Raw genomic sequence first — 119,002 nt, 5'->3', positions numbered from 1 at the left:
GGGTTCGGTGGTGGTCGTGGTGGGTTAGTGGATGGATTAAGGGTGTAGGGTGGGGTTACGGTGGTGGGGTGGGTTGGGGTGGGGTTACGGTGGTACGGTTCTGGTGGGTGGGGTGGTGAGCAGGGGTGTGGTGGGTGTTAAGGGTTAGGGGGTGGCGGTGGGGTGGGTTGGGGTGGTGAGCAGGGGTGTGGTGGGTGTTAAGGGTTAAGGGGTGGCGGTGGGTAGGTTGGGGTGGTGAGCAGGGGTATGGGCAGTGGTGGATCTGGGTGGGGTACGTAAGGGTTAAGGGTGGGCTGTTTTTTTTTTTTTTTTTTTTAACTTTTCCGACGGAAATTTTCGTCAGAAATCACTTCAATTCCGACGGAAAGTTCCGTTGGAAGAGGTATATTCCGACGGACTTTCGATTAAAGTCAAAAACAACGTCGACAGAAATAAATCCGTCGGAAATTGGTCTTCCAACGGAAATTCCGTCGGAATAGGTCGAATTTCCTACATAAGGTATTGCGACAGAACATTCCGACGGAATTCCATCGGAAGACCAATTTCCGACGGAATTCCAACTGTTTTCGACAGATTTTTTCCGGCGGAATCAAGCTGTTTTCTAGTAGTGTATAACCATGTTCGATTAATTTGGATGATATCTTGATTCCATGCTTTGCTAAAACTTGGGACAAGTTTTTTCAAGAGGGGGAGTATGATGTGATCCTAAGGCATCAATATTGTTATTTTAATTATTTTTATGTTATTTTTAATTTTATTATTAGGTGACCAAATTTATTAGGATATTTTTGTTAGTTTAATTCGATTAGTAGAAGATAAGCTTAACTTTAAAGATCATAGTTGCTAAATATTATCTTTACAAGTTAGGGTTAGTTTCCTAGTAAAATTAGAATTTGTTCTACACGATTTTTAGGCTAATTATTTAGCATATAAATACGTGAGGGTGTTTTATAAAAAGTATGATTGATTGATTTGAAATTTTATAAAGTTTTACGTAAGCTTGTGTTTGTGTATTCTTGGCCTAGTTTAGGTTTTAAGCTCATGTTGCTTAGTGTTTCTTGACCGAGACTCAAGATTCCAAACCTTTCAACTACGAGTGAAGGTTATATTCATTAAAATTCCATATCAAGGAGATCGCTCTTTTTACCTTACAAAACTATTTTTTTAAAAGAATATTCATATTAATAATGTAAACCAAACCTCATATACTATCTTTTGATTGCATAAGATAAAACATACATGGGATTTTAGAGTAATATTAAAAAATTTATATTACCTCTGTTTTACATTCTATGCAAAAATTGGATACTTTTTGTGAGACATAAACAATTGTTACACATAATATGAAATGGGGGTAGTAATATAAATGTGCGATTAAAAAATCTTTTAATTAAAATTAGAGGTTATCTTAAATATTTTATTTTTTGAAACTTATTTTTTAGTTAATCACAAAAATATCATTTATATACTTAGGCCCTGATCTTTTGAGCTTCTGGCAGGGCAAGGCAGGCAGAGTAGAGTAAGGCAGGGCAGATCAGAGCAGATTTCAGCATTATTATTATTATTATTATTATTATTATAATCTCAAAAACAAAAAGTCATACAACCTACAATAAATTAGTGGGAAGCTGAGATACAATCTGGGCTCTCACTCCTCTAGCTATAGAAAAGCCTACCCTAGTGAAAAATATTATTATTATTATCATTAATAATAATAATAATAATAATTTTTTTTCAATATTATTATTATTATCATTATTATTGTTAATAATAATTATTATATTATTATTATAATTATTCTTACTATTATTGTTATTATTATTATTATTTGATTTTTTCTTAGATTTTTTTTTACTCATTTTATAACATTAGAAAATGTGTTAAATGATATAAAATATTAATTATTATCATTACATATTAGTTATTATTATCAATTAATTTTATATTTTAATTATTATTATTATTATTTTAAAATATTAATTATTATTATTATTAGATATTAATTATTATTATCAATTAAATATTAATTATTATTATTAATTATTATTTTTAAGCAGGATAGAGCATAGCAGAGTAGATTTCAGCAGAGCAGCTCAAAAGAACAGGGCCTTAAAATGATACAGTATTTAGTTTTGGTATTATTAGGTGTTGTACTGTAGTAGTGTTGTACTGTAATATAGGACTAGTGGTACAGTGCAAAAGTACTCGAGGCAAGGGATCAAAGGATGGTTTACCTACTAATACTAGGTGGAGTTTTTGTAGTAATTAAGACTATCAAGAAAGAGATTACTACCTAACTTTAATTACCACATTCCTTGTTTAGGAATGAGTCGTGTAGAGCTATTTACAGGGCTTGTTTTTTTTACATGTTTGTGGCACATTTAGGGTTGATTTGAGGTTTTGTCGAGTTTAATAAGAGTTACGAGTATTTTTACAAGAAATTGGCCAAAAAGATAACGGTCGAACGAAGTTTTGAGATTTTCATAGGTTTATACTTCGATCACAGATATAATTCTTTAGTAAGGTAGTTAAGATTCACGTTTATAATCCAAGTTTGTCGACTCTCATAATTAATTGTTTTTTTTTGTGTGTTTAGAGAGCTACAAGGACGGATGATGACAGTTGATCCTAGAATCTCCTAAAAGCGGGAAAGAAGCTCTAACTACTTGAGCTATCCTTCACTCTCCTAATAATTAATTGGTTGTTGTCATTAATTTTAAGATAGAAAATGATTCATTAATTTTGTAACACGTAAATATAATAATGCATTTTAAAATCTGTATTATTAGAGACTTTGTACTCTGTATATATTAATTATTATTAATGTTAAGAGAAAAGAACAGAAAATGCAATTAATAATTCTAAAAATAAGATATTAATAATTTTAAGTAGGAAAACAAACGGAGAGCAATGTTGTGTTTAGATAAGGTACTCTTGGATCTATCATCATATATTCATATCATTCATATGCATTTCAGCCATAAATTATTATGTTAGGTGTAATTAAGCTCATTTGTTATTAGAGAGTGACAATTTTGAAGTGAGATGGGCGCATGGAATAACGGCATCATTTTATATTCAATTTAGTATTAATATCACTAACTAATTAATCATGTAATCATTTCAAGTCCTTGATTACCAGCGTATATTGTAGTCTCATCTTCTAATGTTCATCAACTACCATTATTCAAATCCTAGTAAATTGATAGACATTTCGTCTATGAATTAATATACTAGCTCGTTTTTCCTATAAAAAAAAAATAATAAAAAATTAAAAAAAGGGTATATTGATAGATTTTGAGGAATATATTAAATCACGAAGTATAGGTACGGTGGTAGTATCCCTTTGATTCAATCCAAGATATGGGCACACGTTAAAAAGTCCCTTGATAAATTTAACACTATTCAAATTTAGAAAATTTAATTACCAATAGTTTATACTCCATATAACTTACCTTTTGAAGCATTAGTAGTTCTTGCATGTGTGAGACAGTTTAACAAAATATTTTTGTTAAATTAGTCTGAACTTTTGAACATGTTTTACCTTGAACTTGGTTTTTTATTTTTGGATTATAAGAACTTTTGTTCATATTTTATTATGATAAAATTTAACACTAGTTACTTCTTACAAACCAACCAACATGTAAATGATCATGCCGTCTAAAATTACAAAACTTAACATATAACCACGAATTGTTCACAAACCAACATTAAGTTTGAAGTGTCATTCATTATCGGTGTAATTTATAAATAATTAGGAGATCGCAAATCAATCTAATTACTCAAGTCTTTTCTTGAAGGCGAAGTGTGTAGTACAAATTAGACTATGTAAAGGTTGTTCTAAAATCTACACTACCAAAACTATACATGTGATGTAATTGAGATTTCGGGTCACCCAGCCCGAGAAAAAGTTCTAAAATCTACACTTTCAACGCTATTCATGTGATGTCATTGAGAATTCGGGTCACCCGGCCCGAGAAAAAGTTGGTCTTCAACTCTCACATCTACACCAACAACAATTCACTTTACATGCTTACTTCCATCCCTATGTCTCTTTCTTCACAATGCAAACATAAATGTTGGTGTATGCTCCCCGTTGTTACTTCCCATAAGATTGTGTTTAACGTATTTATATGTCAAATTTTGTGCTTCTCATGGCCTATTGTCATTGTGATCAATACAAATCATTTTCTGAATTCATATTAATTTAATTTTTTTTATCAATATGTAATTTTATCAAGTATATACGAAGTATTTCTAATTTAATACCTAAAATTATACTTTCTCCGCTCTAGTAATATTGCAATTACTTTACTTTTGCACTATTCATCATACTTGTTTGACCACAAATTATGATTTATACGTAAACTAAATTATAGTCATGTGGGGGCTTGTATGATTTGTTTCGTAAAATACTTTCACAATATCAACTTTTTATGATTTTTATTATTATACAATTATAGATATTTAACATATAATATGTGTTTTGGGATGCGTAATTTCATCCTTATTGCAATATTTGTGTCACAGAGAAACTATTATATTATAAGGGCATGTAGCACGTCACACCTAGCTAGTATTCGTGTTGTGTCATAGCTAGCTAGACTTGGTCATTGGAGGAGTTAGGACTGCACTAACCGCGGCACTATTTTGGTTCTTGAAACCATCGACTTGACATGGCCGCCATTGTTATTCCTAGCTTTAATTAGTACTGTTTACTACGAGTATAATTCTCTTATATTGATTCATGTAAACAACAACAAATTAAAATAAAAGTCCCCTTGCCTTTTCCAATTTAAAAAAATAAAAAATTATATCGACTATATGATTAATACGTTCATAATAGCATCTTCCGTAGGTCATTATTTTAATAAATGGATTGATATATACTTCGTTTATTTTGTAGGTCATGCTAAAACTCTTAGAATACATCTCATTTAGTGACTACATGCCTACATGTACGTCGGAGTGTTAATAGAAAATATCATGATTTTGCTTTGACTAAACATTTTTTGATCAAAGAATACCAAATAAACCATTAAGTAATCAACTTATTAAGATACAGTCTCATTTGATCCAAAAGACATAAAATAGCTAAAGTACCTTTGTATTACTGTATTTATTAGAATAAGAAATACATTATTAAAAAAGCAAATAAAGTTGCAAAAGGCAAAGTAGATAAAAATACAAACAATTTTATCGGTATAAAAAAAACATATTCAAAGACGTATTTATCTTAAATAATTTTTTTTATAATATATCTAGGCTCTGTTTTTATATGATAAAAAAGGACAATATTACTATGTAGAAGAAATTCCTCATGAGATAGACAAATATTTACTCTTGCCTCTCCTCTTTTCTTCTCTCTTCCTCTCTTTTAGGATTTTTCTAAAATTTTGGCTGTTTAGGTTGAAAATAGTCTAATTTCCGAAGAAATTAGACTATTTTTGACCCTTTTCCCTAAATTTTCTTTAGTTTTGCAATTTAGATTTCAATAAATCTACACGAGTAGTGTAGATATTCGTCTGTCTCCCTATGGTGAAGTGTCTCCCTATGATGGAGTCGTTAGTTTTTGTTAGTTTAGTGTTTGTTTATGTTTAGGGTTTCTTTGTGTGTTAGGGTTTATAAAAAAGGTAATAATCTTTTACCCTATTGTCAGTTCGTTGGTAAAGATTTGTTCGGGATCGCAACGGTTGTCCCCAAGTTTTCAAATGTGTTCAAGCGAATAAGATGAAAGTTATCCTTACGGCTACAACAAATCGTTAGACCGTCTCTACCTCCGAAAAGGTTATATATTCCAGCGATGTGTGCGAGAGATGTATCATAGTGCAAGATCTTTTCAATGATCGTAGCTTGATGAAGGAAACCCTAATTTGATTCAATTTTATGTATTTGTTAATTTAAATTTCATTTGTAGATGCCGGATGACTTTTTATTAATGAATTGATTTGTTTCCAAAAAAAAAAAATCCTCATGAGATTATTTTTCTAAATATCTTGAAATAGTACTCCCTCCGTTTTTAAATACTTACTCCATTTAATATCTTAAAATAGTACTTCCTCCGTTTTTAAATACTTACTCCATTTCTCCATGCGCGGAGTTTTAGGAGAAATTGGAGAAAGTAATAAAATATGGAGGTAATGGGTGTAAAGGATAATAATGACTAAATCATCATTATCATTATTAATTACTGTTTATAGTTTATTGTGTAATCCTTTGATTTACTCATTTAGGTTGATTGTCAAAGATTTCCCTAATTATTGTCTAATGTACCTGAACATATACTCTAATATATCTAGTCATAGTATAATGTTTGCTTATGTATTATAAATGCTCTTGTATATTCTTCAATATAATTAAGCTTTTCAACATTCTCTTTCTTATAACTATATCAGCGTGGTAGGTGAAAGAATAAAAAATTATGAAAAACAAAAGTAGTTGAGATAATTGGCGGAGAGAGGATATAAAATATGATTTATGTTGGATCCACTAGTTGAGAGAAATGAATTAACTATTATAAAAGTTTTCCAATTAAAAAGTTGGAGCAAGTATTTAAAAATGATCGAAAATAAAAAGTAAATCAGGTATTTAAATCAGAGGAAGTATTTCTTATATCTTCCCCTTCAGTAAAAAGAACACACGCACATATATATCTTCCCCTGCATGAAAAAACATTTACATACAAAGTGGAGTAATTAAAGGTGCGAGGCGAAAGTGACCTACTTTCAAGCCATGCATATGCATGCATTTAAGCTAACTTTTTTTATTTTATTTTTTATTTTTTTAAGAACGCATTTAAGCTAACTTTTGATTAACCAATTATATTGATTTTCTATATAAGACAACACACCAAAAGGTGGTAAATACAAATATTTTCACCGTGAAAAAGATTTTGTTGGCTTATTCAAAGGGATATGTAAATTGACTGTCCACTCTTTTAACTAAAGTTTTTCACTAATAAGCATTAGTTATATATAAGTAGACAAACATCTTCCCTCAACAATCCAGTCAATTCAATATTGGTCAAAATTTCACTCTAAATAATGGCTATCCATATAATATAAACTCGATATAGGAATATGTACTTCTGGATTATATAACAAAAAATATAATACGAAGTATATATTGTGTGTATTTTTAATCTTAATAGAAAATCATAAAAGATAGGAGTATAGAAGTATACGAGATAAGTGTCAGTATATCTGATGCTGAATCACAATAATTGCGCATCTTTATATCTTTATTTATATTCCTGAGATATCCTCAAAATCTTCCACTTGAGACTTAAGAGTATCCTCAATATCAGACATCAATAAATCAATAATACATCATGCATCCCTAGATTTAATTTTTCAAAATCATAAATGTTAAATAAATACACTTTATTATAAAACTAACCTTATTGATTTACCCACTTGTTTCAAGTTATATGCAACAATTCGACTTTTGCACTATTTATATGTCCCATATTAATTACTCCATATATCTTTTTAGAAGTATTTAATTCATCTCAAATATTTCCAACATATCAATTTTGTGAGTTTTGTTGATAGATGGTCAAAGTTATTATTGATCAAAGTTATACACTAAAAATTATACACGTGAAAGCGAGTGATGATGGATAATTCAGGTGTTTAGAGCTTTGTTCCCTTTTGATTTTAAGAGATATTTAATCATTCGCCCTTATAGTTTCCTAAACATCCAAAAAATAATTGTACATGTGAATCAAACTATTATATTAAACCTGTTTAACCTGAAACAAGGATATTATGCTAATGTAGCAAATAGGGGAAAAGGTTAGGAGAATCAAATAAAGAGTGAGGAATATGTTATGTTCCATTGTTCCCATTAAATTTTGCTCCTTGTTTGTTTATATCTTTATGGCTTTCTATATAGTTTTCGGTGCTTTGATTAATTAATTAAAGGAAAAAGGTGTAACTTAGTTTTGTGTCATAGGAATGCGTATCTTTGCATACTTTGTGTCTGCCCAACCAATTAAAGAATATGGGGTGAAAAGCGGGGGACATTTGGCCCAAGTCTCGGTAAGTGACTCATCACTCGAGGTTGCATTTGCATAGCATAATTGTCATTAGAATCATTAGTCATCACTAGTCATTTAGTCAAGTAATAAGTAGGGGTGAGCATGGGACCGGTATCCATACCGTTAACACTATCGGTTTGGGTACCCGATAACCAATAACACTAAAAATGATATCCATTACCCGAATTAATAAGTTCGGGTATCCGAACTTCGGGTATCCGGATTTTTGGTTTGGTTATCGGGTACCCAATATGATATCCAATAAAAAAAATTTAGACTTTATAATATAGTTACTATGATATCATTCAACACTAATCAGCAATAATACCACATGATCATGACCAAATTACTAATAATTACTAATTATTTAAATTATGAAGTGATTACGAAGTAAAGTAAGAGTTTAGATTTTGGATAAATAGATTTAAGTAGGAAAAAAATAAGAAAAAATTGCTTATCGGAACGGATCGGGTAACCGTTAATTTTAAAATGATACCCGATAACCGTACCCGATAACAAATTATCGGATCGGGTACCCGAACCGTTATGGTTATCGAAACGGGTACCCTAATTTTCGGTTCGGTTACGGTTCGAATTTTTGGGTTTTCGGTTTTTCGGATAATTTTGCTCAACCCTAGTAATAAGGTGCCAATGCTTAATTATTCAAACCCCATAAGACCTACTAGAATTCGACTAATAAATTAAGCTATAATTGAATATTTGAATAACCTAGATTTAAAATAATCTGAACAAAGTTAAATCAATAAATATAATCTGGGACTTATATATAACGTACTTGTATTAATTTAAAATAAAACCTTTTTAATTGATCGGCTGATCTCAAATTCCTAATATGTGAAAGATCTATTTTCTCTTTTTTGAATACATTTATAACAAAAGAAGATGCTCATTAATTAATTCATTATTTTTAATTAAAATAATTATATCAACGAACTAATTAAGGAATGTTATCTTTTTAATTAGACAATTGGTATAACGACTCTTTCACATGTTAGGTGCATATATATTATATACAAGTATTTTTATTGGTGATATGTATTGTTAGAATAATGCTACTCCGTGTTACAATACTTCTTTGAATTTGTTCTTTAACACAAGTAATTGCAATTTATAAATTAAAGTTTTGCACTTGTCATCATCAATATCTTTAATTGATTCTATTACTGTATAATAAAAAATTATACAACTTTTATAGTTTGAGATATTAATTTAGATCAATTCAACAATATTCTACTTTCTACATGATAACATTCATTTTTACAATTTAGTAAAATGTGATTAGGTTTTTTTATTTTTTTTTATGCAAAGTAGAATGTGATTAGTTTAGTTAATGTAAAAGTGTAATATTTAAAGTATTAATTATTTGCGGAGCATTATCAAATTAGTATGATTGTCTGATTGATAAGGTATAAAAATACAATGATATTTAAATTGTATTAGTGTACTACTATTATACTAATAGAAACTCATGCAACATGTTGAGACTGACAACATTTTATTATATATATATAAAAAAAAGATTCTGGATTATAAAAAGAAGCAAGCACCAGTTTAAGTCCTCTATATATGTTTTAGTATATAACATTCGTGGTTAAAGAGACTAGCTTTTGGTAATGTTAACTGAATTATAAATGTTTATCAAAGTTTATGAATATTGTTCTTAAATAATTCATCAAGCACAAAGTTTAAGCGTATAATTAACATACATACCTAGATCAGAGAAGTCATTAACAACACAATTGTCCTTACACAGCTACATTTATAATATTAATCTCTACTTAACTATATTCTCCTTCATGTTATTATGCTGTCCACTTGTCCAGTGGTCAAGGCCAAGTTTTTGGGAAGCCCGTTTTCAGTTTTTACTAGCCTGCTGGTTTGCCATGAGTCTTTCTCGGCCCTATGATGTGAGAAAATTAAGGTCATGTTTTATTCACGTTATTTTTACTTATTTTAGAAAAAAAATAAACTCATATCTTAAGATATTTTGATAGGGGTTAATAAGCATTATTTTTTTTTTGAAGAAAAACGTCAGGGATCATATTAAAGTAAATTAAGATCCGCTAAAGTCAATAGGTTTGCGGAAACGGACCAAGACAAACAAATTCATCATAGTTTCTTGTATCCCACCTTGCCACAGTGGGCTACAGTATTCCCTGACCTTTTTACATGAGAAATAGAAAAACAATCAAAAGATAAAGAGAGGGCTAAATTATCATCAATAATCATATAGAATGGCGAGCATCCACTAGCTTTATGTTTTACTCTGGAGACCACCTTCAGGGCATCGCTCTCCACTTGTATTTTTGAGTATCCCATTCTTCTAGCATTATTATCTAAGTTTAATTTAAACCTTTAATGAGTTCTAGTAATCTTATGATTCAAATAACTATATAAATTCATAAAATTTAAGATAAATGAAAATTATTAGGTGAATAGAATGCATCTAAAATGGGTCCAACAAGTGAGAAAAAACAAAAAAAAAAAAAACATTTACCAAATAAAGAACATGAGGATTATGGCTCCTAAAGGAAAGGAAAGCTTTTTTACAAACCAAAACCAAGAGCTTTAAGAAGCGAAACAGAGAGCATAACTACAGAGTAATGGCTTTGTTACGTTCATCTTAGCTACACTTAATTTTTCTTAAAAAGTGTTCAAATAAGGGTTAATATCAATATGTATATAAGTTTTAAAAAAAGTTAAGTTCAAATAATTTGAGATAAGGATTAATAAAGACTTTTCAACTTTAATTTAACACTAACGTAAGTTTAGGTGAGACTAGATTAGAGCAAATAAGATCAGGTAAAAGTTCATATTAGTAAAAATAATCAAGTAAATATAAACCACCTTTTAAATTATTTATTTATTTATTTATGTATTTAAATAATCTAAACACAATAATTTTGAATACCAATGTAATAACACATACTTAAATGTAATGTGTATTTGGATGAAATACGAAGTATCTAAATTTGCCATAGGTTACAATTAAAATTGACTCGGCCTGGTATTTCTAGCTACAACTTCAATCTTAAAGTTGACAAAATCAAATTTTGTTCCTCGTTATCTAGTCTAGGTAGTAAAAAGACATTTCTTTACTTTTTTTCGTACCATAACATCTTTGAACGAAACCATATAAAATATGCTCGATTGAATACAACAAAAGATTGAAAACATTATTACCACACTATATAAGTCAATGAACTTGTTAAACACTCTTATATTGTACATTTGTACAACACACATTGAAATTTATTTCAAAATATTTACAAGCCAAATTTGACTATTCAGAATAATTAGATAGACCCAATAAATTTTGGACTAGTTTAAGCTTACCAACTTTTTTTGTAGTGTTTTGATTTAGACTTTTATTTGACTATGCACATGAAATAATACACTCCCTAAAATGCAAGTATGCAACTATGTAATAAAAGTCCAATTAATTCTAGATTGTTACATCAATGGATCAAATATTCGAATTTTGTTAAGCTGCTAAGGTCGGAGTAATTGATCATGCCTTTTACTCAGTATATAATACATTCGTTATGTATAAGATAATACAGCATATCTAATATCTTAAAATCTTCTAATGTTTACTTGGTCATAGTTTGGTTGGTGAATTATAAGTTCTTTATTATCATTATCATTGATTGATGATCATTAATTATATGTGGACTTGGCAAGAATATTCTATGATCTTCTCTCATCACGTAGTAGCACTCAATAATTTACATAACATTATTTTTATATATATTGAAGTAAGAGCTCTAATATAATCCATTAGGTCACACTTTTTATTTTATTCTTTATATTGGCTATTAGTCATAAATCAAATGTATGGAGTATATACTTTGCTATTCTATCCATAATTCCAAAAGAACTTCTTTTGTCTTTAAACAAAATTATAGGGTCTCTCTCACAAAAATAAGAAAATAATTAAAATAAAAGTTCTAGGGTGATAGCTGAAATTTAAGATCGAATTTCGTCATCTAGTCTATCATTGTATTTTTGTGGCTTAAAAAAAAAAACTTATTCCTTTCTCTTATAATAAGTGACATTTGATCCCAGGAACTATTGAAATTGGGAGGAAAACTCTAACCAGTTGAGCTATCCCTCACTCACAATAATTCATTTTGCTAACCTTTGATAAATATAAACAATAATTTTAATAACAATGTTAAATTTTTTTTATTTATTTATTTTTTTTTTTTTTTTTTTTTTTTTTTTTTGGACAAGGAGGTAAAATGTGGTTTAATAGACCGGTACCTCACACAATAATAAAGTTTTAAAGTATTAAGGAGTATGTCCTACATACCAAATGGAATCAGAATCACTCTTCAAAGCTGACTAATGTCATTATTAGGTGAAGATTCATAAAAATTATTGGATATTAAATATCCCCTTAAAATACTCATGATATTGTTGATGGCTGAGACTATTACTGTCAAAAACCGAACCGAACCGAACCGAACCGATTCAAACCGATCCGAATAAGAACCGAACCGATTAAAAACCGATTTTTTGAAATCGAAAACCGACCCAAACCGCATTTTAGTAAACCTAAAACCGAACCGATCCGAGTAACGTTAAACCGTTTAAGAACCGAACCTAATCTAAACCGAACTGAAAGGAAACCGAACTGAAAATGAATCGAACCATTTCTAAACCGAAACCGTTTGAACTAGCATAAAAACCGTTTACACCGAACCGTTAACAAACTGCAAACCGTTTGCACCAAATCGTTTATAAACCGAACTGCTTATAAACCGAACTGTTTATGAACCGAATCGCTTATAAATCGAACCGTTTACAAACCACTTACAACAACTCATCAAATCATGATTATGACACTATTAACTAAATGATCAAATAAGAAGCAGATAATAATCTGATAGTAAAACAATAATACATTAATGCACTAAAATTTTATAATCTACTTCGTAATAAACTAGTAAGATCACTATGGCTAAACTTGAAACATAACGTGATATGTATTTATAAAATTAAGAGAATTTGCATATAATATGATGCTTCAATATGAAGTGATGAAGTATCGGCTTGGTATAAAACTTGTTAACCAGCAAAAAGTTAGAAAGTAGTATAAAATTTCAAACCAAAAACTGTTTAATTGTCCGAATCCAAACGACTCGATAAAAAACCGATTTTTTGAAATAAAAAACAGACCCGAACCGTAATTTAGTAAACCTGAAATAAAACCGATCCAAATAATGTTAAATCGTAGAAGAACCGAACCTGTTAACGAACCGAACCAATTATTAACCGAACTAAAATAAAATTGAACCAAAAACGAACCGAACCGTTTCTAACCCGAAACTGTTTGAACCGGGATAAAAACCGTTTACACCGAATCGTTAACAAACTGCAACCCATCTGCAACGAACCGTTTACTACCCGGACCGTTTACAACCCGAACCGAATTTAAATCGGGATAAAAACCGTTTACACCGAACCATTATCAAACCGCAACCCGTCTGCACCGAATCGTTTACTACCCGGACTGTTTACAACTCGAACCGAATTTAAACCGTTCAAGAATAAAACGAAACCGAATCGAACCGATAATTATTTAAACCGAACTGAAACCGACCCGTAAGACATTTGAACCAATTTCAAACCGACCCGATTTCAAACCGAACCGAAACCTTTACGCCCATGGTTGTCGTAATAATGCTACTTGCTAATTTGCTAGCCAGGATTGAAATCAGCAAGTTAGTTGATGAAAATTGCCATAAAGAATCTACTTATAATTTTATATTTCATTTGCCCTTAAATAAAAAATAAAATTTATTGAATTGTATAAACTTTTACATTAATTCATTTTGTGGAAGTATGTGAAATATTGTTATATATATTCATCTTGATATATACTTTTAAATTAATTAAAGATTTAAATGGTACTATAAGAGTCATAACTTATTCTAACTATTGAATTTTACATTTCATAGTGTGAAATTCTACTTTATTATAGTAATTAAAAAATCAGAGAAAGTGTTTCACTAACTTAGTAAGTTAGTAGTAGTGTGTGAAATCATACATACTCATACCCCTTATTCTTTCTTTGGACGGCAATGTTAAAGGGTTTGGTTTAATGTCTTATCTTTGAACACTCTTTACATCAATTACATCCTAGAATCTTGAAAATTGAGGGAGAAAATAAAGGAATTTTTTTATTTTTTATTTTTTATTATTGAAAGTATGTAAGAGGGTATGGACTCATAATATGCTTGATTACAAAGTTACAACTCACAGGGTCTTACCATAAGAACTAGACGAGGTTAGTACACACAATTGCAAAAAAAAAAAAAAAAAAAAAAACAATGAAAAACAATATTATTTTTGTCACAATATCATTATGCTATTTCAAGAATTAAGTACTCCTTCCCTTTCATAATATAGTGCATACTTTATTTTTATGTTAAAACTTTAAATATTTAGTTTGACATATGCACGTATTAGTTTAATATCATGTTTCACCAAGAATTATTTGGTGTACAAAGAGCTTAGCTCCAAAGTCAGTAATGTGAACGAGATTTAATAGCAAAGTACGGAGTATGTATTAACACCCTCTAATAATTTATCAGCTGTATTCACCCCCTTTTTTTTTTTTTTTCCCACATCTTATTCCTAAAACAAAATTTTGTTTCACATAGATTTTCAAAACAAACAGGAGTACTGAGATCTAAAAGTGGAACACATTCTTCAATTAATTTTTTTCCCTTTATTTTGGGACACTTGAAATCATGACCTTTGTTCCAATTGGGCCATTAAAAGAGAAGTTCAAAGACTCCGGGGGCGGCCCATCCATTTTGGGCCATCAGAAGCAAAGTTCAAAGTCTATACCCAAATACCTAAAATCTAGGGGCATATTTATTTATTTATTTATTTTTGGTGCAAGAGAGGGGCAAGCCCCAAAACAAAACAAACACACTAAAACAAAAAACGAAAATAAAAAACAAAGCAAAAACAAAATAAAATAAAACTAAGGCAAACTAAATAGCCAGAACCATCCTCGCCTGCGTCACCCCACTTGAACTAGTCCTCCAATAAAACGGCAAGAAGATCTTTCGGGACCGCCTCAAAGAGAAATTTCTCATTCGAATTTACTCCATAATTAGCTAATCAATCCGCCGCTCAATTAGCTTCTCTATAACAGTGAGTGATGGAAACCACCCATTCCCTTTCCGAAACAAGAGCTTTATACCTACGAATGATGTGAATATAGGGAGAGTTGGTAGGAGTTTCCTCCACCAACACACGCATAACTACCTTGGAGTCCACAGAGAGTTGAACTCGTCTGTGCCCCCCATCCCACGCAACACACACGCCTTTCAACACAGCAGCTAGCTCCGCCCTGGTACAAGTTCAGCTCCCACAATTCAAAGCAAACACCTCATGAACTTCTCCTCTATGACCTCTCATAATTCCTCATGAACTATTACAAACTACGGATCAAGTTTGCTGAGCTATTCATTGGAGCTTTAATAGCTTCAATGTTACAAAGAATACAAAACCTTATAGAACTTAAACACTACTTTTTCACAGGAAAATGCCAACTTGAAAATCCAAATGATTGCCCTTGAACATGCTGCAGGAGATACCACATTTGACCTTTGTTGGCTATGTAACCCCCTTTTTGTTGAGATTAGGAATAGAACGGAAGAGCGGAATACACACGATTGTTGGTATGATGGCCTATGTTTCCTTGTTATGATGGCCAATTTTTTTTTAAAAAAAGTGCCATTTAAACGTGAAATTTTAACACTTGACTTTTACAAGATTTTTCGTTCAATGGATATCTTTGATCATTATTCATTATACTTTCAGCTTTATATAAGTAAATTTAAAAATTTTAAATTTTGAAAATGTATACTAAAGCAAATCTAACACAATCACACAATGTATTGCTATGGTTGTTTTATATCGTCCACATTTTTTTTGGGGGGGGGGGGGGGGGAGGTGTAGAGAGGGCAGCAAATGCAAGTGATATAGATGTTTTTTATTTTTATTTTTTATCACAGTCCTTTAATATCAATCCTAGAACTTTAATAAACTAATAAGTTAGTTAACATTCAAGTTGGCCACATACTAGTATAATGCATGAAAAATGAGTCAAACTTTTAAGGAGAAAGAAAACATATAATTCATTAATCATTATCATTACCATGATACAATTACATGATAGGACTCCATTTGGAAGGGTTGTTGTTCAAGTGAGCAGAGAGAGAAGGGTTGTTGTTCAAGTGAGCAGAGAGAGAGAGGAATACGTTAAATACACCTATACACCTAACTCTTGACGAACCTAAATACAAATTAGATTTTGTACAATTATAGTGCACTAATAATCTATGATATTATCCTTTCAACAAAGAAAAAAAAATGTACTCCCCAAGATGATTACTTTGCATAGTTTAATGTAATCGTCTTATTATTATGGCTTAGCTATTATAACAACTCTCATATTCATTTTAGTAATGACAATTTTTGGAGTCATCCACCCACCTCAATAATCACTCTCAACAAACCAATTTTTTATAATTCAGCTCAACTGTTTCACAATATATAATGATTTTTAATATGATGTATGAGTAACAGGTAACACTTAGATATCGCCCAAACCAACAAATAGTTACGAACAAGATTATTATGGAGTACATAATATTAATGAAGGTAGTTATCATGCTAGATGATACAACTTATTGAAAAAGCATACATCGTTGGAGTGTATTGGTTGATCAATCACAAATTTCTTTGTCACAAGTAAATATTAACTCCCCATCGATGACATTGTAATAGCAAATACATGTTCCGCAACAATACTTATAGTCCTCGCACATATAGCATGTTGTATCAGCGAGAGAATTGATGTTAATAATGTTTGAAAGGGGAAGAAGTTGGCGAGCAGACGCCGTGGTTTCAGGCGCAGTTAACAGCAGCAGAAAAGCAAGCATCAGAACAAAACCAACGCAACCATTCTCCTTCTTCATCTGATCTCTACTTCTTCACCGTTTTTGTGTCGAGTTGTGTCTTGTGTGATGGATTTGAGATACAAATGTCGTATATATAGCTGCAAATATGGTACATGTTAAATGGCCTCTTGGTGCATACCAAGGGGTACACCTTATTTTATAACAAAATCTATACTCATTAACTATGAAATTTATTACTACTTGATATATTTTTTCATTAGGCCGGCCGCCACTCGAATTCTTTGTATAGCCACCAATACTAAGCTGTATATGACAACAGGTCAATGCTGTACGGTCGGATTGTTACTTATCATATTTGTCCACGGGATAAATGGTTGTGGCTTATTATATTTGTCCACGGGATAGTTGTGGAGTAGACTTTTTTTAATGTCTGTATTCATTTAACAACAAATGTCTATTGATATTCTTCTCTTCCTATATCCTTCGTATGATCTTACTTTAATTTGTAGCCTCTTTGTAATTTCCTTAGTTATGTGGTAGTTTATAGTAGTTAATCACCTTGTTTATTCTGATTAACTTTATGTTGGATCTTGATCTTCCATGCTTTGATTACATATTACTTGGGGAGAATTTCAGAAACCCGTAAGCTAGCTCAACAACAATAACTAAATAAAACTCTTTTTTGGGTCTAAGTTTATGTGGTTCCAACCTCCCACCCTAATGTAAAGTGCATTTGTGTGAAAGTGGTGTGTAAGGAATGTATCGAAAAATATAATTGACCATTCTGATTACGTCGGAATTTCAATTTTAAGAAGTCAGTGATGTTTATCACGGCACACCAATTTTGATCAATTTCTCATATTTATTAAAAGTATTTTGTAGCTTTGTAAACACCCTATTTACAGAAACCCGACCTTTGGATGCTAAGTCTTGATCTCCTTGGCGCTCTCTAGGTTTTTTATTTTTTTATTTTTTATTATTTTTTTGTAAGGAATATATAAGTATACTGTATATAACAACATTAACACACATTATAATAAATCAAACATGGCTACTCGAGTTTGAGCAACACGCGACGAAAAAGAATTTGACAATATTTGACATCTCGTAGTTGTAACTAGGACAATACATTTATTACATTAGACAAATATCATACAAGAGTAGAACACTAGAACGTAACAAGGTTTGCCCCTCCACCCTCTTGAACCTTTTCTTTTTCTTCTTAAAAAAAAATTACAAAATTCATCCTCTACACATATAAAAAATATGTTGATGTGTAAGTTGATTAAATTAATTAACATAAATATAATCAAGCTAAGGTCAAGATTTGCAACACTAACCTCTAAGATTTATTTCAAGCTCCATAATTTATAAGGATTCAACGGAGTATAGACAGTACGTATAATTAATGACTAGGAGGGGAGGTAAAGGCGGTAGCTTAGAGTCGAGTATGCATTCCTCCGGAGACCAGTAAAGTTTCACCGGTGATGTAAGAGGCCTCGTTCGAAGCTAGAAAGGCGGTAGCATCAGCTATATCTTTTGTACTTCCAAACTTTTTAAGTAGAATCCCTTCCTCGAAAATTTGCCTCTACAACGTTACAAGAAAAAAATAAAAAAAAATTTGCTTTAAGCAACAACAAAAATGTATATGATAAAGTATATAAACCAATTTTGGGCTTCAATCATCAGTTTAAGTATTTTTGTATACTCGCTCTATCAGAATAAAAGCAAGCTGATTGCCTTGTAATACTTACAATTGAGTCGGACTTTGTGATAATTCCTGAGAAATGTGTAGGAATATAGCCAGGGGCAACACACGTTTACGCGAGTATTTGGTGCCATTACTGCGGCTAGTGCCTAGAAATAAACGTACATAAACACGTAGTACATGAGTGAAAGTGGTCGTAATGGAAATGAATTTAAATGTAATTTCGCAAAGAAAAATCGAGGTACTCTGTGACTATCTTTATAGAGCCCGGATGGATACATGCATGATCGAAACAATAATTACTCGTACCTTAGTAAGACCATGAAGGGCTGTCTTGGTGACTCCATACATAGTCATCAAAGGCATAGGCTGATACGCAGTAATTGAGGAGATAATATGATGGCTGACTCCTTTGTCAAATGGGGTGCAGCATCCTATGAAACAAATATAATTATCCATATTTTGCTTTCGCAAATGTAATTTACGTGTTACAACTTTAAATGTCACCATATAATGGATATATGAATAGTGCAAAAAATCAAAGTAAAAAGTTTTTTTTTGTGTAACATAGTGTTGTTTTATATTTGTAACAAAACTTACCTGGAGAAGAAGTATAGGAGCTTTCACATTAACCTCCCATAACTTGTCGAGGGCAGATTCTTGTGTGTTTAAGATCGTGTCCGGTGTTGGATTAACAGCTGCATTTGATACAATCACGTCTATCTTCCCAAATTTCTGCAAACCAATAACTGTCGACAATTCAGATTGTAATCAATAATCACACACTAATAATCCAAACTAATTAAGGTGTTGTGTTGTTTGCTAGAATATAATGTAGAATTGATATAATTCTAGCATAACACTCATCAAAACCTCTGATTAATTATTAGCAAAAATATAATTAATTAACCTGAATAGTAAGGTCTATCATATTTTTCCTCTGTTCTGCATTGGAGACGTGACAAACAACGCCTAAAACGTTAATTCCTTTGCTATATAGCATCTCTACTGCTTCATCCACGTTTTTCTGCAAGCATTTGAACAACATTAATCAAATACTAATCCTGTCAATAAAGATAGCACAAATTAATTGATAAGTCAATTGATCAAAGCCTTAATCCCATAAGTACGTGGGGTCGGCTACATAAACCAAAAGTGATTATTCCGTATAGTCATCCACAAAAATTTTCCTCCTTCCCTTACAATCAAATACAAACAAAAATTTTATGCAAGAACAACCAACCTATTTGCGAGAAGAGATGACAACAGAAGCTCCTTCCATCCCAAGGCGTTCAGCAATGCATAAGCCAATACCTTGAATTGATGCAGTGATTATAGCCACCTTACCGATGTATCTCTTTCCAATCTTTTCCATTTTTCCTTCAGTATAACTACCCATTTTGTTACCTTAATTAGCGAATATATATATAGAGGGAGTACGTACATTTTTGTTGGTTATTAATGCATGTTTGTATATTATGTGCTAAAGAGTTGCATTACAAAAAGATGTGTGCCTGAAATACAACATTAATTAGCACTCGCTACTCGCTAGCGTGTGGTATTAATGTGATAGTCAAATTGTGTATAATTTATCACACACTTCAGCTTATGAGATGAATACACTCGTATATAACATTACAATCTCTCTTATATGCCGTTATGTGAGATGCACGGACTAACATATATATATAAAGACAAGTTTATTTATGAAATAAAATAGCCTCATGATATGATCAAAGAGAACAATGGAATAGATGTTGGCTTACCTTAACTCAGTACCAAGATTCTACAATAGTGTGTATTTGATTTATTTTTCTTTTCTCTACCTTATTTCTCTCTTACTGAAATTATGTCAACTAATATTCTTAGTCTTTGCTTTTATACAAACACTAAAACTCTAAAAGTTTTACACTTTGTTTTGCTTTCCTCCTATTTCTATGAGCGCTCATTTTATATCTGCCTCACTTTTTTTTATTCTTTGTTTCTCTTCTTTTGTATTTTGACCCACCAATTTGTTATGATTTGATCCGCAACCAATATGTTCGTTATTTCTGTGGTCCAATACAAAGTAATTAAACATCACAAGTCAAATTTGATTTGAGAACTACTCGTAATTATTTTAGGAATTAATATTTGAGGGCGGTATAATTACACATACGGTTTAGGCATCCAGTTTGGTACACATACAATGTCAAGTTAGTTACAACTTGCGGGATTCAAATTTATGTGCACTTCACATTTTAATATATGGTCATGAAATTTTTAATGGTGATTTAATTTAGTGCAACATGAGTTTTATGAAGGTTTATTATGTGATTAACTAATCATTATTGGGGTTCTTCCTTACTTTGTTTTACTCCATTATGATTTGTTTTGGCTTTGATTTACCACGACATATACACATGATGCGACTCCATTTGATAGATTTGTCTTGCAAAAGCATAGCTGTTCGGACAGTCGAATTGGGTCCTGCAAGACTAACAAGGTTAACTGCCTCAGGGTTGTTTATGAGAAAGCCCCTTCAATAGTTAAGTCAGTAAATGATGTTGTTAGAGAGAAAATAGAGAGATAAAGAAAATTCATTACTTCAGAAGTGATGTGACAGGTTTGTAGTGACATCTATGTAGGCACCTGCGCTTATGGGTAGAGGTGTCTATTTGGGTGTCCGGATCGAGTTCGATAAGGTTGTGTCAGGTCATGTTAATTTTTAAAGTTGAATCATGCTAAATTATTGTATCAATGTGAGTCGAGATTTAAATCGAATATATTTTAGGTCGGTTTTGAATCGGGTCAGGTTGGGTGTGGTTTTGAGACCTCTACTTATAAGTCGTACGGATATAGGACTTTTGGATCCTAGTTGTCGTATTGACATCTATGTAGGCACTCTTCATGGAAGCTAAGTTGGGCTAACCAAGGGGGCTCAAATTATAATTATCAAACTATTTTCTATTATTTTATGCTAATCACCTTCATACAAATTTTATATGGAGTACTCGATTACATCTAGAGTTAGGTATACCTAATGGTGTTTTTTTTGCTCATTTATCCATTTTATACTTTATTTGGAGGAATTTCAAGCGAGCAAAAAAACACCAATAGTACACCTAGCTCTTGGTGTAGCCGTGTAGGAGAAGGCCGCTCTCACCCTAAGGAAGTAAGGAGCAAGTGCTAATTTAACGCAGAAAGATTGAGGCCGAAGAAACTTGGGTACAAAATAGATTTATGAATACAATGCACTATTCTGTGATAATATCCTTTCAACAACTTTTTATTTTTCTTTTTAAAAAAAGAAAAAGAAAATATATCTAGGATGAACTGAACAACCGCTTCTTGTCTGCTGTATCTGAATATTTTTGAACAGCCACTCTTGATTTACAGCCCTTGTTAAGATTGTTGGGGAACAAAGACGGCTTTCTCATAACATTTCTTGTATTCATTAACCATGCTCTTCCAGACCCTTTATTTAGGTGGCGGAATTCCTAACAGCAGCAGATGGGAGGGAATTTCTCTGGGGTTACTGTGAGCTCTGATCTCTCCTGGCCTCAATAACTATAAGACTATAAAAAATGCAAAATCATGAAATTACAATAAACATTGGGATTAATTAATCTTGTTTCAAATGCTGTGCAGACAAAAAGGCGAGGGCCTGCAAGTGTAATTAAAGGCGGGACGGAGTGCCTCCGGCAACCACCAATGTTTCTCCAGTGATATAAGAGGCATCATCAGAAGCAAGAAAGGCAGTTGCAGCTGCCATGTCCTCTGTGGTTCCAAGTCGATTAAGAAGTGCCTTCTCTTCAATAGCCTTCCTCTGACATTATAGTTTCCACAAAACATTAGTTACCATTTCAATGTTGTACATTATAAAGTTCTGGGGAAAGTGTTTGTTAGAATGACACTTACAATTGAATCATTGCTTGTGAGGAAATCAGCAAAGCGGGTAGGTACAAAACCAGGGGCAACACAGTTGACACGAGTTTTTGGGGCCATCTCAGCTGCCAATGCCTACTCAAGAACAGGGGAGTATGATACGAATCATTTACTTTGTATTGTGCGAAATTTCAAAAAGTTTACATACAGAATAAATGGCATCCACATTGTAAGACTTGATACTAGTACCTTTGTAAGTCCAAGAAGAGCTGTTTTTGTCACTGCGTACATAGCCATAGATGATGGAGGTTGATAAGCAGTAATTGATGAGATGAAAACCACTGAAGAGCCGTTGGTCAAATGGGGTGCAGCATCCTAAAAAGAAGACATAAAAGACTATGAAGGTTGGAATCAGTTGAAGCTCAGCAAATGTGGAGTAAAAACTCTGATCCAGGGGAGCAGAGAGAGGGGGGTGGGGAGACAAATCATTAGAAAACACAATTCAATAAAAATTAATTACTTGGCTCGTCAATTACTTTCCATTATCCATATGTTGAAAAATAGGTACGTGATGGAAGTCACACTTGTACACGTAAAATCAAACTGCAGAAAACTGAATAAGTGGCTACTCGTATGTTAGATGTTATCACGTAAATATGATACCAACATTCAAGAATCATTGGAATATGGTTATCCATAGGAAGCAACACTTGAAGAAAAGGCTGTTTGATCTTATAAAAAGGCACATCAGAAAGAGAATCTTAGTGAACAAATTCAAGAAACTCCTTCATTGGGAAGGCTTCTTTCCCACTTCTGCTCAACTTTTAATATTACCCATGCTTTCGACGCTTCCCATTGGCAAATTTTTGCTAGAGCAATCGACCTGTTTTGAAGGAGGGTAAAGAAATTGGGAAAATTTGTAGCACTAGATATTTTTGAAAAAGTGATGCAGAGAAAGGTTGACTTTCAAAATCACCCAAAAAAAGTTCCATTTCTCGTTCTTGAAAAAATCACCCCATTCCTGAAATAGGGTTTTTTTTTTTTTTTTTTTTTTTTTTTTTTTTTTTTTTTTTTTTTTTTTTAATTATGTCTCCCCCTTCCCCTGACCCCCCTGTTCTGCCTGCAGGTCTCCGTCTTTCTTCATCGTCTGGTAGCGCCGCCGTGTTCTCCTCCGCCCTTCAGTCGTTTAAGGAAGCCCTAACTCACTCGCCTTGGTCCTCAATCCCCCTGCTTACCTCCTTTACCTCTACTGCAGCTTCAGCCCCTCCAGATTCTTTCGACCCAACCCTTCATGCCTTCATTCCCCTTTGTGTGATTCGTGGAAAAATTCCATAATTGGTAAGGTTATCGGTAAATCTTTCTCTTTCCCTTTCCTAAAGCTCTTTAGCGAAAGTGTTGCCGCCATCGGGATCCTGGGAACTCTTTTCCCTGGGTAAAGGTTTCTTCCTTATCTGGTTTGCTAACCCAGAAGCCGTTCAATTAACTTTGAAAGAGTGCAACCAGAGGATCCGGGCAAAGATGCTAGCATGCTTATTGTCAAACAATGCGACCTTTTAGAGGGGATGCATAGTGTCGAGCTCAACCATGAACCAAGAGGAAGCAACAGGGCAGCAGATCTTTTGGCTAAGCACCGTAGAACGTATGCTAGCATTGATTGTAATCTAGTTATTTTGGAAAATTATCCTGACTTCTTAGCTACTGTAATTATGGAGGATAGACCTCCTTAACTGCTTTGTATTGTTGAACTCTATTTACTCTAATCTAATCTAATTCCCCGGCTTGCATCAAAAAAAAAAAAAAAAAGAAAAAAAGAAAAAGTGATGCAGAGAGCAAAGAATATGGCAGAAACTTAAGCCTCCTCAGAAGAGACAATATAGTCAGTTAGACCAAATTACGCATACTAGTAATACAATAGATAGTCCACCACATGCAGCACAAGCCTTGACATGTCAACAACTCATCCATTCTGAAATACTCTCTCCACAAAGTGCTACTTTAGGATGTCCCAAATAAGTTAAGTCACATTTGCTAGTACAGTATCGGATTTTCAATTAAACCCATGAGTATTAGGGAAAAATAGATATAACACAACTATATAAAGGGTGGATTTTTAATTTCATGTTATATCCTGAATTATGACTTGTGAGATGTTTTGATAACTTGAGAACTAAGAGGGAGCAATATACTACTCCAGCTTCTTACAGAAATTACCTTGAGAAGGAGTATAGAAGCTTTGACATTGATTTCCCATAACTTGTCTAGGACAGATTCTGGTACATCTAAAATCGGATCCACAGTAGGATTAGCTGCTGCATTAGATACAACCACATCAATTTTCCCGTATTTCTGCAAGCAAGAAAGGACTTTCTGTGAGCATACTAGGAAAAGCAGTTTACAGAAAGACAACAACAAATACTACTCCGTAGTATAGAATGCCATTAGAAAACTTTTTAAAATAAAGAAGGAAAGCTTTAGCATTTCAGAAAGTTGTGATGAAAAGTTTAAGTTATTCCTAGTAGATTTTGTTACAAGTGAGCAAGTCACTCCCGTAGTATAGAATGCCATTGAAAACTTTTTAAAATAATAAAGAAGGAAAGCTTTAACATTTCAGAAAGTTGTGATGAAAAGTTTAAGTTATTCCTAGTAGATATTCTTACAAGTGAGGAAGTCACTCCTTAAAAAGCTTATGCCTTTAGAGATTAGAGAACATGTAAATGATAAAAGAATAACATCAGGAGAAGTTCCCTAGTTCATTTTCAAGCTAAAATTCCGAGAATTTTACAATCGATTTATTTCAATTGCACGACATTATCTCACAGTCAGGGTTACATTTTGGGTACCAAAGACACATTCATCAATCTCGAGCAACATTTCAGGATCAAATAGGTACAGAGTAAAAATTAGAATTAGATGCACTATACCTAAATACTTAATAAAATATCAGCAAAACCCATCATAGTGCATAATCAACAACCATGATTCATTCTATAATTAGAAAAAAAATCATAAAATCAACGTAAACGTAGAAATCATCGAAAAAACAAAAACAAAAACAAAATCAAGGTGATAAAAAAGGCACCTTTATAGTTTCATCTATCAAATTCTTCCTTTGTTGAGCATTTGAGACATGGCATGCAACACCGAAAACATCAATCCCTTTACCCTTTAGCTTCTCAACTGCTTCATCCACATTTTTCTGCAACAACCCAAATAAAAAATAAAATAAAATGAACCCACTTTCAAGCTAAAAAATAATCAACCACAAAAAAAAGTCATCAAATTTGATCAAAGACAAATGTAATTAAGAAACAAATTTCACTATAAACCAATTTTGGAAGCTCAAATCAAAATCAAAATCAAATAAACCCATTTACAATTTCAAGCAAAAATAATCAAGAACTACAAAATTAGTTTAAATTCATCAAATTTAATATACCCTGATGAAATTCAAAGACAAAACTCCACAATAAAAAAAAAAAAAAAAAAAAAATTATCAAATTTTCAAACCCAAATCAAAAACCAAACAAACCCACTTTCAATTTCAAGCTAAAAAACCCAAGAACTACAGAAATTCGCATAAAATTCAGCAAAATTGATTAGACCCAGTTGAAATTATGAGACAAATTTCCACAAAATAAATCAAAATTTCAAACCCAAATCAAAATCAAACGATTCCGATTTCAATTCCAATTCGAATTTGGAAAGAGAAGAAGTGAATTGAATAACCTGTTTACGAGAAGAAATAACAACAGAAGCTCCTTCTAAACCAAGGCGTTCAGCGATGCTAAATCCAATTCCTTGAGTAGAAGCTGTAACAATGGCTACCTTTCCTGTGAATCTTTTCGCAAAAATCACCATTGTATTTTTTTATGTTTGGTGATCGATTAGAAATTGGGAGGTTTGATCTGTGAAATAAAAAGGGTTTTTCATTTTCTTCTATTATCGATTCGATCCCTACTCTATTTTGTGGTGGACCCCGTGGAGCCATCCCCTTTTAGGCTGTTAGTAGTTATTTTTGGTGATCACTTAACAATTCTTAGTTTCAATATGTGAATCTTAAGGAGGTTTTCTCTTCATTTTTCGTTTTCCCTTCAAATTCTTGTATGGATAATTTGATAAATCCCTATTCTTGTATGGATAACTTTGTATATTTTACACTATATACTGTAAGTAATTAACAAATTACACAAAATATAGAAACAATAAAGATTGGACTGAAACGCGCAAATTATTATAGGGACTAATATAAGTTTGGCAACCCTTGTTTTTCACATGATCAAACTATTGATGATAAATCATTCAACAATCAGATAGAAGACTATATTACTGATAAAAAAATAATCTCAAATACACTTAAACACACAACAATCTATATATATCTAGCTAAATATCACTCTGTTTCTGTAATACTTAAAGGTTCTATGACATCCACTGCATCAGCTTCATCTACACATTCTGCAAGAAATTGAACAACTGATTCCATTGTTGGCCTCTTATTCCTGTCATCTTCTACGCATAAAAGCCCTATCTCAATCATTTTAGCAGCTTGATTCTGGCTGAATTTCCCTTCCAATCTCGGATCCACAAACTCCGTCATCCACGAGTCGTCGTCCTCATCTCCGTCTTGCATCTTTCTCTTCATTGATCTCGCGAAAGTCTTTAGTTCCGGTGTCTCTTCATCATCACGATCATAGCCTGTCATCATACAGCTCGACATTCGATTACCTCGTACGAGCTCTAGGATCACCACTCCGTAGCTGTAAACATCGACTTTTGCTGTAAGAGGAAGGTTTGTTGTCCATTCAGGAGCCATATAACCTTTTGTGCCACGGATTTTGGACAATTCGGACAAACCATGACCACCGCGTTGACACAACTTTGCTTGGCCAAAATCCGAGATTTTAGGCTCAAACTCGCTGTCTAGGAGTATGTTTTCGGGCTTGACATCACAATGGATTTAACCCATTCGAGGCACTCATGATGAAGGTAAGCCAAGCCTTTCGCCGTGCCTAAGGCAATTTTGAACCTTCTATCCCATTCGAGAAGGAAGTCATTGGAGGTCGAGAACAAATGTTTGTCTAGGGATCCATTTTCGACGTACTCATAGACTAATAGCCTGTATTCCCCTTGAGAACAAAATCCCCACATTCGAGCCAAGTTCATATGGTTGATCCTACCAAATGTGCTCACTTCTGCCCAAAATTCTTCCTCACCTTGGACGACATTCTCTAATTTCTTCACGGCTACAACTCGAGCATCGGCCAAAACACCCTTGTAAACAGCTCCAAATCCTCCTCTTCCTAGAACTTGCTTGAACTTGTTGGTTGCTTTTTTGAGCTCGTTATAGCTGAAGCTCCTAAATTGACTAGAAACAGTCCGATACCCTTCCTCCAAAGAAGCCGAAATTCCATGTTTCCTAAATAGAAAACACCAACTTGCAACAAGAATTATCATTTCAATTACTCCAATCACCCCAATAGCTCCACCAAATGAGTATACATACACCCACTTAAAGCTTCGAGTTGAGGCATCATTATACGAATCAGGCAAGAGTACTACCTTCGGATCCCCACAAACCAAACGCCACACATTAAGGATAATTCGATTGGGTTCTAATACCTTTACCCTTGCTGGAATTCTAAGGTACAAACTATCATCTGCCATATTATACCCATTGAAAAGATCACCTTTTGTGTAACAAGACCATGACTCACCTCTTCTTACATGTTTAAATGCTTGACAATGACAATCCCCTAAGCATAATTGTTGACAATCATTAAATGTAACGTTTTTCAAATCCATAGTAATCGACATGGGGTAACTTAAGAAATTGAGAATCGTTACACCCCCTTTCGAATTTAGGCTTGCATCCCTTACTCCAATCACTCGAATTTACGGGTTCATAGTACGGAGGGCACGAACATTTTGGGTCCGGTGTATAAATACAAATCCCGTTCCTACCACATACACCATGAACATTACATTGTTTAGCAATAGCTTGCCGTGTTACAACCCATAACCCCGACAAATTATTCAAGCTATATAACCTCAAATTCCCATCATAATCCATTGTTAACCTTCTTTTAACCCCTAAACCCGAATCTAAACTACTAAATTCTAGCAAATCACTGGAAACAAAGGTTCCTATATCATTAAAACTTGCAACCCTACTACTATAGTAAATAGTTCTACCATTACCCCATATAGTATCATCAGGATTAGGCCAATAAATGCTTGTAAATTCAGGGCCATCATAAACCATTTTAAGCACATTATCATTATCAAAAAAGAAACTATAGTATCCAGGACCAAAAATAAGGGGTGAAATTCAAGATATCAATTTATTGTTCTTAGTAAAAGGTTGATTAGGTAACAAAGTATCAGTAGGAAAATCAAAACTTTGCCAAAGAATATTACCACTGTTGTTTATCTTAAGGACAAGGTTCCCGGACTCGAGTAGCTCGACTCGGTCAACACTTGTTGAGGAAGTGTTTGTTTGCCAAACATTTGAGCCATCGAGGTCAGTTAAGACTAATGCACCATCTTTCCTTAGGGTGAACCTCGAGCCTTAGCTTGGCCATGGACGGGTTTTACGGGATTAGCCGTCCAAACGACGGTTTTGTCCTTGGTGTTGGTGTACCAAATTGAGAAATAGTAAGCATGGGTGGTTTCATTGAAAGTGTAGAAGCCACAAGTGAAGGTTTTATCAGGGCAGAAGAGAAGGTTTGAAACCGATCGCGAATTTTTGACTAATAAGGAAGATCCTCTTGCGATATAACTTGAAGATGTTGCTAAAATGAAGAAAAAAGTGGTGTTAAATTATGAAGAAGAAGATAGTTAGGATGCCCATGAAAGATTTTTTTTTTTATTTTTTATTTTTTTTTAGTTACTTTAGCATAGTTTGATGCTTGATTTTCCCAAGAAAATAAATAAGCTAGCTAGTGTTTTTCTAATGCCCAAAATAGCAGGTACTTCATATTTTTAAGTTGTTCCATTTCAACTGTTCACATTTGGTCGTTTTCCAACGTATAACCAACTTATACTTCGTAAATCTTAATATTGTATTTACTTTTCAACTCGTATGTGCGAAAATTATAAAGAATTAATACAATGAAACATCGAAACTAATGAAATTAATGTAATAAAATCTAATGCAACTGTGTTTATTATTATTGTAAATGAAATATGCGAGTAATGTTACAAATAAATAAATAATTGTTAGAGGACCAACTCAACCAAAAGTTTAAGTTAATGGTTGAACCCCAGGAGTGTGGATGCAGTAGGAATCCTCCTCATACCAAGCGCCTTTGTGTCACACTAGCTCTTGATATTATGTTAGAAGATCAAATCAACCAAAAGATTAAGATAGTAGTTGAAGCTCGCGAATATGTTTTATACTCTATCAATAATTTCACATAAAAATACAAAGGAAGTATGTATGTATGTGGTTGCTAATGGGTGGTATATGAAAAGCCTTGTATGTGGTGCAAGCGTATGCAACTGACACGTTAGTGAAGTTAGCCAAGTAAATAAAACCCATCGAAAGTCATGGTAAGAAATCGAAGTCGATCTATTCAACAATTGCAAGCACTATAGCACTAATAGCAGCACACCAAATACGAAACTTCAAACTTCAATTTGTTGGGTTGATTTTGTATTTTTATTTGTCTCATTTAATGTTTAATTTAACACTATATATTTTGCTAGCCTATATGTACAGAAATTACGTCAATAAATCTAAACTAGTATAGACTTCGTATAATGGTACTCCGTAGGATTGTAGTGTATGTTACTTGAAATGAGTACTAATGCTTCTGTCTTCAAAAAAAAAGTACTAATGCTTCTAGATTCAGAGGCCGAATGACGACGTTGAAAAGGCCTCGCACGAATATGCTGTTGACTGTTGTCATTTGTCAACCAAATATTTAATTTTGGGTCCATAAAAAGTTGATAGATATCCCAAAATTTCATATAGAAATCATATTTAATAAGTTTTTTTTTTTTAACATTATATTTTTAACATTATACTTGAAGTTTAAATTATATATATTTTCTTTACATTATGTTTTTAAAGAGTATTTGTCAAAAAAAAAAAAAAAAGTACAAGTATTACCCAATAATTTCTTCTCAGAAAGGTAAGATTCAAGAGGAATAGAAATATAGCCAAGTATTCTCTCAAGACCTCGTCCAAATCTGACCATCTATCCATTGCTGTTCAAAGTTGCATATGAAGTATATAATTGAGCACTCGAACATAACCAAATCGTATTTAATTATTGTTGAGTCACATAGTTGCAGCTTGATCATCTTCACACTCGGCAAGAGTTTGGGCAACTGATTCCATAGTAGGACGCTTGTTCCTGTCATCCTCAACGCACAAAAGACCTATCTCAATCATTTTAACTGCTTGGTTTCGACAGAATTTTCCCTCCAATCTCGAATCCACCAAGTCGTCGATCCATGAATTCCCTCCATCTTGCATCTTTCCTTGTGCAAATCTCACAAAACTTTTTAATTCAAGCATCTCCTCTTCTTTAACATTATCATCGACTACCCAACTCGATAGTCTAAGCCCTCTCACGAGCTCTAGTATCACAACTCCGTAGCTGTAAACATCAACCTTTGAAGTCAGAGGAAGGTTTGTTGTCCACTCGGGAGCCATATACCCTTTCGTGCCTCTCATCATGGACAACTGGGATAACCCTTGGCTACCGCGTTGGCATAACTTTGCTAACCCAAAGTCTGATATTTTAGGCTCAAAATCACTATCCAAGAGTATGTTTTCAGGCTTTACATCGCAATGGATAACCCATTCTAGGCACTCGTGATGAAGGTATGCTAAGCCTTTCGCGATACCTAGTGCAATCTTGTACCTCTTTTCCCACTCAAGAAGGATGCTTCTAGTGGAGGAAGAGAACAAGTGTTTGTCTAAGGATCCATTCTCGACGTACTCATAGACCAAGAGCCTTTGTATCCCTTCCGAACAAAACCCCCACATTCGAGCTAAGTTCATATGATTGGTCCTACCAAATGTGCTCACTTCTGCCCAAAATTCTTCTTCCCCTTGGACTACATTTTCGAGTTTTTTCACTGCTACCACCCTTCCATCTGCCAAAACACCCTTGTAAACGGCTCCAAACCCTCCTTCTCCTAGAACTTGCTTGAATTTCTCCGTTGCCCTCTTGAGTTCGCCGTAGCTAAAGCTCCTAAATTGACTAGAAATAGTCCGATACCCTTCTTCCAAAGAACCCAAAGTCCCATGTTTCCTGAAAAAGAAACACCAACTTGATACGAAAAGAACGACTTCAATGGTTCCAATAGCCACACCAAATGAGTATAAATATGCCCACTTAAAGCTTCGAGCTGAGGCATCATTATATGACATGGGTAGGAGTACTATCTTCGGATCTCCACCTCCACAACCCAAATGCGATACACTAAGGATATTATTGGACTCCGATGTTTTCACTCTTGTTGGAATTCTAAGGTACAAACTTTCATCACCCATATGCCCAATGAAAAGGTCACCTTTCGTGTAACAAGTCCATAACTCTTTTCTTATTACATGTTTAAATGCTTCGCAACGACAATCCCCTAAGCAAAGTTGTCGACAATCCTTAAATGAAATGTTTTGAATAAAATTGAGATCGAAACTATAGTAATCACATGGGGTATCTCAATAAATTTATTATCATTACATCCCCTTTTAAATCTAGGCTTGCATCCCTTGCTCCAATCTGTCGAATTCACGGGTTCATGGTACGGAGGGCATGAACATTTAGGGTCAGGTGTATAACTACAAATCCCATTCCTACCACATAAACCATGTACATCACATTGTTGAATAATAGCTTGCCATGTTACGGTCCATAACCCGGACATATCATTCAAGCTAAAAAGCCTCAAATTCCCATCATAATCCATTGTTAACCTTCTTTTAACCCCTAAACCAATGTCGGAAGCACTGAATTGTAGTCTATCACTCGATACAAGAGCACCCGTATCATCAAGAATCGCAACCCTAGTACTATTGTAACTTGTTCTACCATTCTGCCATACATCAACATCAGGATTAGGCCAATATATGCTTGAAAATTCAGGGCCATCGTAAACCATTTTTAGCACATTATCACTATCAAAGTAAAAACTAAAGTAGCCAGGACTAAAAACTTGCGGAGATATTCGAGAAATCAATTTTTGGTTCTTTGTAAAAATTTGATTAGGTAACAAAGTATCAGTAGGAAAATCAAAACTTTTCCAAAGAATTTTACCACTTTTGTTCTTAAGAACAAGGTTCCCGGAGTTAAGAAGCTCGGCTCTATCAACCGCGAATGAGGAAGTATTTGTTTCCCACGCAAATGAGCCACCACGGTCAGTTAAGACTAGTGCACCATCTTTCGTAAGGGTCAGCCTTGAGCCATGGCCGTTTACGGGTTTATCTCGATTAGCCGTCCACACGACGGTTTTTTCCTTAGAGTTGGTGTACCAAATTGAGAAGTAATAGGCATGGGTGGTGTCACTGAAAGTATAGAAGCCACGAGTGAAGGTTTTGTCCGGCGAGACGAGAAGTTTCGATGAAGCATCTTCGACAGTCAATGAAGAGCCTCTACGTAGATAATTTGATGGTTTGGAAGATGCTAAAAAGAAGTAAAAATTGCAAATAATTAAGAGGAAGAAGATGATTTGAGCTCTCATGATGATGGTTTAAATTAGTGGGTGTATGAGGTAATATGATTTTATTAATAAAAAGTAATCGTAATATAATTCCTCTATCCCTCTAAGGTTACCTCAAGTTTTATTGTGGTGTTGAGTTTGCCTCCTACCTCCTTTATAAAGAAAGCGAATGAGATTAAAGATTAAAAAAAAAATAAGACAATAAATACAAAAACCCCGCATGGAAAGTTCCAATCAAGATTTTTAAACATTTGAAAATTATTCTTTAATTTGGAGCGAATTGAGAAAGAAGGATTTGAGGGAATAGTTGCTTTCCGATTGCCATGAGTTTCGTTTGTTGAATAGTTGTGACTTGAGACTTGTTAGTGAATAGAGAGACGCATGATACAATTCTGTTAAACTTCACGATTACGTGACTAATACGGTCCAAAGTAATTAATAACAAATCAAAGGTAGTACGATTTTTGTGACATTGAACATGATTTATACGTAGTACATACAATCATCCACAAAAAAAAATTGGGTTTTTCTTCGTGAAAATAATGGTTGTCTCTAATAGCGTCGTAGGCTCTACGGTGTGTTAAAGCCACTTGATTCAATATTAGCCTTACCTTGCATGGGACTTTTCAAAGATATATGATAGAATTATATAGGAAAGTATTTTTTTGCACCAAAAAAAAAAATTAGGAATGTATTTTTTTATTTTATTTATTTTTAAAAAAATTTGCTGGCGGTTGAATTAAATTGGATTTGGTCCGTATAATTCGACACTCTTGTAGAGTTGTAAGACCTAGGTTACATTGTTAGGGAGGCTAAACATTCAATAATGTTAGAAGGGTTGTTGTACTGTTTAGTGTTACATGCAACATGCTACAACATGTGAAATCACTAACCAGTACAACAATTAACTCATATTTGATAAGTTTTGACTTTTAAGAATATTTACAAATTCTACTTTTGAAATAATTTTGTTTTTTAGTGTTTAGAGAGCCACAAGGACGGGTAAAGCGAATCAATCCCAAGATCTCTTGTAATGGAAGGGATTGAAATAATTTTGTAATTTATAGTTATGATAAAACATAATCATGTGGAATCTTATTAGAATCGTCTCAAAATACATATACATAATATTAACTTTTATTTATGATTTGACACATTAAGTGTTGAAAATATGATAAAGAAACATTCAACTAAAAAAATCACTGACCTAAATCAAATTATCAATTCAATTGAGTGTATATTAGTTAAGGGTGGCCTAAGCATGGGCCGGCCATGTAGGCCAAATCTCATGTGTCGTGCTAACATTCCTTCATGATGTTCAATGCCTAGAATGAGCCAAGAAAAAATTAGCAAAACCTCTAACATCGAGTAGGGCTTGTCACAAACTCATGTCGAGTCAAACCATTTTTGTGCGGAGCCTGTGACGAACTCGCGTCAAGTCAGATTATTTTTATACCGGGTTTGTGACAAACTCGTGTTGAGTCAAACCATTTTCGTGCCAGGTAGGATCTTGCTCTTTGACTACCAATTCCTAGTATGTTATTAGATCCAGCTTGTTTTGACATTGAAAGTCTTACTGGTATGCTCTTTGAATATTTGGGCAAGACAAAGGGTCAAACCGAGGAAGACTTTTGAACTTTTCATACCGAAGGACCAAAAAACCATAGAGAATCAAATAGAGATAATACTAACAATTAATTGTGTATAGATCAACCTTCTTTGAATTGACAATTAATTACTACGGAGTAACTCATACGTTTAAAATTATTTTATATGGCTATATATGTGTCAAGAACGTAACGAACCCAAGATAACCATGCAAACGATATTGGAACTGAATTACCAAGAGAGTTTAAATTAGAATATTATAAAAACGAAGACATTTTATTAGAAATATATCTTACATCTAAATCGATTACTGTAAATTTGTTTTCCAAAACTTTTTTAAGTGTTATATGTAATCTTTAAGTAAATATGTGCCATCAAAAGCTATGTTGCACGGATACGGATACGGACACGAACACGGACACGATACGGACACGGGAAAACGGCAATCGAAATAGGGGACACGGGTACGGCGTATAACAAGACATATAATATATCCAAAAAACGAGAATTTGACAACCTGTTCAATAAAACACTAAAAATTTAGCCTCAAAACACACAAATTTGTTTAAACAAAGTAAAAAAACAAAGTGTACGAACATAGTCGCATACATAGGAAGAAACCATCGAACCAAATACATGTCTTAATAATAGTTTTACAAATCATAAATAAAATAAACATAAGTACTAATAGTTTCATTCTTCACCATCACCAAGTACATCATCAAAAATCATACTTTCCATCTCGGGTTCATCAAGTGAGAGCTCGGCCATCTCTAGAATACCAACCTCTCCTAGGTGGTCATGCTCATCTCCACCCACATCCCACAACTTAGATCTCCCCTTAGTGTTCTCCTAGAAAGTAATCGAAGGTTGTTATGAATGTATACCAAGTCTTGAGCACGTTTAGGAGTAAGCTTATTTCTAGTGCAAGAATGAATAAACTTATAGGTGCTCCAATTCCTTTCACTACAAGAAGAGGAAGAAGGTTGACCTAATAGCTTATAAGCCAAACCTTGAAGCATAGGCACTTGGGAACCATAAGTTATCCACCAATTTTTAGCATCCATCAAAGCCATATCATGCATGCAATCAATGTTGAGAAAGATCCCCTCTGATTTTTGTGAAAATATAGCAAATTCCGTGTTGATCTTGAATCTTTCATCAGGACTTTGGAAAAGCCTTCGAAAACATTGTAATCTTTGTGTGGAAATTTCATTGTCGGCACTTGGAGCAACTCATCCCGGGACCTGATTAAGCCATTCTTCCGTGTAAAATCTTTAACAACAAAATAAGATTAGCCATAAGAAATAAAATAAAAAACAAGGAAAAATAAATAAAGATAATAAAAATGGATTAAATAAGCAAAAAATTTACCTTGGATTCAAAGAATGTGCTAATGAATGGAGTGGAGTACTACCCTTACTCCAACGGCTACTAAGAATCCCTTTAACTACATTAAAGAAGTAGATTCTTCATAATCTAGTTTACCCTCTTTCTTGTAGATGGCATCTTTCACCCCTTGAACCATAATATCCCATCTTTCATAAACCAAATGCAAGGAAGATTTGTCGGTGTCACAAACCCTAATCATATCATAGATTGGGCGTGTGAAATCAAGAATGTAATCAACTTTGTCCCACCATATTTCATCCAAAATCTTTTCCCTTACATGTGAGGCTTGCCCGCGTCGATCATCCTTGTATAAGGACCAATTCTCACTAATAACCATTGATTGAAGTGATGTTTTAAGGAGTTTCAACCTTTTAAGCATGCACACAATAGAAGCAAAACGAGTATCGGCAATGCAAAGTAGTTTTAATGGAGAAAACTTATTGAACTTTGAAAGCCTCATCGAATGATTCATTATGTAATTTTTAATGAACAAGGCATCTGCATGAACTTCCGTTATCCAATGACATTCATCATATACTTCAACATTATTCAACACATTCTTAGCTGCATAAATGCTTTTCATTGCAAGATTAAGTGTATGAACAACACATGGTGTCCAATATATATGAGGATACCTACCCTCAACCAATTCCCCTGCAGCCTTACAATTACTTGCATTATCTGTGATTATTTAAACAACATTTTGATCTCCAATTTCATCAATCACCTCACTTAATAAGGTAGCAATGAAATCTTTGTCCTTAATCTCACCCGAGCAATCAATAGCTTTCATAAACATAGGACCCGTTTCGGAAGCAATCATAATGTTAATCAAAGGCCTTCTTTGTGGATCACTCCACCCATCACTAACAATGCTAACACCCTTTGTTTTCCATGTGGCTTTAATAGGTTGTAATAACCTATCCACGTTTTCTTTCTCTTAACAAAGCAAAGTTGTTCTAAGTTTGTTGTATCCAGGAGGCTTATAACCAGAGAGATTAGAATTGGCAGCAATTGTATATGAACTAACATAGTAAGGGTTCCTAGCAAGATTAAAAGGCAACCCCCCTGTGTAAAACATCCTAGCAATTTAAGAATCTAACTGGTCACGAGATTTCATATTAAAAGCATCAGAAATTGTATTGTTTGATTTCCTCTTCTTTACATTATCAGATGAACCTAGTCTAACTGATGTAGCTTCAGTTGATGTGTGAGAAGATATGGGTTCATTTGAAAAAGGTGGAACTTTTGGTAACAAAGATTTTTTATAATCCTCATATTCACGATGAAGCTTTCTTAGTTTAGCAAGGTCATCAATGTTCACTTTACTACAAGTTTGAATCCCTTTCCCTGTTTCACATAGCAAATGAGCTTTCACTCTAGTGTATGAACCATTTTTAACTTTGCCGCAAAAGTTACATTTCCAATTATAATTTCCTCCACCACCCGATATTTTATCACCCTTAACAACAAACTTTCACAAAGGGTAGGGGTCTTTCATAGACTCAGATGAATTACTACTACCACTGACATTGCACGAACCAGAGGCACTAGAACCACTAGAAGACATTCCTGACAATTTCAGCAAGACAACAACACATTTTCAGCAAATCAAACATTTCCAGTTCAGCTCAAACAACACAATCAAATTACACAGTGCACATGTACAATACTAGAAGACATTCTTGCAAATTTTTGTACTTCAATCCAAATCCCAAACATCTCATATCAAATCAAATTAAACAAGTAGCAAGAATAGCATCTAGCAAGTAACACTAACAAGCCCAACAACAAATAACCTGAACAGTGCAATAAACTACGGTGAGAGGACGAGAGACCTACTTGAACAGGGCAACAATGATGACCAGCAATGGCGGGCGACGAGCGACGACAATGAACAGTGCGACAGTCAGGCCCACGCAGACGCAACAAACAACTGAAACAGTGAAACAACACCAGCCAATTTAAGCAAAATCGTGAATTAAGCAAAATCAGTGATGAGCGAATTAAGGGATTAATTCAAATGAAAACGAGAATGAGAGGATTACATGAGAAGGCTGAGAGCACCAGCGGTGAAAAGCGAGGCCGACGAGCGACGGTGGACGGTGGCGACAAGCGAAGAGTGACGGCAGAGGAATAGAGGATTAAAGGGGGTTTCGTTAAATTCGAGAAAGAGTCAAAGAGATAACTGAGAATGAGACTTGCGACGGTGGTCAGGCGACGATGAGTGCTGAACGACGGTCAGGCGGTGACGAGTGGTGGACTGGTGGTCAGTCAGCGACGATTTGGGTTGAGTGACGAGAGATAGAGAGGATTGAAAGGAGCAGTAGGGTTTGAGACTTTGAGGGACTTGGGCTGGAATACAAAATGGCGTGTCCACGTTAAAACGGGTCGTGTCTTGGGGTGACACGGTCCGTGTCCATGCATCATTTAAAAAAAAAAAAAACGGGACACGGATTTTGGTGTGTCGGACACGTATCGTACTGTGTCCCATCCGTGTCCGTGTCGGACACGCGAGTTGACTCGGACACCTCTGTTATGAGGCGTGTCCGTGCTTCACAGATCAAAAGTAGCAATATTAAAAACATTTCCAGCATCAAACATGAATACTGCTACTATAGATTTAGTACCACTGGCCTTATACTGTGTGCGTTTAAATAACAAAACTACTCGGTCCATAGTAGGTACATTAAATTAATACGTAGTATAAATTAGAATATGCTCATGTTAATAAATGGGATACATTACATACGTATTTATAAAGGAACACAATGTAACACTTGAAAATTATGGGAAGTTATACGAAAATATCTTCTTTTATTTTATATATAATGGGAGTGCATAGAAATTGAGAATTAAGGACCCTAAAGGTTTGTGGTAGAAAATTGACAAAATGATATTTTTTGTATTATATATTCCCTCTGTCTCAAAATAATTGATACAGTTAATTTTGCTTACATGTCAATGCATTAGTTTGACTTTGTTTTTATATAATTAAATATTAAGAAAATTATTTTAAAAATAATATTATGAAACTTTATATTTATACCTATCTAACCACATATATTATGATAAAATATGTTTTTATTATGTTAGTAAAATATTATGGTAAAAGCTATTGTGATAAATAGTGAAAATAGTCAAAGAGAGTAGATTCCTGAGCAACAAATTGTCAAAGCATATATGCATAGAAATTAAAAGTGATCTTCTAAAGGGAACATGCTTTGAAATGAATCTTTAAAAAATTTCAATACCATTTCATTTTTAATACTGCCTTCATTTTGTTATTATTTACAACAAAAGAGTATTATTTGTGAGATAAATTTTTTTTTTGTTATAGATAGATGAGGATTCATATTAAAGCATGTAAAGTTTGACTTACAAAAATACAATTGTAAGACCTTTTTTTAAGGATGAAGGGAGTACAAAACTAGTGTACAAATTACTCGAAAGTCGAAACTTATCAATTCTCCGATATTATTAAACCCAATATCAAATTAATAAATGCCAAGTTGTCGATAAAATAAATCAATCTTTGTCATTATTGAAAAAATGTCAATGGTCAAACTGTCAAATTTCACATACATACCAATAATTCAAATGATAGCCGCCATTAAAGCACCTTCCACCACTCACACCTCAAACCCCTCCAAAATCCCAAACAATCCCTCCAAAAAAAAAAAAAAATGAAATTCCAATTTATTCTCCTTAATTTCCTAATAATCAACCTTCTAACATCTTCACCATCTTCCTCTGCTCAATCTCTCTCCTCTTTCAATACCTCAAACTCCCCATGGCAACCATCTCAGAACAAAACCCTTATCTCCCCTCGCTCGGCTTTCGCAGCCGGGTTTCGACATTTCCCGGGTTCTTCAAACCTATACACATTCTCAATTTGGTATAACATCTCTGATCAAACCATAGTTTGGTCTGCCAACTGGGGTATCCCTTTTCAAGCTTCGGCTTCCTTGATCATCACTTCTAATGGTCAACTTCGGCTAACCAACGGCTCTTCAGGGCCCACAATATGGTCCACCCCAGCTTCCGTTAACTCGAACTCCACTGGATTGTTTCTCAGGGATGATGGGAATTTGGTGTTTGGTTCTTGGCAGAGTTTTGATCATCCAACTGATACTTTTCTTCCGTATCAAACTTTTGGAAACGACACCGTTTTAGTTTCTAGAAATGGGAAGTTTAGCTTTAACGGGTCAAGTAGTTTGGTTTTTAACGGGTCGGATTCGGACTGCGGCTAATCCGTTTGTGAGTTTTGGTGTTAATGGGCTAGTCCAACAAAATGGTGGGAACCCGATTACTTTGGCGGATTTCGGGCAGAATCGAACCCGAAGACTTACCTTGGGTGATGATGGGAACCTTCGGTTCTTTAGTTATGACCCGGATAAGCACTCATGGGCTCCTGTTTGGTTGGCTGTGCTTGAGATTTGTCAAATACATGGTTTATGTGGGCCGGGTTATATTTGTTATAGTAATGGGCTAACTTTTTCGGGTTACGAATGCGTGTGCCCACCGGGTTTAAGGCGGAGCACCGGGTCGGACTCGTGTGTGAGAAAGAATCCGATTGTTAATATGGGTAAAAGCAAGTTTTTAAGGCTCGATTATGTTAATTATTCGGGTGGGTCGAATCAAACTAGCATAAATACGCTTAACTTGGCTAATTGTAAGTCCAGGTGTAGGGTAAATCAAAGATGCCTCGTGTTTCGGGGTTTTCTGATGTCCTGCGGGAGAGTTACAATTCCGAGACTGGAACCGGACGCCTGTACCTGCAAAATAACGGAGACTCCTGAGAGCTCCGCCTCCAACGGTCAATTTAGTACCTGATTAAGGAGTAATTAATACGGAAATTAAAGTAATAAGACCTCTCTAGGTGAGAGTGTTTAATGTTGGTAATCTGCTTTGCTAGCGAGATTAGCCGGTTATTAGTGTTCCGTAATGTTTCTGTTCTTCTCTGTTCTTCAGGTGAGATTAATTGCTTGATCAATTGCCTCTCAATTGCTTCATCCCTTTTAATGAGGATTAATTAAGTATTTATAGTCTTGAGAAGCGTGCCACTCTCTAGGTTTAGGGTAAACCTAGGGCTGACCGGGCCTCTAGACAGGATTGGGCCTTGTTGGCCGGTTTTCCCATTTGGCATGGGTGGACACGTGGCGTGCCTCGATTGGTCCGTAGAGGACGTATCTGTGATTGACACGTGGCAGGCTCCTATTGGCCTTCGTGAAGGACACGTGGCGGAACCTGGTTGGTCCACTTGTCAGACGGTGATTGGTGGATAAAAATCCCCTAATCATTTGCCCCTCACAGGTGGCACGTGACTGGTCACGTGTCGCCTGTGACAGGTGTCGCACAGTGACAGGCGACGGCCTGCTACAGGTGTCACCTTGCAAACGGCCGAGAGATTTTCCCGCCCAAATTTTGAATTTGGAAGCGACCCTTCGCCTTCTCACTTTGCCTATATAAGGAAGTGCTGACTTCGGTCATTTTCACATTTGAGAACTTTGCGAGAACATTCGGACCCCTGAACTTGCTCTGACATTTCGGACCTTTTCTGCCTACCGCCTGTTCTGACAAGCCGACTGCACCGGATTTCAAGAACTTCATCAACCGTCACTCGTTCAGGTAACTCAGTTCTCTTACTCTTAATTTTCTTTTTATTTTTTGAAATGGCACCACGGAAGCACACGACACGACCTAAGTTAGTGATCAGCCGGTCACCGGGGACGGCTGAATCTAGGACTAGGAGTGCCGCCTGCCCTTTTCTGGACCCATCTTTGCCCTTTATACAAAGTCCGACTGTATCTGTGTCTATGCAGAACGTGATGGCCAGAACAAAAAAGACTGCTATGATATCAAACTCAGACGGCTCCTCCCAAAGGGTGCTCATTAGTGAAACATCTGACCAGGCGCCAGATGTAGAATTGAAACGAGGCGGCTGCCAAGCCGACAGTTCTGAGAGAGGGGCCAAGGTGGTCCCTTCCCATCTTACCGTTGATATGTCTAATTTTCCTCCTGCTCCTTCTAAGGGAGAGGAGGCGGGCCCCTCTGGGAGAGGGGAGGAGTCGTCCTCTTCGGACTCGTCAGAGGACGAGTCCGAGTCCAGCTCTTCTGGCCACAGTTCTCCAGGCTCAGAAGAAAGACATAGCCGCCTACAAGAGGCGAGACTTTCTCATGCAGTTGAGAAGGGGGACAATTGGGCGGAGCCGTCCGCCTCTTACAGAGAGGAAAACGCCCCCTACTACTGCATGGTACCCCGGGGCCGGATCGCAACCATGCAAGACAAAGTGGAGAGCTTTATTGCTAACCACAGAATGGGCCCGGAATTTTTACTGTTCGTGCCGGATCCAGAAGACACTGTCGTCTGGCCAGCTGGTACCAGCTATGATGACGACTGCTTTGGCTGCTATGTGGCGGCCATCAAAGCTGGACTGCGCTTCCCATTACATCCGGCTGTTCAGCGGATTTTAGATGGGTATGATTTGGGGTTATGGCAGTTAGCCCCCAACTCTTGGGTAAACGTACTCGGCTATGTGGCCGGGTGCGAAATGTACGGGGTGGAGCCAAGCTTTGAGGCTTTCGCCCACATGAACTATCTCAGCCGGACCCCTAAGTCGGGAGGTACCGGCTAGTATCAATTAACAAGCCATAGGGGTTACCTCATGACGAGAGGTAAGGCGAACAAATGGAAGGATTGGCGGAACACCTTCCTTATCATTGAGGGTTCAGACACGGAGCTGAACCAACGTTTTAACAAGTGGAATAGGGATCCGCCTCTTCTCGCAGGCGGCCGCAGCATGCCGCCTGTTCCCCCAAAGGCTAAAAGAGAGATCCTAGACAAAGGACTCTTCAAAGTAGAGACTAGGGTGAACTCTACTTCAGGGGTACGAGAGCAAGTACCCCTAAACTGCGTCCCGAGCTTCAAGTGGCTCTATGACGAGTACTTTTTGGCCGCCTGTGGCCTCAGCAGTCGGTGCTCTAGAGGTAGCCGGCCTGACAAATACTCTGTTTTTTTTTTCACGCCTTGTTTACTTGGGATCTTTACTAACTTTGCTGTTTATTTTTTGCAGCTGACGCCATGAGTAAAATAACAGCATCCAAGACTGCGGCGGCCATGTTGCGGGCCTCTCTCATGCAACAGTCTTGTGCCGACTCCCCCAACAAGGGGGCACCCTTGGTAGGCTTCGAAAACTCTTCCTCTTTTAGGAGTTGTCTTATGCATATACTAACTCTTTTTGTTTTCAGTCTGGCACTCCAAGAGCTTCTTCCTCGCAACAGCCGGACCCCAAGGCCCGGAGGACGACTGTTGCAAGCTCTCCTGGGTCTTCCAGGAAAACAGTGGCGGCTGAGAAGCAGCCGGCCACTTCTTCTAAAACCCCGGCGGGGCCGCCTAGAAGTATGGACAATCACTTGTAAAAACTTTCACACTTGCTTCCTTCTTGACTAGGTCTAACTTGCTTTTTTTACGCTTGATGCAGCTGGCCCTCAGGGGCTTGACTTGGTTGAGGTAGCCAAGTCCATGATCAAAGCAGTTCCTCCATCTGAAAGGGAGGCGGTCAGGGGTGCCGGCACCCTTGACCTTGATGGGATTGCAGGGGTCCTTGCTGAGGTATACTTAGCATATTTTTGAGTATTTGAGTTCCAGGACGCCTGTTATCTTTTTTGTGTTTGGAAACTGACGCCTGTTTTTTTTTTTTTTTTTTTTTTTGTACTTAGGCCCTGCTCCGAGTTAACAGCCTTCGCAAGCCGATTGATCGGAAAAACAAAGAGGTAAAGGCCGCAAAAGCTATGGCCGCCTCCAACTGTGATAAGGCAATGTTTCAAATTGCCCAAAATGAAGTACTGACCATTGATATTCTTTATTATCAGGCGCAGGCTACCGCCGCTGTTCGGGCTCAGTTAGAGGCGGCCTAGAAGAAGAATGACGAGCTGGAGGCGACCGTCACAAATCTTAAGGCCGAGCTGAAACCTCTTCGCCAAAAAATGCACTCTTACGAAGCCATGGAGAAATCTTTGGCCAACGTAAAAGAACGCCTGGTGAGCCAAGAGAAGAGTCTTACCCAAGAGCTCTCGGAAAAGGCCGAGCAAGAGAAGAAAGAGCTCGTCCGGGAGATGGTGGAAGACTCCGCTCAAATCCAGCGCATGACCTGGGGCCGCCTGTTCCCCAATGCCGACTTTGCCTCATGGGAAAGAACGTACAGCCAGTGTTCGGAAACATATAATCAAGAGATCCTGGCGGCTGCTGAAGAAGAGGCGTTGGGAGATGTGTTGGAGGAGGAGGAAGAGCCGGTTGTGGCGCTTGTGCCACTTGGGGGTAAGGCATCAAAAGAGGATGCAGCTGAAGCCGAGTCCAGCAAGAAGAGTGCTGACCAGGCGGCAGCTGCTAATACTGAACTGCCCCCTTCTTAAGCTTAATGTATTTTTTCCACGGCCTGCGTGCCGTTTGCTTTGTATTTACCCGGCCAGGGGGCCGGGGCTTTGAATATTCTGCTGGTCTTTAATGACCGGCTTATTTTTAATCAAAAATTTGTTTTGATTCAAATTTGTCTAAGTATTCCATATCTAATATCCCATTGTTCACTAGACCGACTGTTGTACATGGCCGAACGTTGCATATCAGGTACAAATAGTAAGTACGCCGCCTATGCCCCTGGACGACTGGTTGTCTGTTTCCAGGATAGACGATCAGTCGGCCATTTATTCAATCGGTATTCGAACTATTTATTCAATCGGTCTGACCAAGTAAATAGTATTACCTAGTCGCCAAGGAATTAAGTAGGATAACAAGCGGCGGGTACCGGTTGTTTCCCTTTATTGCCAATGTTGGCTTTTAACTCGTAATTTGTTAACCTAGCAAGAGTAGTGGTTGAGAGCCCCTGTTTATTAAAAACAGGCGGACGACTCATACCTTTTAGGCTCCATACTAAGTTTGAGTGACTATTAAGTTAACATAGGAGTTACTTAGTCTTCGTCACAATCTAGATTGAGTAGTAGAGGTACCAGGCGGCGTAGGCCGGCTAGACCCCTTGATTCGCCAATGTTTGTTGGCTATTAACTCAATAGGTACCCCCTGCATTTATCCCAAGTAGTACAGGCGGTCATCTGACTCAGATGTCAACTGCTACCACTGGTTTGGTTAGTGATAGAGTTATCCTTGTCTCAAAAACGGCTACGTGGTTGCCCTTAAGGACAGTCGTATAGGTGTCGTGTAATTAGTTTATAGAACAATGTTCCACCCAAAAGGGAGCTGCTCTCTGCGACGAATTTCATCCGGAGGGATGCCGTCGGACGCCTGCTATGATGTTGGGACAGGTCGTATTAGTTTTGTAGATTTGATCAGGTGGCTTGGCGCCTGGTCTGATCATTCGGCCGGTGGCCTTGGTAAGTTCTTGGTGAACGTAGGTGCTAAGTAAAAGAAGGGTAGCCGCCTGTTAGACACAGGGTCGGCCAGGCCCTAATCTTTTTAGCTAAGTATTGTGAGTAAAATACTCAATGGAGAGTAGCCGACTATAAAGGTACAGACGGCATGCCCCTCTGAAGATAGAGTGAAAAACTCAATGGAGAGTAGCCGACTGTAAAGGTACAGACGGCATGCCCCTCGTAATACAAAATTGAATAGTAAGTGCAAACTTTATTAAGTAGCTCTTTACTTTACATCATTCAGAAGAAATATTTTTTAAGGTTATCTACATTCCAATTCGAGGCAACGGTTGTCCGTCTGGTGTTTCCAGACGGTAGGTACCGTCCCTGACTTCCTCATAGATTCGGTAGGGTCCTTCCCAGTTGGGAGTTAGTTTGCCAGACTCATTAGCCCTACCAACTGCTTCCATTTTTCTAAGTACAAAGTCCCCTACTTTGAGTGGACGCCTGTGTACTTTTTTGTTGTATGATCTAGTCATTCTCAGGCGATAGATCTCATGGCGCAAAACAGCATTGCCCCTCTTTTCAGGAAGTGAGTCTAATGCCAGGCGCATGGCTTCCCAGTTTGCCTCTTCGTCATATAGCATTACTCGAAGAGTCGGCTCGTAGTGTTCTATTGGAAGAACAGCTTCCGCACCATAAGTTAGGAGGAATGGAGTTTCTCCAGTCGCCCCTTTTTCAGTCGTCCTAATGGCCCAGAGAACATGTGGTAGTTCATCCGCCCATAGGCCGCCTGCTCGTTCAATCTTTTTCTTGAGACCGTCTGAGATGATTTTATTAAAGGCTTCTACCTGACCGTTTTCTTGTGGACGGCCGACAGATGCAAAGTAGTGTGCAATTCCTTGGTCTCCCAATCAGCTTTTGAGAACAGGCGTCTCAAATTGGGGACCATTATCAAAAACCATAGACATGGGAACCCCGAACCGAGTGATGACGTTTTTCCAAATGAATGAAATTACATCTTTCGTCTTGATTCCCTTTACAGCCTCCGCCTCTACCCATTTAGTGAAGTAGTCAACGGCAACAAGTATATACCTTCTGCCGCCTGTAGCAGGCGTATATGGACCCAGAATGTCCATGCCCCACTTAGCAAACGGTAGTGGGCTGTGAATGGTAGTGAGGTCAGTAGCCGGACGGTGAATTAATTTGCCAAACCTTTGGCACTTGTCACATTTTTTCACCATCTCCATTGCATCTGCTTCCAAAGTAGGCCAAAAGTAGCCCTGCCGCGTTGCCCTTTGAGCAAGCATCCTACCACCTATATGAGAAGCACAGAAACCAGAGTGAAGATCATCTAGTAACTCTCGTCCCTTTTAAGGAGTAACACACTTTAAGAAGGGTTGAAGGTACCCCCTCTTGTGAAGTTCTCCCTGTATCATTTCAAAACAGGAGGCTCGTTTTTTCAGTGCTGCCGCCTGTTGAGGATCATCCGGCAGTGTACCGTTTGTCAGATATGCCCTGATTGAATCCATCCAGGTTGAGCTTCTGTCTAGGATTCCAATAGGGTTTTCCTCGATGCTTCTCTTCTCCATTACTTCCCAAAAAAACAGTTCGAGGAGTATCGGAGGAGGCGGATGATGCTAATTTTGACAGTGCATCTGCCTGGTTGTTTTCTGATCTCGGCACTTGGATCAGATGGAAATCCTCAAGGGAGCCGACTGCTTGTCGGACCGCCTGTAAATACTTGATCATGGCCGGATGGGTTGCTTCGTATTCGCCATTGTACTGACTCACTATCAATTGTGAATCAGAACAGGCGTCTATTTTTCTTGCCCCTGCCGCCTTGCACATGCGGATCCCGGCTAGTAAAGCTTCATATTCTGCCTCATTGTTTGAAGCCTGAAAACTGAAGCGTAGAGCATACTCGAACCTGTCGCCCTCTGGAGATTGACATACGACGCCTGCTCCACAACCATTTGAAGTAGAGCTTCCGTCCACATATACCTTCCAGACTTGGTCTGGAACTTGAGAGTCAGGAGGACGAGTCATCTCTACAATAAAGTCAGCAAAGGCTTGCCCCTTCACTGCTTTTCTAGGCTCGAAAGTAACTTCGAGGCTCTGTATTTCTATGGCCCATTTGATCATTCGTCCTGACGACTCCATGATGGTAAGGGGCCGCTTGATTGGTTGGTCGGTATACACGATGACTGCATGTGCCAAAAAGTAGGGCTTCAATTTTTTAACAGCCATGAAGAGTGCAAGACCAAATTTCTCCACTAGGGGATACCTCAACTCAGCATTTTTCAGTACGTGACTGACAAAGTAGACCGGGAGCTGACAGCCGTCCCTTTCAGCAAGGAGCACAGCGCTTAACGCATGATCAGAGACGGCCAGGTACATGTAGAGATCCTCTTTGGGCAAAGGGCTGACCAGCCTCGGCAAGGAATGCAAGTGAACTTTTAATTTCTGGAAGGCGGCCTCAGCATCCGGCCCCCATTCAAACCTTGCCTTTTTCTTAATTGCCTGGAAAAAGTATAGGCATTTGTCGCCTGATCGGCTTAGGAATCTCCCCAAGGCCGCCAGACAACCTGTTAACTTCTGAACCTCTCGGATGGTACGAGGCGACTGCATGTCAATGACCGCCTGCACCTTCTCAGGGTTCGCCTCTATTCCTCTCTGATTGATAAGGAATCCGAGAAATTTCCCAGACTCAACTCCAAATACACATTTCTTGGGATTGAGCATGACATGGTGCCGCCTGAGTATGGCGAAAGTTTCTCGGAGGTCCGTCAGATGATCTTTCTGAAGTTTAGTCTTGACAATCATAACATCAATATATGCCTCGACGTTTCTCCCAATCTGATCAAAGAACACTGTGTTTATCATTCGTTGGAAGGTAGCCGGGGCATTCTTAAGACCAAACGGCATGACCGTGTAACAGTATAACCCCTGATCAGTGACGAAGGCCGTCTTCTCCTGATCTTTCTTCCATAAGGGAATTTGATGGAAACCAGAATAGGCGTCCATAAAACTCATCAAGGCATGACCCGCTGTTGAGTCGACCAGGTTATCAATTTTAGGCAGAGGGTAACTGTCTTTGGGGCACGCCTTGTTTAAGTCTGTGTAGTCTACACACATTCGCCAGGTGCCATTCGGCTTTTTAACAAGTACCACATTTGCAACCCAGTCTGGGAAGTAACACTGCCGAATGAACCCTGCATCAAGTAATTTTTTAACTTCGGCGGCTGCCGCCTGACTTCTTTCTTCGCCATGGTTCCGCTTCTTTTGCCGTACCGGCTTCTTTTTCGGATCCACAGCGAGTTTATGTACTGCCAGATCAGGACTAATGCCTGGCATTTCATGGACTTCAAATGCAAAGATGTCCTTGTATTCTTTCAATAGGTTGTGAAAGTCGTCACCAAGGTTTCTCAGAGCAGTCGTCCCAACTTTGACTGTTCGGTCAGGACGTGAGTCGTCTAAGATCAGGTCCGCATGCTCACCAGCCGGCTGAGGGCGGAACTCATCCGGCCGCTCCTCTGCCAATGATTGCTATTTTCTTGCTTTTCTTGCGGACTCTGTCTGGGACGCCTTTCTCTTTTTGTCGCCTGTTTCTTGAACAGGCGCATTCTCCTTGACATTGTCAAGGTCTGTTTTTTCTCCACTTGACCCAGTGGCCATAACAGTGGGCTTGACATCCGAGAGATAGCACTCTCGGGCCATCCTCTGATCTCCCCTTAGGGAGCCTACTGTTCCATTATCCCTCTCAAACTTAAGCAGCATAAGAGACGGGATTATAACAGCCTTGGAATTATTCAGGGTTGGTCGACCCAGAATCATGTTGTAGGCCGAGAGTTCCTCTACTACTAGGAACCGGACTACCATGTGTCGTCCTTCCCCTTTTTCGCCCAGGCGAATGGGTAAATCTACTCGTCCCAGTGGGTGGACGACTCCTCCTCCAAACCCTATTAAAGGGTGGGAGGCCGGATGTATGCAGTCCGTCTGATATTTCAGTTTTGACAAACATTTGCTGCTGATGAGATCTGAGGAGCTCCCGGTATCTATGAGGATTCGGCCAACTCTCTGGTTGGCCACTTTACATTCAATAACGAGAGGGTCGTCATGCGGCCCCCTTACCCCTCCTAGATCCTCTTCAGTGACGACAATCTCAGGAAATGTATATTTGGACGGCCGTTCTTGGTGAACAGAATTTACATCTAACCGCCTTATATTATTTTTGTTGCCCCTAATAGTGGGGCCGCCTCCTGAGAAGCCGCCTGCAATGGTGTAGACGACTGCATCATCTGTATCGGAACTGTCGGCCTGTTGATTCTTTTTGGCCGACTGCTTTTTTGAGGAAGTGTTCCCCGTAGATTTCTTGACATAAGTGTCAAGATCACCTTGCTCAGCCAAGCGGTCTAGGTACCGCATGAGACTGATGCAGTCATTGGTGTGATGACCAACGTCATCATGATAAGCACAGATTTTGTCTTGGTTCCGGTTGTTTGCAGAACCCTTCATGGGGACCGGCTTCTCAATTGAGAACCGTCCCTTTATTTCTTTTAGGATAAACTGGTTATCCTTGTTAAACACATACTTTGGGGAGTATGGTTTGAATTCTTTTTTCTTTTTCTGGGCCGGCTGTTTAGAGGAATCAACCGCCCAGACCTCTTTTCTTTTCTCATCTTTGTTAGACGACTGTTTCTGTCGTCCTTCTCTTTTGTCGAACCTTTTCCCGTCCGACTGTTTTATCGTACACAGATCAGTCGCCTGTATATAGGCTTCTGCTTCAATCAAGGCCTCTTGAAGAGTCGCCACCCTTTTTCGAACTAAATCAAATTTGAAGGTAGACCCGTCTTTGAGACCTCTAAAAAAGTCAGTATAAGCTACCTCATCCGGTAACCCTTGAATCTGTATTCTCATCAGGTTGAACCGCCTGATGTAAGAACGAAGCCCCTCCTTCTCGCCCTGCTGAATTGTTCCCAAATCAAGGGTCGTTTTCTTCGCAGGGATGTTCATGGCGAAGTTGGAGGCAAATAAGTAAGCAAGCGTCCTGAAGCTGTTTACACAACCAGTCGGCAGGTTGCCGAACCATTGCTGTGCGATTCCCTTGAGAGTCGCTGGGAAACACTTGCACCAAGTGGGATCATCCAACCCTTGAAGGTACATCAAGTTGGTGAATGCCATCAGATGGTCTTCTGGGTTAGTAGTGCCGTCATAGGCGCCTACTAGTACATTTTTTACTTTGGCCGGCTGAGCGGCTTCAGTAATTTCCTTGGAGAAGGCCGACGGCTGTTCACCAAGTCTAAGCAACCGTAGCTGCCAGTCCATAGGTTGGACGTTTTTTGCTGCAGGTCCACCAAATGGAGGTGGCTGCATAAAATACTGTTGTTGCGGCACAAATGGTAAGTTTGGTACCGCCTGGGCACTATGAAAGCCGGACTGACGGGAGGTGCCGCCTGACTGACTCTCATGGTACGACTGAGTATGCCTCATCGAGGCATTTCGCAAACTGTCTTGAAAATTTGAAGTAGAAGCCGACTCTGACAATCGGTCACTCTTCTTCTGCTCTAGCAGTAGCCGAGCATCTGTGAACGTTTGCTTTGACCCGTCCGCCTGAATATGACGAACCGGTTTCCTATTTCCCGTAGGATAACGGAATTTTGTGAAATCAAGAGCAGGTGGCTCCCGCTTCTTGGATTTAGGATGAGGAGTCGCCTCTCGCCCTTGAACTGGCTTCCTCTTCAGTGAAGTGGAAGGTTTTTTGGCCGACTGCTCTTTGACTGAAGCAGGCGGCTTTTTGTTGATCAACTCTTGAATCTCTCCCTTGAAGTCCCTCATGAAGGTCATGAGTTCGTTCCTTGTGATGGGAGCAGACCCATCAGTCAGCTGTTGCCGAGCAGGCGGTGCGCCTGCTGGCTCGCTTCCTGTTTGAAGATGCTCCCGTTCCCTCCTTTCGGTATGACGGGTACGTCGGGCCCTTAGGGTCCCGTCTGGAGCTGTATGAGTTTCCACTTCAAATTCACTTTTGGTGTCATGGTCCGACTGAACTTGAGGGTCGTTTAGGGGACGCCTCTCTTCAGGAGTCGGTACAGACTTGGATGCCATCTCTGAAGTACTCTCCCCACAGACGGCGCCAAATGTTTCGGGGTTTTCTGATGTCCTGCGGGAGAGTTACAATTCCGAGACTGGAACCGGACGCCTGTACCTGCAAAATAACGGAGACTCCTGAGAGCTCCGCCTCCAACGGTCAAGTTAGTACCTGATTAAGGAGTAATTAATACGGAAATTAAAGTAATAAGACCTCTCTAGGTGAGAGTGTTTAATGTTGGTAATCTGCTTTGCTAGCGAGATTAGCCGGTTATTAGTGTTCCGTAATGTTTCTGTTCTTCTCTGTTCTTCCGGTGAGATTAATTGCTTGATCAATTGCCTCTCAATTGCTTCATCCCTTTTAATGAGGATTAATTAAGTATTTATAGTCTTGAGAAGCGTGCCACTCTCTAGGTTTAGGGTAAACCTAGGGCTGACCGGGCCTCTAGACAGGATTGGGCCTTGTTGGCCGGTTTTCCCATTTGGCATGGGTGGACACGTGGCGTGCCTCGATTGGTCCGTAGAGGACGTATCTGTGATTGACACGTGGCAGGCTCCTATTGGCCTTCGTGAAGGACACGTGGCGGAACCTGGTTGGTCCACTTGTCAGACGGTGATTGGTGGATAAAAATCCCCTAATCACCTCGGGTTCGGGTTTAAGTATGATAGGTTTGGATATTGTGTGCTCCAACTCGATAGACTCTCGAACGGGTATTGGTCCCCGGGTACGGAGATGGCCTTTTATCTTAGGGTGGACTACTCAGAAACCGACCCGAGTAACTTTACGGGTATGTCGGAGGTACTGAATACTACGTGCCCGATCCAATTTAGTTTGCCGGATCCTTCTGCAGAGTCCGATAGGACGACCCGAAATGTAATAATTATAATCATTCTTTTTACCATTGAAATTGCTGGTGCAGGATTCTTGTTTTGGGCCTTCTTGAAGAGGTATGTGAAGTATCGAGATATGGCCCAAACACTTGGGCTTGGGCTATTGCCCACAGCTGGGCCCAAAAGGTTTAGTTATGCTGAAATAAAATCAGCAACAAAGGATTTTTCTGAGGAAAACATCATAGGAAAGGGTGGTTTTAGTGATGTTTACATAGGGAAGTTGCAAGATGGTCGTCCGGTGGCTGTTAAGTGCTTGAAAAATGTCACTGGAGGTGACACGGAGTTTTGGGGTGAGGTGACTATCATAGCACGTATGCACCACCTTAATTTGGTTCGTTTATGGGGCTTTTGTAATGAGAAAGGTCAAAGGATTCTGGTCTACGAGCATGTTCCTAATGGATCACTCGATAAATATCTCTTTAGATCAAGTCACGGTGTGTCTGATGGTAGAGACAATACCAATGAGACGGAAGCAATGATCGATCGCAAACAAAAGGCGATACTTGATTGGAATATCAGGTATAGGATTGCCCTTGGTGTGGCAAGAGCAATTGCTTACCTACATGAAGAGTGTTTAGAATGGGTCTTACATTGCGACATCAAGCCAGAGAATATACTTTTAGGGGATGATTTTTGCCCCAAGGTTGCGGATTTTGGGCTGTCTAAACTCAAGAAGAAGGAGCAGATTGTAACCAAGTCAAGGATTCGTGGCACACGAGGCTACCTAGCGCCCGAATGGGTGAAAAATGACTCCATCACATCTAAAGTTGATGTGTTTAGTTTTGGCATGGTACTTTTGGAAATTGTGACTGGGGCAAGGAATCTAATTCAAGGACCTTCCTCTGTTGCAAGTGAAGAATGGTATTTACCACATTGGGCATTTGAAATGGCAATCGAAGAAAGGAGGATAGAGGAAATTTTGGATCATCAAATTAAGCACTCTTACGATGATAAGGCGCACTTCAAATTGATCAATCGAATGGTGAAGACAGCAATGTGGTGCGTTCAAGAGAGGCCGGAGATGAGACCATCCATGGGAAAGGTTGCTAAAATGCTTGAAGGCACTGTGGAAATCATGGAACCACCAAAACCAACAATTTTCTTCATAGCAGGGGATAATTGAGCAATGAAAATAACTATGTACATACTCTTTCCAAAGATCTTGTAAAATCATTATTTTGGTTAAGCACAACTTAAATTGTTTGTTTCTATTATCTCAATGTATGAATCAAATGGCAGATTTTGCAAGTAGTATTTCCTGAAAATGGATCAATTTCACCAACTAGCAAAAGAACTTCAACAAAAAAAAATAGCTTCAGATGTTGAACACTGAATTTCTCCAGCAGTTTGTTCATCTATATATAAGCATTGAGGTTCAAAATCAAGTACTACGTATTTATATGGATACCAAAAAAATATTCATCAAAATTACCAAGCAGCTTGTTGATCTATCCCAGTTGCAATGGATTTTCACCTGACAGGCACCGGAGATGGCAACATAGGTTGCCTCTTAACAGGAGATGAATGATAGAATCCATTGAATAACAATTAAATTCAAGCATACCACAAAACTATCTACAAAAGCTACGTGTTGTAGCCATGTTCATTTCTCAGATATTCCGGGGTTTCATTCATATTCACTCATATGGATTTCGAAAATTCTTGAGTAACTCTGGAATATCATAGCCAAGCATGTCATCAACAGCTTGAATCATCTTAGGTTTCAACTTTTCAAATTTGTCAATACTATAGCCACCTAGAACTTCCCTGAAATGCTCCACATATGGAAAATCGCCTGCTGGCAAATGGAATTCCCTCTGAACCTGTTTCGCAAAGTTTCAATGTACATAGCATGTGAGAAAATAGAAATGGAGAAATGAGAAAAGACAGAAAAGAGAGATACGCAGAAAAGAATATGAACCTTGAGAAATTCATCTTCAAGATTATCAATTAATCGTTGTTGAGCTTTAGCTTTCCCCATCATCGAAGGCATCTCTTTCTTCAGGTGACTAATTATGTAAGCGTGAATCTTAGCTGCTCGGGCACGTTTCACAAATTCATTTATCTGTGTTGTGATAAGACAGTAAAATTAGTCTCCGGTCAAGAAGGGGGAAAAAGATATGAGCAAATATTTAAAAAAATTAGGGGCATACTCGTCTATCACAAGCTTTCTTTGGAATGTCCTTCAGATCGGTAAGAAGGTCATTCTGCTCTCTCTCAAAAAGTTCCTTTCCCATGGGACCAACTGCTTCAGCATCGATAGGCTTGTCATTGAATGAACTGAAAAAGATGAAATGATGAATCATGGCTTGATGATATTGATTTAGCACATATTAACATCTCCAATGTTTAATTGCAGCAAATCATAATTTAAAGCTCAGCTCACAAAACCTCAAACCACCAAAAGAAAGAGAACAAATAAAATATAGAGGACTCAGCTTTGAGGAAAATATAATTTTAGGCTTTAAGCACTAGAAGGAGTGAATGACATGAGCTGAAGCCTGAAAAGTCAGTTAAATAAACGACGAAAGCTAGTCTAAGCAACAATGTTAACAGTAGTAATATAGTATACAAAGGATCCAGCAGTTTGTTACCCTTCAGAGATTTCAGGCATAAGGTAAACATGCAAATATGATTAGCCAATAAGTTAGAAGTTTAGAACCAGAAGGCAATACTTACCCAATATAGACACGAGAGACCTCAGGGGTATTTAGGACCTTCCCAAGCGACCACATCAACGCACCATATACTCTCATCAACTGCAATATATAAAATAGGCCACAATCATTAAATCCTTTTTAAAAAGTTATTTAGACCAAGTATAAATACATAGCCTTTCCCTCAAAAAAAAAAAGTATAAATACATAGCCTATAGGACTAGGGTTTTGTAAATCAAAGATCTTACCTGCTGGGTATAGACTTGGTCAGCTTTATTCAGAACAACACGGATTTTGTCATCATGACCGCGCAGAGATGAAATTACCCGCTTAAATTCATCACTTATGTCAAGCTTGTGAGGATCAAACAACAAAAGGATAAGGTCACACTTTGCAGCAAACCATGAGATCACTCCAGTAAAGTCATAGCTTCTCTGAGTTCTCTGCTTCTCTCCAGACAAAACTCCAGGTGTGTCAACAAAAGTTATGTGCTCCAACAGCTGATAAAAAGCCAGAATTTTTTTAAATTAGCAAGATGCAAATTAACAGCTTTAGTGCTTGACATTAAAAAAATGAACTATAGATTAGTCCCTTACAGGATGTGGCATTTGCGAACACTGGAATTTTGATAAGAATGCCCCGCCAAAGTTTGTGAGACCACTGAATGGCATGTCCGCTTGGACAGCAATCGTGTTCCCAGGAATGCTCCTCTCATCAGGTCCAGACTGAACATAGGACAAAACTTAGTTAACAAAAGGAAGAAGAAAGAAATGGACATTGCTTTTGATCTGCAGGATCCAGACTCAACAAAAATTATAATGCAAGCTGGAGAATACCATGACGACAACAAAACGATCTGTAGTAGGCTCTGGTCCAATATGAGCTCCTGTTGGAAGTCAGACAGCAAAGACAACATCAGATAACCTAAGTAATAGGTCTGAACACAAATGGACGCACATGTATGCAATGTAAATGACCTGGATATTCACATTTCAGCAAATGTTTTATGAAGGTAGTTTTCCCAGTAGAATATTGTCCCAATAGCATAACCATCGGTTTGGCATCAAAATCACTATTTGTCTGCAAAAGAAAAATACTGACTTCAAACTCAACAACATAAACATAGTATTCATACAATCAACACCGCTTACAAAAAAAACTGACTTCTAACTCACCAGTGGAGGTGAAACAAAGTCATGAAAGCGGTAGGTAGTCTCCAATGGCTTCAACTTTTCAATGTATAATCTCTTCAAACCATCAACTATGGAAGTTACTGCACTAAGGGGTATCTGGCACAAGATAATATTGAGGGGAAAATATCAATGAAACAATCAAAATCGATAATTCTTAAATGGAGTATGTACATAATTTTAAAAAATACCCAAAAGTATATTATATTACATAAGAAAACAAGAAATGCCTACCAAGATTAAAAAAAAAATCAAGAAAAGAAGCTTATTAGTCTATTACAAAGATTCATTTCTAATGATTCTGCTGAATATTTAAAAGACAGTCCTGGAAACACTATTTTAAAAGAATAACACACACACACTCACATTGCAAAACAAAACTTGTAGGTAATCTGAGGAAAATAAGAAGAATATAGAAAAGTATAACAATAAAACAAATGGTAGCAAATGCATTGTTGCAATCCTTCTCTTAAAAGACACATGCATACATGCTCCAAGTTCCTCAGAGAGACAAAAACAGCAACTGAAACCAGAAAATATAGAGGAATGAGTGAAATTTCTGCTACAACTAAGCATGTCATTACCTTCTTTGAGGGCTTTGAACTGAACCAATTCGATGTAGGTGGTGACTGTTGTTGAGGAGATCCTTCAGCATTAACAATAAAATGATTAATAATAACTTAGATGGAGCCTTTTTACAACTTGTGACAAATGAGCAGGCCTAACCATTTAATTCAGGTTCAACATATGTTGTTGTAGTCTTCTTCTTCTTCTAATAACAGAACAAGTACATTAGCTATATATTGATAATAGATAGAGTTAAATCAGACTAATCAGTTATAATTTCAAGAGATAATACTCACAGCAAGTAGCGCATCCAGCCCTGCCATTATAGGGAGTTGGATGTCCTCCATAGCTAAAAATCACCGCCAATAAAATACAGCTAATTAATTGTATAATAGAAATATGAAGTATGATACAAGAGGATACAAATTTGCAGTTTATCAGGCAAATATTGCTACAATAGAAGTATGAAGGTTGTCCAATTCATAATGCTTTCTTTTAGTACCAAGAGCGATGGATAACAAATCATGACAAAAAAACAAGTTCTAACTGCAGGCAACATGCCTATGAAATCACTACCATTAATGACTTGTCAACAGGACCATTCATATCAATAATAGCTGAACTTTTTTGATGTTCCCAAATCTGCTGATCCCTTTTTCAAGGGCAGCTGCCTCAGTCAGGTCTGGGAGTCTAGAACTCTGGATCATGACAAAAGTATATTCATACCCCCCCCCCCCCCTCTTCACAAGGAAGTATAAAAAAAGTTGGAAATTCTATTTTGAACTTGTATTATTGGTTAGACTCACCCATAACCCATTATTTAAATAAAAAATACTAGTATAAAAACTCTTGAAGCAAGCAAACCGATCAGTACATAAAGACATAGTCTGATATGCGACATGATGCAACAAAATCAAGCTTGTAATGGTATGTTTGCCATTTACATTGTTACCAAATTAAGACAAAATTCATAACATCTTGATACATCACAAATAGGGGTGAGGGTGGATGAGCAAAATAAGTAGGAAAGAATGGTAAACTTTTTTGCAATGACGCATGACTTGTAGGCTAAATCTGCAATTTAATGAGCGAAAACAAAATATTCACTTAGACACTTACCTGCATTACTCAGAAGATCAGAAGTCAGCTCCTTTCCCGCTTGAGCCAAAGATATAAGCTGTAAATATAAAATCAAAAACATTCCTTCTAAGAAAAAATATAGAATCACTATATTCACTATAACATTAAATAATCCACATAGTGCCATGAATTACACCTATGACGTAAACTATGCTATACAAAATAACCATTGACTTCAACCAATAAGTACCAACCTGCATCGCAGCAACAAATTCTTTAAAGCCCAAGTAACCTTGTCTCTTGGTATCTGCTAGTGCCCATACCTTAAAAAGGATATATGTTAGAACCATGTCAAAAAGCAATCACTTACCAATTATGATAGTAATAAATGTGTTGATCACCAAAACTTTCATAGCCTAAATATTGAGCTGATTAACATCTACTCTAGAAAATAAGTTGATTAATAAAATAAGTAACACCTATTGTATATTTGTCGGTAACTTGAGAAATCCCCCATCTACGTCATGTTGTCACCCTAGGTGAGCACATCATTACAGCAATTGGAATACAATAAATGAAATAACAGAATGAACTTCCGAGATAAATTTGAAGAATCCACAACCCCCACCCCACCCCAACATCACAGCTCATGCCACTAGAAAATATTTCGTAGGAGATTACGTAATCATATCACATGAACCGTAATCAAGCTTCATTGAGCTCAACTCGATATACTCTTTGATCACTAAAACATTCACCAGTCAAGTAGAGTAAGAGAATTAATATTGACTTATTGAGTACATACACAACAAAACACCACCACCAATTGCCCTACATCGAATTTGGAACAATCCCAATATCAAACAATATAACATTCCAAACAGTTAGAGATTGTTACCAAATTCCTAGTGATATGCTCAAAATGAAACAGGCAATAGAATACTACATTTCTTAAAATTAAAGATGTGGGCAAATATCAAAACTCAAAATACCCATTTCACCAAAAATAAAACATAAAATTTCAACTGAAAACTTCAGCTGAAATAAGAACCCTAGAAATGTATATTTTAAAAAATCGACAATTTTTGTAAAATTACCTGCTTAAGGTCAGATCGAGACAAATTAGACATGGCAAAAAACTTGGTTGCATCATTTCCAGTAATACGACCGTCTCCATCTACCCAGAAAAAAAAATTTAAAAAAAAAAAAAAAAGAGTAAATTCATAGCAATAATTCCAAAAATAAAAAAAATTCCAAATTCAAAAATTAAAAATTTGGGGAAATTAATGAAAAAAAATTACCTGAATCAGCAATAGGAAACCATTGCTGATAAATTTTCTGGTGTTCTTTAGAACATGTAGAAATTGGGCCGGTAGATATCTCCATTTTTGGGTTTTTTTTTTATGAATTTTTAAAAAATTGCAATGAAATTGATTGTTTAACTTGAATATATAATGCAAAAATTCAACGACAAAAATTTAAATCAATTGAAAGAAAAATAACAAATTGGGGAAGCTCCACTTTTAGTGTGATTTGGAAGAAGAGCTAACTTCAAAATTTTGAAATGGAGGAAGAGACAAAGAGTAGAGGCGGAAAATTGCAGAGCCTTTATAATTTATAAATATTAATTAATGGAAAAAGTGCCACTGTTTACTTCATTTTTACTGTATTTTTCATTTTTTTTTTCAGGATGAACTCATGTAAACGACGTCGTTCATGACTCTTTTTTTTCACATTTTGTAATTTTTCAAAATTTTGGGTTGCATTTGTCGTTTTAGAAAATGATCATTTTGAAATTTGAGTTGTTGGGCAAGTATGAATTTAAATCTAATTATCTCAACTATAATTCAAATCTAATTATTATTTGGGGAATTGCGAAAATTGATGTAAACTAGTATGGGATGAGCGGTGGGTTCGTGATAGACATGGCGATTAAGACCCATGTATTTTATTCTTACCTTTATCGGCATTTATCATGCATGTTTGATACAGTAATATTGAATTATGATATAAATTCTATTAAAGATGTTTGACTATGTTAGTTATTTTGTGACAAAGGGAGTTATAATCTAGTACTCGAAGTCTCGAAGAGTCATAGTAAATATCATTACTCCTGCTTAAGGTCTAGCATACATAATCTAAAGAAAACAAATACTTCATATACCATGCTAGCAAAAATTACATTGCAAGTCTTGCTAACAGAAAACTGCATAATCCAATCCAACTATTTTTCCCATCTGCATACAGTTGATTTCTGCTTAGATTCAGTAAATTGATGAACTGAAGAAAATACAAGTATTAAAGCAACGAGACTTCATTACAAGATCTGATCATCATTGACCCAAAGAATAGCATAAGGGGTAACAAAACTCTAATAGTTTTCCAATACGTAGACAAACTTGCTCTCTAGTAACAAATCTGTAAAATTTTCTTATAGCTAAAAATTGATTAACCAGTACATCCATGAGAGATTTCATAGCCAGAATTTGGCTAAGTATTAGCTTCAACTTATAGGTAAATTCCACTTATGTACAGAATTCTAATATCCATTCATAAGACTTAAACAACACAAATTAACCAGTACATCCATGAGATATTTCATAGCCAGAATTTGGCAAAGTTTTAACTTCAACTTATAGGTAAACTCCACTGATGTACAGAATTCTAATATCCATTCATAAGACTTTAACGACACAAACATCTGACAAGTGCAAGAATTATTTGCTGAAGTATAACAAGAAACCAAAAAAAGAAGCTTCCTTAAACAAGTAGTTGGAGCAATCTGGTCTCAACAAAAGTTACAAAGAGATCTGAAATCAAGAATTTAACCAACAAAATTGAGAGCTCCATAAGATGGCAGCAGAAAAGATACTAAGGCTTTCTTTGCGGGAGAGGCAAAAGCTTAGGGTCTAGACGAGTCTTAGAAAACACTTGAACTTCCATTTGACCTCCAAACATACGATGACGTGCTAACCAAAACAGCTTGTGGCGCAATTCATGCCTCTCAGCTTTTATGTCCAGTACACATTTCTGGACCCTTGTCTCAAATTGTTCTCGGGACTTTTTGTCAATGTGAGGTGACCGTAGAACAGTATATAATACTCTAGTTTCAGGCAGTGAAATCTTCCGTGTATGAGGTGGAAGGCTTTCCAAAAATGGACGGCCAAAAGAGCTAATCACTACACGGATCTTTGTACTCATGGCTTAGCCTGCTTTACAAATTGCAGAACAATTGACACAATAAGTATAAGCACAACATATAGCTATAAAGATAAATCATTTCCACATATGACTATCAACAAAAAAAAACATTAAGCATTGCTTTCAAATTAGTGAACTGTGAACAGAGCCTAGTTTTCTTCCTTCTTTAATTTTTGTGATGTTATCGCTTCTCCAAAACTCCAAAACTTCCCCCAAACACCAAATTAGCATAATTATCGTAGAAACACTTTCCCCAAAATAACTATATTGAGATTTTCTAGCCTGAGTATCGTTACAGGTGAAAAATTAATAGCATAAGTAATACAAAACTTCCAAGTTCAGCAAACAAATTATCTGAGTACCAAATTTACAACCAAAGGCCATTGGTGTAGTCTAGGAAGGGGCCTTGGATAAGTAGGTCGGGTTCTTCTTAACAAGGATGAATCTGCATACGACCCAAAAATTTAAGACAACTCCGTACTTTCCAGAAATGATCCTCAGGCATTTCTGATCATTAAGGCTTTACAACAAATCGCTGTCTTCACAGCAAACCTTAAAGGACTTCCTAATGAATTCTCTTGACCTATGGCACAATGAAAGCCTAATAGGTCTTTAAAGCATATCCGTGGTATATAAATAAACTGCAAAGGAATCACTTAAGGTTCAATCATACCATAAACCCAAAAATATTTTCCAGCTCACTATATTTCCATACTAAATTTCAAAGTTCTCAGGTGCTTCTAGGATAAACTAGTGTAAAGATCACAAAAAATAAGTTGAAAGAAGAATGAGAAAGAATTTGTCATTTTGTCTTTGTCTAATTATAAATTTATTACAACAATACCCCCTTCCCACCACCCCCCCCCCCCCTCCCCCACCCCCACCCACCCCAAGGCCCGACCAAATTCGATCTCAGCGAAATAAAAGGTAGCACATCAAAAGTCATCCTAAAAAAGGGAAACAAAACTTGACAATCTTGGCACTCAGAAGGTCCAACCACTTTTACGTTAGCCAGAATGTGAGCAACGAAATTGCTTTCACACAATAAAAACCCAAACTCCAAAAGACCAACAGCAAGGCAAATCTCTAAAGACTGGAGTAAATTTACCACATCCCTCCCTTAACATTACAAAAAACTTCATTCCACAAAGACCGCAGCTCAATATCCTTAATGTTATAACACACAAAAAAGTCGAAGTCTTCAATGTACACAACAAACGAGTTAAGGAGTGAGTATATAAGTTTCCTCTTAGGTGCAAGTGTGAGTAGACTTTGTCCCACATTGGAAAAGAAAGCAAAGAGTTTTCAGTTTATAACCCAAGCGGACTACTCCACCTATTGCCAATTGGTTTTAGGATGGAACCTCGCTGTGGGCTCCGGTTTCGGGCTTCTCACCCTTGTGTTCTCCCCCGTGTGTTTTTGTTCAAGGGGGAGTGTATAGGCTCACACTTGAGGGGGAGATTGTTAGGTGTAAGTGTGAGTAGACTTTGTCCCACATTGAAAAGGAAAGCAAAAGGCTTTCGGTTTATAACTCAAGCAGGCTACTCCTTCTATTGCCAATTGGTTTTAAGATGGAACTGTGGGCTCTGTTTATGGGCTTTCGGGCTTCTCACCCTTGTGTTCTCCCCCATTTGTTATAACATTTCCTAGTCCAAGTAACACAAACTTATTCTCAATCTAGTCACAAAGCTAGTATAAGACAAAGCATACAGTACAAAAGAGCGGAAATGATAAGTATGGAGAACCAATGACACAAAACTCTTTGCCAATCCTGAACAAATACATCCGATTCACCATCACCTCTACCCCTTTGCCAATCCTAAACAAATACATCCTGAACAAAACAGTTTCTTCTCTGGCACGCTTAGACTTGAAAGAAATTGAAAAAACAAAAAAAAGAAGTTTATTTGATTTGATATGATGTGAGGCGAGATTGAGGAAAGATTACAATGCAGTTTGCTCTAACTTTGTAATACCAAATAAACTTTTCACTCTTCATTCCTTCTTTGCTTGCTCAAATAATATACGTAGAGTAATCAGATATAAGTGCATTAGTTTTCTTTTTCTCGCTTCCCATTTCTAAGATGATCATCATAGAATTATGTGAGAATGATAATCATTCTGCTTCACCTGAGCTCTATTGGGATAACACTAAAAAAATGATGCTCAAGGAGATTGTAATATAGAGGCTTTTGGTTTACGCTTGTTCGTTAACTTAGTGAAAATGACTTGGTTGATAGGAGTTAGGAAGGATATAAAGTATATGGATTTGCACGAGGATGACCCATTGGATCGTAAGGGATGGAGGAAGAAGATTTGTGTGGATGAACACACGGAATAATCATATTTGGTTCATGTAGCCGACTCCACATATGGGATTAAGGCTTTGATTTATTGATTGATTATATTTATGCAAACAGATAAAGATGTTACTATGTTAGTGAATTGGATGCATTTTTGTTCAAGATTGTTAAAGAATCCTGTGTCATTGGTTCGTCATTATTATCATTTCCCTTGTTTACTTACACAAACATATAGAGAAATCAGCCATCATAAGAGTATTAACTTTCGTTTTTTTTCACTCCATATTCCAAAAACCATTAAAAATTTCAAACTTGAATGAACAGATCCTCCTAATATCATACTTAGAATCCTAACATTAAAGGGTAGTGCAACACATTAGCAACCAAATTTGATTCAATTATCTCCAAAAATACACAATTTAGGGATATTTGATTCAATAATCAAATTAAGCTCATAATTTTCTTTTCTGCTAAAATAATCGCTGGTTATGATGTTTCATAATCTTAGAATGTAGAAACAATAGTTGAGATTTTCGAACCCTACACTTAATGCACTGACAATTAAATTAGATTAGATCAAAGATAAACCCTAGATTATGAAATTGATATGATGATAACAAAAACAAACAACTTACATCAGAAGCTGCTTCAATGGGGGATACAAGTATTGGAAGGCGCCGTGCGATTCAACGGAGAACGTGAACTGCGATTCAATGGAGAACGTTGAGTTCGCTTCAATGGATAGAGAGGCAGGGTTTGAGCCCTATTAAAAGCCATTGACCCGCCACACTTATAAATGGGTTAGATCCGTCTAATAAATAAACGGGTAGATGTTTATACGATCCTCTAATTATGGGACAGAGCGGACCTTATAAGAAGTTAAAGTAAACCTATTTTTTAAAAAAAAAAAAAAAAAAAAAAAAAAAGTAAACCTATTTTAAAAAATACTGGTATTAGTTTTTCTTTATTTTTCCATTTCGTAAATACTATTTTCACACACCAAAGCTTTTATCAATTGTTTGTAAGATTTTCTAAATTTTTTTTTATTTTGAAAACGGCTAAAATTACATTAATTAACTAAGTTTACAACAACGAAAGGAAAGCAAAGTAACATAAGTTACTATAGTCTATAGGCATAAGAAGACCTTACACACATCAACTAAGGTCATTAACGATATTTACCTTTAGAATATTACGAGTGAATGCAAAAAAGGCTTACCAAATTACACTTAAACATGCGATGGAACCATTGATAGAATGGAAAAGTTGGTGATGATGTTTCCGTGTGGTGCAAGATATTTTCAAACATACAATTAAAAGTCGAATGTTGCTGAGATGACAGAGAGTACCCAATATACGTATGCATTATCCTAAGGGACGAAACCATTTCCTAAGGATTAAAATAGATAAAATCTTTGTGATCTGACAAAACCATGCCTTGTATTCTCATACAAGGTCATGATATTGTTAAACATATTTCCTTCATGAGAATGCTTAACTAACATCGAGGCTCTATAACCCCCAAACCAAGTTGGGGGGTCTGCTTAAGATGGAGATATTTTGGTTGTTGTAATGACCTTTACAGTTATCGCAAACCGAAATTTCACCCCTAGTAGATAATTGCCATCAACCAATTTTGGCCGAAAAAAATATATATAATAATAAAAAAAAATTAATAAAAAATAATAAATAAAAAAAATAAAAAATAAAAAAAGAACAAGGGTATAACCAAAACATTATGATTTATGAACATTTCAACTCTATCAAACGTGTCAGAAAAGCTGCACTGTTCAAGAATTAGCAGCAATTATCTGTTGCCAAAGTTGAAGGTTTGTAAAATGGGATCATAATCTTTCTTCAATGTATGATAAGGTGGTGTACAAGCGTATGATTCAATCACTTATACATAATTAATGCAACAAAAGCGCCAAATGAAGATCAGCAAATCCAATAAATCACTTTGATGGCGTATCTTCGTCTTTCTTTTGTGACAAGTACCTAGCATAATAGATCAATAATATGTTAGGTTGAATTATTGAACCCAGTTTAAAAAGAGCAAAAGATAACAAATTAATATGAAACCACTGTCCACTGCTGGAGGCCCTAGAGCTGGAACGTTCAGTATAATTGTAAGCCAAAAATAATGACCAATTTTATTTTTCTAAAATTTTCCCGTACTCATAAGACGAATATTAGTTCTTAAGATCTCCCAGTCAGGATATCTTTATTTTCAGAGATAGTTTCAGCGTTAGATATTATCTAGCAATTTCAAAACTGTATATAAAAACCCTCACAATAATATATCCACTCTTTATGCGATTGCTCTTCATGATCAAGAGGTTACTATAAACAAGTACTCCGTAGTTTATTACAGTTTGCTCAACCGATCAAGACCCAAGTAGATACTCCGTATCACAAAATTTGGCCTATCTGAATGGGTTGGGCATACTTTATTACTTATTAATGTGGTTTGCATTTCCTAAAATTGAACTAAAATAATGAGCAATCCACACCTTTGATTAGAGCTTCCAACACCAAGGGGATGAACTTTCAAGTCTAATAATCTAGATCCATAATCATAGCTATTAAAATGTTGCTACTTACAAGTTCAATGACTCCATAGACTGATAGCAAATAATATGAGACCGAATCTGTTTTTCAACTGGACTTCTCATATAGACCATACCACATTTTCAAACGGACTTCTAACTTCTAAAGTTCTAAGCTATCAGGGGAAGCAAGAGATTGGCTAGACTGCTCAACCCAGTTCAGCTCCATTGACTATTATCAAAAACTGGGCAATAATGTATTTTTGAGCCTACTAATGTTTCACATAGAAATTATCGACTAAATCAATCTAATTCCCACGACAGTAAGGGGTGCTAATTGAGTTGACAGCTCGTGAGCAACTCGGACTCGACTCGGTCAAAGCTCGGTCAAAACTCGGCTCGAGTTGGCTCGACTCGATTTCGACTCGACTCAAGATGTTAATGAGCACGAGTTGAGCAAGCTCTAACTCGATTCGATAAACTTGTAAGCAACTCGATAATATATTTTATTAATATAAAATTTACAAACAAAGTTATTACCATGAACAAATTTGAAACTTAATAAGAGTTAATATATATTATAAAAAAGAAAGAGTAAATCTTTAATAATAAATAAAAGAAAACTATATAAAGTGAAAAAAAAACAATAAAGGGCTATAATTTTAAAAGGGCTAAAACTTTAACGAGCAAATCGTGAGCTACTCGACTCGACTCGAAACTTTAACGAGCACGAGTCGAGCAAATTTTATTGGCTCGAAACTTTAGCAATCACGAGTTGAGCACATGAAAAAAGTTTTCGAGTCGAGTCGAGCACCCCTTAGCTCGTGATCGACTCGCTCGATTAGCACCCCTACTATTACCCTTCTTAAAAATGGGAAAGCACCAACTTCATAGAAGATTAAAAGAGGGCAACTAAGGAGGCAAGTTGGAAAACAGACAGCCGAAATAATAAAAAATATAAATAAAAAAAAAAAAAAAAAAAAGCAAGCATTTACAATCAAAGTCGAACATGGTAAACATATTATAAAACAACGAAATTCTTCTAAACCCTTACCCATTAGCCCTTGCCCATCGGGAAAATTGGTATAGTTGAACAGTCTCATTTGAAGCATGACAAGCTAGAAGTAGGTAGTTACGAGGCTGAACCATCCATGCAAACCTCATGAATAATCCTGAATAAACGCACATTGCTGAAACACCAACAAACAGTGTTGATCAGTTGACTATCAAAGCATGCTTAAAAGCGTAGACTTGCTTTGCAACAACAGATATTAACCTGCACTCATGTTGCCAGATATCATTTCAGGAGGTTTATTCATGTCCACAAGTCCCTGTCAGCTCCATCAGAAACACAGACGATAAGTTGCAAAATCTATAGTCAACAAAAGTAATTTATATGTTTTCAAGTAAAAGAAGCATACAGCAACAACAAATCCCCAGTTGGCAACAGGGCCCCAAAAATGAGTTGTTTTAGGACCCACAGGACTGTTCAAGAAAGCACGGAAAGTAGAAGCCATTTATATCCTGTAAAGAGTAATACAAAGTTAGATGCTGGAAAATAATCCGTATATAAATAATCATTTCCGATGCAAGCAAGCAATTGGCAGATTATCAGAAACAAATTTATTAGAGTATGATAAACAAAAATTATGTCACGTACACTCAATAAGGATGAAACAAATCAAACCAAGAGACCTATGCACTAAGCCCCCAGGCCCCAGGTAAACACCTACACCTTACACATAATACTAAAAAAATACAATCCCAACCCAGTAAAGCAATAGTTTATACGAAGTATGAAAGATTGATCCTTCGGCAAAACATCTTAATGTCAACATACATTGCTTTTGCAAATTGTCATCCTTGCAAACCAAGTTGGTGCTTCAAAGAATTGACCAATAGATGACCTATAAGCCTATAACAATCTGCCAGGAATAGTAATGTTCATACTGTAAAAAAAATGCCCTCTAATTTATGTTATGTATCATCAACCCTTACAAGTTGATCTACACTCTTGAGAGAAGATTGTCCTAATTTCTTGGTTACTTTTCCTACACTTACAAATTGATCAATGGAAAGATGACATCAGAACCCAAATATCAACTAAGCCAGCTCAAAAACCAATCATAATAATTCTCAAAAGGAAACATGTTGAGACTACAAGTATGTTACAGATGAGGATAGTGAGGAAAGAAAACATGCATGTCTATCCCACATAGAAGAGGGCCAACAAAAATGATATAGAGTTAGAAGGACAATAAGATGTGACTTCGAATGTCTGGACCTAGAGGCCAAAATGATATAATGCGTATGTAGCATATTTAATAACAACACAGAAAGAACCTTTTTCGACACTCTTAGGCCTTCTTAGCATACTTTTTTTCCCCCATTTACTTCCCCTATTTTTACATATGTTACTGCATCTAATAAAAATACCTATTTTTATCCATTTCCTTCTTTTGGACTATGTTTTCTCACGTTAAAGATCGTTTTTTCCTTCCCTGACATCTCAAACAATTCATCCTAGTTCATTTATACGGCACTGGGCTGTCAATACTTCAGCTTAAAAAGTAAAAAAACACAAGTACAAAATAGACAATCCTTAGCGAGCCAATACAAACACATCATATCCAAGGGGTGTGTAAATTGAGTAAGATGATCCAACCTCTGAAATTGTATAAAGTCACCCACTCACATAAGGATCCTCCCCAGAATCTAAACATATCCTTCATGAAGAGCATCTATCATTTCTTGTATAATTCATTATCCACAGAGGAATACAATAAACACTAGGAAAATTACAGGTCAAAGTATTCCAACACCGGAACTATCACGCGCAATAAGGATTAGCTTGATTTAGTTGATGCTCGCTTCCTTAGATAAGTTGGACTTTAATTAAGCGGTTGGTTCACTTTTGAGCTATGGGAAATTGAATAATTGATGAAATATTGCATACAAATACAAATTCAACCATAAACCAAACTCATCCAATACAAATTCCAAGATAGTACATATTCCAAGATAAAACCTAGACAAATTCTGATACTTTTAGACAAAATACGATAAATTAGCATCAAATTAAAGAATCAAATACAAATTTTCGCCAATAATCGACATTGTTCACTTGCAATCCCTAAAAAATAAATTATTCCTATAAACTAAAACAAAATCGAGGATATTGGAGCTATGGATGTTATTCTAATCAAAATTAAACAAGGAAATTGAAAGAAATTACACAAATCCCAAGAAACTGATCAATAATCTACATCAACTGCGATGAAATAATACAAAGTTGCGTAATTTGAGAGTATATTGACAAAATAATCGCAATAACTTGTGAAAATTGAACGATTCTAATTCGCAAAAAAATATTGAAGAATTTCAAGAGAATAATACCTTTAAATATTGAATGAAATCTGGAATTGATCTGGAGTTGTTGATCCCCTAATAAGTTTCTAGTCGCCGGTGAAGGGTGGAGTGTTATTTATCTCAGCTTTTCCGGCGGGGCGGGATTGCCCTTTCTTAAAAATAATTTGACAAGCGATCCCAAAGTTGACCTTTTGGCTTTCAACTACGTAATAAAGTAATAATCCTTCCATGAATAATTGGCCGTTGGTGTAACGGTGATTGAGACCCGTAATAATAAGTGGGAGGGGATTGAAATTTAACCACCCAGAATTGATCCTGAATATGAATTAGCTTTAAAAAAATGAATCTTGAGTTTTTTGTTTCTACTAAGTAAAAATAATAATACTCCGTGAAAACTTATACTTTGTATTTTAATAGTATAGATTACGCTAAATTTAACAACTTACTTAATACTCGATATTAGTAACATTTTGTTTTAGAATATAATAGTAATCAAAAAATAAAAATAAAAAAAGAAATGGTCAAAGTTATGAAAAAAGTGAACGTGTCAACTATAATTGCATCATTTTGGTATGAACACGTATATTTTTTAAGTATTTCTTTGATCATTAGTATCTTTAGTTATCAATTATGGAGTAAAATTTTGGGGAAAAAAAATGAAAAATTAGTAAAAATACTTCATATACATTAAGGTGAACCCAATATATATTCTAAGGTGTGTTTTGGTTGACATAAAAACTTATTTGATTTCTATAGGCAATTGCATTTCATTGGAATTTAATTCTCATATTCAATTTCCTAAGAATTCCATGGGAATGTAATATACTTCTATTAGTTTGTCACTTTTTTTTTATTAACACGTTTTTTTAGTTAGTAAGATAAATGATTTAGATTAGTAATGTATTTTCACAAGACCATGTCTTATTAATAGGAACCTATATTAGTTTGTCGCTTTGTTGTCTTTTCATTTCTTTTTTCTTTTGATACAACCAACACATCATTATAATTAGACTTGGCAATTGTGTTGTGTCGTGTTCGTCTTTCATGTCGGAAATTAATTTAAACGGGTTGGGGAAGGTCAACACTAACCCGACCCATTTAATAAACGTGTCATGTCGTGTATCGTGTTGACCCAATTAATTAATCGTGTCGAAAATATTTAACACTAACCCGCTTTTTTCGTGTTTGGTTCGTGTTGTGTTGTCGTGTTGAATTGAAAAATATTGGTCTTATTCAATATATTTATCAATAATTTCATAAGTTATTGAGTTTTTATATTAGGCGGGTTGGATCGTGTTAATTTCGTGTTGAAAATCTCAACACTAACCCAACCTGTTTAATTAAACATGTCGTGTCATGTTGACCCGTTAAATTAAATGTGTTGAAAACCCTTAACACTAACCCGTTTTTTTCATGTTCGGTTCGTGTCGTGTTGTCGTGTCAATTTTTGCCAGCTCTAATTATAACTAACGAAAAAATAATCAAATCCCATATCAAATATTAGTATTATATAAAGGGTAGTGGTTGAACTTTCATTTTTCTAACAACCATGATGTCATATACTTCCTCCATTAATTGCAACAAATGGGTATTACTTGTGAGATATAAAATATTTTTTTGTTGCAATTAACATTTAACGGAGGAAGTACAAGTTATGTTCCAAATATTCCCAAATTCTGGATTTAAAATGCTACTGTCAGTCTGTCATGACTGGGATGCTATGCGTACAAGATTTGAAGCATCACCTTTTAATTTTCAACTATTCAAGTAAAGATCTTAGATCTTCGACCAACAAAAATTAAAATTTGGAGATATAGTATATATAGACATATACTTCGTAAATAGATATCTTGCATTTAATAATTTGCCGTGCCTTACAAAATTAGTACTTGCGTACATATGTTTTTTCTCCTTCCGAGTTTACCATAATGAAACAAAACAATATACTCCGTAATCCTGATCTATTCTAATACAAATTACATTAAACATACATTTTCTATAACAACAGCTAATATCGTACCAAACAAAAAATCAAACGAAGTACAAAATTCTTCCCCTAATAGTACATCAATTTAAAAAATATACCATATTATGTAGATATGTACCATTTCATTAAGCCATTGGACATAAAATTCTATACAAGGAATAGAAATCAAATCAGAGTGACATAAAACTTCTTAATTATGAAATACCCACTGTCTTGCTAAGCAACCAAAGTACCAAGGATAATTCAACTCCAAAAATAGTATGGAGGTATGATCTATCCAACATGAATCCATACACTGTAATCCCAGCTCTATTATTCTCTAGATAAGTTACTGCAAAATACGAAAACATTATGACTAACATTTCTAGCTAAAATCCAATGGTACAAAAAAAAAATTAACGACTATATCTATACATGGGGAGGTAAGGGAATTCCTCTGCTCCCAAGCAAATGTAGATGGTGGGGTTAAATTCGTGACCTCGAAGTCACAACCCCACCATCTTTACCAAGTTTGCTTAGTTATGATCATACTGTATGTACAACAGTACAAGGAGTTAAAAGTATTCTTACCTAAGGCTTGCCTCTTTTGGTAGGAAATAGTGTTTGCAAAAACAGGAACCATCTTAGTGTTATCAAGGTCGTCGTCGCCATCTCCCTCCTCCTCGTCTGACTCAGTATGTGTACAGTAGGGGAATGTAAGAGGCGAGAATGATCGAGTGATTGGAGTTGTTTGACCTTCGACAGCGTCGAAAGAGTCTATCGTAGCACAAATATGCCATTTAGCAGCCAAGGAGGTAATGGCTTGCGCCTTATGTGTGATCTTTGCTGCACTTCTTAGGCATATGCACACTCCGGTTACCAGGGTTACCGAACAAAGCTACACATGTAGAAGCCGTATTAATAATAAGTAATACTTCGTATGACATTTCCTTAAGGAACGTACGTGTTGCAAGTAATAAAAAATAGAGGAAGTATGTAAATGTATATAGTAAATAAGTCGTAGCAAAGTAAAGAAAAGATAATTACCGCGACTTCTCCAGCAGTGTAGACATCAACTTTACCGCCATCAGACTTAGTAATGACTAGCAAAGAAGCAAACTGGCTAGCAGTGACAAGTAACAAGGTGAACAAAATGAAAGTTCGAAATCGATGGCTAATGATCCTCAGAGTCTTTCTGATCCTTAGATGCTCTAGTAAAACCATTGCAACATCCGTTTCGAGTTGAAACACCTGAGCGAAATCCTCGAGTCTAAGGATCTGAAGGTAGCAGCTAACACGGTAGAGCACGCAAGCTAGGAAGAAGATCGAGGTTCGATATAGCCAAGAGCATTGCTCCAAGAAGCAAGCAATGGTGTGGCTCAATATTAGGTTGCCAAAGTGAGGGATTTTAGGTCCTCCTGTGGCATACCACCAGATTTTGTAGGCTGTATCAGCAATGAAACAGGGTACCACAAACATACATAGGATTTTGACTGATCTCTGCAAACAATAACAAAGGATTTAATGCTTATTAATTCAACTTTTAATCAATATTAACATGCAATATGTTAGTTAATCAATGGTATATATGAAGGCAATTAGGCCATAATTATTAAGGAACATTGATATAAATTAAGAGGGTTGATAACTTGATAGTAGCAATACAAATCTACCACAAGATGAGCTAACTTAAACTCAATCCGACTCCAAACTTGTACAACTTAAGCTCAATTTTTATTCAAAATGAGTTGAATTTGAAAATCTCGTGAAATTATTTAAAGTCAAACTCTTAAATACTTTTTCATTATAGTTTTCACGTGTCAATGAAATTCACTTTTTATATAAATTTAGTATTGACTATTGACTCAACTAAACAACAATGTTTTGAGATGATATAAATTTAGTATTGACTAAGCTTTTGTAATATATTCAAGCTCGAGTCAAGATTAGTTGATTCAATTATGACCGTGTCAAGTTTGAATATTAATCTTTCACGGATTGCTCTACTTATTATCACCAAGGCCACTAGAAGTCTAAAAACTACTATTATTTGTAATTTAAAATTTGGTGCATTAGGTAGTATAAAGAGCAAATTAAAAGAAAGAAAGCTAATATTAAACCTAAGAAGAAGAACTATCTGCCTAGCTAATCAGACTAATAGTTCGTGTTCGTTTTGGATGGGTATATGACAATGACTTTGATTAAAAAGTTGCATTCTTTAATTCTATTTCCTTCAATCACTTGAAACAATTAGGTTGATGGAATGATGATAAGCATAAACGACAAAGGCACAATTTGCTTAATATGCTTTGTTCTCAACTCTTTGCATATTGCTTTTGCTAGAAAAAAACCTTACTTTAATGCGCTAAAGTTGCCGAAAACTACTATATACCCATGATCCTTCTACTACCTCCTCATCAAGGCAATTTCTTACATGATCTCGAATCAGTCGAATGTATACTTTCTAATAATTTGACACAACTTTATCAAAAAATAAGTCACACAACATCTCGTCCATTCGTATATTATGCCGACATGGCCAAGTATGCTAGCAAAGCTTGTGCTTAGGTGAGTAGTGTAAGTATGTCACTTGTGTATAATTGTATTGATTAATCTGGGGAAGCATATACGGATATACTAATCGTAAATAGAAACATACACATTCCTATCTCAATATAGATTACTCTTGTCCTTTATTTTTTTTTTCATCTCAAAATATCTCTTACTTTTAAGGTGTGCCGAAAGTGATTACCTTCTATGCCCCACGAATTAAAAAGGGATATAAATGACAAAACTTATGTAACAGTTGATCAACTTGAAACAGAATACTTCGTAAAATGAAAATTGAATGCACTATTTTATTACATAGTATTACTCAATTTTGAGGGCTCTAGATTAGAAGCTCTGGTTAATATAGATTTGCTCATTATTGTTAATAGTGTCTTTATCTCCCTTACCTTTTTTTTCTTTTACGGTTATTTAACTTACCTAAAACCCTCTTATGTAGTAAAAATTATAAGAAATGCACTCGAAATTAGTCAAATTTTACCAATCTCGATCAACATCCCAGTCTAAACCTAGCTTCAATGGAAAAATATGACTCAATTTCTTCAAATACACACTAACAACTATAATTTCCAACATAAGACCCAGAGTTTTCGGAGGAATTCCACCGACCACCAGGTAGAAAATTTAAAATAATCACACCACAAAATCAGATAAACTTCAATCATATAATCTTAATCAAAACCAAAATCATAATACTTGTACAGTTGCAGTATCTTATTCATCAATCATAAGACTATATCTCATTGATGACAAATTTACAATCTTTAAGATCATAAAAATAGCTTTCATATAAATTAAATACTTGTTTAAACCACACTCCCTAATCATTTATGATAAACTAAAATATAATTTTATTAATAACGATAAAAAAAAAAAATCTAAATTCCACACCCCATAAACCCAAATTTAGACAAAAAGGAATAAAAAAAATATGATGATCATATCCCCAAGACCCCAACTTTAACACATCAATATAAAATCCTTGTATTAAAGAATAAATACCTTACTTCGTATTATTTTGCACGTATTAATTTAATTACTAAAAATAGGTATATTTTATATTTTACCAAATTTCTTAAATCCCCTGTTTAAAAAACAGGGGATTTAGCAAAATTAATAAGATTAGATGATTGAGAACGTACCTGAAGTTGTTTGGAGTACCCGAACCGAACCCGATCACTCTCTTCATAGAGCTTATCAAGGAAAAGGAACCTCCTAAGACCAAGTTTTCTAGCAAATTTGGTAAGATTAAGAAATGAAAGAATAGAAATGGCCGAAAGCGAAAGCTCAACAATGGAATCAAAAGGTTGAAGATGATCTTCATCTTTACAAGTTGAACAATACAATACAAAATGCGATAAAATTGGAACACCAATACAAAACAAGAAGAAAACGGACCAAGATAGGCTTGTTTTCCAAGGGTTTGATTGATCAACACAAGCCCATGTTAGAAATATTCTTAGACTTTTTAATTCATCATCTTCATATTGTAAGGTTTGTTTTTGTGATTTTGGTGATAGTAGATTTTGATGAAGATTATGCTGATTTTGATGAAGATTATGATTTTCTCTCTCTTCGTTTTCCATTTTTGTATGGGATTTTGGAAAGTTACTAGAATACCATCGTTTGATATTTGAATTGATTGATAATTTGCTATCAGCCCACCTTATACTAAAGATTTATACGGTATATATATACTCATATTATGTATATATATGTGAAGTTTTTTTGTTTTTTTTTTAATTTTTTTTATTATAGTGATTACATGTGTCGTTTTCACTTTATATATTTCGCCTCTTCTAATGAAGTAGGAACTTAGGTGATGCAATTTGATTTAACTTATTTTATTTGAATTAATCTGATTTGAAACTTTTTAAATTAATTGAACTAATTTGAATTAATCTAAACTTATTTTGTATGAAATAATTAAGTTGATTAACCAATCAATTAATTAACATGAGACATTGAATTATAATTTATTTTAAAAAGTATTATTATGTTTATTAATCTTGTAAATAGCTTTGGGAGGATGTCTTGCTAACAAAGTTTTTGTGCTGGTTATGTATAATACATTTAACTAATTTAAGTAAAAAGACAACTAATCTTAGTTGAGATTGATATTCATCTTTAAACAATTTAACAAGTCATACAACTATATATAAGTCATGCCTTTATTATGCAAATTTAAATATTATAAGTTACCCATCAATATAGCAATTCAATTCAAGTAGCCTCTCAATAATATAAAAATTGACGCTAAAATTATAATTTTTTTGACTATATTAAAATCTTTTAAATAACTACAAGTCAAAATGTTAGATACTACGGTGTATTCCGGCATAAAGAGACTGATACTTGGACTACAAAGTTGTTGACCTTGTTGTTGTCTTTCTCGTGAGCTAGACGACGCGGGACCTATTAGCTTGATACGTGGTAGAGGTAAGAAGGCAAATATTACTGCAAATCTATGACTAGTAAAGTTTAATGACCTATCTATGCTGTCTTTTGTTGTCAAAATACATATCGATCAATATGTGAACCATGCGAATAAATTTTATGTCTTTTTTTCTTTTTACAACCAAAAGTTATGTCTTGAATCAAATACAAAGATGATATTTCTAGTTTTATTATAGCCACAAGTAGGGACACACTTGTTACAAAAGTATTGGAGTTGAAGATGCTTTATCTACTTTATATTATAGTATTGTTCAAAATACTTGCTTCATGATCATTGGCTAGGTTACAAATGTTAGCTATTTGATGATTTCATAACCTACCCAATCAATATAAGTGGCCATTTTACGTTAAAATATTTTTAGCCTCTTAGATATATTACCCAATTAATAAAGAGTGGGGGATAAATCAAGTGATTAGGGGTTTCTTCTCGATTTTCAGGAGATCCTGGTATCGATTCTCATCACCCTCACCCTTGTGGCTCTCTAAAAAAAAAAAAAAACTTTAAGCAACAACTTTTATCATTTATGTTATTCATAATATTTGGACAATATAAATTATGCATTATTGAACGTGAACTTCAAATAAATGTAGCAATTATAATTAAATAAATGAGGATGTAAATCGTCACCGAAAAGCATACTAGCTTCTTCAGTGAGATAGCTCTTTCTCGATCACTGGTGATGTTGTGTTCCCTAATTGAGCAGTCAATTAGTTGATGAGAATGTATAGCAGCCAAGCCAATTCATGTGAGATATACAGCTTAATCACAGCTTTCGGTGTGTAGAATTCTAAAGTTGACAAGTACTAGTTGCACTTATATCTTGGCACCTAATTAAAAAAAGGTATGACCAAATATTTAATTTATGTAAAAACTTTATAATTTCCAACTATATTTGTGTATATAACTCGTGAAAGCTCAACAAATTAAGGTTGAAGCTTTGAGATATACAGATGGCTTCATATATACCTTAATTAATAACGTGTTACTTCATCAAGTGCATGGTACTTTAATTAGAAGTTGTTCTCCCTAAATTACAAATTAAAGGATAACAGCATGGTTAACTATAGTATAGTAGGATATAAGATGTTGATGTCAAGTTTAAATAAATTTTAATTAATTATATGACATGATTTTTAATTTTTAGTTTGGTAGTTGTCTATGTCTATTTTCCAATTTTGTACATATTGATATTAAATTTTGTTGGGATTATCTTAATGTCAAGTGGTGAAAGTAGAAGCGGATAATAAATTGATCTAATAGGATGTTCATGTAAAATCTTGAATGTTGATGTCAATTATACATAAATTTTAGTATTTAATTAATGATAGGTATAAAAAAAATAATCTTAAGCTATGTTTGAGAGTTGTCGGTTTTTTATTCTCCAATTTTGTGTATATCCTAAATTAAATCCAATTGAAATTATCTTAATGTCAAGTGATGTGGCACATATAAAAGCTTAAGCGTACATTTTTATTCCATGAAATTGGGTGTGCCTAAGCTATGCATGGCTATGTGCGTACTCACGCCTCACATGCATATGCATATGACATGCCCTTAGATGTGCAAGCCTACGCATTGATAATGATTTAAATGAACTCACGCCTCTAACTGAGAAGTTGATAGTACATTGTGTCACTCTAAACAACTTCTTTTATTCAATTTATTTTGACTAATTTCAAACAAAACACGTTTTAAAATTTTACACAATCAAATAAGTATAACATGAGTTTAATAGCTTTCAATTTATGTTAAACTAATTTAAATAAGTTCGAATACTTAAATAAAAAATAAGTCAAATAGAATAGGCTCTAAATTAACAAATGAAATGATAGTTGTCATATCTTAAATCTATGAATCTATGATAGATCCCTGATCCGATACTATATATGTACATGAGTTTATTTAGAAAGAAAGTGAAACAAAGAGTTGACTAAAACCAGTTGTTAATGATGTTTAGCATGTAAACTGTATAGATAGTCTTGTTTTATTCACTCCAGTAGCACCTTTAATTTCATCCAATGGAAAGAATTGTTGTAGATGGTAGAAAAATCTTTGTCGTCGGATCGGCTTAAATTAATTAATGTGCATACACCTTTTTATTACATCATCAAATGTTTAATAAGGTTGCTATGAGTAGGTGACAAATTAGGGTGAAAGAGATAATAGAATGGTTTGTTTATTATTGAATATTTATACAAAATCTTAGCTTATAAGATAGGAAACAATCTTCCTAAAAGATAAACTAGCATAATCATAAATCCTAAAGATATATATTTTCTAAATAATATCTTAAACATAAATAATCTTAAATATATTATTCTGTTAATGATATTTATGGAAAATATATCACACATATATTTTCTAGTATGTAAGAGTATACAAGTAGTCTGATAACACCCCTCAACAATATAATTATACACTAATTTATCGAGTTTTTGTTAATATATGACTATATGTTGATAAGTTCAAATAAGTAGAATGAAAGATATTCTAATGTAAACAAATGAAATGATAAGTAAGTTCAAATAAAATACGTTAAATAAAACAAACTTTTAATTAAGCAACTAGTCCATAATAGAATATAGAGTAGATTATAAGTATATTATTATATTGTATCTCTCTCCCATTAATACGAAGTATGTAAGATGTTATGATGTTTAATCAAACGTTTATGTTATTTATTGTACATTAGTTTATTTTATCTAAGAATTAAAATACAACAAAAGTTTGACTAAGATTTTAGTAGGTTGAAACCAGTTGTTAGTGATGTAATTGATGTTTATTTTGCAAATTGTACAACTAGTCCCTTTTATATTCAAATAATTTGCAACTTTCATCCAGTGGAAAGAAACGACAAAGATAGGAAAAATCTGTGATGACAAACCCTAGTGTCTAAACTCAAGTATACATAAGTCACATCAAAGACAAAGGAAACTAAGCTAGTCTGTAATGATATTCCTCAACAAAGTTACAAAATGATTAACACCAATAAGATTCTATGATTGAAATGCAATTGTAGTTAAGTTTTTTATTTCGTTGAAATCTATTGGGATTTCTTGAGGCGCTATGTCAAGGCTTTGGTTGTTCACTATCTACTATATATGAAGTGGTTTGATACTCAAATTAAATTAAAACAAGGCAAAAACTAACGAATTTGGGACGTTAGATAAGATAACTAAAAGTAGAAATATTAAACTAAAATGAATAGTAATTACACCGATCGATGCGTGATTTTGACATGTATTCCCATAATACCACTTTAAAAAATATTTTAATTAAATGCTTATTTAACGTCCCGAGGGTGTTCGTTAGCAAGATTATCCTTAAAACAAATGGTTAAAAGACGGTTTAAAATTTAATCAAATTGCAAAAAAGTGGTCTAGAGATTTCTCGATCCGTTAAAACCACACTAGTACAAAAAAAATGATAAAAAAAAAGTAATTTAATTTATTGAACAAAATACGGTTTTGTATAGAGAAATTTAATTACATTTAAAACAATAATTTTAAAAAAAAAATTATATTTGGCGACAATTCTAGATTTAAAATGAACGCTTGTGTAAGTGTAAAGAATAGATTTTTTTTTTCACAACTTTTTATCTTTAAGAAAAAAGGAATAAATGTATAAATTATATTGTATCTAGAAACATCAAAATCATGTTTTTTAGAGTTTGATTCATCTTTAATTATGTCGTGGCGTACTCTAAGATGGTGTAAATGGACAAATTTCTGAAAAGTCAAAATTTTATAAACGTATATCTTAAAACACGCGATAAGTAGGTGCAATTTTTTGAAATAGCACTTGTAATTTATGTATCTTTAAAACCTTTAAAAAGGCGAGGCCATCGTAATAGCACATCGTATGTAATACATATATATGAGAACAAATGTAGACCATTGATCAAATTAAATCTAATCGTTTAAAAAGAACATAGTAATGACAATTCTGTAATTTTGTGAATCTGATACACCCCCTCTCTTTCCTATTCTTCTTAGCTTTCAAGTTCAACATCTCTTTCTCTCTCTAAACTTTTTGCTCCTTTCTCTCTCCTCGGATCAGTGGTTTTTGGGGAAATTCTATACCAATTTGAAGTAAGTTTATCAATATTGTGATCTAATTTATTTTCAAAATTCGATTATTTTACGTAAGTTGCTGAAATTCAATACAAACTTACTTTATTCATGAATTAGGTTTTCGCGATTTTTATGCTTAAACCCTAGAGACAATTCTTCATACTCTTGCATTATGTAACAGGGGAGCGTTTGGTATACTTCTCCACTAAGACTCGATCTTAGCACTTTTAAGGTTGGATCTTTTGTTGAGTGGTGCTTAGAGCTGGAGATGGTGCACACTGATATTGAATGGTGGAGCGTGTTCTGGAGTCTGCTTTGGGGTATATGGTTGCGAAGAAATGCCTGGGTTTTTGAAGGGAAGATGGTTGATCTAGCTGGGATTCAACAAAAAACTATGAGCATTGTTTAGGGTAAAAATACCCTAAGACACGTGGCCCAATAAAGGCCTGCCACGTGTCAAGCTTGCAACGGTCAGTAAAGGCCCAATCCCTTTGCGACACGTGTCATTTTACCCTAATTGAGGTACAGTTCTCCCTACTATAAATAGTAAGGGCAGACCTCATTAATGGGGATCGAATCATTTCCCCACAAACCAACAAAACACAAATCCCCTTGCAAACGCTCTCAAATCGAGAAGCATTCATTGTCTTATTTCCACATGTAGAAAAAGACTAACTTAATCTTCGGAGGCGGAACACCCCAGCCCCAGCCGGAGTATTCCGTTATTTGTGCAGGTACAGGCGAAGGAAGAAGCATACTAGGAAATTGTAACTCTCCCGTAGGACACATAAAAAACCCCCAAACATCTGGCGCCGTCTGTGGGGAGAGTATTTTCTAGATGACTTCAGAACCGGTACAGCCGGGTAAAAGTAGTCAACCTGCTGGTGAGGTTGAGGTCCACTCGGACCTAGACACAGCCGACAATCATGAGATTGAAACCTACACAGCAGCCGATGGTTCCTTCAGAACCAAGCATACTCGTTCCAAAGACAAGAGGGAACAAGCAGAGCAGCAGGCAGGCCCAAATCATCCTACCAGGGGACCGCTTGGGTTGACTCCTGCTTCAGAGGGAGCCATCCCAGTCTCCAGAGATGAACTCATGAACATGATGATGAGCTTCAAAGGAGAGATCAAAGGCCTTATGGACAATACAGCCGGCCCCCGTAAGGGTCAGGCGGAAGAAAGGCGTCTGGGAAAAAAGACAGCCAAAACAGTCAAGGGTAGAGCATCTACCCTGCATCCGAAGTCAAAAATGTCGGCCAGGCCCTTTGATTTCTCAAAGATACACACTCCCGTAGATGGAGTCAGAAAGCCCGTCCGGCACATTCAGCCGGATGGAACCAAGAAAGTCTATTCTGATGCCCGGACGCTAATTCAAGATAAAAAGACTCAGCAACGCTCCGAGTCAGCATCAACGTCAACCTTTCGAGACAGCTTCAATGCCACATCAGGGAGGCACTCGAGAACAAACAATGACAGCCGGACAAGCGAGGTTTCCGCTCGATCCGACCCTCATATGATCCAACCGGCATTGCATGGAACACCATACACGCCTTTTGGATCTCCCTATGCCCAGCCGGGTCTTTTCGGGGGACATCAGCAGCCGCCTCTCCAGCCTATGGACTGGCAGCTCCGGCTGCTCAACCTTGGGGAACAGCCAACGGCGTTTTCCAGGGAAATCACCGAGATGACCCAGCCGGCTAAGATCAAAAACGTGTTGGTAGGTGCATATGACGGTACCACCAACCCGGAAGATCACCTCATGGCATACACCAACCTGATGTATTTGCAGGGTTTGGATGACGCCTCATGGTGCAGGTGCTTCCCGGCAACGTTGAAAGGGATTTCTCAACGTTGGTTTGGTAACCTCCCAGTCGGATGCATCAATAATTTCAGGACCTTGGCCTACTGGTTTACGTCCAACTTTTCTATGAACATCCCTGCCAAGAAAACAAGCCTTGACCTAGGGGCAATCCAGCAGGGAGATAAAGTGGGGCTCCGATCATATGTCAGGTGGTTTAACCTGATGAGGATCCAAATCCATGGATTTTCTGATGACGTTGCCTATACTGATTTCTTTAAAGGCTTAAATGACGGATCAACTTTTAAGTTTGACTTGGTTAGGAAGAGGGTCTCTACTCTTCACGAGGCGCTCATGAAGGCGGAGGCCTACATTCAGGCAATGGAATTGTGTGCTGTGAAACTTCCAACGGATTACAAAAGATCCGATAAAAAAGAGAATCGGCCTACCCAGTCGGACAAAAAGGAAGACAAGAGAAAGGGGGTATGGGCGGCAGACTTATCCGGACAACCTTTCCAGAAAAGAAAGAGGTCGGATCCGTATGTGCCCAAGTACGAGTTCAGCAAGGATTGTGCCTCCATTCTCAACGAAGTAAAGGACCGGTTGAATCTCGAAAAACCGGCTCCTATGAAGAGTCCCTTAAGTGCCCGAGATAAGAGCAAATATTGTCTTTTTCATGAAGAAATTGGCCATGACACTGAGGGTTGCTTTAGCCTCAGGCGGCTCTTTGACCGGCTGGCTGACGAAGGGGCTCTCAAATCATACCTATCCAAATCGAAGGGTGCTCCCAAGCAAGTAAAAGGACCACCCCCAAAGACGCCGGCTACTCAATCGGATACGGATGAGGATACCATCCTGACCATAGCCGGCGGATTTGCGGGAGGCGGGCCTACCATTCGGGGCACAAAAGATAACATTCGGAAACTGGTCAACTAAGTAGATGAGGGCCAGTCGTCTGAATATTCATTTCCGGAAGTTAACATCTCCGAGAAAGATAGAGGAGAGGTCAGGCGGCCTCATGATCATCGAGTGCAAAATCGCCAATCAAAGAGTTGGCCGGATCTTAATTGATACCGGGAGCTCATCCGACCTCATCAGCTACCGGTGCTTGGAAAAACTCAAGTGTAAGCCCTGTAGCATGCATCCGGCCTCATATCCCCTTGTAGGTTTTGGGGGAGGAGTAGTACATCCGGTGGGCATGATTGATCTACCCATCCGGTTTGGAGAAAAGGGAAAGGGCCGACACATGGTTGTCAAGTTTCTTGTTGTAGGAGAGCTGATTGCCTACAACTTGATTATTGGCCGCCCAACCCTTAACATCTCTAAAGCAGTCATCATTCCATCTTTAATGTTGATCAAATTTGAAAGGGATGATGGCACAGTCGGTTCCTTGAGTGGAGACCAGAAGATGGCGAGAGAGTGTTACCTCTCGGACATCAAACCAACGCTTGACACAGACGGTCAAGAAAAACAAATAGTTGAACTTGACGACTGTGATTGATAGGCCGTCGTCAAGCCTACCAAAGATAATAATTCCTATCTTGGTCTCACTAACAATAGTAAGGGTAAGAAAGGGTCGAACCCAAGAGAGGCGTTGAATCAACCACCGAGTACTACCGTTTAAATAAGCTAAACGAATTCTAAATTGGGTTGGTTTTTAGTAACTTCTTCTAACACAATTCAACTAAGCTAAGAGGAGGTTAACAATATTAAGAGGAATCTAGGGCTTGGGTTATACCACTCAACTTCATCACAAATCACAATTAGCATGCAACAATCAAGGTAAATTAATGGGATAAATTAGGGGAAGTCATCTAAAGCACCCAACTACTCTCTCAAGCTAGAGGGATTACTTGAATCATGAATACGACCTACTCTCGTGGTTACATAGCATAAAACAAGTGTTAAAGCATAATCACGATGACATAAACATTCCCTTGACCGGTAATCCCTATTCTCATGGCATTTCGGGTCAATCAAGCATAAGGGAGCTAACTCAAGTTCATCTCTCGATCCTTCGTTGAGAAAGCTTGGATAAATAGTTCTAGCAATGGCCATATACAAGAACTAAGCAATTAAACCACTTAAGCTCAACTAATTAACATCCCACAACAACCAAATTAGCACATGCAACAAGTAATTAGTGACTACATTGAGGGTTTTGCCCAAACCCTAGAATTTAGACTACTCACAATCCATGGGGGTTAAAGCAATTAAAGATTTCAAGCAATTCATGAACAAATTCAAACTAAGGATTAAGCTAATTAACAATCCAAAACATGCAAGAACTAGCAAATAATTAACAACAAAGTAAAGAGAAGTAGAAAAGATGAGTAAGAAATGGTTACTATGAAGCTTCAAGGTGAGCAACAATGGTGGATTTTGTCTTCTACAATGATTGAATTTGAATAATTCCAAGCTAATAATTGAGAACTAACTAATGATTTGAGAATTTAATGTTCTAAGACTACAAACTAAGAGAAAAGCTCTGAAAAACTGCCTCCCCCGTACAAATGAGCTCTAAAGGGGTATTTATATGACCCCCAAATAAAAAGGACGGAGAAAACAAGGAAGGAGTTCGACTGCAGGTCTGCACGGACGTGCCAGATTTGGCACGGACGTGCAAGGCTAAGCACGGCCGTGCCAAGTTTGGCACGGACGTGCAGAGGGGGCAGAATGGAGGCAGGAGCTTCTGCCAAGGTCTGCACGGACGTGCAGCTTTTGGCACGGACGTGCAGACTTGCACGGACGTGCTATCATCTTGCACGTCCGTGCAGGATGCCCTGCCTAGACTGCTTAACTTTGGGAAGCTGTAACTTCTACGTTTCTTGTCGGAAATGGACTTGTGACCAGTCGTTGGAAAGCTCTTGAGACGAACTTTAATCTCCAATTTGAATCGCTTCAAAAAGTTGATAATATCAAAAGTTATGGTTGGTTGAAGTTGACGCTTACGCAAACGACCTTTCAAGGTTCTCCAAAAGCTTTTCATTTCCCTTTAAGGCATTCCTCCTTCTTCCTCCATGGCTCTATCAACCAAGCTTGCCCTTATCCTTTCTCACTCATGCTTGATCATTTCCATAGTGCTAAAAATAGCTACATTACATCAAAAACACAAACAACCGGTGAAGCATGCATGGTACAAAATTTGCATAAAAATAGGATAAAAAAATGAACTTTGATGTCGATTAATAACGAAAACAAGGTTCAAAAGTACCCTAAAATCATGCCAAATAACAAGTTATCAAATCCCCCCAAGCTAAGCTTTTGCTCGTCCTCGAGCAAAACAAACATGTCGAATCAAAGGAGGAAAACGACTTGCTAACATCAATCCAAGGAAAGGCAACAAGGAGGAAGCATAAATACACAAATCCGCATGGTGACAGCCATCATCACTTTTAGCACAAGTGAGAAGCAATTTAAACCTCTAAGTCGCCTTAGAGGATGAGTTTTTATCTCGTGAGGGTTTCCATTGAGCTTAACCCACAACTCACACAAACCACAACAAAACTATCAAACTACACAAGTTCTGATGTTATTATCACCCAAGTCAACTCATCGAGATATAAATAGCAAGCAAGACAAATGAGCGACTTTCAAGAATTACCGATCATACAAATGTACACATGAGTTGGGGGTAGAGAGGAAAACTAAAGAAGGTTGCACTAGGATACTTCCTTTGGCCTTTTACTAGTTCATTAGAGCACACCTAGATATTCCAAAGTTGTAATGAGCCCTCTTTCGGTTATAAAATCTCAAAATGCTAGTCCACCTCCCAAAATGCACACCCAAGGCCCCTTAATTACACTCTAACTCGGGAATTTTACAAGAAACAATAAGCAACAAATTCGACAATGTGTGGGAGGCATCCACAAGTTGACCTCTAAAGAAAAGAAAATCAAAATTTTGAGAATTTTTGGGGGAGTTTTTTTTTTTTTTTTTTTTTTTTTTTGTTCTCCCTTCTTTTCTATTTATTTTTTTTTATTTTTTTTTTCATTTTTTTTTACATTATTGCCCTCGCCTCTTTTAACTGTGAGCGGCTCTTTCTTTATTCGAAACGTGTGGCTTATTATGCCACTTATTACACATAATACAAGTATAACCAATTCCCTAATAGAGTTTCATTTCGGGGAGGAAGGGAGGCACATTAAGGGCACAAGGGACCGCAATTTGACTCAAACATATCCTACTTGAGCGAATTAGACAATATCCTATACTGGGTGTGCAATTGAGCATTCATTGGCTTTCATTTCATATACACTAATGCAATCAAGATTAATAGACCTCTAAATGACCCCATCTCTTGCATACACCCTTCTAAGAGAACTAGTACTCATCGCTCAAGAGTCAAGCAAGAAAAACATATAAGCATTGTCATTTGAGTCTCAACCTTGGGAAATTTTTTTTTTTTTTTTCATTTTTCAATTTTTTCATCATTTTTTTTTTTTTGAAGAGAAAGCGAAAATATTCACATTACTAACTAGAGAGGGAACACTAATATTCACATGACAAGAGGTTTGGATTTCAAGGAAGCTAAATTGGATTAAGGGCCTTGGATATTAGGGAAATGAAACAACCAAAACAAACGCAACCAAACAAACCAACATGTCAAGAAGGCATGCAAATGACTCCCCCCAAGTTATCATAAACATTGTCCTCAATGTTAAGCAATAAAAGCTCATAAAAAAAAAAGAGAAAGAAGACTAACTCAAGGATCGGGTCTTCTTCGACGCTTGAACCTCCTTGGTACCTTTGTTCCTGTTGGTTGTTGTTGGAAGACATGCACTTTGTGCTGTTTTTTTTTTTTTTCTTCTTTTGTTTTTTTTTTTTTTTTTTTTTTTTTTTTTTAAGTTAATCCACTACAAAAATATTCGGGTTGCCTCCCGGAAGCGCTTCTTTAACGTCACTAGCTTGACGACATTGCACTATCCAAAATTAGGGAGGGTCAAGGCACACCTTTTTGACCCATCTCATTGTTCCCACACACTTGCCATTTTCCTTAGGCAAAATAATCACATTGCTATCATCACTAGAAATGCAACCAAACATCTTGTCTATCAACTTGATCTTGTTTTTCTTTTTCTTCTTGGCCCTCTCTTGCTTTTTCACCTCCGGAGCATGAGTCGATTCATCTTGTGACTCCTCCATGTCTTCTTTCAAAATATTAACCAAAACATCAACCCGATGAACTTGTTTAACCATGGGGTCATTCAACGTTTCCGGAAATGAGAAAGAGATTCTTTCATGCCCAACATTTAAGGTAAGCCGCCCTTTTTTCATGTCAATATTAACACCCGCGGTTTTCAAAAAGGGCCTACCCAATATGAGAGGAATTTTGAAATCCTCATCCATCTCCATGATTACAAAATCACAAGGCACAAGAACCTTCCCCACTTGAATTGGGATGTCCTTCAAGACTCCCAATGGGACTTTAACCGAGCGGTCGGCTAGTTGGATTGACATTTTGGTGGGGCTAATCTCCCCAAGATTTAATCTTTTTGCCATAGAGAGAGGCATAAGGCTAACACTAGCCCCAAGATCACACAAAGCATTTGTTGATTCAAGATCTCCAACCTTAACCGGTATAGCAAAACTACCGGGGTCACCAAACTTCTCGGGAAGCTCATTTTGAGGAATAGCACTTATCTCCGTTGGAAGAGAGATAGAATCACTCTCCTCAAGCCTACTCTTGTTAGAAAGAATATTTTTCAAAAACTTTGCATATGTAGGCATTTGAGACAAAGCATGGAGAAGTGGAATGTTTGATTGAAGTCCTTCCATTTCATCAAGGAACTTAGAAAGTTTCTCATTTAGCTTCTTCTCTATCATTCTATGAGGGAATGGAATATGAGGCTCATATGCTCTCAATGGAGCTTGACTCTTCACTTCTCCCTCATCTCTCTTTGAGGCACCCTCATCACTCATTTTTGACCTTCCTCTCGCCTCCTCACTCACTTCATTTTCAAACTCACTTTCATCTACCCAACTATCTCCCTCATCTCCCTTTTTGGCAACATTTTCTCTCATAATTGGAGTTTCATACCCCCCTTCCATAATCAAGGTGATTGATTTCGCTTGCTCTTTTGGATTCATTACCGTTGTGCTTGGAAATTGACCACCGGGGTTAGAGGTGCACCCAACTTGTTGTGCAATTTGAGCCAATTGGCCCTCCATTATCTTATTATGTGCTTGGAGTTGTTGGATGTTTGCATTCATCTCCGCATTGTTCCTTATTTGTTGAGTCATGAAAGTTTCAAGAACGGACTCAAGGCTAGTCTTTTGAGGAGGTGGAGGAGGAGGAGCGGGTTGGTTATATTGTGATCTTTGGTGGTTTTGATCCCTTTGGTTGGGATGGCGGTATGGAGCTTGTTGGTTTTGTGATTGAGGTTGGTTGTAGTGGTTTTGAGGTTGGGTTTGATTTTGGTTGTAGTTATTTTGTGGGGGGCCTTGGTTGTATTGCTTCCATCCCGTGTTATGTTGGGGCTTCCAACTTTGATTGTGGGATTGGGAGTATTGTTCATTCCTTTGCCCAATTGCCGCCGCTTGCTCTTGATTCGTTGAGTTGCAATAAGAGGACAAGTGATCATTTCCTCCACAAGTCTCACAAGACATGACTTGCGAGGAAGAGCTTGAGGGTGTGAGGGTGGCTTGATCTAGCTTGTGAGCTAGCATATCAAACTTTGATGCAATAAGATCTATTGCACTAAGATCATGAATTCCGCCCTTCTTTGTTTGAGGTTGCCTTCTATCACCTCCATATGCATAATGCTTGGCCACTTCTTCAATCATCTTGTATGCATCGTCCACCGATAGCTTTTTGAGGCTACCACCGGCCCCGGAATCAAGGTTGGCCCTTGAAATAGGAGTAAGACCGTCATAGAAGCTTTGTACAATGATCCATGATGTAAAACCATGGTGGGGGCATTTCCTTGTGTAATCTTTGAAACGCTCCCAAGCTTCACTCAATGTTTCATCAATGTCTTGATTGAAATTGGTGATCTTTCTTCTTAGTTCGGCGGTCTTTTCCGGAGGACAATACTTTCCAAGAAAGGCTCTAGTGACTTCGTCCCATGTACTCAATGATCCCTCTTCAACCGTTCTCAACCAATGTTTTGCTTTATCACGGAGGGAGAATTGAAACATGTGCATACGGATGAACTCTTCCGAAATGTTGTTTTGCTTGATAGTTGTACACAACTCAAGAAAGTTGTCCAAATGAGCAAAAGGACACTCATGAGGACTACCTCCGAATTGATCGCTTTGAATCATACGGATGAGTTGAGGTGAAAGTTCAAAGTTGTTTGCATTTGTGGTGGGAAGACGTATGCCACTCCGAAGTTGGAATGCGTTGGGGTGGTCATAGTCTCTTAACAATGGTTGAGGAGGATTCTCTCCCATGTTATCTTCTTTGTTAGTTCCAAAAACCTCTTCCGGATCGGAATCCGAATATACAATGGAAAACTCGGGTGTGCCTTGCAAGAGTCTCCTCACGTTTCTCAAAGTCCTATTTAGCTCTGGATCAACGGGAATAAGTGGTGATTGCTTACTCTTTCGTGTCATGCAAAGTCAAACAAAGCTAAGAAAAACGTTAGCAATGACTATCGCAAGTTAAACACACATAAACAAAAATTAAGGTAAGAAAACTACTATACATATACACACATCTAGTCTCATTCAACAATAATACATTCAATGTGACTTTGCCTCCCCGGCAACGGCGCCAAAACTTGATAGGCCGTCGTCGAGCCTACCAAAGATAATAATTCCTATCTTGGTCTCACTAACAATAGTAAGGGTAAGAAAGGGTCGAACCCAAGAGAGGCGTTGAATCAACCACCGAGTACTACCGTTTAAATAAGCTAAACGAATTCTAAATTGGGTTGGTTTTTAGTAACTTCTTCTAACACAATTCAACTAAGCTAAGAGGAGGTTAACAATATTAAGAGGAATCTAGGGCTTGGGTTATACCACTCAACTTCATCACAAATCACAATTAGCATGCAACAATCAAGGTAAATTAATGGGATAAATTAGGGGAAGTCATCTAAAGCACCCAACTACTCTCTCAAGCTAGAGGGATTACTTGAATCATGAATACGACCTACTCTCGTGGTTACATAGCATAAAACAAGTGTTAAAGCATAATCACGATGACATAAACATTCCCTTGACCGGTAATCCCTATTCTCATGGCATTTCGGGTCAATCAAGCATAAGGGAGCTAACTCAAGTTCATCTCTCGATCCTTCGTTGAGAAAGCTTGGATAAATAGTTCTAGCAATGGCCATATACAAGAACTAAGCAATTAAACCACTTAAGCTCAACTAATTAACATCCCACAACAACCAAATTAGCACATGCAACAAGTAATTAGTGACTACATTGAGGGTTTTGCCCAAACCCTAGAATTTAGACTACTCACAATCCATGGGGGTTAAAGCAATTAAAGATTTCAAGCAATTCATGAACAAATTCAAACTAAGGATTAAGCTAATTAACAATCCAAAACATGCAAGAACTAGCAAATAATTAACAACAAAGTAAAGAGAAGTAGAAAAGATGAGTAAGAAATGGTTACTATGAAGCTTCAAGGTGAGCAACAATGGTGGATTTTGTCTTCTACAATGATTGAATTTGAATAATTCCAAGCTAATAATTGAGAACTAACTAATGATTTGAGAATTTAATGTTCTAAGACTACAAACTAAGAGAAAAGCTCTGAAAAACTGCCTCCCCCGTACAAATGAGCTCTAAAGGGGTATTTATATGACCCCCAAATAAAAAGGACGGAGAAAACAAGGAAGGAGTTCGACTGCAGGTCTGCACGGACGTGCCAGATTTGGCACGGACGTGCAAGGCTAAGCACGGCCGTGCCAAGTTTGGCACGGACGTGCAGAGGGGGCAGAATGGAGGCAGGAGCTTCTGCCAAGGTCTGCACGGACGTGCAGCTTTTGGCACGGACGTGCAGACTTGCACGGACGTGCTATCATCTTGCACGTCCGTGCAGGATGCCCTGCCTAGACTGCTTAACTTTGGGAAGCTGTAACTTCTACGTTTCTTGTCGGAAATGGACTTGTGACCAGTCGTTGGAAAGCTCTTGAGACGAACTTTAATCTCCAATTTGAATCGCTTCAAAAAGTTGATAAGATCAAAAGTTATGGTTGGTTGAAGTTGACGCTTACGCAAACGACCTTTCAAGGTTCTCCAAAAGCTTTTCATTTCCCTTTAAGGCATTCCTCCTTCTTCCTCCATGGCTCTATCAACCAAGCTTGCCCTTATCCTTTCTCACTCATGCTTGATCATTTCCATAGTGCTAAAAATAGCTACATTACATCAAAAACACAAACAACCGGTGAAGCATGCATGGTACAAAATTTGCATAAAAATAGGATAAAAAAATGAACTTTGATGTCGATTAATAACGAAAACAAGGTTCAAAAGTACCCTAAAATCATGCCAAATAACAAGTTATCAGTGATCTGAACAGGGCTTGTCCAAAAGATAGCTACCCGCTTCCAAAGATAGATCATTTGGTAGACTCTACAGCCGGTCATGCCCTGATGAGTTTCATGGATGCCTACTCCGGCTTCCATCAGATACCCTTGTGGAAGAAAAACCAAGAGAAGACGGCTTTCGTCACAGATCAAGGGTTATACTGCTACACGGTGATGCCGTTTGGGTTGAAGAATGCGCCTGCTACTTTCCAACGAATGATGAACTCGGTCTTTTATGATCAGATTGGAAGGAACGTGGAGGCGTACATCGATGACATGATAGTCAAGTCAAAGCTAGAGGCGGATCATCTAGCCGACCTCCGAGAAACCTTCACCACCCTCAGGCGGCATAGAGTCATGTTAAATCCGAAAAATGCGTCTTTCGAGTTGAGTCTGGGAAGTTTCTTGGATTTTTGATTGATCAGAGAGGCATAGAGGCCAATCCGGACAAAGTGTAGGCGGTGATTGACATGCAGTCGCCTCGTACTGTCAGGGAGGCTCAAAAGCTTACCGGTTGCCTGGCGGTATTGGGGAGATTCCTCAGCCGGTCAGGTGACAAGTGCCTGTATTTCTTTCAAGCAATCAAAAAGAGGTCAAGGTTTGAATGTGGTGAAGAGGCTGAGGCGACATTTCAACGGCTGAAGCAATACTTGCATTCTTTGCCAAGATTAGTGAGTCCCCTACCCCAGGAGGCTCTCTACATGTACTTGGCCGTCTCGAATCATTCCTTGAGTGTCGTTCTCCTTGCTGAGAGAGACGGCAACCAGCTCCCGGTCTACTTTATAAGCCATGTCCTCCGGAATGCTGAACTTCGATATCCCATGATTGAAAAATTCGGTATGGCTTTGTTCAAGGCAGTCAAGCGGTTGAAACCGTATTTCTTGGCTCATCCGGTTACCGTTTACTTTGACCAGCCGCTCAAAAGGCCTATGACCACTTTAGAGTCATCCGGAAGAATGATTAAATGGGCTGTGGAAATCCAAAGTCTAGAAAATCACTTTCGAACCCAGGCGGGCAGTGAAGGGTCAGGCGTTTGCCGACTTCATTGTTGAAATGACAAGGCCGATACAGCCGGATAAAACTGATCAAGTTTGGAAAGTTTATGTAGACGGGAGCTCTACGCTGAATGGTTGTGGGGCAGGCGTAATTTGTCATTCTCCAGAGGGGGACAAATACGAGTACGCTCTACGATTCAAGTTTCAAGCTTCGAATAATGAAGCTGAATACGAGGCCCTGCTAGCCGGTATCCGCATGTGTAAGGTAGCCGGGGCAAGGAAAGTTGACGCCTGTTCTGATTCTCAACTCATCGTTAGCCAGTACAACGGTGACTATGAGGCCACCCATCCGGTGATGATTAAGTATCTTCAGGCGGTCAAAGAGGAGGCTGGGGCATTTGATGAATTCAATCTAAGTCAAGTACCCAGATCCGAGAATAATCAGGCGGATGCATTATCAAAACTCGCATCATCCGCCACATGTGATACGCCTAGATCAGTCTTCTGGGAAGTCATGGAAAAGAAAAGCATTGAACATGACCCCAAACTGACCCCAAACTGGGAAGGACCCTACCGGATTTTTAAAGAAGTTAGAAATGGCACATACCGCCTAGAAACCCCAGACGGAATGCGACTGCCTCGTACCTGGAATGTAGATAACTTGAAAAAGTACTACTTCTAAGGATTTTGTAATTTTTTGTAAATAGTATTGAAATGTGAAAGCATATAGTTTCCATTCATACAATTGTATTTGCACCTGTCTAGTGCAAGATCACAGACGGAAGAACACTTGTTAAAAACCACTGCTCCAAAAAGAGCAGTCATCCGGCGACACCCATCCGGGTGAAATCGTTGAAGAGAACAGCTCCCTTCCGGGTGGTACATTGTTCTAGCGATCCAATAAATTAAACGACATGTTCTTAAAAGAAACTTACAGCCGTTAGAAATGATCCATCGTATCTAGGTTTCTCCCGGCAAGGATCTAAAAGAGGTCCATCCGGCAAAATGAAATTCCTAGGGGGTTACGGCAACCGGGTATTATCTAAATACAACCCATCCGTTATGTTATTGTACCAGCCGGGGCAAGGATAAATCAGTCACTGATCACCCATCCGGCTGCCATGAAACGGCTGCCTGTCTACTATTGGGAGTAAACAGTTGGCCATTTCAGGGGAATTTTATTATACTAGTCGGGTTAAGGTTAGATCATTCACTGATCACCCATCCGGCTACCATGAAACGGCTGCCTATTTAACAGCCGGGGCAGGGTTAGATAAGTCATTGATCACCCATCCGGACGCCAATGAAACGGCTGCCTGTCTACTATTGAAGTAAACAGTTAGCCATTTCAGGGGCATAATATGGTATCGTTACTTCATCCGGCATATATAGAACGGCTGATCATGTAAACCGGATGAGTAAATGAAAATAAAAAATCGTATTCAAACGCAAATAATAGAAATAGCAAAACCGACTGTGTCGGTTAAATAGATTAATATTTATAAATGGAAATGTTAACCGGACCCCCGTTCGGGAAAGATACATTAAAATAACTCGGCACGCAGGCCGGTAAAAGAAGTTGTAATAAAAAGAAAAATTCATTGTTGTTCCTGTTGCTGTTGTTGCTCTGGCTGCTGCTCTTGAGCCGGCATTTGAGTCTGCGCTGCCTGCTTACCCTCTTGTTCTTCAGCCGAACCTGCCCATTCCTCGAAGGAAGCAGGCGGGTCCAGTCTAAGGACCTTGGCATCGTATACCTCTGAGGCATACTTGTACCTGAGGTCGAAGAACTCATAGTCATAGTCCGGGTGTATGAGCCCCCAGGCGATCTTCATGCGCTCCTCATTGTCAGTCTCGTTCTCAGCAATCAGGCGGCTTTGTTCTTTTTTAAGCTCTTCTTTATGAGCCGCCTGAGTAGAAGCAAGTTCGTTTTTGAGCCGATTGACATCAGTGCGAAGGTCGGCGTTTTCCTTGTCAGCTCCTTCTAAAGCCTTGAGATCGGCTTGGAGAGTTTTGACCTTCAGATCTAGCGCATCCGCCCTCGCCTTCTCCGCATCAACAGCCGCAACAGTTTGCTTCAGCAATTCCTCCTGTTCCAACTCTCGTCGTTTAGTTTCCATGTCATATCTAATGGCATTGTATTGGGAAACATCAATGAGCTCAGATGCCCGTCTCTGGGCATCCCTTACCTCCTCTTGCTTTTGCGCAAGGGGACCTGAAGCCCGTCAACTCTCAGCATCACCTGTGATATCAGCCGGTAGAGGAATGTTAGAATCTATCTTCAAACAACTGAGACGGTAAACAAAGAAATTACAAGAAAGCAATGCACCCGGTATAACTTACCTCAGCCAGGAGAAAAGTGATCCGGTCAATGTTGACTGTATGCACAGCCGGCACTGCCTCTTTCTCGGTCCGGGTAAGGGTCCGGATCATCCTCTTGGCATACTGTTGATAGCTGGGCCGGCTGGAGGTAGCATCTGCAATTAGAGATTTATCTGTCAGGTGTTGAGCATACGCCTCGCCAATATTCTGACGGCTGCCAGAAGAGTCCCCGGATTGGCAGGCTTGGGTCTTTACGCGCATAGGCCCAAGCGGCCAGGGGGAATCAAAGGCAAAATTCATACCTTTGTCGGACTGTGGGGTAGAATCACCCCCAGCCGCATTGGAGCCAGTACCCGTTTGAGTCTGGCCGCCAGAGTCGCCGGCTCCTTCGCACTCTCATCCACCACTTCAATGGTGGGAGAAATACCACTAAGGCTTTTGCCTCCAGTGGTGGGCCTGCCTCCTGCAGGCGGTTTTGAAATAGTCATAGCCGGCGAAGGGACCGGAAATTTTAATACCTTAGCAGCAGGCAGAGGAATGTCCCCCGCCGGTCTTTTGACCATTTTAGACAGAGAGCGAGGAACCCCCTTGTTCCCAGCCTGCAAATATAAAAAACCAACCGGTTAATATCAAACATAGCGTACAGATGCTACAACCGGTGAAAAGGAGAGAATAAATGTTACCCCGCCGTCTTTAGCCACCAGCTGCGACTTCTTTTTCTCAATTTGCTCCTTTCGGAGCAGAGCGGCTGAGGTAGCCGGTGTCTTTTCCTTCATAAGCTTCTCCATCGCAACGCCTGCAAAAACAAAATGGTTAATATTTTTTACAACATGCCAGCATCAGGAGGCTAGGTGTTAGAATCCAACCTCTTTGTTATGTATTCTTCTTTATTTTCCTTATATTTTCCTTATGTAATGTCTCTTTAGTCTTTCTTTTTATTTTTCTAGACCCTAGGGAGAATTATTGTGTTACTGTCATTTCAACGTTCACTTGTAATTCTCTACTAATGCAATATAAAGCTCTTTAGGGAGCGAATGGTTATTCAATCAAAGCTCTCTACCCCGTTGTTATTGCTTTAAGATTTGTGTGTTGTTTAAGCCTTTATAGATATTGTGTTTGCCTTGTTTTAAAGCATCCCCCACCAAACCAAGAGACCCTAGAGACGTCCTCATTTTCGTCGGTTTCGCTTGTGCCCGCTTCGAAGTATCGGCCGTCACAAGCCCCGACTCCGCACTCGTTGTTCTCGTGCGCCCTCTTGAGACACCGTAGGTCCGTGTTGCTGTGTGCTCACGAACCTCCTTGCTTTAGGCTTGCGCCCTTGTCTCCAAAAGACGAGAGCGCGCCGCACGATCTGGTGTTGAATCACTCGGACCGTGACAGTTTGGTATCAGAGCCAAGTTTGCCGTAGAGATGGCAAAAGAAGGAGAGATGCATGAATACACATTCGAGGAAAGACTTGCTTGGCTTGAAGGCAAGTCCGAACAGTGGGCTATGCTTGAAGAAAGGCTGCCCAAACTCGAGGATATTGTAATAAAACAAGCCGACCAAATAGAGAGGCTTGCCGCTACTGTGGATGGGTTAACGGAGCAACTTAACTTCGTGCAAGGCGTCGCTGATGAAGCACATGATAAATGTGCAACCTTAATGCGTGCCCAGAGAGGGCTTGGGGGAAGTGGAGGTGCCAAGATAAAACCTCCCAAGCCCCGGACCTTCAATGGCACGAGAGATTCAAAAGAAGTCGATAATTTCATTTTCGACATGGAGCAATACTTTCGGGTCTGTCAGTTGGAGAATGAGTTAAAAGTTGATACCGCCACTATGTATTTGGTGGATGATGCAAAGCTTTGGTGGCGCACCAAGTACACCGACATCCAATCTAAGAGGACGCCAGTGGATACTTGGGAGGATCTGAAGAAAGAGTTGATGGCCCAATTTTATCCCGAGAATACCGAGTTTGTTGCTCGCACCAAGCTCGCTGCTTTGCAGCATAAGGGTTCCATCCGGGAGTATGTCAAAGAGTTTTCAGCGTGCATGTTGGAGATCCACAATATGTCCGAGGAAGATCGCCTATTCAACTTTGTGTGTGGTCTTAAGGAATGGGCCCAAAGAGAAATTTGGCGCCAAAAGATTGATACTTTATCGGGAGTCATCGCTGCAGCCGAAAGGTTGATGGACTACTCCTCAGAGAAAGAACAAGGTTTGAAGAAAGGGAATAGCGGGCCGACACTGAACCCTCCTAGGAACTCCGGACATGGCTCGCAAGTGAGCTCCAACAACTCGAACAATAGATACAATAGGAGTGGGGGAGAAGACTCTCGGAAAAGTGGAGCTTCTTCCTTCTCTAGTAGAGGAAGCACCCCTAGTTCATCTTCGACAGCCAGGTCATTGACGTGTATCCTTTGCAGAGGACCGCACAAGTGGTTTGAATGTCGACACAAGGGAGAAATTGACGATCTCCAAAAGAAACTGTCCTCCATGTCCTTAGAAAACCCCGAGGGTGAAGAAGCCGATGAGGTAGTACCTAGTGAAGGAGAACATTCCAGACTGGGGGGCCATTCGCATGATGTGCGCTATGAGAAGAGAAGGCTCTGAGGGCCAACCCAAAAACTCTGGATTGATGTATGTGAATGCGTTGGTAAACGGAAAGGAAACTCGTGCCATGGTGGATACCGGTGCTACCCACAACTTCATTTCAGAAAAGGAGGCAAAAAGACTTGGGTTGAAGCTCCTACCAGAAGGAGGCAGTATGAAAGCGGTGAATTCAGTTGCCAAACCGATCCACGGCGTTGCCAAGAAAGTAACAATGAAGCTGGGAGATTGGAGCGGACAGGTGGACTTTACCGTTGCGCCAATGGACGACTTCAGCTTGGTGCTCGGCATGGACTTCTTACACTATAGTAAGGCAGTCCCGATGCCGCATCTTAGATCTATTCTGGTGCCCGGGCAGCAACCATGTCTCCTCCGAACCTGCGATTCGGGAAAAGGGCCGAAAGGGCCCCTCCTTTCAGCAATGCAATTGGAGAAGGGGTTGAAGAGGAACGAGCCCACGTTCCTAGCAACACTTTCCACGAAGGAAGATGAAGCAAGTGGAGACTTTCCGCCTGCAGTTGCCGAGCTACTATCAGAGTTCCAGGATCTCCTCCCGAAAGACCTACCAAAAGTTCTCCCACCTAGAAGGACAGTGGACCATGAGATTGATCTGGTTCCAGGGGCGAAACCCCCAGCACGAAGCCCTTATCGCATGGCCCCCCCAGAATTGGCTGAACTCCGGAAACAATTGGAGGACTTGCTTGAGGCAGGCTTCATCCGCCCATCAAAGGCTCCTTATGGGGCTCCTGTGCTTTTTCAGAAAAAACAAGATGGAAGTCTTCGATTGTGTATCGACTACCGAGCATTAAATAAGGTTACAGTGCGCAATCACTACCCTATCCCTTTGGTGGCGGATTTGTTTGATCAGTTAGGGGATGCAGTGTACTTTACAAAGCTAGACTTGAAGTCTGGCTATCACCAAGTTTGTATCGCCGAAGGAGATGAACCAAAAACTGCTTGTGTGACGAGATACGGGGCATACGAATGGCTAGTCATGCCCTTCGGCTTGACGAATGCACCTGCTACGTTCTGTACTCTGATGAACCAAGTATTTCAAGAGTACTTAGACTAGTTTGTGCTCGTGTACCTCGATGACATCGTTGTCTACAGCAAGACTTTGGAGGAGCACCTCGAGCACCTAAGATTGGTCTTCGAGAAGCTGAGAGAACATCACCTTTTTGTGAAACGAGAAAAGTGTGCCTTTGCGCAGGAAGAAGTCGGATTTCTTGGACACTTTGTGGGGAAGGGTCGATTGAGGATGGACCCAAAGAAGATATGTGCTGTTCGCGATTGGCGGGATCCCAAGAACCCCTCTGAGCTGCGATCCTTTCTAGGACTGGCGAACTATTATAGAAGATTCATTAAGGGATACTCAGAGATCGCAAGTCCCCTCACCGACCTATTGAGGAAAGATTGTCGTTGGGAATGGTCAGGGCCCCAGAAGGAAGATTTCCAGAAGTTGAAAGAAGCAATGGTGAAGGAGCCGATCCTTGCCCTTCCAGACATCACCCAACCATTCGTGGTCGAGACGGATGCTTCGGATTTTGCTTTAGGAGGAGTGCTCCTCCAAGAAGGACATCCTATTGCATTCGAAAGTAGGAAGCTGAATAATGCGGAGAGAAGGTATGCGGCACAAGAAAAGGAGCTACTAGCCATTGTGCACTGCCTAAGAGGATGGAGGCACTACTTGTTGGGGTCAAAGTTTATCGTCCGCACAGACAACACCGCGGCGAGTCACTTTCTCACGCAACCCAAGCTGACAGGAAAACAAGCTCGGTGGCAGGAGGACTTAGCTGAGTTCGACATGGAGTTCACCTTTAGAACGGGATCCAGCAATAGAGTTGCCGATGCCCTGAGTAGGCGGGCCGATCTTGCTGCGATGTACAAGTTAGCGCCAATGACGGCAAGCAGCATTGCCACATCCGTTAGAGATCAAGTTCGTGCTTATCTCCCAGATGATCCGATGACAAAAACCATAACAAGGATGATTGAAGAAGGGAAGACTAGACGCTTTTGGTTGGAAGATGGCCTCATCTTCACCAAAGGTACAAAGCTGTTCATCCCCAAAGCAGGGGGATTGAGGAAAATGTTGTTGAAGGAATGCCATGATACGCTGTGGGCGGGACATCCAGGTTGGCAGAGAACCCTCAGTCTACTCGCGATGGGGTACTACTGGCCAGGAATGAAGGAAGATGTGATGAGCTACACCAAAACCTGCCTTGTGTGCCAGCAAGACAAGGTTGAGAGACAGAGGTCCGGGGGCCTCCTTGAACCTCTTCCTGTACCAACTCGACCGTGGGAGAGTGTGTCGATGGACTTCATTAGTGGCCTCCCGAAGGTTGGCCAATTCTCTTCTATCATGATGGTGATAGACAGGTTCTCAAAATACGCAACGTTTGTACCCTTGCAGAAGGCTTGCGGAGCAGAAGAAACGACATCTCTCTTCTTTAAGCATATTGTGAAGTACTGGGGATTACCAAAGAGCATAGTAAGCGACAGGGATACCAGATTCACGAGCATATTCTGGTCTGAGCTATTCCAAATGATGGGGTCTGACCTCAACATGTCGTCAAGCCACAACCCTCAATCTGATGGGCAGACAGAGAGATTCAATGGGCTTCTCGAGGAATACTTACGTCACTTTGTGAGCGCCAACCAGAAAGATTGGGTGAGACTCTTGGACGTCGCACAACTTTGCTTCAACGCTCAAAGGAGTTCTTCTTCCAACAAAAGCCCCTTTGAGTTGGTCATGGGTCAACAACCTCTCCTCCCGCACACAGTGGCTGACTGGGAGGGCGGTAGGAGTGCTCAGGCTTGAGATTTTACAAGAGAGTGGAAGCAAAACACCGACATTGCAAAAGCCTACCTAGAGCGAGCATCGCGCCGGATGAAGAAATGGGCTGATCAAAACAGAAGGCCAGTTGATTTTGCTATTGGGGACATGGTGATGGTGAAGGTCTTACCAGAACAGCTGAAGTTTCTCAGAGGGAGAGATCGTCGCCTCATTCGGAAATATGAAGGCCCCATCCGCATCACTAAACGGATTGGGAAGAACGCATACAAGGTAGAACCGCCTGCGTGGATGAGGATTCACCCCGTCTTCCACGTTAGTCGTCTAAAACCCTACCATCCAGATCCCGACGACAGCAACCGCAACGTCAGCTACCGCGCCAACATCAGAACCAGGACAAGAGCCACCCCTACAACAGAAGACTGAAGCTGCTAAGATCTTAGTGTAGATTTTGTAAGTCGACGAGGACGTCGACGACTTAAGTGGGGGAGGATGTTAGAATCCAACCTCTTTGTTATGTATTCTTCTTTATTTTCCTTATATTTTCCTTATGTAATGTCTCTTTAGTCTTTCTTTTTATTTTTCTAGACCCTAGGGAGAATTATTGTGTTACTGTCATTTCAACGTTCACTTGTAATTCTCTACTAATGCAATATAAAGCTCTTTAGGGAGCGAATGGTTATTCAATCAAAGCTCTCTACCCCGTTGTTATTGCTTTAAGACTTGTGTGTTGTTTAAGCCTTTATAGATATTGTGCTTGCCTTGTTTTAAAGCATCCCTCACCAAACCAAGAGACCCTAGAGACGTCCTCATTTTCGTCGGTTCCGCTTGTGCCCGCTTCGAAGTATCGGCCGTCACAAGCCCCGACTCCGCACTCGTTGTTCTCGTGCGCCCTCTTGAGACACCGTAGGTCCGTGTTGCTGTGTGCTCACGAACCTCCTTGCTTTAGGCTTGCGCCCTTGTCGCCAAAAGACGAGAGTGCGCCGCACGATCTGGTGTTGAATCACTCAGACCGTGACACTAGGGCCGGTGGTAAGTAAAAACCTACTCTTAGTAAACATGGTGCTAAGGTTGCAGGCGGAGAGAAATGCCTCATCCTTGAACCAGTCCGGGTGGGGCACCCAGAACTGAGGAACTATAATCTCACTCCCATCATCCAGGCGGGAGGTTGTCTTTTTGAAGAGGCCCTTCTGCATGATTTTATCCCATGCCTCGCTCTGCACCCTAGGCAGGGCACACTTCCTACCAAGCAAAGCCGGGTGCTTATTGTGTTTCGGGGTTTTCTGATGTCCTGCGGGAGAGTTACAATTTTGAGACTGGAACCGGACGCCTGCACCTGCAAAACAAACGGATGCTCCGGACGATTGGAGATCCGCCTCCGACGGTCAAGTTAGTACTTGATTAAGGAGTAATTAATGCGGAAATAAAAGTAATTGGGTCTCTCTAGGTGAGAGTGTTAAATGTGCATAATCTCCCTTAATGAGGATTAATGGGCATATTTATATGCCTTGGGATGCGTGCCAGTACTAGGTTTAGGTTAAACCTAAGGCTGACTGGGCCTCCCACAATGATTGGGCCTTGTTGGCCGGTTTTCCCATTTGGCATGGGTGGACACGTGTCACATTGCAATTGGTCCAAGGAGGACGAATCTCTTGATGACACGTGGCAGGCTCCTATCGGCCTATATGAAGGACACGTGGCGAAACCTGGCTGGCCCACGTGTCGGATGCTGATTGGTGGATAAAAATCTCCTAATCATTTGCCCCTCACAGGTGGCACGTGACTGGTCACGTGTTACCTGTGACAGGTGTCGCACCGTGACAGGCGGCAGCCTGCTACATGTGTCACTCGGTGAAAGGCCGAGAGATTCTCCCGCCCAAATTTTGAATTTTGGAAGTGACCCTTCGCCTTCTCACTTTGCCTATATAAGGGTGTGTTGACTTCAGTCATTTTCACACTTGAGAACTTTTTAGAGAGAACATTCGGACCCCTGAACTTGCTCTGACATTCCGGACTCTTTCTGCCTACCGCCTACTCTGACAAGCCGGCTACTCAGGATTTTCATAACCCCATCAACTTCACTCGTTCAGGTAACCGTCGGTTCTCTTACTCTTAATTTTCTCTTTATTTTATTCTTTTTTGAAATGGCACCACGGAAGCACACGACACGACCTAGGTTAGTGATCAGCCGGTCACTAGGGACGGCTGAATCTAGGACTAGGAGTGTCGCCTGCCCTTTTCCGGACCCATCTTTGCCCTTTATACAAAGTCTGACTGTCTTTGTGTCTATGCAGAACATGATGGCCAGAACAAAAAGAACTGCTAGGATCTCGAACTCAGACGGCTCCTCCCACAGGGTGATTAGTGAAACATCTGACCAGGCGCCAGATGTAGAAGTGAACCAAGGCGGCTTGACAACCGACAGTTCTGAGGGAGGGGTCAAGGTGACCCCTTCCCATTTTACAGTTGACATGTCTACATTCTCTCCTACTCCTTTTGAAGGAGAGAAGGCGGGCCCCTCTAGGAGAGGGGAGGAGTCGTCCTCTTCGGACTCGTCAGAGGACAAATCCGAGTCTAGTTCTTCTGGTCATGCTTCTCTGGACACGGAAGAGAAAAACAACCGCCTACCAGAGGCGAGGCTTTCTCACGCAGTTGAGAAGGGGGACAATTGGGCGGAGCCATCCGCCTCTTACCGAGAGAAAAATACCCCTTACTACTGCACTGTCCCACGAGGCCAGATCACGGCCATGCAAGAGAGAGTGGGGAGCTTTATTGCGAACCACACAATGGGCCCCGGCTTTTTAGTTTTCGTGCCGGATCCAGAAGACACAATCGTTTGGCCGGCTGGTACTAGTTATAATAGCGCCTGCTTTGGCTGCTACGAGGCGGCCATCAGGGCTGGGCTGCGCTTCCCACTACATCCGGCTGTTCACCGGATCTTGGATGGGTATGAGTTGGGGTTATGGCAGTTAGCCCCAAACTCCTGGGTCAACGTACTCGGCTATGTGGCTGGGTGCGAACTGCACGGGGTGGAGCCAAACTTCGAGGCTTTCGCCCACATGAACTACCTCAGCCGAACTCCTAAGGCAGGCGGTACCGGCTGGTATCAATTGACGATCCACAGAGGCTACCTCATGACAAGAGGTAAAGCAAACAAGTGGAAGGATTGGCGAAGCACCTTCCTTATCATTGAAAGTTCAGACACAGAGCTGAACAAGCGCTTCAAAAGGTGGAACAGGGATCCGCCTCTTCTTGCAGGCGGCCGCAGCATGCCGCCTGTTCCCCCAAAGCCAAGAAATAGATCCTGGATAAAGGACTCTTTAAAGTAGAGTCGAGGGTCGACTCTACTACAGGGGTACGAGAGCAAGTACCCCTGCACTGCGTCCCGAGCTTCAAATGGCTCTATGACGAGTACTTTCTGGCCGCCTGTGGCCTTAGCAGTCGGTGTTCAAGAGGTAGCCGGCCTGTCGAATACTCTTTTTTGCCATGAGTTACTGTTTATCTTTTTATTAACTTGGTATCTTGTCTTTGTAGCGGACGCCATGAGCAAGATCACCGCTTCCAAGACTGCGGCGGCCATGTTGCGAGCCTCTATTATGCAACAATCCTCAACCGACTCCCCCAACAAGGGGGCGCCCTTGGTGAGCTCCGAACCTTTCACTCTCTTTTTGGAGTTGGGTTTATGCATATACTGACCGAGTGTTTTTTTTTTTTCAGACGGGCACTCCAAGAACCTCTTCTTCCCAACAGCCGGACTCCAAGACCCGGAGGACGACTGTTGCGAGCTCTCCTGGTACTGCCAGGAAACATGCGGCGGCTGAGAAACAGCCGTCCACTCCTTCTAAAACTCCAATCAGGCCGCCTAGACGTATGAAGCTGTCCTTGTGAATTTAGACTTGCTCCCTTCTTTACTAGGTCTAACCCGTTTGTTTATGCTTGATGCAGCCGGCCCTCAGGATCCAGACTTGGTCGAGGTGGCCAAGTCTATGATCAAAGCCGTCCCTCCGGCTGAGAGGGAGGCGGTCAGGGGTGTCGGCACCCTTGACCTATACGGGATTGCAGGGGTCCTTGCTGAGGTATACTTAGCATATTTTTGGTTATTTAAATTCCAGGACGCCTGTTTTTTGTTTGAAAACTGACGTCTGTTCCCTTTTACTTAGGCCTTGCTCCGAGTGAACGGCCTTCGCAAGCCGCTTGACAGGAAGAACAAAGAGGTAAAGGCTGCAAAAGCTATGGCCGCCTCTGACTGTGATAAGGCAATGTTTCAAATTGCCCAAAATGAGATTTTGACAACTCATATTCTTTATTATTAGGCACAGGCTACTTCTGCTATCCGGGCTCAGTTGGAGGCGGCCCAGAAGAAAAATAATGAGCTGGAGGCGACCATCAACAATCTCAAGGCCGAGCTGAGACCTCTTCGCCAAAAAATGTCCTCATACGACACCTTGGAGAAATCCTTGGCACACGTTAAGGAACGCCTGGTGACCCAGGAGAAGAGTCTTACTCAGGAGCTCTCGGCAAAGGCCGAGCAAGAAAAGAAGGAGCTGGTCCGAGAGATGATGGAAGACTCTGCTCAGATCCAGCGCTTGACCTGGGGCCGCCTCTTCCCCAATGCCGACTTTTCCTCATGGGAAAAAACGTACCGCCAGTGTTCTGATAGATATAATCAAGAGATCCTGGCGGCTGCTTAGGACGAGGCGTTGGAGGAGGAGGAGCCGGTAGTGGCGCTTGTGCCGCTTGGGGTGGATGCATCGAAGAAGGATGCAGCTGAAGCCGAGTCCAGCAAAAAGAGTGCTGATCAGGCGGCAGCTGCTATTATTGAAGATCTGCCCCCTTCTTAAGCTTTATGTCTTCTTTTTACGGCTTGCGTGCCGTTTGTTTCTGTTTACCCGGCCAGGGGGCCGGGGTTTTGAATATTTTGCCGGTCTTAATGACCGGCTTCTTTTTGTATCTTTTACCCGGCCAAGGGGCCGGGGGTATGAATATTTATGCCGGTCCTTCTGGCCGGCTGTTAATATAACTCAGGCGACCATTATTTTAGGTCGCCTTTTTGCCAAAATGTTTCGAATTTGTTTCGTTTCGAATTTGCGTCGACTTTGTTAAGTATCGAAACTCTGATATCCAATTGCATACTATACCGACTGTTTTGCATGGCCGATAGTAGCGGACAGGTACGAGGTAGTTAGTCACGCCACCTATGCCCCTGGACGACTGGTTGTCTGTTTCCAGGCTAAGCGATCAGTCGGCCACTTTAAAGACTGGATCCCCTTCAACCAAGTAGGAAGGTGGTTTCCTACCTGCCTTGTTTGTTTTTTTTTTTTTTTTAGGCTAGAGACTCTAGTCGGTCCAGGCCGACTGTTCCCCGCCAGATTTAATCTAGTGTGAACAGGCGCTGTATGAACACCTTTTTAGTTTCATACTAAATTTTTAAGGAGTGACCAAGTAAACATGATTGTTACCTAGTCGCCGAGTGACTGAGTAGTAGAGGTTTCAAGCGGTGGGTACCGGTTGTTCCCCTTTATTCGCCAATGTTTGTTGGCTATTAACTCATAAGATACCGACTGTTCTTATCCCAAGTAGTTCAGTCGGTTGGTTGACACGGATGGTTACTGCGAACACTTGTTTGACCTGATTAGTCAGTTAAGTGAGAGGTATCCTTGTCCGGGAAACGGCTACGTGGTTGTCTTGGTTAGACAGTCGTATAGGTGCCGTGTAATGATTTTAATAAACAATGTTCCACCCAAAAGGGAGCTGCTCTCTGCGACGAATTTCATCCGGATGGATGCCGTCAGACGCCTGCTATAATGTTGGGACAGGTCGAATTAAACTTATATTTGGATCAGTTGGCTTGGCGTCTGGTCTGATCATTTCAGCCATGAGCCTTTGATAGTTCTTGGTGAACTGTGTTATGAGAGAGTAGCCGGTTGTGTGGAACAAGCGGCGTGCCCATCTTAAGTAAGAATAAAAATTAAACATGGAGAGTAGCCGATTGTTTGTCAGTAGGCATGCCCCTCTTAGTACAAAATTGAATGAAACAGCAAACTTTTATTAAGTAGCCCTCGACTATTTACATCATTCAAAAGAAATATTTCTTAAGATTATCTACATTCCAAGTTCGAGGCAACGGTTGGCCGTCTGGTGTTTCCAGACGGTAGGTACCGTCCCTGACCTCTTCATAGATTCGGTAGGGTCCTTCCCAGTTGGGAGTTAATTTGCCAGACTCATTAGCCCTACCAACTGCTTCCATGTTTCTAAGTACAAAGTCCCCCACTTTGAGTGGACGCATGTGTACTTTTTTGTTGTATGATCTGGTCATTCTCAGGCGGTAAATTTTATGGCGCAAGACAGCATTGCCCCTCCTTTCTGGGAGTGAGTCTAATGCCAGGCGCATGGCTTCCCAGTTTGCCTCTTCGTCATATAGCATTACTCAAAGAGTCGGCTCGTAGTGTTCAATTGGAAGAACAGCTTCCGCACCATAGGTTAGGAGGAATGGAGTTTCTCCAGTCGCCCCTTTTTCAGTCGTCCTAATGGCCCAGAGAACATGTGGTAATTCATCCGCCCATAGGCCGCCTGCTCTTTCAATCTTTTTCTTGAGACCGTCTGAGATGATTTTATTAAAGGCTTCTACCTGGCCGTTTGCTTGTGGACGGCCGACTGATGCAAAGTGGTGTGCAATTCCTTGGTCACCCAACCAGCTTTTGAGAACAGGCGTCTCAAATTGGGGACCATTATCAAAAACCATAGACATGGGAACCCCGAACCGAGTGATGACATTTTTCCAGATGAATGAAATTACATCCTTCGTCTTGATTCCCTTTACAGCCTCCGCCTCCACCCATTTAGTGAAGTAGTCGACTGCAACAAGTATGTACCTCCTTCCGCCTGTAGCAGGCGTATAGGGACCCAGAATATCCATGCCCCACTTAGCAAACGGTAGTGGGCTATGAATGGTAGTGAGGTCAGTAGCCGGACGGTGAATTAGTTTACCAAAGCTTTGGCACTTGTCACAGTTTTTCACCAACTCCATTGCATCTGCTTCTAAAGTAGGCAAAAAGTAGCCCTGCCGCCTTGTCCGTTGAGCAAGCGACCTACCGCCTATATGGGAAGCGCAGTAACCAGGGTGAAGATCGTCTAGTATCTCTCGTCCCTTTTCTGGAGTAACACACTTTAAGTAGGGTTGAAGGTACCCTCTTTTGTGAAGTTCTCCCCTTATCATTTCAAAACTGGCTGCCCGTTTTTTCAGCGCAGCCGCCTGGTGATGATCATCCGGCCGGGTACCGTCTGTCAGATATGCCCTGATTGGATCCATCAGGTTGAGCTTCTGTCTAGGATTCCAATAGGGTCTTCCTCGATGCTTCTCTTCTCCATTACTTCCCAAAAAACAGTTCGAGGAGTATCACAAGAGGCGGATGATGCTAATTTTGAAAGTGCATCCGCCTGGTTGTTTTCTGATCTCGGCACTTGAGTCAGATGAAAATCTTTAAGGGATCCGACTGCTTGTCGTACCGCCTGTAAATACTTGATCATGGCCGGATGGGTTGCTTCGTATTCGCCATTATACTGACTCACTATCAATTGTGAATCGGAACAGGCGTCTATCTTTCGTGCCCCTGCCGCCTTGCACATGCGGATTCCGGCTAGTAAAGCTTCATATTCTGCCTCATTGTTTGAGGCCTGAAAACTGAAGCGTAGAGCATACTCGTACCTGTCGCCCTCTGGCGACTGACATATGACGCCTGCTCCACAACCATTTGAAGTAGAGCTTCCGTCCACATATACCTTCCAGACTTGGTCTGGATCTCGAGAATTAGGGGGACGAGTCATCTCAACAATAAAGTCAGCAAAGGCTTGCCCCTTCACTGATTTTCTAGGCTCGAAAGTAACTTCGAGGCTCTGTATTTCTATGGCCCATTTGATCATCCAGCCTGACGACTCCATGGTGGTCAGTGGCCGCTTGATAGGTTGATCTGTATACACGACGACTGCATGTGCCAAAAAGTAGGGCTTCAATTTTTTAACAGCCATGAAGAGTGCAAGACCAAATTTCTCCACTAAGGGATACCTGAACTCGGCATTTTTCAGTACATGACTGACAAAGTAGACCGGGAGCTGACAGCCGTCTCTTTCAGCAAGAAGAACAGCGCTTAACGCATGATCAGAGACGGCCAGGTACATGTAGATTACTTCTTTGGGCAAAGGGCTGACCAGCCTCGGCAAGGAATGCAAGTGAACTTTCAATTTCTGGAAGGCCGCCTTAGCATCCGGCCCCCATTCAAACCTTGCCTTCTTCTTAATGGCCTGGAAGAAGTATAAGCATTTGTCGCCTGATCGGCTTAGAAATCTTCCCAAGGCCGCCAGACAACCTGTTAACTTCTGAACCTCTCGGACGGTACGAGGCGACTGCATGTCGATGACCGCCTGCACCTTCTCAGGGTTCGCCTCTATTCCTCTCTGATTGATAAGGAATCCGAGAAATTTCCCAGACTCAACTCCAAATACACATTTCTTGGGATTGAGCATGACATGGTGCCGCCTGAGTGTGGAGAAAGTTTCTCGGAGGTCCGACAGATGATCTATCTGAAGCTTAGACTTGACAATCATATCATCAATGTATGCCTCGACGTTTCTCCCAATCTGACCAAAGAACACAGTGTTTATCATTCGCTGGAAGGTGGCCGGGGCATTCTTAAGACCAAACGGCATGACCGTGTAACAGTATAACCCTTGATCAGTGACGAAGGTTGTCTTCTCCTGATCTTTCTTCCATAAAGGAATTTGATGGAAACCAGAGTAGGCGTCCATAAAGCTCATCAAAGCATGGCCGGCTGTTGAGTCGACCAGGTTATCAATTTTAGGCAGAGGGTAATTGTCTTTGGGGCACGCCTTGTTTAAGTCTATGTAGTCTACACACATTCTCCAGGTGCCATTCGGATTTTTAACAAGCACCACATTTGCAACCCAGTCTGGGAAGTAACATTGCCGAATGAACCCTGCATCAAGTAATTTTTTAACTTCGGCGGCTGCCGCCTGACTTCTTTCTTCGCCATGGTTCCGCTTCTTCTGCCTTACCGGCTTCTTTTTCGGATCCACAGCCAGTTTATGTACCGCCAGGTCAGGACTAATGCCTGGCATTTCGTGGACTTCGAATGCAAAGATGTCCTTGTATTCTTTCAATAGTTTGTGAAAGTCGTCACTCAAGACTCTCAGAGCAGTCGTCCCAACTTTGACTGTTCGGTCAGGACGCGAGTCGTCTAAGATCAGGTCCGTATGCTCACCAGCCGGCTGAGGGCGGAATTCATCCAACCGCTCCTCTGCCAATGATTGCTATTTTCTGTCTTTTCTTGCGGCCCCCGTCTGGGCTGCCTTTCTCTTCTTGCCGCCTGCTTCTTGAACAGGCGCACTCTCCTTGACATTGTCAAGGTCTGTTTTTCCACCACTTGACCCAGCGGCCATAACAGTGGGCTTGATATCCGAGAGATAGCACTCTCGGGCCATCCTCTGATCTCCCCTTAGGGACCCGACTGTTCCATCATCCCTCTCAAACTTGAGCAACATAAGAGATGGGATTATAACAGCCTTGGAATTATTCAGGGTTGATCGTCCCAGAATCATGTTGTAGGCCGAGAGTTCTTCTACTACCAGGAACCGGACTACCATGTGTCGTCCTTCCCCTTTTTCACCCAGGCGGATAGGTAAATCCACTCGTCCCACTGGGTGGACGACTCCTCCTCCAAACCCTACTAAAGGGTGGGATGCCAGATGTATGCAATCAGTCTGATATTTGAGTTTTGACAGACATTTGCTACTGATAAGATCTGAGGAGCTTCCGGTATCTATAAGGATTCGGCCAACTCTCTGGTTGGCCACTTTACATTCAATAACGATAGAGTCGTCATGCGGCCCCCTTACCCCTCCTAGATCTTCTTCAGTGATGACAATCTCAGGAAATGAATATTTGGAGGGCCGTTCTTGGTGAACGGAATTTACGTCTAGCCGCCTGATATTGTCTTTGTTGCCCCTAATAGTGGGGCCGCCTCTTGAGAAGCCTCCTGCAATGGTGTAGACGACTGCATCATCTGTATTAGAGTTGTCGGCCTGTTGACTCTTTTTGGCCGACTGCTTTTTCGAGGAAGTGTTCCCCGTAGATTTCTTGACATAAGAGTCAAGATCGCCTTGCTCAGCCAGGCGGTCCAGATACCGCATGAGACTGATGCATTCGTTGGTGTGATGACCAACATCTTCATGATAATCACAGAATTTTTCTTGGTTCCGGTTGCTCGCAGAACCCTTCATGGGGGCCGGCTTCTCAATTGAGATCCGTCCCTTGATTTCCTTTAGGATAGCTTGGCTATCCTTGTTAAACGCATACTTTGGGGAGTATGGTTTGAATTCTTTCCTCTTCTTCTAGGCCGGCTGTTTAGAGGAATCAGCCGCCCAGACCTCTTTTCTCTTCTTCTCATCTTTGTTTGACGACTGTTTTTGTCGTCCTTCTCTTTTGTCGAACCTTTTCCCGTCCGACTGTTTTCCCGTACTACAAAGATCAGTCGCCTGTATATAGGCTTCCGCTTCAATCAAGGCCTCTTGAAGAGTCGCCACCCTCTTTCGAACCAAATCAAATTTGAATGTCGACCCGTCTTTGAGGCCTCTGAAAAAGTCAGTATAGGCTACCTCATCCGGCAACCCTTGAATCTGTATTCTCATCAGGTTAAACCGCCTGATGTAAGAACGAAGCCCCTCCTTCTCGCCCTGCCGAATCGTTCCTAAATCAAGGGTCGTCTTCTTCGCAGGTATGTTCATGGCAAAGTTGGAGGTGAATAAGTAAGCAAGCGTCCTGAAGTTATTCACACAACCAGTCGGCAGGTTGCCGAACCATTGTTGTGCGATTCCTTTGAGAGTCGCTGGAAAACACTTGCACCAAGTGGGATCATCCAACCCTTGAAGGTACATCAGGTTGGTGAATGCCATCAAATGGTCTTCTGGGTTAGTAGTGCCATCATAGGCGCCTACTAATACATTTTTCACTTTGGCCGGCTGAGCGGCTTAAGTAATTTCCTTGGAGAAGGCCGACGACTGTTCCCCATGTCTAAGAAACCGTAGCTGCCAGTCCATAGGTTGGACATTCTTTGCTGCATGCCCTCCAAACAGAGGTGGCTGCAAAAAATATTGTTGTTGCGGTACAAATGGTAAGTTTGGTATCGCCTGGTCACTATGAAAGCCGGAATGACGGGAGGTACCGCCTGACTGACTCTCATGATGCGACTGAGTATACCTCATCGAGGTATTGCGTAGACTGTCTTGGAAGTCTGAAGTAGAGGCCGACTCTGACAATCGGTCATTCTTCTTCTGCTCTAGCAACAGCCGAGCATCTGTGTATGTTTTCTTCGACCCGTCCGCCTGAACATGACGAACATGTTTCCTCTTTCCTGGAGTAGGAAAGCGGTACTTTGTGAAATCAAGGACAGGCGGCTCCCACTTCCTAGAGTTAGGATGAGGGGTCGCCTCTCGCCCTTGAACAGGCTTCCTCTTCCCTAAAGAGGAAGGTTTCTTAGCCAACTGCTCCTTGGCCAGAGCAGGCGGCTTCTTGTTGAGAAACTCTTGAATCTCTCCCTTGAAGCCCCTCATGAAGGTCATGAGTTCGTTTCTTGCAATGGGAGCAGACCCATCAGCCGGCTGCTGCTGAACAGGCGGTGCGCCGGCTGGATCACTGAGTCCAGTTTGGAGATCTTCCCGTTCTCTCCTTTCGGTATGACGGGTGCGTCGGGCCCTTAGGGTCCCGTCTGAAGCTGTGTGAGCTTCAACTTCAAATTCTTCCTCAGTATCATGGATCGACTGAACTTGAGGGTCGTCTAGGGGACGCCTCTCTTCAGGAGTCGGTACAGACGTGGATGCCATCTCAGAAGTACTCTCCCCACAGACGGCGCCAAGATGTTTCGGGGTTTTCTGATGTCCTGCGGGAGAGTTACAATTCTGAGACTGGAACCGGACGCATGCACCTGCAAAACAAACGGATGCTCCGGACGATTGGAGATCCGCCTCCGACGGTCAAGTTAGTACTTGATTAAGGAGTAATTAATGCGGAAATAAAAGTAATTGGGTCTCTCTAGGTGAGAGTGTTAAATGTGTGTAATCTCCCTTAATGAGGATTAATGGGCATATTTATATGCCTTGGGATGCGTGCCAGTACTAGGTTTAGGTTAAACCTAAGGCTGACTGGGCCTCCCACAATGATTGGGCCTTGTTGGCCGGTTTTCCCATTTGGCATGGGTGGACACGTGTCACATTGCAATTGGTCCAAGGAGGACGAATCTCTTGATGACATGTGGCAGGCTCCTATCGGCCTATATGAAGGACACGTGGCGAAACCTGGCTGGCCCACGTGTCGGATGCTGATTGGTGGATAAAAATCCCCTAATCATATTGTATCTACGCAGCCGGAGATTAAGTTGAGAAGATGGAGAAGAGACGACATAAAATTTGCTCTTCCAGCTACTCCATTTGGACGGTTTGTCCAATGTCATCATATACTCCGGGTGCGTGGTCAGCGTATACCATGCGTTCCACCCACCCGGCGCCCTGCTGAGATAATGCATGTGCGCAAAGGCTTCCCAGCTGGGTTTGACATCCTGCATCTCGCAGGCGGCAATGTATCCAAGTATGTTGACCCATGAGTTAGGGGTCAACTGCCATACGCCCAAATCGTACCCCCTTAATATGGCTTTGATGCAGTGGTGAAGGGGGAAACGGAGGCCGGCTGTGAATGCCGCCTCATAGCAGCCGAAATAGTTGTCGGCATTGTCTACATCGTCGGTCCATACGACGCTTGCCTCAACAGGCGGGACAACCACTTCCCAGCCTTCCCCTACCGGTTTCTTCTCTAAGAAAGCAAGGAGCGTAGCGTTTAGAGTAACCACATCTCTGGCAGACATGGTCATGTCAGTAGGGTCACCAGCAGCCGGCCACTTTTAAGCTTCTTGGTCTACCGGGTCGGCCGTCTCAGGAGACTCTTCATCAGGGTCAGACTCCTCATTACCGGCTGACCCTTCTCCGGATTCCTCTTCGGATTCCTCGCCGGCTTCCTCTCCGGATTCCTCACCATTGGAACCAGAGCTATCCAAGATACTGTCACCCGGGGTGCAAGATGTACTTGGAGAATTTTGTGGAACTTCCTCATTAGGACCTTCCTCAGCCGGTTCCTCGGCTTGTTCTTGATTTATAGGGACAGTCGGGTCAGCGGCTGCATCATCGGACTGGTAGTCAGGGTCGATTGCCGTCACTCTGATCCGAGTCATTCTGTCCTGCACATGAACAGAGACGGTCGGATTCGATGTAGGTGAAGGTTGTTCCAAGCACCCCTAGACGACAATCCCAGTCCTAGACTCAGCCGTCCCTGGTGACCGGCTGACCACAGTCGTAGGCTGTGCTGTGTGTGTATTGGTGGAGTCCATATCCTAATGCTATGCAACCGGAAATAAAAGAATGTGACAAGTATGGGATGCAGGCGGTACCTTAGAAAATTGAGATTGGATTAAGATGATGGCTTGAAACCTCCACAGGCGGAAGTCTCCGAATGTGTTTGAAGCTGAAATAAAGAAAAATGGATCAGATATATAAAATGGACTCATTCAAAAGACCCCCATACGGTTAAATTCCGGATGGGGTCTATTTGTATGTTTGAGAAAAAGCTACAGGCTGCTCAAACAACCCTCATACGGTTATATGTCGGATGGGTACAATTTGAATGTTTGAGAAAAAGCCAAGGCTGCTCAAACCACCCCCATGCGGTTATATACCGGATGGGGGTTATTTGAATGATGTTTGAGAAAAAGCCAAGGCTGCTCAAACCACCCCCATGCGGTTATATACCGGATGGGGGTTATTTGAATGTTGTTTGAGAAAAAGCCAAGGCTGCTCAAACCACCCCCATGCGGTTAAATACCGGATAGGGGTTATTTGAATGTTGTTTGAGAAAAAGCCAAGGCTGCTCAAACCACCCTCAGGCGGTTATATACCGGATGGGGGTTATTTGAATGATGTTTGAGAAAAAGCCAAGGCTGCTCAAACCACCCCCATGCGGTTAAATACCGGATGGGGGTTATTTGAATGTTTGAGAAAAAGCCAAGGCTGCTCAAACCACCCCTAGGCGGTTATATACCGGATGGGGGTTATTTGAATGATGTTTGAGAAAAAGCCAAGGCTGCTCAAACCACCCCCATGCGGTTAAATACCGGATGGGGGTTATTTGAATGTTGTTTGAGAAAAAGCCAAGGCAGCTCAAACATGCGGTTATATACCGGATGGGGGTTATTTGAATGATGTTTGAGAAAAAGCCAAGGCTGCTCAAACCACCCCCATGCGGTTAAATACCGGATGGGGGTTATTTGAATGTTGTTTGAGAAAAAGCCAAGGCTGCTCAAACCACCCCCATGCGGTTATATACCGGATGGGGGTTATTTGAATGATATTTGAGAAAGCCAAGGCTGCTCAAACCACCCCCATGCGGTTATATACCGGATGGGAGTTATTTGAATGTTGATTAAGCAAATGCTGCTCAAATAACCCCCATGCGGTAAAATGCCGGATGGGGGTGCATTGAGCGCATCTTAAAAACTTTGAAAAATCCAAACCGGTTGGGGTTTTTGAAATCATTTCTTGATGAACTCAGAAGTACCCCAGGCGGTGTTAAAGGATAAATTTATTGAAGGTTCAAACACCCCCCAGACGGTGATAATCCGGATGGGGGTGTTTAGAATGCATAATGTTTAAAAGTTGAAAACCCCTCAGACGGGGCTATGCCGGCTGAGGGAGAAGATTCAAGAAATGGGATATGGGTTAAAGGCCCCCCAGGCGGCATGAAACCCGGATGGGTTGAAATGTTTGAAATCGTCAAAAGCTAAAGTAAAAAAGAAAAAGGGCAGCCGGTACCTTAGATACTGAAGAAAGGGAACCCAACCGGTCGCCGGATGTGCGTAATTTGAAAGTGCCAGATGTAGGAAAACTAAGGAAATAATGCAGCCGGTAGCAGAGCGCTCTCAGAAATTTTTTTTGAAAAATATGTAAAGTGAGGAGGAGAGAGAGCGTGTCTTGTATTTATAGAAGGAGCAGAAGGCGAAACGATGCCTTCTGCCCTAAAAACTTGAAATTTGAAAAAAGGAGGGAAGGAGACGAACCGTCTCCTCCCATGCGTCTGACACTTGTCACAGGTGACACGTGGACATTCCACGTCACACCTATGAGGGGCAGATGTTTAGGGTAAAAATACCCTAAGACACGTGGCCCAATAAAGGCCTGCCACGTGTCAAGCTTGCAACGGTCAGCAAAGGCCCAATCCCTTTGCGACACGTGTCATTTTACCCTAATTGAGGTACAGTTCTCCCTACTATAAATAGTAAGGGCAGACCTCATTAATGGGGATCGAATCATTTCCCCACAAACCAACAAAACACAAATCCCCTTGCAAACGCTCTCAAATCGAGAAGCATTCATTGTCTTATTTCCACATGTAGAAAGAGACTAACTTAATCTTCGGAGGCAGAACAACCCAGCCCCAGCCGGAGTATTCCGTTATTTGTGCAGGTACATGCGAAGGAAGGAGCATACTAGGAAATTGTAACTCTCCCGTAGGACACATAAAAAACCCCCAAACAAGCATAATTGGAGAGTATGAGAAAGCCAATGAAGCTACATCAACTGTTAATCTGGGTGCTTCTACTGTTGTGTAGAAATGAGAGAAGCCTAAGGTGGGTTGGATAAGGTTAACTCGGATGTTGCAATGTTAAATGATGGTCATATTGATTTTGGGGGCATAATAAAGGATTATGAGGGGGACATTATGGCTGCTACTGTCCTGCGAGTAAGGGGAGGCAAGAAGGTTGTTATTTCTAAAGCTCTCGCTGCAAAACATGCCCTTCAAATAGCTATTGAAGCGGGTCTTGCAAAAATTGTGTTAGAAACAGACAACATCAAGGTGTACAGACATATGAAGAACAACATACATAAGAATACAAGTTTTGGTTTTATAATCAAAGATATTCTTGAGCTAGCTAAAAATTTTATTGATGTTGTCTTTAGTCGTGTAAGCAGAAATGGCAATAAGGTGGCTTATTGTCTTGCCAACCTCAGTAAAAATTATGACAGTCTGCGTGTATGGATTAAGGAAGCCCCCATTGAGGCAATGAACTTTGTACTAGTTGAGACTCGTTTGCTCATTTGATAAATGAGCAAAAAATTGTGTGTTCATTTGATAAATGAGCAAAAAAATTGTTTGCTCATTTGATAAATGAGCAAAGGATCGTTGCTCATTTGATAAAAGAACAAAGAAATGTTTGCTCATTTGACAAATGAGTAAAGAATTGTTTGCTCATTTGATAAATGAACAAAGAAATGTTTGCTCATTTGACAAATGAGTAAAGAATTGTTTGCTCATTTGATAAATGAACAAAGAAGTGTTTGCTCATTTGACAAATGAGTAAAGAATTGTTTGCTCATTTGATAAATGAGCAAAAACTTGTTGCTAATTCTTGTTCTTCCTGTAGCACTAATTACTTTCTCTCTAAGATCTCTTACCTTTTCTCATTTGATTTTCATTTATGCATTTTTACTATATGTGTTTTGGCTCATTTTATTTCAGTTTGCTCATTTTAATTTTACTTTGCTCATCTGAATTTAGTTTGCTCATTTTATGTCAGTTTGCTCATTTGAATTTAGTTTGCATTAACCTACTAGCTCAACAGGTAAAGCATTGTGCAAATGCACAAAATATTTGGGTTCGAATTTCACGTAGGTTCATTTGTGTAATGTGGAGACAAGCGTTTATATGACAGTTTAGTTGTAACAAAGTTTACATAATTATAAATCATTTCAAACCAATTTTTTGCTCGTATAATTTAATGCGAATTTGATTTTTTTTAATCTTTTTAATTTTTTTTTTTATAGAAATAACCTATGTAGGAATTGAATCTACATCCCCTATGCATTTGCATAGTGCTCTACCAATTGAGCTAATAGATTTTATCATATGTTATAAATATTTTTAGCATATAGGTTCAAAAATTTACTAAATATGCTCTAAAATTTACTACAACTGTTCTAAGCTTTATTTATTTATTCTTTAAAATTTTCTACCAAATCTCTAAATATGTTTTAAATCATTTTTCTATGTTATAAATTTTTAACCCTAAGTTGCTCATTTGATAAATGAACAAAAAATTGTTTGCTCATTCGACAAAATGAACAAAGAATTGTTGCTCATTTGAATTGTATGGTCATTTGATAAATGAGCAAATAATTGTTTGCTCATTTAATAAATGAACAAGGAATTGTTGCTCATTTGACAAAATGAACAAAAAGTTGTTGCTCATTTAATAAATGAGCAACAAATTTATTGCTTATTTGATAAATGAACAAGGAATTGTTGTTCATTTGACAAAATGAACAAAGAATTGTTGCTCATTTATCAAATGAGCAAATAATTGTTTTCTCATTTGATAAATGAACGAAGAATTGTTTGCTCATTTGATAAATGAGCAAAGAATTGTTTGCTCATTTGATAAATGAGCAAAGAATTGTTTGCTCATTTGATAAATGAGCAAAATATTGTTTTATTATTTGATAAATGAGCGAAGAATTGATTGCTCATTTGATATATGAATAAATAATTTTTACTCAATTTTTTTTTAAAACCAAGAATGGTTACCCATGTAGTCAAAGTAATCCCCAATAAATTTAATTTAAATATATCAGTTTACACTAATAAAGAAAACATAGCTTTGAGTAATTATATCAAACTTATAACACAAAATCATTATGCTTATTTATGTATTGCTCATATTAATTATATTTGCTCATTTTACATATCTTTGATTGAAATTATTTAATTTATAACATTAAGGTTGAATGATTTGACAACAGAAGAAAATTCATTTTGCTCATTTTAGTTTTGTTTGCTCATTTTATTTTTACTATATTACTTTTCATGTTTAGTTTGCTCATTTTAATTCTGTTTGCTCATTTTACATCTCTTCTATTGAATTTATCAAATTTATAACATTAAGGTTAAATGATATGACAAAAATAATTACAAAATAAGAACATTCAATAGGAAAATTCACGAAAACTAGCTTTATTTAACGTAAAAGTAACATGTTTTTTTTTTATTGAAAATCATAAATTGAGAACACTCAACTCAAAAAATATAGCAAAAATCATAATGTCAAACTCGAATAACGAAAATAAGAGCATTCAAATTCGAAATTTTCCAAAACACTAAAATAAAAAATTATAACATCAAATATTAAATTAAGATCACTATTGATAAAATTTTAACGAAAATTCAACATTAAAACCATGAAATTCGAAAATTATTGACCAAAAATAAGAAAAGTATATTCAATAATAACGAACAGAAATCGTGTTGATTATTTACTTGTATAAACT

General features: G+C 38.7%; 6 protein-coding genes, 1 long non-coding RNA gene and 4 pseudogenes across 8 annotated transcripts; 2 read left to right on the top strand and 9 right to left on the bottom strand.

Moving 5' to 3' along the window:
• Positions 1–17,759: 17,759 nt before the first annotated feature.
• LOC110687100 lies at positions 17,760–20,093 on the bottom strand (annotated as a pseudogene).
• A 1,812-nt stretch (positions 20,094–21,905) lies between these two features.
• Positions 21,906–26,528, bottom strand: LOC110687429 (tropinone reductase-like 3). The gene is made up of 6 exons (XM_021864076.1): positions 26,312–26,528; positions 25,665–25,781; positions 24,797–24,931; positions 22,835–22,960; positions 22,619–22,720; positions 21,906–22,526 (listed from the first exon to the last, which is right to left on the bottom strand). The coding sequence occupies exons 1-6, from the start codon at positions 26,441–26,443 to the stop codon at positions 22,377–22,379; spliced, it is 762 nt and encodes a 253-aa protein (XP_021719768.1). The 5' UTR covers positions 26,444–26,528; the 3' UTR covers positions 21,906–22,376.
• A 274-nt stretch (positions 26,529–26,802) lies between these two features.
• On the bottom strand, positions 26,803–28,402 carry LOC110687428 (annotated as a pseudogene).
• Positions 28,403–30,447: 2,045 nt separating this feature from the next.
• On the bottom strand, positions 30,448–33,473 carry LOC110687099 (annotated as a pseudogene).
• A 3,813-nt stretch (positions 33,474–37,286) lies between these two features.
• On the bottom strand, positions 37,287–38,641 carry LOC110687098. The gene is made up of 3 exons (XR_002504390.1): positions 38,308–38,641; positions 38,102–38,195; positions 37,287–37,831 (listed from the first exon to the last, which is right to left on the bottom strand). It is a non-coding gene; the product is annotated as an uncharacterized LOC110687098 (long non-coding RNA).
• Positions 38,642–39,607: 966 nt separating this feature from the next.
• Positions 39,608–53,812, top strand: LOC110687426 (annotated as a pseudogene).
• Positions 53,813–53,917: 105 nt separating this feature from the next.
• On the bottom strand, positions 53,918–59,896 carry LOC110687427 (EH domain-containing protein 1-like). 2 transcript variants are annotated; one of them, XM_021864074.1, is made up of 16 exons: positions 59,399–59,896; positions 59,195–59,274; positions 58,352–58,420; positions 58,137–58,194; positions 57,314–57,366; positions 57,177–57,219; positions 57,035–57,096; positions 56,436–56,549; positions 56,238–56,340; positions 56,097–56,146; positions 55,857–55,985; positions 55,509–55,760; positions 55,283–55,362; positions 54,757–54,883; positions 54,525–54,668; positions 53,918–54,426 (listed from the first exon to the last, which is right to left on the bottom strand). In XM_021864074.1, the coding sequence occupies exons 1-16, from the start codon at positions 59,481–59,483 to the stop codon at positions 54,241–54,243; spliced, it is 1,635 nt and encodes a 544-aa protein (XP_021719766.1). In that variant the 5' UTR covers positions 59,484–59,896; the 3' UTR covers positions 53,918–54,240. The 2 variants fall into 2 exon arrangements, with proteins under 2 accessions (XP_021719766.1, XP_021719765.1); XM_021864073.1 differs by having other exon boundaries at positions 57,177–57,222; positions 59,399–59,895.
• Positions 59,897–65,326: 5,430 nt separating this feature from the next.
• LOC110687424 (mitochondrial pyruvate carrier 1-like) lies at positions 65,327–69,707 on the bottom strand. The gene is made up of 5 exons (XM_021864072.1): positions 69,547–69,707; positions 67,572–67,674; positions 67,427–67,481; positions 67,205–67,340; positions 65,327–65,599 (listed from the first exon to the last, which is right to left on the bottom strand). The coding sequence occupies exons 2-5, from the start codon at positions 67,665–67,667 to the stop codon at positions 65,557–65,559; spliced, it is 330 nt and encodes a 109-aa protein (XP_021719764.1). The 5' UTR covers positions 67,668–67,674; positions 69,547–69,707; the 3' UTR covers positions 65,327–65,556.
• A 1,643-nt stretch (positions 69,708–71,350) lies between these two features.
• Positions 71,351–75,755, bottom strand: LOC110687423. Its single transcript, XM_021864071.1, has 4 exons — positions 75,196–75,755; positions 72,533–72,985; positions 72,077–72,383; positions 71,351–71,837 (listed from the first exon to the last, which is right to left on the bottom strand). Exons 1-4 carry the CDS (start codon positions 75,637–75,639, stop codon positions 71,701–71,703), a joined length of 1,341 nt encoding a protein of 446 aa, XP_021719763.1. The 5' UTR covers positions 75,640–75,755; the 3' UTR covers positions 71,351–71,700.
• Positions 75,756–87,317: 11,562 nt separating this feature from the next.
• Positions 87,318–89,942, bottom strand: LOC110687533. The gene is made up of 2 exons (XM_021864191.1): positions 87,994–89,942; positions 87,318–87,909 (listed from the first exon to the last, which is right to left on the bottom strand). Exons 1-2 carry the CDS (start codon positions 89,940–89,942, stop codon positions 87,318–87,320), a joined length of 2,541 nt encoding a protein of 846 aa, XP_021719883.1.
• Positions 89,943–116,339: 26,397 nt separating this feature from the next.
• LOC110687531 lies at positions 116,340–116,780 on the top strand. The gene has a single exon (XM_021864190.1). The coding sequence runs from the start codon at positions 116,340–116,342 to the stop codon at positions 116,778–116,780; it is 441 nt and encodes a 146-aa protein (XP_021719882.1).
• Positions 116,781–119,002: the final 2,222 nt, after the last annotated feature.

Source organism: Chenopodium quinoa, unplaced genomic scaffold, assembly GCF_001683475.1.
Source record: "Chenopodium quinoa cultivar QQ74 unplaced genomic scaffold, ASM168347v1, whole genome shotgun sequence".
NCBI classification, from domain to species: Eukaryota; Viridiplantae; Streptophyta; class Magnoliopsida; order Caryophyllales; family Amaranthaceae; genus Chenopodium; species Chenopodium quinoa.
This window is presented reverse-complemented; position numbering and strand designations above follow the sequence as displayed.

What these genes read in the sequence shown, in the direction of transcription:
- LOC110687531 (XM_021864190.1), top strand. Translation starts at nt 116,340, where the DNA reads ATGTTAAATGATGGTCATATTGATTTTGGGGGCATAATAAAGGATTAT.
- LOC110687429 (XM_021864076.1), bottom strand. Translation starts at nt 26,443, where the DNA reads ATGGTGATTTTTGCGAAAAGATTCACAGGAAAGGTAGCCATTGTTACA. An exon ending in TTATTTCTTCTCGTAAACAG is followed by an intron (nt 25,782 to 26,311) that starts GTTATTCAATTC and finishes GGGTTGTTGCAG; the next exon opens with AAAAATGTGGATGAAGCAGT. An exon ending in CTCTTCTTGGACTTACAAAG is followed by an intron (nt 22,721 to 22,834) that starts GTACTAGTATCA and finishes GTTCTTGAGTAG; the next exon opens with GCATTGGCAGCTGAGATGGC.
- LOC110687423 (XM_021864071.1), bottom strand. Translation starts at nt 75,639, where the DNA reads ATGGAAAACGAAGAGAGAGAAAATCATAATCTTCATCAAAATCAGCAT. An exon ending in GGTACTCCAAACAACTTCAG is followed by an intron (nt 72,986 to 75,195) that starts GTACGTTCTCAA and finishes TATTGTTTGCAG; the next exon opens with AGATCAGTCAAAATCCTATG. An exon ending in ACACTGCTGGAGAAGTCGCG is followed by an intron (nt 72,384 to 72,532) that starts GTAATTATCTTT and finishes CTACATGTGTAG; the next exon opens with CTTTGTTCGGTAACCCTGGT.
- LOC110687424 (XM_021864072.1), bottom strand. Translation starts at nt 67,667, where the DNA reads ATGGCTTCTACTTTCCGTGCTTTCTTGAACAGTCCTGTGGGTCCTAAA. An exon ending in ATCTGGCAACATGAGTGCAG is followed by an intron (nt 67,341 to 67,426) that starts GTTAATATCTGT and finishes TTGGTGTTTCAG; the next exon opens with CAATGTGCGTTTATTCAGGA. An exon ending in CGATGGGCAAGGGCTAATGG is followed by an intron (nt 65,600 to 67,204) that starts GTAAGGGTTTAG and finishes CTATTATGCTAG; the next exon opens with GTACTTGTCACAAAAGAAAG.
- LOC110687533 (XM_021864191.1), bottom strand. Translation starts at nt 89,942, where the DNA reads ATGACACGAAAGAGTAAGCAATCACCACTTATTCCCGTTGATCCAGAG. An exon ending in CAAAATGAGCTTCCCGAGAA is followed by an intron (nt 87,910 to 87,993) that starts GTTTGGTGACCC and finishes TCTTGGGGCTAG; the next exon opens with TGTTAGCCTTATGCCTCTCT.
- LOC110687427 (XM_021864073.1), bottom strand. Translation starts at nt 59,483, where the DNA reads ATGGAGATATCTACCGGCCCAATTTCTACATGTTCTAAAGAACACCAG. An exon ending in CTCGATCTGACCTTAAGCAG is followed by an intron (nt 58,421 to 59,194) that starts GTAATTTTACAA and finishes ATCCTTTTTAAG; the next exon opens with GTATGGGCACTAGCAGATAC. An exon ending in GTCTCTCGTGTCTATATTGG is followed by an intron (nt 54,884 to 55,282) that starts GTAAGTATTGCC and finishes CATCTTTTTCAG; the next exon opens with TTCATTCAATGACAAGCCTA.